At 44.7% G+C, this 124162-nt stretch overlaps 1 protein-coding gene across 1 annotated transcript; it reads right to left on the bottom strand.

Annotated features, from left to right (window-relative positions):
• Nucleotides 1-7717: 7717 nt before the first annotated feature.
• PTGFRN (prostaglandin F2 receptor inhibitor) lies at nt 7718-84978 on the bottom strand. The gene is made up of 9 exons (XM_059063711.2): nt 84604-84978; nt 53022-53390; nt 49947-50360; nt 44824-45204; nt 33560-33985; nt 30185-30604; nt 15586-15693; nt 10948-11253; nt 7718-9465 (listed from the first exon to the last, which is right to left on the bottom strand). Exons 1-9 carry the CDS (start codon nt 84650-84652, stop codon nt 9299-9301), a joined length of 2640 nt encoding a protein of 879 aa, XP_058919694.1. The 5' UTR covers nt 84653-84978; the 3' UTR covers nt 7718-9298.
• Between the last annotated feature and the right edge of the window lie 39184 nt (nt 84979-124162).

Here is a 124162-nt window from a genome sequence, read left to right as displayed (position 1 = left end):
AGCTGATCAGGAATTTGCCCTTTTTCCTACCTGAGCTCCTATAATTCAGGTCAAAGTGACCGATACCGCACAGGGGTGGGACTTGCCAAGCTATAAGGAAGCCCTGGGGCTCAGCCTCTTTTCTCTATGTATGGAACAGCAAGCAGTGACACCACAGGAAGGAATCACAGTGAGCTCAGTCAGTCCCTCACAGAACAGTGGAAGAAATGGCGGCCTCAAGCGGGCCTGGTTACAACACTTGGCCCATCAAGTTGTACTTCCCACCAGCCTGGCTGCACCAGGAGCTGACAGTTAGTTAACCAAGGCTAAGAGCTTTTCCAGGTGTGTGGTAACTCCTCCTGTCGGTGGGGAAAAGCCTGAACTAGATTCCTGTGGGCAGAGGCAAAGGCCAGGGCATGGGAAGAGGGGTGGAGGAGGAGATGGGGACTAGAGGATGGTGGCAGCAGAGAATGAGCAACAGACGGGATTCCCCGAACATTTGCTGTTTCCAAATACTCCCTTGGGGAGAGCTACTTCTTAAATTCCCTATTAGGGAGTAGCTGACAACGAACTCTGATTTTTAAAAAAAGGAAGGGAGGGCTCAGAATAGGCCCCAAAGAAAAGAAGAAAGGAGAAGGAATAGGAAGTTCACTTTAACTGGGCTTTGGGTATGGGTGAACCCCTGAGATACAGTTGCCCCTTCATGGCTTCCTTGGCCCATAAAGCAGCTCAGGTGCCTCCTACCCTATTAAGTAGCCATATTTTCACCCTAGTTTCAAACGGCCTCCTCCTCCTTCCCCTTTTCAAATGTGTGACAGTTTCCCGGTGTTCTGTATTCTGCTTGACTTCCTAACTTGCTGGCACTTCAGCTCACCATGATCTGGGCTTGGTTCCACCCAAACATCCAAGGTCACAGCGGTGGACACTGCTCAGCTGTCCCTTGATTTGGTCCTTCTGCGGCACAAGGTAGGACCGACCACCGGCAAATCTGCTTGGAATTCTTTCCTACCATCTCTGATGCCACGCTCTGGCCGGGATTTTCTCTCTCCCCTTTGGAAGTTCCTTCTTAGTCGTCTTCTCAGTGGACCCCTTTCTTCAGGCTTCTGTCACCAGCCCTTTGTTCCTCACGTTGCTTCTGCCTCTCATGCCCCGCCTGTATAAGGACAATCACAGATCTGCCTCCACCCACAACTTCTCCCTTAAGCTCCAGGCCAATTATCTAGCTGTGTCGAACATTTCCACTTGAAGGTCCTGCAGAAAACTTAAATTTGCGTCCAAAGCTGAGATCATTGTTTGCTTCTTCACTGGTATTTTCCATTGTGGTGACTGCACCAGCATCCACCCAGACCCATAGCTGGCCTCCACACTCCATATCTAGTTATAAAGTCCTATCAGTTTTTCCTAAATTCCTTAATGAATTCATTCTACCTGCTGCTGTCGTAATTGAGAGCTGCGATTTTTCACCTAGATTAACGCAGTTCAGTTCATCTTCCAACCTTGTCTGCACCCCGGCCCCTTCCACCAGAGTAATCTAAAGTGCAAACAGAGTCATGCAGCGTCCCGATTAAAGGTTTTCAATGGCTCCACCAAACTTCTAGACGATCAAGTCCAAACTCCTTGACTTGACCTTTATGAGCTGACCCTTGAGAACACTCTCCTACCACCTCACCCTCCAGACACAGAACCTCTGTATTTCTCTGAACGTATCTTACCATCCTCTCTCTTTAACTTTGTATATGCTATCCCCTCTGCTTAGAGCCCCCTCTACCTGGTATATGCCTATCCATTAAAAAAAATTTAAAACTAGGTTTGCATCTCCTATGCGAAACCTTTCTTGACACCTTAGAAAGTTCACCATTCCCTCCTCTATCTCTGTCAGTGAACTCCTATAATTTTACTTACTATACATAATAAAATGAATTATTTACATGCCTCCCTCTCCTGCAAGACCATGAATTTCCTAAGGGCAGGGCCCAGTTCTTACTCATCTTTCTATCTCTTCAAAAAATACTGAATGGCTAAAATAGTCAGGCACTATAGCTGGTATAGTGATTTAGACATGTACAGGCTTTGGAGTCAGAAAGACCTGCATTCAAATCTCAAGCAAATTAGTTTCTTCAAGTCTCAATTTCCTCATCTATAAAAATAGGGACAGTAACAGTAGAAACTCGTAATTAAAGCTGTTAGTTGATCAATTAACAGAAAAGTCAGGTAAAGACAGGAATCATAAAAAGACACTTATATTTCTTAACAGTTTTATTTTCACCTCAATCATATACATTTGTTCACTGATCTCTTAACACAGGCCCAGGTCTTTCCTTTGAGTATAGGTCTGTTGTCTGGAGTCTCCTCACTTTTTTGCATAAACCAAACCTATGTCTTTTGCTACAACTTTCAGGTTTGCTTTATTTTTTAAAGCCTTTATTGAATTTGTTACGATTTTGCTTCTGTTTATGTGTATTTATATTTGCTAAATGAAAATTGTGGTGTGTGCTTCGGTGAATGGAATTTCAGGCTCTCCCTGTGCACAGCCAGTGTGTGAAGGTCACCTTAAATGACTTTTTCTTCCCATTTGTCTGTTGATCCCCAAACCAGCTGCTTTTTTCCAGTTGCTTCCCGGGTGCCTGTACATAGTTTGTCTTTGTATAAGAGCACTCTCCTGTGTTCTGCTTTAACAGCTGTACGAGGAAGACAGTATAAACAGAATACAAATTAAACTGGATTTCTATGGCCTAGGTATTGTACATACAGAAACTGCAAGGTATTTAAATTATTGTTCGTCTCCAATGATGTATGCAGTTTCTTTAAAAATAACCCCCCCAAAAAGTCTTAAAAAAAAACATTGCTTCTGTTTTATGTTTTGTTTTTTCTGCCGTGAGGCATGTAGGATCTTAGCTCCCGGACAAGGGATTGAACCCACACCCCCTGCACTGAAAGATGAAGTCTTAACTACTGGACTGCCAGGGAAGTCCTCCAACTTTCAGGTCTGATTTCTTTAAAATGGAGTAAGAATTTTAAAAACACTTGTGAAGCCAATGGAGTACAGATCCTCTCATGTTTTTATGATTTGTCTCCCCTCAATCTTTTATAGTTGTTTTGCCTGGACCTAAACTGATAGCATTAAAAAAAAAAAAAGCAATTTGCCTCTATCTAGTCTTTCCAGAGAATTCATCTTATTGTATCAACACCTCTTTCTTTGGCACTCATATTTCATTGTTTTACATATTATTCAATGAAATGATGTAACCATAGTAACCAGTACTGGTGGCACAAATAGGCTGGAGAATAAACAGAAGAGAGAGGACTCAGATGAGCATCACCCCCCCTCGCCCCCCAACGCCAGTGGAGCTGAGCCACCCAGGTGTATAAGCCCCCAAGCCGTGAGTATATTAATCATGTCATTTTATTTCTGGTTTTTGATGCTTTGACACCTAGGACCTTGCTGATCCTGGAGAGACTGCCCCTCCCACGGCTGGCCAGTTCCTAGAGGAAGGAAATCATTCCGATTTGTCTGTAAGCACGCCTTCCATGTGCAAACCAACCAATCTGGAGTCCACACACCCTCCACCTCTTCCATCAGGCTCTCACGCTCAGGACTGCTGTTCCCTGCTCTGATCACCCCAAGGCCAGGAACCAGATGTGCTGGTGGGGTGGGGGAGAGGGGAATAGCTGGTGTATTAAATTAAGAATATGCGGATTATGACCTGCTGAACGAGGAGGCACCAGACACCCACATGGGGTCAGCAAGTGGCTCCCTCAGCATCTGAACTCCCACCCCGAGGAAGTGAAACCCCTGGGTCATTTTGATTGAAGACGCAATTTCAATAAACTCACACAAAGTCAAGTCACAAGATTTGTTACTTACAGATCCCAGAAACCAGGGTCGGGGGTGCCAATGAGCAGGCGGAAGGGCAGTGCTCCGACGTCCCACGTGTCCAGCAAGCAGGAGATAAAGAGCAGGGTAACAAGCACCTATTACTTATAAGATGGTTGGGGCAGAGGCTGCAGGCTCAACTCAAAATGGTTATTTTAAAAGGTGCCCCAGGGCTTCCCTGGTGGCGCAGTGGTTGAGAGTCCGCCTGACCATGCAGGCGACGCGGGTTCGTGCCCCGGTCCGGGAAGATCCCACATGCCGCGGAACGGCCGGGCCCGTGAGCCATGGCCGCTGAGCCTGCGCGTCCGGAGCCTGTGCTCTGCAACGGGAGAGGCCGTAACAGCGAGAGGCCCGCGTACAGCAAAATAAATAAATAAATAAAATAAAATAAAAGGTGCCCCAGGAAAAGCAAAGTGAGCACTTGGGGTGGGAATCCTAAGCTCAGGTCCTCATCTAAATGTCCAGGCTCTGGCTGTGAGCAGGGCTATTATACTGTAAAATCCCAGGCAGCAACTCAAAAGAGCTGTTTTCTCATCACACCAGATATAACTAGAGATACTCCCTATGCCCCAGAACCTGCTGAAATTATCCAAACTAGTCAATCCTAAGCCTGCTTACCCTGACCTGCCCATTCCTTCCTGTGAAAACCCCAACAAAGGCTGTCGCCCATGCTTCTCCCTTGCTCGCTCTGCTGCCTGAGGGACCCTGGTGCTTTCCCGTGTGGCCCCCTTTTGTGTGGCATGACCCTCCCTCTTGGGATCTGTGAGTGTAACAAACTGTCTTCTCAATGGCAGTCATCTCCCAATCTGCTGGCCCTGCCTCACCTAAATAATAATAAAACCTGTATTTTAAAGCAGTGCGCTACATACACTGGTCTGTGGGCAAGAGGACATGGAGTGGCTGTTACTTGGAAGATCTAGTTACATGAAGAGCAGGTAAGAAGTCTTCCGCTGTGGTCACCTCAGGGTGACCTGAGGCACTTGCCCAGGTGTACGGCACATCTAAGCATCCTCCTGTTAGCTAGCTATTGTCACAGTGGTGAGGGGTCCCTGCCCTTGGGCCACTTTCAGACAACCAGAGCATCTGTCAGGGGTTCCTCTCCTAGCCTAGAGAGGCAAAAAAGGCTCCCTGGGACCTGAAGGAGAAGTAGGAGTTGGAACAGGTGGAAAGAGGTTTCTAGAACAAGCAAACAGCAGGCGCGAAGGCCTCTAGGAAAGGACATGAGTGGCAGGTTTTCTGTGCTTAGCACAATGCCTAGGCCACGGGAGGTGTGCAAGCAAATTTTTGTTTTACTTTTAATATAAACTGAGGCAGGAACAGGCTCAGCAATAGGTATGGGACTGCTGAAGACCAGCTCTGACTGTGTCAGCATTTTGATGTGAACAGAGTCCTCCGTCTTCGTGGAGAAGTGTGTAGTGTTGGGCTAGTCTCCCGAAAGAACGTTAACGGTGCATTTATAAACCGCCAGTCCCTTCTATATGCCTGGATCAGGGCCAAGGTTAGGAACCGGGACACAGACCCAGCCCCTGAAGACCTCACAAGTGAGGTGGTCCCTGCCCAGGACACACATGGGGAAGCCCAGCAGAGGCTGAGAGGCTGCTCCAGGGGCCAGTAGGGAGGTGGGGCTCCCAGCAGTTCCTCCTGTGCAGGTCCCTGAAGCCAGTGGCCTGAGGAAAAGCACTGTTTTTATATAATACGGGGATTAGCACCTTCTGGACTAGTTTGGCTCCAGACTGGGTCATGAGTCAGAAAAGCCATTCTGTTCCAGGCACAATACGGTCACAGAACTTGCGTGTGTTTCCTCATCTGCAGAGAGGAACAAGCTCTAACTTCTCTCTTTCCTGACAGGGGTCCTATAAGGTCATGGGAATTCACCGAAAGACCAAGAGACCATCCATCAGCAACAGGATCCTAGCCCTCACCTTTCCACTCGGTGGGAATCTCAATATTGATCCTGTTAAATCCATTTCTTCTTTTATCTCTGGTGAATATCTACAATGACTTCATAGGATTCCAAGAGATCAGAAGGTGCCCGAGTTGCAACAGGAATTCAGTCACAGTCCCTCATGAGGAGGAGATAAAAGGGTAACAGAGGCGGAGATCAAGTGCCTCACACAACTTCAATTTAAATTAAACTTCCTTTAATGAAATAAAAAAACAAATGGTGCATTGCATAATATTTTGTGGTCACAGTATAAAACAATACAATTAGTTCATATAACATTGGATATGGACAAAAATACACAGGACCCTTTCTTTGTCTACGTAAAATTCAGCAGATCCATATGTGCCACACTAAAAAAGAAAGAAAGTCAACGTTTTTCTCCTAGCGATCTGCGCACAATATTTATCACTGAGGATTTGGTCAAACAGCGGAGGAGAACTTACCCAAATGCCAGTTCCCTTCTTCCTCTGTTGTCATCGGTGAAGCTAAAAAAAGTTTCTGAAAGTAGCAAGTTGTGTAGTATTGCTTATTATTCCTGCTAGAGAGGCTCAGTCTTTGGCTCACAGATGTCAGTGACAAAATCATGGCTGCAGGCAGTCTGCAAAGCAAGAAGCAAGAGCCACCAGGGAAAACAGACAAGGGTCTCGGCAGGAAGGGGCCACCTTTACGAGGATCTTAGGGAAAGCCACGTGGATAGGAGGGGAGAAAACACACAAATAAATACATTTCTAAATTAAGATTTAAATCCAGTTGGTGAGTCAGAGTTCCACCGTCCCATGAAAAACCTGAAAAGTTGTTAAAAAGTCAGAGCTTGGATTTTCTTTTTTTTAAAAAAAAGTGAAAAGCATATGTAAACATTATAAAGTAAACAATTGAAAGTAATTTTGAGGCTTCTATCGGAACATAGCTTAGGCTCCTTCTGGGGATATTTTTATGATTAGAAAAAAAAAAAAAAGCCAAACTTTTGATCGTTTCTTTGAGTTAAGCAGTGCAATTTCATCTGTGTGAATCGTGGCTGGGTCCTTCCATTCATACCAGTGCTTCTGGCAGGAATCTCTTCCAGAAGAGCACTTAGTGGGGGCCCTATTTGGTACAACAAAAGAGTACACCTCACACTCTGAACGGGACACACATTCCAGCCAAGTTTATGCCCCTGGAAGGAAAGAGGCCCTTGGTAACAACGCCCTGGGATTTCTCCCCACTTTGTACCAGCCCAGTGGGCTAGGGGGGCGGTCAATGCCTTAACAGCCCCAGCCTTGAACTGCAGCAGCAGTTTGAAAGGAAAAGGTACAGTGCATGAGCACGTGCCACCTTTCCTGCCAATGAGTGTCAGTTGTGACCCATCCGTGGTTTTACATACACCTGGGGCCACCTGGTCACGTCCAAAGCCAAGTGCCATTTCCTCCTACCAAGGGCCTGTACTACAACAATCCTGAATCTTCTTTTAGGAGGCATGATAACTGCAAGGGCTCAAAGGGCACTGGCTGTTCCTAACACAGCACCTGTTTCTATTTCCTGTTTGCACAATCACCTGTGACCCACCTCCTCTGGAGCGGCCCAGTTAGGAAATGGCATGCAGGAAACACCCAAATCTAGTGCTATCAAGGCCTCCTTCCCTTCCTCTAGTCATCCGTGCTCTGGTGGGCCGGACCTGCTGCCCGTCTTCCCGCCACAGATGCTAGGCCTGGAATTCATTTGTGCTGCTACCGTTAGTGCAAAATCTAGTTTCTATCACGTGAGTGGTCCCCTCTGTGGGCAAAACCAAAAGGAAAAGATTCGGTGGAAACTTGCCTCCTGGGGGTGATTTGGTGATAAGTGCAGAACGAATCGTGGGTGACAGAGGGAGGGAAGTGGAGGGGAAGATGGTGAGCCCGAGGAGTTGGCTGTCTGGCCCATTGTGACAAAGAGCCGCACGTGGATGGCCATCATTTTGTATTACTTTATTGCTCAAAACAAACGAATCTTTTTCCCCTTTGGAAGACAGAGCAGTATTAGATCCTTCAGAGCCAGGATAAAAGCACAGAGGATTGCAATGTGGGGCGTGAGTCACCAGTGAGCCTCATGAAACCCCACTGGAATGCTTCCGAAAAGCCAGCGCTGTGCAGGGGAGACACTTCGGGGAGTGGAAGATCTCTTTGGGTCTGTTGTCCTTCTCCTGGTATGAGTGATCAGGCAAAACGGACTGCTCTCAGAATCTACTTTGTAGGCTGTTCACATGGCAATATAAATTGCTGGGTTTCCTTTGTTTTCCTAATAGGAAAGCAAACATACCACAAAGTATACCCTTTCTCACTAACCCCCTGCAGGGGATTTTAAAAAGACTTGAAGGACTGAAAAGGTCATAGAAAATGCATGGTTCTTCCAGGTAATTTCTGATTCCGTGAAGTCAGTCTTGCAAGCAGCAATTCACCTCCACATTAAGGAGCCCACACAGCCCACGAAGGATATGGGGTGTCCGTGGCTCCCCCTGCAGACCCACAAGGCCTTTGCCTCTCACAAAGGGCGGGACAGAGACTAGAGGTGGCTTCTGCCGCCCGACACACCCCTGGCACCACTGACCCCCCGGGCACGAGCTCCAGACATCTAACTCCCAGGATCCCGCTTCTGCAATCCCCAGGGCCCCGTGAGGCACGGTGGCCTCTGAACTACGGAAGTGACTGTCTGTTCCTTTCCTTGTCCCCAGCCTCCTCCTCCTTGCAGGCCTTCTTACTGCCCTGGACAGAAGTGGCTGTGCATTTTTCTTCATACGCATTCTTAAGGCTAAGGTGGCAAGATAAGGTGCTTGGTGGAGAGCCAAATTCTCAATTCCAGGGCCATTTCAGCACTCGCACATAAAGCAGATACGAAAGAAATGGAAAGGGGGCAGAGAAGCAAAAAACCAAAACAGAACAAAATGCATTTGGGCTCGACAGGAAGTTACGGACTGCAGGTTTAGATTTCAAATGTGGTCTAAACCCCCTGAAAATAGGGGGTGGGGGAGGGTAGCAAAAGCCACAAATTAGCCTTCGGCACTGGTCTGTGTTGTCCCTCGGCAGGGGTGGAGGGTCGCCTTTAGCAGCTCTCTCAGCACGTGCCTCCAATTCAGAAGCCGGCTCTCAAGCGGGCCCTTCCGTTCTCACCCGAGACAAAGAACTCTGCACGCCTTCACCCCTTCCTCACCGCAACCCCTCGAAACAAAAGGTAGAAACACACACAAGCCAGAGATCTATAAATCAGTAGGAGAAAAAAATTAGACAGAGGTTAACCATTAAAAAGCCGCCGTCGGGAAAACACACACTCGATTGTTCTATCAGAAAGTGCCGTGGGGAGAAGAGCCGTGTGCTGGTAAACATGTCTGCGCTCAGAACTTGACATGCAGAAAAGAGAGAGCGCCGAGTCCCACCTGAGATTAGAGAGGACTGGTTTTTAGTGTAACACACATCACGTTAAAAGATCACTGTCCTCTTCTCGCCCAAACTGCTCCTCGACCATCCCTGCGTCCCGGCCTTTCCCGGCACCGGCTAGTCCATCTCCATGGACATGAGCCTGCGGCGCTCCCGCCTGGTCTCCTGGACCTCCTTCTTACAGCACCAGTGCGAACTGCAGTACCCGATGAGGCAGGACAGGAGCCCGATGACCGTGGACAGGCCGACGCCGATCAGCAGCGGGTACTTGAAGGCGTTCAACACTGGGAGGGAAAGACCAGAGGGAACGGGTCAGTGATGCGACAGGGGCCTCGGAGAAGACCGCCGCCTCCCCTTCTCCATTGCCACGGCGTCTCCACCAGGGATCTGACCTCATGCATGCTGTACCCAGCACCTGGCATGGTGCTTGAGACAAGAGCAGCTCGGCCATACGTGTCCAAAAAATGAGCAAACGTCTCCCCACCCAGTTCTGTGCAGGAAGGCAGCAGAGAGCCAGAAAAAAAAAAGATTCTCCTTCAATGTCTTTGAATGTCAACTTGCTTTTTAGGGTTTTGGCAGGAGATTGATTTTTAAAAGTCAGTATAAGGGCACCACACATTCCGCAGCAGATGCATCCTTAAAAACACCATACATAAATCAATTCTATGCATCAAATAACTGAAGTGTACTAGCGGAGCTATTTTAAGTAACACTATAGTAAATTATCTAGCAAAGTGAATAATCACTCCCTACTTGTTTAGTAAATCTGGGTTTTCATATGGAGTGACTGCAAGCAAGACATTTCTAAGAGGCAAATATGGTATAAATGACTAAGTTTCAGGAATGCACAAACACCGTTTAGATCCCACACCCTCAAATCCCACATCCCCGTCCCCCAAAGTACCAGCACGCCTTGGGTGGAGGCTGGCACTGTGGTTGTTTGCCTGACATTTAATACAACAGCCCCAGGAGAGATTATTATCCTATTTAACAAGAGAGGAAACAAAGGATTAGAAAGGCTAAGTCACCTGTAGAAGAGCTGGGGTTCCAATTCCAATCTCCGCCAAACTGACACATCATCAGGGTAACACACTCAAAGGCTCCTACTTAATCCTTGGTGGCACCTGGACTTGAATTCTCTCCACGAGTGTTTTCAGTTAACGTTTACTCTGACACTTTTTGCAGAGAAGACATGTTTCTCATTAACCAAGGGACAACTGCCCACACTCTGAGAGGCCAGGGAGCAGAGGGGTGGCAAGGGGGCCCGCCGACCATGGCGCTTTAGGCTGACCGTGGTGGTCAGTGGGGGCCAACAAGGCTGGGAGCTCCCCCTCCCATCCAAGAGGAACCCCCTTTACCAAGAGGCAGAACCAGTAGGAGGACAAGAGGGGCAGGAACCCACTTGCAGCCCCTCCTAGAGACCTGGACCCACTCTCTTGATCTGGTCTCTGCCCCTGCCTGGCAGAATGCGTGCCAACCCGAGGACACAGCAAAGTGGGTGCGTACAGAATTTAGAGAAAGCATCGAAAATCTTTCCAGCAAGTCTTAAAAATCATTTCCCAGTGGTAGCTCCAGCACACGATACCAAAACTGGGAAAACAGCAAGGGCTGTGTGTGCTCTTTTCTGGGTACAGGCCTGGGCCAGGCTAGAGAGAAAGCAGGCACATTCCTCAAAGGGTGGGAACCTGGATCCCGTCAACGGCAGCAGAGCATGGAGAGAAGACATTCCCCAAACACCAAGAGGGTTATTTGCGTGTCATTCTTACCATCCATCTTCACAGTTATAAAGATGGGCTTGGACTGGATCTCTGCCTCTTTCTGCCAGGAACCGGTGGGTGACTTCACCCACGGAGTCACGGAACAGTAGTAGTTGCCAAAGTCCTGGTCCTCGGAGCCATGCACTTGCAGCAAGAACTCTAGCACGCTCACGCGCTCCAGGCTGAGGCTGCTCTTCCAGTCCCTCTGGGCCGTGTTCACAATCCCCTTCCGATCCAGGGATGACAGGAGGACAGGAGCCTTGTCCAGGCCAAAGGAGTGCACCGCAAACCAGGCCACGTCAAAGGCCATGTCATCTATGGATGACCAAGCCAAAACGCTGAGGTCAGTGCCACAGGCAGAAGTACCAAGTACGGCTAACATGCCTGTAACCTGACTGTGGGCCAGCACGGCTCTATGTGCCTTGGGTCTCCCCGAATCCTCTCAACAACACCCCGTGATGAAGGTACTGTCACACTTCCCACTCTATGGTGGGGTCAAATAACGGAGGTCACACAGCAAGGAGGTCACAGAGCGTGTGGCTTAACCCAGGAGTCTAGCTCCAGAATGCACCCTCTTCACCACGCCAGTGCCATTACGTAGCTGAAGGAGCACAGCCCCAAACTGTCTCCTCCAGAGAACACGGGATGAAAGGCTGGTATGTGCTGACATCGAACGCTCTGTCTCCCAAAGAAAGCAGGGTCCTTTGGCATTTCAGGCAGAAGAACCCACGACAGGAAGGACACGAAAGTCATAAGGAATAACATGGACATAAAGTGAATCGTACAAAATGGGGAGTTGTAAACAGTTTAGATTTTACTGTTCGCTGTGATTTTTCCCCCCCTGAAGTGCTTAAGTTCAAAACAAGAGGAAAAAAAATGTCAAGCTGAGAAAATTGAACACAGTTTAACAGTCCCAGAGAGTAATGCTGTGGAATCATAAAGTACTCTGCAAAATTAAGGTTCTAACAGCCTCACATAAATTAATATGGGCATAAGAGAAAGATGGCTTTGGCACAAGTGGTAGTTCTCATAGAACATGGAAATCAAGTGCACATCCTAAACCCCTGACCTCTTCTTTTGACTGCTACCAAGTGATACCAGCTGTGTCAGGTCTGAGAGTCACCCAACAGGCGAGAAAGGACTGGGAGGCCACAAACACTGCTTTATCTTACGTGCACTTGATGGGGCTTTCTATACACATGTTAAATAACATAATTTTTGTTAAATAAAAAGTAACATCCATTTAGTAAAAATACACTAATAGCCTCAAAAAGCACATTATAAGGCAAATAAATCATATTCAGATTCTTACGTATTAAAAAAGAATATAAGCAAAACTAGAAGCAAGAATTTTTTTTGTGGTCACGCCACATGGCTTGCGGGATCTTAGTTCCCCAACCAGGGATTGAACCCTGCAGTGGAAATGTGGAGTCTTAACCACTGGACAGCCAGGGAATTCTCCCAAAGCAAGAATTTCTAAAAAATTATTCAAATGATAATTCCTTTTCAACTCAGTCTAAAAATGTTAAGGGCCACAGGCAAATCTCAACTCTACATATGTGATGTCAGCCCTCTACTCTGATGCACCAAAATACCATTTTTTCCTCCCCATCGACCCACCGTGGCCCTTGAGCACAACATTTGATTGTTCTGAGGCTGAAGGTCCTCTCTTGCAAGAAGACCAACACCCTGGAGGCAGAGGGGAGTGCGGTCAACGCCCTCACACCCCCACAGTGCCCAGGCAGAGTGGGCCCCCAGATCACTCCCAGGTCCTCAGTGAAAACTAGCTCAGTGTTGCTGTCACCTGCAGGCACCAGGTGGTTACTGAAGGCAAAGAGTCACAGCTGTGTCCCCATTACTTGTATCCAGACTCTAACCCCAGTCCCGCTGTGCCGTACAGTGCGGTGACCAGGCTACAGGGTCAGGCTACCCGGGCTAGAATCCCAGCACTGGCTCTTGTTAGCCTAGTGACCTGGGTGAGTCAATTAAGTTCACTGTGACTTAGTTTCCTTATCTGGAAAAGGAAATTACAATACCACCCACAGTTAGTTAGCTTTGTAAAATGCTTAGAACGGCACCTGGAATATAGTAAGCACTCAATAAAAGTTGGCCGCCATGAACATCCTTACCGCCACAGTTCAACATACACGTTCTGTACTAAGAGATGCTGTAACAGGAAGGCTACTGCCGCCTGCAGCAGATGCCCCTGGTGCTCCGCCCCAAAGAGCTGGAGCGCTGGGCCCCCAGATGCTGCAGGTGCTGGCTGCTAAGCTCTCACACCAGCACCCTTCTCCAGAGGGCTGGCCTTAGCTGACAGAAGCCACTTCCGGGAGAGCCACCCCCGGAGGTGAAGAAACACTACCCTCCCCAGCCATTCACTGTGGACGATGACTGAGAAATTGGGGTTGGGGGGAATCTAAAAGCCCAGTCCCTTAGCTCAAGGAGGTCACACTCTGTGGTGCAACCCATGTTCTGGAGCTCCCCACAGGGAGTGAGACTTGTTTTGAAGATCTTTGCCTGGCTTCTTTCCCTGCTCTATCCTGATGCCCTCACTCCCTCATCATTTCCTCCTGAGGGCACATCTTCAATTAATCACTCGCACGCTTGTCTCAGGCTTTGCTTCTAGGGAACCTGACCTAAGACACCACCTCTAAAGGGCCGTGGTCTCCCCCTACCCCTCCCCCTGCCTTGGCACTTGGTCCACTTGGGCCACATGTCCTTTCCAGAAGAGAATTCCTTCAAAGCCCACAAGATGCGAGAGGAAAAACGAAATTACGACCTGTGTTTAATTATTCAGAATCTTCCACCCATGCAGTCTAAGAGTGCAAAGTTCTGGAAAATTGTGATCTGCAAGATAACAGCTACCTATAGCTTTTGCAATTACACTGGAGGAAAAGACTTATATTAAGGGCACAGTTGGTGACCCATCAATTTACTGAGAAAGAGCATTTAAATGATTTATTTTTATATATCTCTATAAATGAGCTTTTTACATTAAAAAAATTTTTTTATACATGAGCTTTAAGGGTAAAAATGATATTACATTATTCCAACTTTTGAAAAGGATCTCCCCGCCCACCCCCACTTCCTGGCAGTCTCCACAGACGTGGTGGCTCAATGAAGACCTAGGGTCCTCCTTCCTAACCCCCAGGACAGAGCTGACCCCTCTGTTGCTTTGGATGGGTTTTTTTTCTTTTCCTTTCCTTACATCTTCCACAAACTCTTCTCCTTTTTCCTACCTCTAAAGCTCAACCACATTCAAGTCCCCTATGAGAGTCAATTTCGGTATCAATCAACTCGTCCAGGGGTCAGTAAACTACAGCCTGCAGGTCCAATCCAGCCTACCACCTGTTTTTGTAAATAAAGTTTCACTGGGACACAGCCAGGCCCATCTGTTTACATTGCTCTCTTCTGCTGCTTTCCCTCTACAACAGCAGAGTAGAGTAGTTGCTGTAGAGATCATCTGGCCCACAGAGCCAAAAATACTTTCTACCTGGGCCCTTTACAGAAAAGGTTTGCTGACCCTGAACTAGCTACACCTGAACCTTCAGCTGGAGTCCCTGCAGTAGCCAGACCTCAGGGGGTGGTGGCCCGAGCCCTTCTCCTGTTGGTCACGCCAGATCCAATACAGCCCACCCTCACTTCGCTGACAGCCTGCCCTTAACACAGAATGAAGACCTGCTTCCAGTTTCCACCCCAGGGCCAAACATCCAGTGGTCTCTGCACAGAATTTAGTGATCCCTGCACAATTTGGCCTTTTTGGGGTGCAAATCTGTGTGAGGCCATGGCTCTGCTTGTGATGGGGTGGACAGTACAAAGACACCCAAGGTCAGAGCGTGGGCATCCCCCAGGCAGTGAGTCAGGGTCTCCACGGGCTCTTTAGGAGAAGGCAGAGGTGGGTACAGTCCTGCTCAGCCACAGAGACACACCTACGTGCATTTAATGTTCTTTCTAACCCTGAGGGTCTACGAGTGAGAAGAATAGCACCGGATACTAAGGGGGCCAAGCAGAAAAAGTATAAGGCTGCTGGCCCACAACTGCTAGGTATCCTGTTGGCAGTACTAGTATTCTCTGCAAAGAAAAGATTTACAAAGATTTCCTAAGAATTTAAACTACAATAGCTCCCCGTGGTTACTTCCTACTCATTTCCTCTGCTCTGTATTTCTTCAGTGTTAATCGCTATCTGATATTATATCATATCGTGATTTCTTTCTTGTTTGTCTCCTTAACTAGGCTGCAAGCTCCATGAGGGCAGACATGGTGCATTTTGATCACTCCTCTATTTCCAGCAACTAGAACAGCACCTGTTTATAAGAGTTCAATAAATAGCTGAATGAATGAATGAATGAAAGACAAAAAGCAAGGGAGCTGGACTCTGCCAGTGGGTTGCAAACGAGCTTGAATCAGCCCCTGAAGTGGCCACTAGATCGCACAAATGTCTGGTTGTGTTTCCAAATCGTCAAACAGATAGTTGCATCCATTCAACACATCCTTATTAAACACCTACTGAATACTGCCGAGCTAGGCAGTTTGGGAATAAAAAGCCAATCCAATCCCTGACCTCCACATCTGTGTAACACAGTGGGGATGATATGAGAAACACTTACAAAAAGAAATACAGGAAAGGGTAAGGATGGAGAGAAGTACCTGGATCCAGGGCTGCTCCTTCAACAGTGATGATACAAAACAATTTGATGAGATCTCCCCGGATGACTGATGGCGCGTCCGAGTGCACAGAGGCATTAAATATAGGACCTGGAAGAAAGCAATGCCACCTCATGATTCTCTTTCACACTTCTGTTTAAATCCTGTTCTTGGTGTGCAAATGGGCAGCTAAATGTGGGATCCCCTTCCTTGGAACTGAGCTAGAAATTCACAAAATAGGTGTCCTAAGATTGCTTTCCTTCTATTCAGAGAGACATGTGCATTAAGTATATGAGCTTCACCTTAAGATTACAACCATGGTCTCATTTGAAGGCCATCCACCTCCCATCCTGCTACAGCCTGGGCTGTTTCTGGCTGCACCTGGTTCACTCCCAGGCCAGAGTGGCTCAGAGGCCAGAGGGTTCAGGACTAAATCAGGGAGGCTTTTGGTCCCGAAAGAGTGAGCAGCCTCATTGTGCTGGGTGCTGGCGACGGGCCCTGCTATTAAGAGGCTGAAATCCAGTAATGCCAACAATGACGACATTTCTATAAAGTATGGTGGGAGCACTGAAGGCGATTCATTCCAATCTGCTGTGAGAAACTGAGGAAACATGGAAACTCCTTTTAAAAACTACCCAGGGGCTTCCCTGGTGGCGCAGTGGTTGAGAGTCCGCCTGCCAATGCAGGGGACACGGGTTCAAGCCCTGGTCCGGGAAGATCTCGCATGCCACGGAGCAACTAAGCCCGTGAGTCACAACTAATGAGCCTGTGCTCTAGAGCCCGCGAGCCACAACTACTGAGACCACGTGCCACAACTACTGAAGCCTGCGAGCCTAGAACCTGTGCTCTGCAACAAGAGAAGCCACCGCAAGGAGAAGCCCGCGCACCGCAACGAAGAGTAGCCCCTGCTCGCCGCAACCAGAGAAAGCCCGGGCACAGCAACAAAGACCCAACGTAGCCAAAAATTAAAATAAATAAATTTACAAAGATAAATAAAAATAAAAACTACTCAGATAGGATCTGTCTTGAATACCTTTCTGAAACTCTCCCTTGACACCCAGTTTACTTTTATAAAAGACCCCTTTCCTTCTTCCAAAAGCCAGAGGATGTTTCTACACAAACCATGCTGACTCCTCATAGTATCATCGACTCACTGCAAGGCAGAGTTGTTCCAAGTTTCTAAGTTGTAAGGCAATGAGCATATGTATGAGCAAGAAAATGTGAAGAATCAAGTAAAAAGAATTTAGGGCTAGAAGTTAATAATATTTACCATAGAGTCAGTTGGATGCATTTGACTGTAGGCATAATTATTATTGTGCTATTTTATAACTAGGCACAAATAAATGACTTACTAAATTTTTTTTAAAAATGTATGCCTTGTATGCAAGAAATCTGCAGCTCCGAACCCCTCCTTAGGCAGAGAGAAGGGCTAGGTACTGCATTCTGTTTTTAACCCCTTTACAGCTCACTTTTAGGTGAGAGTATTACATAGCTTTAGGCCAATGTGATCCTAAGAGCTTAATATTTACCTTATGCCAATTCCTAATGTCTAGGAATAGGCAAACCTGAAGAAGATTCCAGAACACCAATGCTAGGGGATTTCCCTTGGGTTTTCTGGAAAGCAAAGATAGACGGCCCTGGACAATGATTCTGAAATTCACTAGAAGCTAAGAATACAGGTGTAACTACCTTTAAATCAGATTACCAGAAAGGAAAAGGTACTTTTTGATTTAACATCCAAAAGAAATGACTGTGAGAAAGAGAGTAAAAGGTCATATGAACCAATGAGGCAAAAAATTGAAAAGGCTATACTTTCATTTCAACATGAGTAGTAAGATGAATTCATCAGATGGCTCTCTTAACACCGAGTCCATGAGTAATCTGTGTTTTGCTGGGAGAAGGGTGAAGGATGGTTGTAGAACATGGAAACCTTGAGGCATTAGGCAGCCCTGGGCAGGTTCTGCTGAGTACTCAGATTCAGTCTAGGGCATGGAGAACGTAACAGAATGGCAGTCCCAGGACACGGGGAACGGGATGAAAGCAAAAAGGACAAGGAAACTTCACCTACTTCTAGACATCACATCCTTCAATTAACTCGGCTCAGCCATGGTTCCCTCAGGTCCTTACCACCCTGGATTTGCTCTGTTTATAGCAGTGAGGCAGGAAAGGATTAAGCCAGTTGCTCTGAGTTGGCTCAGTGGTAGTGACTGGGGGGAACTTCATGCCATATATGGTCATCCATGAGGACAGGTTAGTAGCAAGCATGGTGAGCAATGGGGACTGAATTTTTTTTCTCTGACTAGAAATTTCATGGTTATAAATAGAACTATACTATGGGGCTTTCTTAAAGTATCCAGGCCCCTTCGAAGAGAACACAAGATAATAAAACACAAGGAGATCCTCATAATGGATTTAGGTTCTTATTTACTTAATTTGAAACAGCAGAGAAATTTGGACATATTTCCTTTACCTTATTTGGACAAATTTTGCTTTCTTTTCTTTATATTTCCAAAAAAAATCCAAAATGCCTTCTAGGTCACAAGTTACTGTTCTCATTTCCCCTCATGGCCATGGGAACAACAGAGCATTTGTGCCATGCTCACCATGCAGACAAGGACCAGGGAAAAGGCCTGCATTGTGAACCACTCACAGCAGTGGATTTCCTTCGAACGAAATGAACAACTCACTGTTAATGTGGGTCATTATCCCAGGCCTAGAAATATTTTTATTATGGTCAATTTCTGTGGTAATGCTGTTTTCTTGAGGGGATGTGTCTGGTTAACTTCACAGATGACAGACTATAGCACAGATAATTTAAGTGAACAACCAGAGTCACTACATGTCCCTGGATTCCTAGTCTGCAGAGTACATGGACCACTTAGCTTTTAAACACAAACATTGACACAAACCATGCTCTGACTCTCGCCCCTAAAAAAAGGCTGTAAATGACAGTATTTTTGTGAAAGCTAAAACTACAGACTGTCTGCATGTCCGTCACTAGGATAATGGTTAACCACATTCTAGCAGGTGTAGTCATTAAAGTTGGTATTTACCTAGAATTTATTATAACATGGAAAATGCTTATCTTATAATGGTGGGGGAGGGCAGAAAGCAGGTCATAAAACTGCACATACAGCCTGATTTCAAAGTCATGAAGAAAACATGCAAGGGAAGAATTCTAGGAAGACGAATACCATCAATTAACAGTCGCTGGTAAGATTATGGGTGATTCTTCCTTGTATTTTACTGTATTTTCAAACTTCTCTGTTAAGGAGAAAAACTTTATTATTATTCTTTTAAAAGGCCAAAGTCTTTAACATCATCACATTTAAACCATATTATTCCTCCTGATACTTTGAATCAGTAGAAGTTACCACTCAGTAGGACCCCTTGGGGAACATAGTCCGCATACCAAGAGGCAAGTGTCCTGAAAGCAGAGGACAGAAAGGTGGACACCAGGAAGGATCTCTTTGTTACATGTGTTTTACCGTGTGCTGCTAATTTTTAGGAAGTAAAGGCTCTCAGTATCAAGTCAATGTTTTCTTGGAGCTATTCGGGGCTATGGTATTGTGCTGGGTGCTGGATTTGATGGCAGCTCATCTTAATTAAACTGTGAACTGGCCATGACAACTCTGTGGATTAAATAAAGCAAAAACTTTAGGCAGTCTATTCAACCTGTAAGCTACAGTGATTTCATCTGTTATGTTGAGATTTAAAGAACTGAGAAATAGATTTAATTCCCATTCCTCACCAAGAAATACATACAAAAGATTTTATGTCTCCCCTCTTTCTCAACAGTTTTAAAGAAACATCAAATAACAAATGTAAAACAAACTGGAATAAAATCCTATAGGCAATAAAACAGATACGCAAATAAAGGGCAAAAACCACACATAATCATCTGAATCTCAATAGTCACAGAAAAAGCATTTGACAACACCCAACACTTCATCATGATAAAAACACTCAACAGATTAGGAATGAAAGAAAACTTCCTCAACTCAATATTTGGTGTCTATGAAAAACCCAGTGACCATGATACTTAAGGGTAAAAGATACTTAATGGGGAAAGTTCCCCCTAAGATCAGGAACAAGACAAGGATGTCCACTTGTGCCACTACTATTCATCACTGTACTAGATTCTAGCCAGGGCAATTAGGCAAGAAAAATAATTCGAAGGCATTTAGTAAAACTGAATAGAAGAAATAAAACCATCTCTATTTGTATCAATAGATGACATGATCCTGTATTTAAAAAGCCTAAGTAGTCAACAATAAAAAACTATTAGAACTAATAAACAAGTTCAGCAAGGTTGCAGGATACAAGACCAATTTATAAAAGTCGATTGTGTTTCTATACACTTGTAATGAACAAACTGAAAAGGAAATTAGGAAAGCAATTAATTTATGATAGCATCAAAAAGAATAAAATACCTAGGATAAATTTAATGAAAGAAGTTCAACATCTGTACATTGAAAACTACAAACACCACTGACAGCAACTTTAAAAGACCCAAATAAATGGAAAGACATCTGATGCTCATGGATTAGAAAACAATATTGTTAAATAGTAATACTCTCCCAACTGATCTACAGATTCGACACAATCACTATCAAGGTCCCAGGTATCTTTTCTGCAGAAATTAATGAACTGATCCTAAAATTCATCTGGAAATGCAAGGGACCCAGAATAGCCAAAACTATTTTGAAACAGAACAAAGCTGGAAGGCTCACACTGATTTAAAAACTTGCTAGAAAGCTATAGCAATTTAACAATGTGGTTCTGGTATAGGAAAAGACATAAGGATCAATAGAATAGAACTGAGAGTCCAGAAATAAACCCTTATATTCATGGTTAAATGATTTTTGACAAGTGTACCAAGACAAGTCAATGGGGGAAAGAACAGACGTTTCAACAAATGGTGCCAGGACAGCTAGGTATTCCCATGCAAAAGAATAAAGCTGAATCCCTTCTTCATACCACACACAAAAATTAACTCAAAATGGATCATAGCCCTAAATGTAAGAGCTAAAACTGTAAAACTCTTAAAGGAAACCATAGGTGTAAATCTTCACAACCTTGGGTTAGGCAATGTTTTCTTAGATATGACACCAAAAACACAAGCAACAAAAAGAAAAAACAGACAAATTGGACTTCATCAAAATTTAAAACTTGGGTGCTTCAAAGGACACAATTAAGAAAATGAAAAGACTACAGAGTAGAAGATATTTTCAAATCACATATGTTGTTAAGGGACTTTTGTATTCAAACTATGAAAAGCTCTACTAGCCAACAATAAAAAGACAAATCAATTTAAAAATGGGCGAATGGTTTGAATAGACATTTCTCCAGAGAGGATACACATATGACCAATAACTATATGAAAAGCTGCTCAACATCAACAGTCATTAAGGAAATGCAAATTAAAACCACAATGAAATACTACTTCACATCCACTAGGTTGGCTATAATAAAAATGATGGAAAATAATAACTACTGAGAATGTGAAGAAATTGGAACCCTTACACACTGCTGGTGGGAATGTAAAATGGTGCAGCTGTTTTGGAAAACAATTTGGCACTTCCTCAAAGAATTAAAGAGAGTTACCGTATGATCCAGCATCACTCCTAGGTGAGAAATGAAAACTTATATCCACACAAAAACTTGTACGCTAATGTTTATGGCAGCATATTATTACTCATAATCACCAAAAGGTGGAAACAATCTAAAGGTCCATCAACTGATGAACAGCTAAACAAAATGTGGTATATCCTCACAATGGAATATTATTCAGCCATAAAAAGGAATGAAGGATTGATACATGATACAATGTGATGGACCTTGAAAACATTTTGCTAAGCAAAAGAAGCCAGTCACAAAAGCCCACGTATATGCTTCAAATCATATGAAATGTCCAAAAAGGCAAATCTATAAAGATAAAAAGGAGATTAGTGGTTGCCAGGGGCTAGGGGTAGTGAGTAGAGGGAGTGACTACTAACGGGTACAGAATTTGCTTTCTGGAGTGATTAAAAAGTTCTAGAATTAGATACTACTGATGGTTGTACAATATATATCTGTGAATATACTAAAAACCACTGAATTGACACTTTAAATGGGTCAATTTTATGGTATGTTAACCATATCTTAATAAAGCTATTATTAGAAAACAAACAAGCAGATACATAACAAAAGAAGTGTGTGTTTCCTCTGCTCTTTCCAAATCTAAGGGTTTAAATCAATATTTACTCTTTATTAATCTACACATTAAGAGATTAGTAGATGCCAGAAAATTATTTCATTATACATTATAAAAAGTTATAATAATATAAAATAATATTAATAGAAAACAAACTTTACTAAGGTAAAGTTTACCTTTAATATAAATGGTAATAATTAAACTCAACAAATATCTTGCATTCATTGTACTGATCAGTTAATACCTGAATCTTTACAGGTGAGTATGAATTTTCATATTCAGAAACTTCTAACTGGAACCCAAGGCAGATTTAGTGAAAACATTCAGCATTAAACTCAAAAGTGATGATCCTTCACTTTGATATTCTAAATAAGATTGGGAATCAAAAACCTGTAAATCATCTACCTGCTGATACACACACAGATTTGTCAAAGGAGCTTGATGAATTTCACAGATAAATAAACATTTCCATTTGAGAATATGTATGCATGCTATTAAAAAGAAGTGGAACTTTCCACCTTATAGCATAAAAACATTTTACTTACCAAAGATAAAATCATTCAGAATGGACACCAAAATGCTCATTTTAATTAACCCTCCCATAGGTGAACACCACTAATAGTTATTCTTAACAAACCAGGTTGACAGATATATTCACCCCTACCACCACAGCTCTGCAGACTCAACTAACTGGAAATCTTTTTCTAGTCTGAAAGCAAGGTGAAGCATATCCAATAAGGTTGGGATACTCATCCCCTGTATGGAAATACTGCTCTAATAAACTGGGCCAAGAACAGTACCCATCACCTTCAGTCCTAGGGACCTCAAAGAGTGAAAGCCAAGGGCTGGATAAGATTTGGGTCTTAGCTTTGAATCTTCCACTCTTGGCAAGTCATTTAACCCCTCTGGGGGCTCAATTCCTTCTTACCTTATACTCCATCCACCATGTTCCCTGAAGGATTTGATATAGGTGTGTGTCAGTTGATCTATTTTAAAAAATGAGGGTAGTATGTTCACACAAAAATTTGTACACAAATGTTCACAGCAGCATTATTCATAATAGTCAAGAACTGGAAACACTCAAATGTCCATTTAGCTGATGAATGAATAAATAAAATGTGGTATATCTACACAATGGAATATTATTCAGTCATAAAATGATGTGCTAATGAGAATTTATTTTGCATTAAATGCTACAGTACAAAAAGAAGGGGATATGTGGGTTTTGGTGTTTGAAGAATTTATTTTGCATTAAATGCTACAGTACAAAAGAAGGGGATATGTGTTTTTTTGGTGTTTGATTTTCTTAAAAAACAGTAAGTAGTATTTGTAGTTGTGAGTTACATAGGTTTATGCAGAGAGAGCACAGTTTGCTATAGCCACCAAAAAAAACCAAAGAAAAAAAAATTGTCTTGCCAACATGTCCCAAGCACTTCGGGATTACTAAACTTATTTTCTGATATAGAAAATATGATATTTACTGGCATTTGTTTTGCACTTCTCAAGACAAAAATGGCATTAAGTAAAAGTTACATGTAAATTTGATTCACAGGTACTTAAAAATTTTAAAGCTGCAACTGAAAGAAAAGGTCCCCAATATTCAGATAATTAAATTTTCTTTTTCTGACTACATTATGGAGTTTATACCTCATTTATTTTATATATGTTTTCTTTAAAGCACTGTTCCTTTTGACATTAAAGTTTTCATTGTACTACATTTTTCATGTAACATCAAATCCAGGACTGCATTTTACAGTGCTTTTTCCCTCACACTGCTGCTTAAAAATACACCTAGCATTGTGAATTTACAACATGTCAAAGATGACACAGAAACTACATTTATTTTTGTTCTTGTTAAAACGCTGTGAGCAACATTTATCAAGATATTGTGTTAAATTACTGGCATTCTCTAGGTACTAAATAAAAGGCTGCAACTCTCTAACATCAAAATATATATATATATACATATGCATATAGATATATAACAAAAAATTAAAAATTAATTTTAAAAAAGAATGAAGTACTGATACATGTTGCAACATGGATGACTCTTGAAAACATCATGCTAAAGAGAAAAAAGGGATGCAGCAAAAGCAGTTCTAAGAGGGAAGTTTACAGCAATACAATCCTACCTCAAGAAACAAGAAACATCTCAAATAAACAATCTAACCTTACACCTGAAGCAATTAGAGAAAGAAGAACAAAAAACCCCCAAAGTTAGCAGAAGGAAAGAAATCATAAAGATCAGATCAGAAATAAATGAAAAAAATGAAGGAAACGATAGCAAAGATCAGTAAAACTCAAAGCTGGTTCTTTGAGAAGGTAAACAAAATTGATAAATCATTAGCCAGACTCATCAAGAAAAAAAGGGAGAAGACTCAAATCAATAGAATTAGAAATGGAAAAGGAGAAGTAACAACTGACACTGCAGAAATACAAAGGATCATGAGAGACCACTACAAACAACTATATGCCAATAAAATGGACAACCTGGAAGAAAGGGACAAATTCTTAGAAATGCACAACCTTCCAAGACTGAACCAGGAAGAAATAGAAAATATAAACAGACCAATCACAAGCACTGAAGTTGAAACAGTGATTAAAAATCTTCCAGCAAACAAAAGCCCAGGACCAGATGGCTTCACAGGCGAATTCTATCAAACATTTAGAGAAGAACTAACATCTATCCTTCTCAAACTCTTCCAAACTATAGCAGAGGGAGAACACTCTCAAACTCATTCTACGAGACCACCATCGCCCTTATACCAAAACCAGACAAAGACATTCACAAAGAAAGAAAACTACAGGCCAATATCACTGATGAACATAGATGCAAAAACCCTCAACAAAAGACTAGCAAACAGAATCCGAATCCAACAGCACATTAAAAGGATCATACACCATGATCAAGTGAGGTTTATCCCAGGAATGCAAGGTTTCTTCAATATACGCAAATCAATCAATGTGATAAACCATATAAACAAATTGAAGGAGAAAAAACATATGATCATCTCAATAGATGCAGAAAAAGCTTTTGACAAAATTCAACACCCATTTATGATAAAAACCCTCCAGAGAGTAGGCATAGAGGGAACTTACCTCAACATAATAAAGGCCATATATGACAAACCCACAGCTAACATTGTTCTCAATGGTGAAAAACTAAAACCATTTCCTCTAAGATTAGGAACAAGACAAGGATGTCCACTCTCACCATTATCTGAAATTTTTCTTGTTTCTTGAGGTAGGCTTGTATTGCTATAAACTTCCCTCTCAGAACTGCTTTTGCTGCATCCCATAGCTTTTGGATCATCGTGTTTTCATTGTCATTTTTCTCTAGGTATTTTTTTATTTCCTCTTTGATTTCTTCTGTGATCTCTTGCTTATTTAGTAACGCACTATTTAGCTTCCATGTGTTTGTGTTTTTTACGTTTCTTTCCCTGTAATTGACTTCTAATCTCATAGCATTGTGGTCTGAAAAGATGCTTGATGTGATTTCAATTTTCTTAAATTTACTGAGGCTTGGTTTGTGACCCAAGATGTGATCTATCCTGGAGAATGTTCCATGTGCACTTGAGAACAAAGTGTAGTCTGCTGTTTTTGGATGGAATGTCCTATAAATATCAATTAAATCTATCTGGTCTATTGTGTCATTTAAAGCTTCTGTTTCCTTATTTATTTTCATTTTGGATTATCTGTCCATTTGTGTAAGTGAGGTGTTAAAGTCCCCCACTATTATTGTGTTACTGTCGATTTCCTCTTTTATAACTGTTAGCAGTTGCCTTGCGTACTGAGGTACTCCTATGTTGCGAGTGTATATATTTATAATGTTATACCTTCTTCTTGGATTGATCCCTTGATCATTATGTAGTGTCCTTCCTTGTCTCTTGTAACACTCTTTATTTTAAAGTCTATTTTATCTGATATGAGTATTTGTTACTCCAGCTTTCTTTTGATTTCCATTTGCATGAAATACCTTTTTCCATCCCCTCACTTTCAGTCTGAATGTGTCCCTAGGTCTGAAGTGAGTCTCTTGTAGACAGCATATATATGAGTCTTGTTTTTGTACCCATTCAGCGAGCCTCTGTCTTTTGCTATGAGCATTTAATCCAGTCAAGTGTAAGGTAATTATTGATATGTATGTTCCTATTACCATTTTCTTAATTGTTTTGGGTTTGTTTTTGTAGGTCTTTTTCTTCTCTTGTGTTTCCCACTTAGAGAAGTTCCTTTAGTATTTGTTGTAGAGCTGGTTTGGTGGCGCTGAATTCTCTTAGCTTTTGCTTGTCGGTAAAACGTTTGATTTCTCCATCGAATCTGAATGCGATCCTTGCCAGGTAGAGTCATCTTGGTTGTAGGTTCTTCCCTTTCATTACTTTAACTATATCATGCCACTCCCTTTTGGCTTGTAGAGTTTCTGCTGAGAAATCAGCTGTTAACCTTACGGGAGTTCCCTTGTATGTTATTTGTCATTTTTCCCTTGCTGCTTTCAATAGTTTTTCTTTGTCTTTAGTTTTTGCCAATTTGATTACTATGTGTCTCCGCCTGTTTCTCCTTGGGTTTATCCTGTATGGGACTCTCTGTGCTTCCTGGTCTTGGGTGGCTATTCCCCTTCCCATGTTAGGGAAGTTTTTGACTATAAACTCTTCAAATATTTTCTCGGTCCTTTCTCTCTCTCTTCTCCTTCTGAGACCCCTATAATGCGATTGTTGTTGTGTTTAGTGTTGTCCCAGAGGTCTCTTAGGCTGTCTTCATTTCTTTCCATTCTTTTTTCTTTATTCTGTTCCACAGCAGTGAATTCCACCATTCTGTCTTCCAGGTCACTTATCCGTTCTTCTGCCTCAGTTATTCTGCTATTGATTCCTTCTAGTGTAGTTTTCATTTCAGTTATTGTATTGTTCATCTCTGTTTGTTTGTTCTTCAATTCTTCTAGGTCTTTGTTAAACATTTCTTGCATCTTCTCGATCTTTGCCTCCATTCTTTTTCCGAGGTCCTGGATCATCTTCACTATCATTATTCTGAATTCTTTTTCTGGAAAGTTGCCTATGTCCACTTCATTTAGTTGTTTTTCTGGGGTTTTATCTTGTTCCTTCATCTGGTACATAGCCCTCTGCCTTTTCATCTTGTCTATCATTCTGTGAATGTGGTTTTGTTCCACAGGCTGTAGGACTGTAGTTCTTCTTGCTTCTGCTGTCTGCCCTCTGGTGGATGAGGCTATCTCCACTCTCATCACTATTATTCGGCATAGTTTTGGAAGTTTTAGCCACAGCAATCAGAGAAGAAAAAGAAATAAAAGGAATCCATATCGGAAAAGAAGAAGTAAAGCTGTCACTGTTTGCAGATGACATGATACTATACATAGAGAATCCTAAAGATGCTACCAGAAAACTACTAGAGCTAATCAATGAATTTGGTAAAGTAGGAGGATGCAAAATTAGTGCACAGAAATCTCTTGCATTCCTATACATTAATGATGAAAAATCTGAAAGAGAGATTAAGGAAACACTCCCATTTACCACTGCAACAAAAAGAATAAAATACCTAGGAATAAACTTACCTAAGCAGACAAAACACCTATATGCATAAAACTTTAAGACACTGATGAAAGAAATTAAAGATGATACAAACACATGGAGAGATACATTATGTTCTTGAATTGGAAGAATCAACATTGTGAAAATGACTATACTACCCAAAGCAATCTACAGATTCAATGCAATCCCTATCAAACTACCAATGGCATTTTTCACAGAACTAGAACAAAAAATTTCACAATTTGTATGGAAACACAAAAGACCCCAAATAGCCAAAGCAATCTTGAGAAAGAGAAACAAAGCTGGAGGAATCAGGCTCCCAGCTTTAGACTATACGACAAAGCTACAGTAATCAAGATGATATGGTACTGGTACAAAACCAGAAATATAGATCAATGTAACAGGATAGAAAGCCCAGAGATAAACCCATGCACATATGGTCACCTTATTTTTGATAAAGCAGGCAAGAATACACAACGGAGAAAAGACAGCCTCTTCAAAAGTGGTGCTGGGAAAACTGGACAACTACATATTAAAGAATGAAATTAGAACACTCCCTAACACCATACACAAAAATAAACTCAAAATGGATTAAAGACCTAAACGTAAGGCCAGATCCTACAAAACTCTTAGAGGAAAACATAGGCAGAACACTCTTTGATATAAATCACAGCAAGATCCTTTTTGACCCACCTTCTAGAGAAATGGAAATAAAAACAAAAATAAACAAATGGGACCTAATGAAACTTAAAAGCTTTTGCACAACAAAGGAAAACATAAACAAGACGAAAAGACAACTCCCAGAATGGGAGAAAATATTTGCAAATGAGCAACTGACAAAGGATTCATCTTCAAAATTTACAAGCAGCTCATGCAGCTCAACATGAAAAAAACAAATAACCCAATCAAAAAATGGACAGAAGACCTAAATAGACATTTCTCCAAAGAAGATATACAGGTTGTCAACAAACACATGAAAGGATGCTCAACATCACTAATCATTAGAGAAACGCAAATCAAAACTACAATGAGGTATCACCTCACACTGGTCAGAGTGGCCAACATCAAAACATCTACAAACAATAAATGCTGGAGAGGGTGTGGAGAAAAGGGAACCCTCATTGATACAGCCACTATGGAGAACACTATGGAGGTTCCTTAAAAAACTAAAAATAGAACTACCGGGCTTCCCTGGTGGTGCAGTGGTTGAGAGTCCGCCTGCCAATGCAGGGGACGCGGGTTCGTGCCCAGGTCCGGGAGGATCCCACATGCCGCAGAGCGGCTGGGCCCGTGAGCCATGGTCACTGAGCCTGCGGGTCTGGAGCCTGTGCTCCGCAACGGAAGAGGCCACGACAGTGAGAGGCCCGCGTACCACAAAAAATAAATAAATAAATAAAATTTTAAAAATTAAAAATAAATAAATAAAAATAGAACTACCATACGACCCAGCAATCTCACTACTGGGCACACACCCCAAGAAAACCATAATTCAAAAAGAGTCATGTACCACAATGTTCATTGCAGCTCTATATACAATAGCCAGGACATGGAAGCAACCTAAGTGTCCATCAACAGATGAATGGATAAAGAAGACGTGGCACATATACACAATGGAATATTACTCAGCCATAAAAAGAAATGAAATTGAGTTATTTGTAGTGAGGTGGATGGACCTAGAGTCTGTCACACAGAGTGAAGTAAGTCAGAAAGAGAAAAAGAAATATCATATGGTAACACATATATATGGAATCTAAAAAAAAGAACCTAGGAGCAGGTCAGGAATAAAGACGGAGATGTAGAGAATGGACTCTAGGACACAGGGAGGGGAAGGGTGAGCTGCGATGAAGTGAGAGAGTGGCAGGGACATATATACACTATCAAATGTAAAATAGCTAGCTAGTGGGAAGCAGCCGCACAGCACAGGGAGATCAGCTCGGTGCTTTGTGACCACTTAGAGGGGTGGGATAGGGACGGTGGAAGGGAGACGCAAGAGGGAGGAGATACGGGGATATATGTATATGTATAGCTGATTCACTTTGTTATAAAGCAGAAACTAACACATCATTGTAAAGCAATTATACTCCAATAAAGATGTTAAGGGGGCTTCCCTGGTGGCACTGGCACAGTGGTTAAGAATCTGCCTGCTAATGCAGGGGACACAGGTTCGAGCCCTGGTCTGGGAGGATCCCACCTGCCATGGAGCAACTAGGCCCGTGAGCCACAACTACTGAGCCTGCGCGTCTGGAGCCTGTGCTCCGCAACAAGACAGGCCGCAATAGTGAGAGGCCCGCGCACCGCAATGAAGAATGGCCCCCGCCTGCCACAACTAGAGAAAGCCCTCTCACGGAAACGAAGACCCAACACAGCAAAAATTAATTAATTAATTAATAAACTCCTACCCCCTCCAAAAATGTGTCTCTCCCAGATGTGTCCAGCCCAAAGTGTCTTAACATTTGTTCATCCTCCAAAAAAAAAAAAAAAGATGTTAAAAAAATAAAGTGAAAAAAGCCAGACACAAAGGTTTCATATTACATTCCATTTATGTGAAATGTCCAGAATACGCAAGTTTATAGAGACAGAAAGGAGATTAGTGGCTGTCGGGGGTAGGAGGTCGGGGAGTGGGGGGACTAAAGGGTGTCAGCTAAGGGTGCGGGTTTCTATTGGTTGTAATGAAAATGTTCTACAATTAATTGTGTTGATGGTTGCACAACTCTGTGAATATAATGAAAACCACTGAACTATATATTTAAATGGATAAATTGTTTGGCATGTGAATTATATTTCAATAAAATTGTTTAAAAAAATGAAGCCATTGGATCAAAACCCTAGGGTCCCTTCCAGCTCAATCTAGGATTCAACAGGGTTCCCTGCTCACCTGAGGTTTGGAAGTCTATCTCAATAGGATTGGAGAGACTGGTTGCTGCTTCTCGCCACAGGCTGCCCCTAACAGGAGACCAGGCTGTCACCATGCAGCGGTACAGCCCTGCATCCGAGACCTGAGTCTGGTACATTCGATAGCGAAATTCATCTTCCTGCACTTTCTCTAACACAACTCCATCCACCCGCGATGCGTCTGTCCAGTTCTCCAGCTTCACCACAGAATCCTGGTCCAGGGAGATGATGTACTTGGTTTCGTTAGGACTGGAGAGGTCCCCAACAGGCTTCTCAGCCATGATGAGAACCGAGTAGCGTGGCGACTTAATATTTTTGGAAGACACTTTGCAAGTCATCTCAAATGTATTTCCGGCAGCAAAGAAAGGCTTGGGCTGCCTTGCCTTCACCACAAGCACGGAATCTGCAATGAAGTACCAGAAAGACATGATTTCTAACGGGATTAGCTAAATGGATATGCATCTGAAAGCACAATGTCAAGGAAATAGGAATTTATTTGCAAATTGCCGCACAATAGCGTTTAAGAAAATCTGGAAACTCAGAAAGGAAATCACATGTGTCAGTAAGCAGGCTGAAATCCACCACGCTGGAAGAGTCAGAGCAGTCTGATTCAATTTAATGGGTGTGAAGGAACAGGGGATGGATGGGTGAAAATTTGTTTTTAAGGATTTTCAAGTCCTTGAGAAGTTTCACCCAGAGCGAGGACTTGGGAAGCTGCTGGTGCCCCCAAGGATGTGAGGGAGAACTCGCTTCTAGTGAAGTGGGGAAGACAGGGCTCTGGGAAATGCCATTTGCCTCTCCCCTCTGAGGCTCCGCTGAGTGCAGGGAAAGTACACTTAGCTTAACCAGCCTGCTTGGAAGAGCAGAGCAAGGGAGCAATGGGTTCTCTCTCTGTTTCATCATATGATGGTAACATTATAAAACAGATTATTACTAAAGTGACTGGGGTTTACACTTGTAGATCCAGTCATTTCCACAGAGATACTATTTTAACATTTTGAACCAGTGTCCAGGGCTACTAACTTAAAGTGTGTGACTCCCCGCCTCTCTGTCAAAAAAAAACAATCCCTAAGCATATACACATTAGAATTCATCTTTATTATAATAGCTCAGTGTCATGCACTTGAAAGGTACTTAAATATTTGTTGAACAGATGGATAAATGAATTAAACACAATTCTTTTATCCTTGAATGAGATAATTCTATAACCCATTTGGTACCAAACAAAATTTTTATGTTGGGGTTATTTTGGGAATAGTTGTTCCACCAAACCTATCAGGAGGACATGTATGTTATGGGGTCTCTCCAGAACCACTGATTCCTGAGGTTCCACTGAGCCATTCACATTCTTTCTTGGAGTTTAAATTTGTGAGATTAGAAGAGATCGCTAAAGGTTAAACAAAAAAAAAGTCCAAGGACTAGGTCCTCAGGCATCTAATGTCCGAGGATCAGGAAAATGAACAGAAATCAGCAAAGGAGGCTGAGACGAGGTTGGAGAAAAGCCCAGAGGGTAGTATCCCACAAGCCAAGGAAAAACCAAAGTACTTCCAAGAAGAGGGAATGATCAACTGCGTTAAGTCCTGCTAAGTCAAGTAAGATGACTAACAACTGGACTTTGCCATGTGTCAATCACTAGGCATCTTAACACGAGCAGCTGGGGCAAAACCCAGATTAGAGCAGATTCGAGAACAGGAAGAGAGAAAACAGAGACACTGAGGACAAACGAATCAAATCCTTTGGTTATCAAAAGAAAGGAACAGAAATGAGTGGGCAAGGGGTATGGGGAACAGACAGATGGAGGGGGAAGCAAGACCAAGATTAGTTTAGCTTTAATTAAAAAAAAAAAAAAGAAACCCACAACAAGAGATCTTAAAATAGGCCAGTGGGAAACAATGAGAGTGATGTAGAAAGATAGGTGTATTTACAGGACAGGCTGTTTGGAACTGAGAGTATGGAAGGCTCTCAGTCATCAGAAGTGAGATGTCTAGTGCAGGGTGTGAGCTTGGGAGTGAATAACCAATAGGACAGAGGTCACATAATGACTAGAAAGGAGGACGGGGGACTGAGAATGAAAGGTTTCCCAACCTTAGATGCACCTGGGAACTACCTTGGGAGCATCTGACAATTCCAATGCCCAGATTGCAGGGAACCTCAGGCCAATTAAGACAGAACCTCTTGTGGGACTCATGCATCAGTATTTTTTTTTTTAAAGCTCCTCAGGTGATTCCAATGTGCAGCCAAATGTGACCCAGCACCCACATGGACAGTGAAGCTAGCAAGACAGGAGGAAAACTGGAGAGTGGCTGCGAGATAAAACTGAGCATCTTCAAAGAAGGCGCGAGGAGGATCCAGTTGTTAGTTGACAGGTGACGGCAATGAGAGGAGGTGGAATGATCTGATGACAGGAGATCTGAAGTTGGATGTTTCTGGGAGGAGGGAAAAGAGCCTGGAGGCTGCAGTGAGGGACGAGGAGGGCACCTGACTCATCTAGGCCGGGTTACACTGTGGGAAGAAAACACCACCACTCAGGAAGGCTCCAGGGGAAATGGTGTCCTTGGGGGGAGTGAGGTGGGTCATGTTTACTGTGAGGAAGAGAAAGGACTATTCAGAGATGAGGTCAGGAAGCAGGAGATTTTGCCAAGTTCTAGAAGGCCCTGTTTGGGGTTTGGGGATCTCAGAGGCGTGGCAATGAGGCGACGGAAGCATGTGGTGAGCTGTACGGTGCTTCACATCCGGGGTCACGAAGGAGGACCCAGGAGGCCTGGCCTTCCTGCAGTGACGGACTAGACCAGGGATAAAAGACTCGACAAGTCTGACATCCCAAGGCACACAGGGCTCTGAGCATTCGGGAGGATACACATCAAAGAAACTGTTTCCCTTAAGTTCTTGTCGGCTCCCCCCAGGAACACGCTCTCTGAATTGGTGACTGACCCCTCCAGGGCAGGCACAGTGGCCTGGGGTGACGCCCGGTCATTCTGGGGCGTCTCAAATGTGCCTGCAACCGGCGGGAACTCGTGGACCTGGATACGATCCCAACGGCGTGTGCAAAGTTTGGCTTCAGATCACCCAGTGGGGCCGTAGTGTCGGTGATGTACCCCAGGCACCCTGTGAGCTCCTACAAGATGATCTCCTACCACCGACCAAGCCCCAGCCCTCTTGTTGGACTTACCCTTCTCAGCGTCATCGGCGTAAAGGGGTTCGTGCCGAGGATAAGAGGCACAGTCCCTGGAGTGTGAATTTCTTGGATCCCTAGTGTAAATGGAAACCTGCACAGTGACTGTGCATCTGAAAATGCACAGTGGGATGACTTGAGCAAAAACAAAACAAAAATGTTCACGAACAAGAAGGAAGTGCCTACCTTCTGATGCCCAAAATATGCTGACAGGTTTGGAGAAGACGTCCTTGCTCTTCACCCAGCTGTTGTTACGCTGTTTGGTCCAGGCAGACACAACACAGTAATAATTGCCCCTGTCTTCCTCTGTAGTCCTTTGGATTCGGAAATTGAACGTGTCTGTGCGCTCCTTAGAAAAAATGAAGTCTCCGTCCTGGGCCCGCTGCTTGCTCCTCTCTCCGTACTTCAGTGTCCAGTCCCCGTTCATGACGGCAAGGAGCTCGCTGGTCGCCACATCATCGCTGCGCCGGTTCACCCTGTAGTACCAGGACACCGTGAAACGGACACTTGTCTCGGTGCTCTCCACATCCACTATCCGACATTCCAGCTCAGTGAGGTCGTCTGAGAACTCAGGTACCTTAGAAGCATTCAGGTACACCTGATAGTCTGGTTCTGAGAGAGAGAGGAGGGGCCAGGATAAAAAAAAAAAAAAATCAGACAGAGCAATTTACCAAGAATTAGCAAAAGGAAGAAGACAAGCACTATTGTCGTCCTGGCAATTAAATGCCCATTCTGTTAGCTACCGTGATAGAAACGGAAGTCTTTATGTTGTATGGGAAGGATCCTCTGAGAGTTTGTTATTGCAAAACTTGCACAACACTGTCCCTACTGCTCCCCCCTCAAGAAAACCTCCCAAGGCCAGAAGCCAAATGTCCCCAGTCAGAATCCTGATCTTTCCAGAGGGTGAGGCCAGCTGCTAGTTTCCCCAGGAAGTAGGAGTCTTCTGAGAAGAATCTCTTAAGAAGTTTGGTGTCCATACTCTCTCTACCAAGACGTTCTCTGGCATGCCAAGCAGTGGCCAGAGACCTCCAAAGCCCCCACTGGAACAGCACTGAAAAACCCAACCTCAGAGTACATTCTAGCTCTTGAGGCCAGTCAACCCAGCGTGTCGCGGGTTCCTGCCATCCTTGGCTTTGCCCCAAAGGCAAGGCCCTCAGGTCATCATTCCTCCTGTGTACGGCCATCCTCAAACTCCCCAAGCAGTATTTTTTTCACTGACACACGTAACTCTCCCATTCAATTCTGCCAACCTTGAAGGCAGCTCACTGTGATCCTGGCTCTAGTAAAGCCCGCTCACTATGACCATCCTGCTTCCTGCCAGGCACAAATTCTGAAGAGGGAGGGAAGCCAGCAAGTGCTCTCCTAGTGTCCCCACTGCCACTGTCACAGTCCTGTTATTTTTCACTTGTATAGAACCCCGCCTCCTGTGAGGTTCACAGGAACCTCACTGTTTGCATTTAATCCATTTCTGCAACTCCACATTTCAAAGCCTCCCAGGAACTGGTATGAGGACCCCCTTCATGGCTTCCTTTCCTCTACCAATACCTCCTCTGCATGTCACATCTAATTATCTGAAGTTCTCCAGTCACTGCAGTCTTGCACAACCGGGTGACCTGTTTGCGGTGGCCTCTCCTCTTGATTGCCCTGCAAACTTGCTCTCATTCTTCAATATCACCTCCTCTGTGATCCCTTCCTGGACACCCTTTCTCTGCGTTCCCATAAGCCGTGTAGGTACTGTTGTAAAGCAGTTATTACTCCTTGCTTGAAGGTCTTGTCCCTAAGGTTCAAACATACAGCCTTGTATACAGTAGTCACTCAATAAATGTTTGCTGCCTTGATACTAAGACTTCTGGAAAAAGTTACATTTTTCTCCTGTAGCACTTTGCCTGCTAGGAGACAAATGATTCTACCTAAACAGAACTTTCCATCTGCCAATACTGTATTCACATCACCTCCATCAAACAGTTTAGTTTTATTTAACGTTGCTTTTATTTATGACTCATACAAATTATAAACTGCTGAGGTCAAGGAACTGTTGTTTTGTGATTTATACTTCTAACGAAATGTATAATATCATGACTTCTCCAAGAATGACTCAGTGGCCAGGAAATGGAAAGAACTCAAAATCCTAGTTCCCTCAAATGTCATCTTCACAAGCATTGAATTGCAAGTGAGCCTGGACCCTGTTCCATAAAAAGTTGAACCAGCGCAGCTCTGCCCGCTGATGGGAGAATGTCCTCAGTGACGTGGACGTTACAGAGAAATATGCTAGAATGTCATCGGCCACCTCGTTTCACAGGTGAATGTGCTAAAGATGCACAGCTGGGGGGCTTCCTGGCCCTGGGCAGCGTGCTAACACACACGCTGCCTCTCCAGTGACTGCTGACTGTGGAACAAACACTGAAATGTATTTACACCATCACATGCCTAAGACGAGGTATTCCCAACTTAGCCCACATCCAGGGTTTCAGACCCTTTCCTCATGTGGGACTTTAGCACAGCAACTAGAGTGAGGACAAGCACCACCAAGTTTATTTAATGTGGAAAGGACAGACTTGAACTGGCTGTGCGCACAGCAAGACTGCCCTCCTCAGTCCTGTCAGGACCAAATGGGAACACCAAATCATCAAGAGTCCTCATGAAGCAGAAGCACCTTGCTCCATTCCGAGCACAATGCGAAGACCCTTCGCATGCGTCACCACATTAACCTGAACCACAAACTGTGAAGCAGTAAAGAGCAGTGGTGAGGAGCCAGGGGTCTGGAAGTCAGACTGTATTTGAATCCTGGCTCTGCCTTCACTTGCTGTGGGACCTTGGGCAGCTTACTTAACCTCTCTGGTGCCTCATCTGTAAAATTGGGGAGAATAACAGTAACCACCTCATAATGTTATCATGAGGATTAATAGTTAAAATAATATACGTGAAAGTGCTTAGACTGGTGCCTGGTCCATGTATGTGTGGCAGGGGTGTGGGGGGTGTACTGGCAGAGGTGTGTGCAGAGTGAGGTGAAATGGGTTGTGAATGTGTTATTCTTGAGATGCAATGGAGACACCAGGTCAAGATGCTACGGACACAGCTCTGTGCCAGTGTTTGAACCTGGAGTCTAAGAAAGAGCTGGGGCCAAAGCAGGGGAACAGACACACACACACACACACACACACACACACACACACACACACACACACACACACACACACACAGAGCTAAAACCTCACTCCAAACACACACAGCTGGCTCCTCCTCCTAACTTTCCAACTGCTGCTCCTGGTACCACACCCCACCGTTCACTCTCCCAGTCCCCCCTCTTGAAAGGTGTGCCATATACCACTCTCTTCAGACGGTGGCTAAGTCTCACCATTCTCCCTCCTCAGTGTCTCTTCCACTTGTCACATTCCAGGCCTCACACACAGTAGGTGCTCTATAAATAGCTGTGCATAGAAGTGAAAACCTCACAACCACCATTCCCATCCTGGCCCTCTGCCACCAGCCAAGACTATTATAATAACTTTCCAACCTGCCTCTAGGCTCACACCACTGCCAGGTCATCTGTTCAAGAAGCCTCCCAGTAGGTGGCTTTTCTCTCACCTACTGAGTGAAGAACACACTCCCCAGCCTGGCATTCAAGGCCCTGCAGAGTGTGAGTCTAAGCCCTCTGTCCAGCTCCACCGCCCACTGCCCTTTTGTACACGCTCTAGACTCTGTGCCGGTGGCACCTGTTATCACTCCCTCATCACCTCCTCTGCTGCTTCTCGCTGTTGCCTCTGCCTCAGCACCTGGGACACCTGCTCAGTAAGGCGCTGAGTAAATGACTGAGCCAATTCCCCCATTCTACTCCCTCCTCTCCCCCTTGATGGATCTATTTAAATCTATGTATCCAAATGTGGTGAAAGGGGAGTACAGGGGTTGCAGTGCATGTGCATCTAGTTACAGGAATGCCAGCTTGGCAGAAGAGCAAAATCTCTTCATTGACTGGTTGGTCTCCTTGTTCTCGGTTAAAACTAAATCTTAGGCCCGCAAAAGGAGGATCCTAATGCAAAAACAAACAAACACGTGAATTCTTGTGGACTTACCAGGCAAAAGTTCCAGTGATTTAAAGAATGTGCAAAGGTCATCTGAACTATCCCCCAGCCTTGGAGGTCGCCTTCAGACTTACACTCCTAGAAAAGATATGAGTCCACTACGCCAGAATGGTAGGCGTGTGAATGGGTGCCTATTTCTTTTATGTCTTGGTGCATGTATGGAAATCTTCCTTTACTGTTGTTTCACAATTTAAAAACTTGTCGGCAGAGATTGGGCCTATTCCTCAAGGTCCATCGTGCACAGACCTCTTCAGGTAGCCTCTCCTACTGAACAGGAAGCCTCCTGTGAACTCACCAGCCTGTCCCACCTCTACTTCTTATTCAGCAAACATTCACAGAGACCCTACCACCCGCCAGGTTCCCTGCTCTCTGAGGACTTTACTTGAACACTGCCTTGAATTTCAGTTACAGGTCTGTCTGCCTCATGGACCTTCTATAGGGCTCTTCTCAGGGTCTGGGACCCCCTACTTGGTTCATCTGTGTGTGCTATGTATGCAGTGCCTTGTACATAAAAGACATTAACACACTTGCTGAACTGGACTAAATTTAATATTTTGCATAAAAATGCTCATTTTCAGCATAAGCATTACACTACTGATTACTGCTATATTCTGCTTGATCTCATCAAGAAATCATCTAAGAATGTAATAGTGGTTATGTTTAAAAAATGCTTATCAGTTAGAGATGCATACTAAAGTATGTAATGGCAAAATGACATGATGTCTGGGATGTGTTTTACATTCTTCCAGAAGGAAAAAAAAAGAGGGGGCAGGGGAAACAGAGAGTGAGAGTGTATGTGCGTGTGTATGTCTAGGGAAGGGAAGAAAGATGAAATAAGATTAGCAAAATACTGATAACTGTTGAAGTTGGTGGTTTGCTCTACTTCTGGGTAAATTTCTACTCCAAAAGTTTAACACAAACAAACAACCCACCCACACCGTAAGCCCTTTCACAGAATACTGAGGCCAATCTAAGGCATATCACTAACCTTCCAAGAAACAAGGATCTCTCCCTAATCGAGCTCCCAGGACGACCTGCTCATTTACACACCACCTCCCGAAGCTGCGGCCTCCCATAGTGCAAGCCCCACCAAGAAAGACTTTGTTGTTTTTTTGTTTTTTTGGGTTTTTTTTTGTGGTACGCGGGGCCTCTCACTGTTGTGGCCTCTCCCGTTGCGGAGCACAGGCTCGGGACGCGCAGGCTCAGCGGCCATGGCTCACGAGCCCAGCCGCTCCACGGCATGTGGGATCTTCCCAGACCGGGGCACGAACCCGTGTCCCCTGCATCGGCAGGTGGACCCTCAACCACTTCGCCACCAGGGAAGCCCAAGACTTTGTTTTTTGATTATGGGTCATTAAACTCCTTTGTTATAACTTTCAAAACAATGAAAATGTTCGGAATCATTGGCTAATTTGTAAAAGCAGATATTTTGTGCCTACCACATGCAAGGACCTGAACCGGGGGGATTTCACAGATTACCTCATTTATTCACTCTCACAACAATTCTGTAAGGAAGGTACAAGGATACTAATAACTGGCATTTATGGAGGGCTTCCTGTATGACAGGGACCAGGCCATACACTTTCCTTGCATTCTCGTTTAATCTTCAGAACAACCTTATATGATAGATACTATTTTCACGTACTTTTCCTAAACCAAACCAAACCAAACCGAAACCGAAATCAAAGTCCAAAGGAGGTTAAGGTCAAAGACTAAGATCTTGCACAGCTCGGGAGTGGGTGGGGGTGGGTGAGGGGTGGGGCAGAATCATAGGAGAGGCTTTGGCTCCGTGGCCTGGCTCCCACTAGGGCCAAACTACACAACCTCATTACACACCCAGTTATTCATGCTTCTCAAAGCCAGCTCCATCCCAGAAGACAAGAGGGATGATAACAGCTGAGGCACTGATCCTGAACTGTGTACAACAGGGCCATGTCCTAATACCCCCTTTGAAGCTTAGTTAACTTGGGAGAGCTAATTAGATGAACGGGCTGCAAGCACGAGTCAGAAGAAACAGGAGGAAGAGGGCCCTTTTTTCTGCCGATGCCAGTTTTATTACCCTGAACTGGGCAGGTACTTTAGATGCAGCTGAGCGAGTTGACTAATTGTCAAAGAGTTGCCACCATCATCATTGGTATACAACAATTAAATATTCTCTGGGACTTGCCTGGTGGTCCAGTGGTTAGGACTCCGGGCTTCCACAGCTGGGTGCCCAGGTTCGATCCCTGGTTAGGAACTAAGATCCTGCAAGTCTTGCAGCACAGCCAAAAAACCAAAAAGCCCAATTAAATATTCTCTAACATTTAAAAAGAGAAGGCTATAAATAAGGAGCTGTTATTACTTTACCTCACTTAGGAGAACCATTATTATGAGGTTGCAGTCAGCATTAGTCATTTCAGAGCAATAGAGATAACATTATTTGAATGGAATACCTATGCCCCACACCCAAAGTGACAATCATGCCCATTTTTTTCTTTCTTCATCCTCACTCACTCCTCCCAGACAGAGAAGAGAGAATTACCAGATTTGGGGGCAGAGGCAAGAAAGGGGCTAGGTGTGGTCAGCTCAGCCCCTTTTCTTTGGATCCATACATTCCTCGCTCTCCATGCTCTATGACACCCCCGTGGCTAACTTGGTTAAGAACTTGGTGGGGAAGAGCATGTTCTGTATTGACTCTCCTCCCAAAACAACAATAAATCACAACCCCACCACCAAGAAAATGTATAGAGCACTTAAGTGCCAGGCACTGCTTGAAGCACACTATATGCATTATCCCATGAAGCCAAGAAAACCAAAGCTTAGAAACCATAAGCGATAAGCCCAAGATAACACGCCTAGAAGGTGGTGGAGCAGGACTCCATCGCTCTTCTGCCCTCAGAGATAATCCTGGACAGACAGCTGATCGTAGCTGCCCATAAAATTCTGCAGATCTAAATCTTATCTTCTGTAGACGGCAAAGAACTCTCAAGTCTCTACCAAGTACTTAGCAGATTAACAGCTCCTTTTAAAGAAAAATAATTACGTTCCTCGCTGGCACACGGCTGGAAGAGGGGACAGTCCTCAAGTGGGGAAGAATGCAAATCAGGTGCCTAAGCCTGAATAGCACAACTCAGCTCTGCCGTTTCCTGCTCATGTATCTGAAGCCCGTGGAACCCTCTCCAATTAACACCACAGAAGTCTGGGACTTCGGGCAGAGAGCTCAACCATGAACTGATTAGTATCCAACTCTTGCCAAGGGCTCATTTAAGACATCTGATAGCAGACAGAGATGGCTTAACATGCAGATTAACCAGCCATTCCTCCAGATTCTCTATAGTTTTAGCCATATACTAAACTGGATCAACACAAAGCAACATTTGTCCTCCATAGTAACTCAGTTTCTTACAAAAACCCCTTCACACACTTAAGATTTATGCCTTCAGCTTTTATGGGGAGTGGATATAAGAAACATCCATTTAAACAATCACTTAGAGCATTTGTAAAAGAACAGTTGAAAGCACTGTCCATTATGCTATTGAATGCCCCTTAAATAAAAAAAGCGCATGATAAATTCAGTGCCAAGAAAAAGTTTGTCTCTCTTTTGTTTGTTTTCCATCATCAGGAGGACTGTATAAAATCACATCTCTTTTGCCTCAGCTCGCCAAAACTTCAGAGGCAAATTCAGTGCTCAAATGCAGTAACTAATCCATCCCAACCATCTTGCAATACCTATTCTTTGATTTTTTTTTTTTTACCCCTTTTGATCTCGATTTTATTTTTGTGCCTCCTGCTTTAAATTGGACTTCGTTTTGCAACCCAACTTAAATCTTTTTGCCTTCAAAAGTGGGGCATCCATCCTAAGTAAAGAGATTTTTTTCTTACCCTCTAAAAAATCATAGTCCTCCCAGCTGCTACAAGTGCTCTTGGACTTGACAGACCCATTCACGTCATTGCCCTGATCTCTCTGGTTAACACGATGGAACGTGAGAAGACCCCAATCAGCTTCAACCCCTCACCTACTCAATGCACCCAAGCAAATGAGGACAAGAACCACCCAGCTTTTAGGACTCTATGCTTTAGAGTTTCAGGAGTGAAGCTGATCCCCAAAGCCAAAATGTTTCCACATAGGATGACAATACTTGGGACAGACTCCCCTCAAGACGAAAATACTTGGGACAGACTTGACCTAGGGCCATAATTCTGTCCAAGCCATTCTAAACATTTCTTTTGAAATAAAAGGAACAAGAATTAACCGCTGCATAGACTCAATTTTCCAAAGATGATGCGGTAATGTTTCCCATCTCACGTGCCCTTTTTGCAATGTGACCTTGCTGGTCTCCCATTAAGAGATGGGGCCTCTTTCTCTACCCCCTTGAACTTGGACAGACTCTGTGACGGCTCTGACCAATAGAAAACAGTGGAGGTGTACTGTGCCAGTCCCAGGGATAGCTTTCAACTAGCCAGGCACTTCTACTTCCTGTGTCTTGGCAGCCAGCCGCCATGTAAGAAGAATGACTGTCCTGAGAAGACGGCGCCATGAGAAACCCAAGCCACGTGGACAGGGCCTGGATGAGACACCACGTGGGGACAGACAGAGATGCCCTGGAACGTGGTGACAAGTGCATGAGAAAGACATCTGGTAGGGGATCTCCAGCCCTCGCTGTCCCAGCTGTCACCATGTGCATCAGAGATGAACCCCATTGAGTCCTTCCCTAATCCCTGACCCTCAAAATTGTGAGCAAAATGAAAATCAGTGGTTTTCAGGTGGGGATTGGGACAGTACCTCACTTGCACTGTTTGCGGGGATCAAACATTTAGCGCCTGTAAAGCCCTTGGCCCAGTCCCTGGCACGCAGTAAGTGTTCAATACATGGTAGTTATTATTGTTAATCTGTCAGGTAGCAAAATTGAGCATTTTGTGTAATACCTGCATAGGGAACTGGCTTTCTCAAGAGCTCTTTTGTAACAACATTCCACAGTCACACAACATAAGATGACCCATCTAAATAGAGTACTTCCTGTCTTATTGCCACCTCTCAGTTAGCCTCAGCAGGCCCCAATTTACTTGTGGCATGGTATCCACATGCATACGCAGACATGTTGTAGATCTAGAGAGAATCACACAGTGTCAAGCCAGGCCTGATCACTGCTGAGCGGAGAATCCAATTGGGAGGTCCTGGAGAAAAAGCCTACTGCTGTACTCAGGTCCAACTCGCCTCCTGACAAGTGTCCAGGGAGCTGTAATGGTATGAGTCACAGGCACAGGGAAGGAGGAGAGATTTAAGGGGAAGACAGGAGAAGAATACCACTTACACTCCTGGCAGGTTTGCCCATGGGCAGTATCTCTGAATATTCTGAGCTGAACGTTATTGCTTTCTTTGCAATTCTTCTTTTCCTATGCACATATTTTAACATATCCATGTGTTGGTGCTGGTTTATCTACCCATCAGGCCAGTGTTTACTGAGTGCCCATTACGTGCAAAGAACTGTGAGAGATGCGGGGTCTGGGGCCTTAGATCAGCCAGGGAAAAGCACACTGACAGCTTTCACAACAACTGTGTTGGATCCTAAGAATAATAACCAAACCTTTTCCCACAATTTAGTCTCTTTATTTCTTCCCCCTCTCTGGAGAACACAGCCACCAACAAATCCCTTCCAGCTAAAAGAGCCCATTCCCTCCCAGAGCTCCCCTCCTGTTTCCTGACAGTAGCTGCATCTCTCCCCCGGGGTAGGCTGGGATCAGCACATGAGGACTTCAAAGAGGCCCTCAAATTGGAGTGCACGCAGCACTGTCATAAAAAAAAAAGAGAGAGAGAGAGAGAGAGAGAGAGAGAGAGAGACACCCATTTATTTAAGCTGTGATGCTAAATCGGTGGGGGAGCGGTGCGGAGCGTCCACGCTGGGATCCGACAGCACTGCACAAGGCACCGAGGATCAGGGCTGAGAGACACATTCAGCTCCAGAGATGAAAATTCTTCTTCTGGTGCTGACAACATCTGTTTTATTTTGAAGGTTGCTAAGGAGAGTTCTATCTGGGCTAACATTGTTCCAGTTCAGTACTTCATGATGAGTTTCTCTCACGGGGTTCAGACGGCAGGAATAAAAGCTCGCCAGATGAACCCGCTCCTTTCACTTTGCAGATATCAAAGAATCACTTTGCTACCAGGGATGACTAACACCCCTCCCTGTCTCGCTCAGAATTGGATGGACCCTCTGCTTACTCTCTTATTACTCGTCTTCTCCCTGCCCCCTCTGTCTCCACTTGCCAACTCCCCATCTTTGCCAAATAACAGCTTATTAGGAAGAAACAGACAGTGAATGTGCCACTAGCCCAGGAGAAGATTTCACTGCAGAGACAAGGAAGAGCTGAGAAATGAGTTGGGGCTAACTGCGGGAGGATGTTTAGCATTAGACAAAGGAGGAAATGATTTCCGAGCCTTTAAAGGTCTGTTTTACCTCCTAACAGAGCAATGCCAAATGCCTTCATGCGGGCTCGGAACAGTCAGGGGACAGCAGAGAGATCAAGCTCAAAACAGGGAAGAGGCTAACCGGCAGGCCTGTCTCCATCTTCGCAGTAATGGACGTGGGAAGCGAAGCACCCGGCCCCATGCTGCCTAAGTTCATTTGCAATTAATTACAAGATAGTGACAAAATTAGGAAAAGTCAGCCCTGGAGGGCAAGCATTCCGGAAAATAAGAGATGGGGAAGATGAGCATGGTAAAAAAAAGGAAGAGGATATGACAATGACCTTCACATATATGACAAGTAACAATAACATGGGTGGCAAGGAGGGCAATGGTTAAGGGCCACTCTGCTCCTCCCTTGGGAATCGGACGTGGGGAGAGAGCCCTCCAGAAGAGCAGGAGAAGCAGGAAGCCCCCTGGATTTAACTGGTATCTGCAAAAAAAAAAAAATTCATTTGGCCATTCCAGGGCATTCAGTGAAAAAAACGTGTTCCATTAACTGAAGGAATTCTTTTTCTTCCCTGGGCTTTAGAAAAGCCCCAGCTCCTGCCAGACAGTACCTAGGAGTCTAGGAAAAGGAAAGGGAGAAAAGCAGTGTTCTCCCTCCAACAAAGATCCATTTCAAAGAGCTATTCAGCAGGGCCCCTGACCCTGCAAATCTCGACAACAAAAGGAATATATATCCTCTCAGATGAGGGTATTGAAACAACTGAGGCCACATTATCTAAACATTTCCCTTGCCTGCCAGATTCTATTTCAGCCAGTTTTGCTTTGTCCCCCAGCTTGGGATCTATGCAGGAGAGAGTATACTTGTCTTGATATCAAGAAGGCCCAAACAATGCAGAACACACAGCTCCCTGACTCCTCTCCATATCCCAGAGGAGGGATTAAGCCAGAGAGGTGAAGAGCCATCCCTCCAAACCACTCACCTAGCCAGGTCACAGCCACAGCAGCTGGGGCCGACATGGCCTCTGCCACCTTATGCCAGCTCCTGTTGTGCCCGGGTGTCCAGAGTACCACGTGGCAGAAATAGTAGCCGGCATTTTCTTTGCTAACATCTCGAACCAGTAAATGGTAGGAGCGTGCATCCACGTGACTCAAGGCCATGTGAGGAGAGCTGTGCACCAGGGAATCATGGTCCAGCCGAGCCAATACACGGGGGCCGGGCAAGGTGCTGTCAGGCGTCCTGCTGAAATACCACGTCACTGTGGGTCGGACGTCGTCCGCTCGGTCCATTGTGATGTTGCAGGTCAGGTCCAGCTCCTTTCCTTCAGCCACAGACACATTCCTGGCCACAGCGGCTCGAAGAACTGGAAAATTAAAAACAAGGACATCTAGATAATCTCGATCGTATTTGCTGCTTCCACCCCCGTCCCCTTAGATCATCTCCTTTTACCTTCCTATTTGCAACATTCAAGTGAGAAGGCTTTGTACAGTTTTTTAAGTGCTTGACAAATGTACTGAATAAATGAATGAAACATACCATATTTCTTTTTATTTCACTAAAACAATAACAGCAGCAAGCACTTATATATATATGCTTACTATATGCCAGGCACTCTTCTGAGTGCTTTATAAACTTCATCTTCAAAACAACCCTACAAGGTAGTACTATTATCATCTCCATTTTACTGATAAGGCAGTTGAAGCACAGAGAAGTTAAATAACTTGCCCAAGGTGCCACAGCTAATATGTGACAGAGCTGAGATTCAAATCCCAGGTGTCTGCCTCTAGGGACTCTGCTCTTAAGTGTTACACTATTATCACGTACACTATCATTTGAAAACAAGTCTGCTGAACATTACAAAACTAAATTATACTTTCTCCATATGCATGACAGGCCTTGGGTGACTTTCAGAGAAAAGATGTCTCAGCTCTGGCCAGTACATATTATCAGTTGGGGGCCAGGAGCTGGAGGGTAGGAAGTGACGGTGAAACCATTTCTGGGTAAAAGGGGGTGGTGAGGATCCTAAACAGAAGGACTGGGAAAGTGAAACCAAACGATATGCCTAACGAGTCAAGTCTTCCAAAGGCAATGCGCTTAGAGCATCATTTATTATGTTCCACACACCCGCCTTAAAGTCAAGGATAAAGCATATATTCTAAAACCAAACCACAATGATTTCTGGATTACCCATGCCACTGCCCTCTCTGTGTGGATAATTAAAAGTAGACTATATTTAGACGAAGCACTGAAGGATTTGGTGTCACGGTCTCCAGGCAGATGTGGTTTCAGCATTCCCCTGTCAAAGCTTTTTACACGGAAACATTTTAGTTTATTCAAGGGATTTTTTTGCAAAGACATTGAACATCTGTAATCAGAGTAGAAAAACATTCAACACGTGGTAATGCTCTAGGAACAACTGCTTAGATGATAAATAGCCGACACCTCCCAGGGGATTCAAGTGGACGCACAGCACAGTCCTGGTCTTCTAGCAGGAGTCACTCAGCACCAGCTGCGGTCCCGGGTCAGCTCAGCAACAAACGCTGTCACTCAGTTCAGAAAAGACGCAACCCCAAAACCCATGCCCTTTGGAGTAAATGGCTTTCATATAAATATTTCCAAAGGCTGATGATATTTCAAACAAGTGTTTCAGGCCAAGTTCAAGATCTGCCTTGAGGAAGACAGAAAATGAGGTGGGCATAGTATTAGAAAAAGGAATTTGAAGTCTAATTTCTCACCTCCACCCACCTTCTTCCAAACTCCTCCTCCTCCTTCACCCTTTAAATGAGCCAAGAATAATATGAGATATCTTTTGAGAGGAGTCAGTATGGAAACTGCTGCCCTGAGCCTGTGCTGCGGTTTGAACCACCCTACGTATGAACTGTGGTCAGAGATCCCAGAATACTGCCAGAGTTCCTCTGTGCCGGCCACCACTACGGGCGGTAAAAGAAGGCTCAGGAGGGAGCCAGCTGAGGAAAGAAGAAGTGGGCAATATGCAGCTGTGGACAGTATGCATGGAGAAAGCAGATTCCTGCGTTTAGAAATACTGGCAGAAACATCTCTTTAGCAGTATAGCTCACTTTCTAATTTTTTTTCCCTGCAAGTGGCTAAATATCTTGTCACATCACTAAGCATAGTTGTCACATGTTCTATGGGATTGGAGGGTTCACTGCTGGGACAGGATGAAGCACGGTGACGGGAAAAAAAGAATCAGTTCTAAGGACTCATAATGCAAGAGGGGACCTCAGACTAAGCCTGTGGTGATGCAGGCTTTCTCCTACTGGATATAACTGAACCTATAAATTAGACACCAACATCTGCATCAACCAGACCTCTCCTAATATAGGGGGGTTTACTGCCACCTACGTGACACAGCCCCACCATTTAAGTAGCTTTGTGCCATTTATCATAACAATGCGATAAGAATACTTAAGAAGCTAGCTATGGACAACATTCGTAGCAGCACTATTTACAACAGCCAAGATATGGAAGCAACCTAAGTGTCCATCAACAGATGAATGATTAAAGAAGATGTGGTGTGCATATACAATGGATTATTACTCAGCTGCAAAAAAGAATGAAATTTAGCCATTTGCAACAAAACTTGTAGGGTATTATCCTTAGTGAAGTAAGTCAGACAGATAAAGACAAATAGTTCATGTTTTCACTTATATGTGGAATCTAAAAAATGAAACAAATGAATCAATATAACAGAACAAAAACAGACTCACAGATACAGAGAACAAATTAATGGTTACCAGTGGAGAGAGGGGGAGGGGGTGGAGCAAGATAGAGGAAGGGGATCAAGAGGTACAACTACTAAGTATAAAATAAATAAGATACAGGATGTAATACACAGCACAGGAAATATAGCCAATGTTTTATAACTTTAATGGAGTAAAATCTATAAAACTATTGAATCACTATGTTGTACACTTGAAACTAACATAATATTATAAATCAACTACACTTTAATTTAAAAAAAAAAGCGCTAGCTATGGAGAATGCAGGTGTTGAAAATGAGAGAAAGACCATCACTCTAGTGTGGTGGTTCTTAACCTGGGGTCCACAAAGAGAATTTAAGGAACCTGTGACATGGATGGGAAAAACAAATTGTCTTTGTTTTACTAACCTCTACGTGAACTATAGCAGCTCTTCTCATTATGAAACTAAGCAACAAACCAGTGTAGTATTATCTGTCCCTGGGACCTTGTTCCCAATAGAAATCACAGATATTTTCACATCACCTTACAATTGTTGCAGATATCTTAAAATATAATTTATATTCATCACTTATCAGAAATTACAGTAGTTGTTAGGCCTGCCACTCTATCTTATTATTTAATGCAATAATAAAACACTATATTATTATATAACAAATTTGTCTTAAAAATATTTTGATTACTATTCAATGTAATTGTTTTCCTTTGTCATCCTCCACGTGTATTTTATGAATTAAAACACATTAACTCTCAGAAAGGGTTTGTGAGCTTCAAAGGACTGTCAAAGGCGCCCATGGCACACACAAAAAGCTACGAACCCTCAGGCTCAGGTGAGAGACAGATGCTACTGCCTGCCTAATAGACTCAAGAGTGTTCAAGTCTTATAACTATACTCTAGGTTTTGCGGCTTGTTTGAAATAAAAGAAAAAAAACCTTTACAACTGAAACTCTTGTATGAAAAGGTAATTCGCTGCCAAGCTGAAATTCTTAACCCTCCTGCCCCGTTAAAACAGTTGTTTGATGCAAGTTGAATATCCGTGGTTTCTTAGGTCAGATTCCTGGCAGATCACTTCCTAAAAGGCAGGTGACCTGAATCCACCTGGAAAGTGATTTCTGAAGCCAGGAGAACCAAGACTGAGTGTGACCTGCAGCCCCTCTTGTCGGTAAGAGCACCTCCAACCTCACTGACGGCCACGGTCACTCAGTGGCCAGTCAGTGCTACTTTTACCAAATCCAGCTCCTGTGTTGTGGTGTAAACGCAGGGTAGAGTGCTCAGGCCAATGCAGCTTGCAGAGGAAAAACACTCCCCGTGTGTATCGTTTCCTGCTTTCCTTCCAATCTCAGCAACAGAGCGACCACACACTCTTGTTTATAGTCAGGAAATGAGTCCAACCAAGGTCTTCCCAGTTTACAAAACAGGAGGCAGCAGCAACAGCAGCAGGGTACTCTGAGATCTGGAGATGTCAGACTCCCAGCAAACCAAGTCTATCCAACCATCCACAGCAGTGACATCACCCTGAGATGGGCTCTTTACACTTTCTCTCTGCCAAGCCAGAAGCTGCATGAGGCCTGGGAACGATCCTTAAGCATCTCTGACCCCAGAGCCCAGGACAGAACTGAGCACACAGTAGGTTCTCTACTGATGCCTGTTGGAAACTGAGTCAAAAATGGCCTGTTTTTCTATCTTATTTGTTTTTCTTTTTTATGGGTTTTCGAAAATATATCTTGCATTTCCTTAATTACTTCTCTAGCAGGAGTTAGAAGGGTTTTGTTAGTTGTTTTTGAAAAGGCTGGTTCACAGATAACAACAACTTCTTACGTACAGACCCCAGGGCTGAATGTTTCTGGGGTATGTGGCATGGAGGACATAAGAAGAGGCCCAGCCCTAGGGAATCCCTCACCTACAAGGGAATGTCACATCTGAGGGGACCTGAAAGGCAGGCCTAGAGGACCCAAGTCAGACGAGAGGTTTGGGGATGAGGCAGACACGTCCCCAACAGCTGTGGGGAAGGGCAGATCCACAGATTTAGGAAACACCAAACAAAATGAAGCCAAGGGAGCGGACTAGGGGCAGTTCCACCCCAAAGCCCCTCTGACCACCAGGCGGGACCTCTCCTGGCACTTAAAAGGATTTAATCTTTCAGTCACAAAATTCTCGTAGTATCTTATGCAACCTGCAGCTTCCCAGGGGTCTCGGCATTCGGCACAAAACAAATGCATCCTCCGCAAACCATTAACACCACCCTACTCCCTCACCCGTCAACGCAAGGCCTCCCAGGAGGAGCAGAAATCTTGTCAGAGAAGAAAAAGGTTCCCGGCCGAGTTCTTTACACCACACTGGCCTGAATAATACATAGTCTAAAATATACAATTTCCAGAAGCTCACCTGTTGGCTGGATCACCACGGCGGCCACATCCACGGCTTTTTCTTGAATTTCTTGCCAGTTACCCTGCTCTCCGATCCACTCGCTGACGATGCACCGGTAGGAACCCTGGTCGGAGGCCAGGGCCCGGGACACGGAGAGGCGGTACCCGTCGCTCCCCACGGTGTCCAGGCGCACGTCTCCGCTGCGGTAGCGCTGCTCGTAGCTGGGGCCTGGCCGCAATCTGCCCTCGTGGGTCAGGGAGAGGATGCTCCGGCGGGCGGGGCCGCGCCACACCTCCCAAAGCAGCGCCAGGTGCGTGTGCAGCGGCGACGCGGTGGAGGCCGAGCAGCGCAGCTCGAAGGGCTCGCCCTCACGCAGGCTGGGGCCCGGGGAGGGCTGCGGGCCGGCGGCCACGCGCAGAGCATCCGGTAGCACTGCAGGGAGAAAACGGAACCGTCAACACACTGCCACCCCAGCCACCGCGCAAGTGCCCAGCACCGTCCGGGGCTTGCGGCACAATTTCCTCCACCCCTCCGCCTGTTCTAAAGCCCAGATGGGCACGGCTGCCCATTGCACTTCATCTATGATCTCAACTTTCTGACTTGAAAAAAGAGGAGACACTAATAAGACCCCTGGCTAGAACTGGGTGGTGCAAACTCCCTTTGCGGAGCTGGGCCTCGGACTTCTACTTCTGCCACCCTGAGGCAAGTCACTTTACCCCTCGGTGCCTCGTTTTCCTCAACTCTAAAAAGGGATGACAACGAGACCTATCTCCGGAAGTTGACTGGGAATTAAGCCAGTTATAAGGGAGGGTGCCCAGGACAGTGCTTGGCACTCAGCAATCACAATCAAATAACGGGCCACTACTGTCCAACACTCCTTTGTCAGGACACAGGCTGGCGTAGAGAACCTGGGGGACCTTCTAGGAGTGAAGGTAGTGTAACCCACAAAGCACACAAAAGCACAGGACAGCTTCCTGTGCCTTGAGGCCCGGGGAATGTCTAAGAATGACTAGGCTGGGCAGAGGGTATCTGCAGGGTAGGAGCCCATAGAGGAAAACTGACGCCTCAGCTATTTAACTGTGCGGACCCACCGGGGAAAAGCTGGGCTCTCCCACAGTCTAGAAAATGAGGGCCGGAGATCAGGGAAGTGTGACGCGAGGTGACTGCTCTTGAGGAAGGGAAGCCACACATGATGTAACCGGCGAGGAGGCCCCTACCAAAGGGCAGGGACTACCTCTCAGGCTTGCCTGTGGGCTGGCTGAGAGAATCCCCGAACACCACTGACCATCATCTCCTTGGGTTTTCCTGCCATCCCACACTCAGAAATGAATTCAGTGTCCTTGAGAAGGGACTACTCTGAATAACAGAAAAAAAAAACCTGCTACATGTTTAGAAGGACACATCCCAAAGACCTATCTCTACTGCAAATGAATATAATGACCTTCTACTACACACATCAGTCAGTGAGTCCAGGTAAGATGACTCAGTTCCCAAGACTAGTTATCCCTGAGGCCATGGATATATAGTTTGAAGACCCATGAAGCTGAAGGCCAGAGAGATACTAGATCATGCATGGCAGCCACGAGAGGCTCCATCTGGGCAGCCAGCCAGTCTCTTTCACGGCCATCCATCTGCTTTCCTGACCCCAGGAAAGCCTTTCCTTACTCCTGCCTTTCAAAGACTGGAGAACAAACAGAAAAATTTTCTGGGCAGTGGGGGCGGGGGGGGGGGTGTAGCTTCCCCCTGCTGCCCTGCTGCCTCCAACTCCTCAAGATGAGAATTACACATGGAGATGAGGGTGTATCTGACCTAGTGGAGGTGTACCACGTGTGGGATGACTACAGAAGCAATGCATTATTGAACTCCAATGCAAGAATGTCTTATGGGACTTTTTTTCTCAAAAACATATTTGGATTTTGTAGAGGAATGAGAAGAGGTAATGGAAGAGGTGGACTGGACATCTTAATACCTGCATAATGGACATGGCTGTTTCATTCCCTCATGAGTCTAATGGGGGAACAGTATCTGGACAATATGGTAGTGTCCATAAATCATTACAGAAGGAATGAATGCCTGAATCAACCCCTTCTTTTTATATCATCATGTACGTGTTCTGCTTTCCTGATCATTAATTACACTATGACTCTGATATAATTCTTTTTGGAACAAGGCAGGATACAAATAAATGCATACTTACGTAATAACAACACTAATAACATTTCTATTTTGCTAGCCCCAAATTAAAATTGTTTGCTCTTGCTCATTTACTAATTAGCTGTGTGATTTTAGGCAAGTAATTAACCTATGCTCTTCCATTTCCTCATGTGTAAATTAGGGAAATACCCTGCCCTCTCTTCTTCATTGGGTTGAGAATTGAATGTGTGAGTTTATCAAACAGAACTTGGAAAATGAAAAAGCAAACAAACCCAAACATTCCAGATACATAAGGTGTGATGAGTTGCACAGCCAGGCCAACAAGGTTGCAGTGACCACATCATTCTTTCTCCACATATGACCCCTACAACTTCTAGAACAAACAGGTACTTAAATCATGAAGGCCACAAAGAAAGACATGAGCTTTGAAGTACCTGTTAGTCCCAGAAACCTGAACATCAGTATCATCATGACCATCACCTTCTCGTCCCTAACCTGAGTGCTTACTATGGCATTGCTCTGAGGCTTTACATGTCCTAACTCACACTGACCTTTACGGAAGGCACTGTTTTCCAGAGGAGGAGGCTGAGGCATGGGACATGCCCACAGCCACAGAGCTGACAAGTGGGAGGGCAGCAAACCACAGGACTTACTGAGTGCAGGCTACCTGGCCCACAGCTGGAGTCGCCGTCACACACCACTCTGCCTCAACTCACCAGCCACAGGAGGGCTCACAATCATAATGGAGTGAAGAGAAAGGGCCCTCAGAGGCCACCTGGTCCATCCTCTGCCTTTAATCATGTAAGACATTATTCCTCCACTGGACAGAGGAGGGAACAGAGACCCAGAGGACTTGAGTTTCCTGGCACGGTCCCGCACAGCTGAGTGGCAGAGCGAAGTCCAGTCCCCCAGCGCAGCCACCCCCCCATGAGGATGTACCTTTAACTTGCACTGTATCCTCATAGTTGCCCTGGACGGTGGCATCTGTGCTGGGGGTGGAACACTTGTAGTGGCCTTGGTCCGAAGGCTGGACGTTCTTTATGTGCAGCTCCACGGCGTCGTTGGCCGTCCGCCGCAGCACGATGTCACCCCTCTGCAGGCGCTCACGGTACAGCTGGGCGGGGAAGCCCACCTCCCAAGTGCTGGCGAGCTCCACAAAGCTGCTGCCCGAGGCCAAGAAGCTCCAGTCAAAGTTCTGCTCGCTGGGGCCGTCGTAGTCGCTGACGTTGCAGGGGATGACCAGTTCAGTGCCCACCACCCGCACCAGACTCCCCGCAGGGACCCTCACCACACGCCCTCGACAAAGAGCTGCAACAACAAGAGGTGAAAGGCAGGGCTTGAATCCAATAAGGTCTTCCCAGTGTAACTGTGGTAAAACTGTGGGCGCTCCGGCTCCCGGGCACATGGTGCAAACGTGACATCGACCAGCTGGGGAAATGTGACACTGACCAGCGTGCTGCCAGTGTCTGTGCAGAAGAAGGTTGAGCCCACCCCAAGGACCCCAAGCCAGGAATACCCCCTTGCGGTGCCTCTCATGCAACAGTCTCCTAGGACTGCCAGGGAGGAAGAGAAGCACTAAAAGTAGGCTAACCATGAACCTGAATAGCTTTCTCCCTCCTGTTACTATTTAACCTACTGTGATCACTCAACATGAGGTAGAAATACTTGAGGTTTTGTGTGAAAGAAAAGGACACAGCTAATCAAGTATTTACATTTCTGCCCACCCTATATCAACATTCTTCCCTAGAGACCATTCCCTGGGGGCTCCTGAGACCTGATATACAATGATGGCTGCCAATTTTTAAATCCTAGAGCAGCCTGCTGATAAAATGATTTAACTCTGGTTATCTGACATTGCCTATAAATTAATCTTAAAATATGACAACTCTACCAAGTATTAATTTTCTATTTTCTGGCTCATTTCCTTCTCTCTACTCTTCACCCTGATCTAAATTCAGAATGAGGATAGGGAAGCACAAAGGGAGACAGTGCCTGCTCTGGTTGGTTGCTGGGTGTTGGTAGGAATGCAGCGGCTTACTGGGGATGAGAGGCCTGGTGGACAAAGCCAACAGTTCACTGGCATTCCCTGCCCCAAGAGCACAGATCTCACAGGCCTCTGGGAGGGCCCTTAGGGACCGTCACCCGTGTGTGTGTCCTTTAAGATCGCTTCTTTGCAATGAACTTCAGCACATTTTTTTGCAGTGCGTTTATTACCTGTGTTAGCATTTCAATTCAGACCAAATGAACTTGCACTGCTCTTTCCTGATGGTCTATGAATAGGTATAGCATTAAGATATACAGGAGAAAGCATGGGCTCTGAAATCAAGGAGACAAGTTTAAACTGAGAGACCTCTCTTAGCTTTGGCTTCCTCCACTATAAAATGAGGAAAGAAGGATTCACTGAGTTGATGAAATAAAATGGCTAGCTGAGACTTTGCCATGTAGTAAGAGCTCAATAAAATGGAACTTAAATGATTTATTTTCAGTTCTGTGTTTCTGTCATTTGTTATGGGTTGAATTGTGTCTCCCTACCACCCCCCCCCAACATTCATATGCTGAAGTCCTAGCCCCCAGCACCTCAGAATGTGATCTTATTTGGGAATAGTGTTGTTGCAGATGTAATTAGCTAAACCGTAATGAGGTCATACTGGAGTAGGGTGGGCCCCTAATCCAATGACCAGTATCCTTAAAAGCGGGGAAATTTGGACAGAGACAAGCACTCAGCGAGAATGTCATGTGAAGATCAAGGCAGAGATTGGGATGATATGTCTATGATCTAAGGAATGCCCTGCACCCCCGGTCCCAGGAATGCACACTGGGGCTGAAACAAGGTCAGAGTCCTCCTTGCTCATTTTTGCTGAAGCTGCTCAAGAAGACACTTTCACCTCTTTGGAATCAGGGTACCTCAGAGCTGCTTTGCTCTAAAGCTGCATGTGGGCAGCCCTCCTGACCAGGTGAGGTAGCCATCCACAGCAGAAGAGACCCAGGTCAACACGAGGACCAAAGAGGCACAGAGAATGTGCCCTCGGGACTAGATGGCATCATCTGAGCCACTAGATCTGCCACACCTTCTAAATCATTCCACATGCACACACACATGTACACACAAGCAAACACATATGCACACGTGCACACACACACACATACACACACGCACATGTCTTCCCCTGGACATTTCAATTCCTTGCACTTCCACTCACACCCACTTATATACCTTAGGCTAATTTCTGTCACTGGAAACTCAGGGCACTGAAATAATACCCAGCAAGCAGTGAGGTCATCATCACCACATTTCACAGTGGAAATAGGCCATCCTTTTGACATTTAATTTCAGAGATGACTGGATAATTCTGACTCTCCCAGAGAGACCCTTCAGAAGGAAGCTTCAGGACTTCCCTGGTGGTGCAGTGGATAAGACTCTGCGCTCCCAATGCAGGGGGCCAGGGTTCGATCCCTGGCCAGGGAACTAGATCCCACATGCATGCCGCAACTAAGAGTTCACATGGCGCAACTAAGGAGCCTGTGTGCTGCAACTAAGACCTGGTACAACCTAATAAATAAATAAATAAATATTTTTTAAAAAAAAAAAAAAGAAGGAAGCTTCATGGTGGAGAACCGTGAGAGGGAACAGAACCTAACGCTTATCCTCCTTGAGCCCAGTTTCCATCTGTGAAATGAAGACACACCCTTAGGGCTGTGTAAGGATTAATTGAGCCACAGAGCACTCACAACAGTGTCCTGCACGCAGTAAGGGTCTGCGGTTACCTGCTTTGCAGGCCGCCTCTAGAATAAACCTGATCACAATCATTCACTTTGCGCTTCCTTGACAGGTTTACAAAGGAATCTCCTAACATGTAAACCTTTGCAATTTCTAGCCCTTGTCAAGAAGTTCACCAGCATTAACAACCAGCTCAACGGGGCCCTTCGGCATGAGGCTACATTCCTTGTAAGGTGTCTGTCTTTATTCTTAGTGAGTGGAACTCAGCAAACTGAGCCAGCTGCTTGTGTCAGCTCTCCAGTCCTGCTTCCACAGTCACCCAAATCATCTTTTTAATGCACAAATCATATGTCACTTCACTGGTCAGAAGTATCTCATGGCTCCTCATCACCTACAGGATACACTCTATCTTCCAGACCCCCCACTGTGATGCCCCTGGTTCATGCCATCTTCCCTCTCACCTGAATTATTGCAGCAGCCTCCCAACTGGCTGCCTGCCTTCTCTCTGGCTTTTGCCCTCCACTCTCAACACAGCCAAGCCATCTTTTTTTTTTTTTTTTTCGGTACGCGGGCCTCACACTGTTGTGGCCTCTCCCGTTGCGGAGCGCAGGCTCCGGAAGCACAGGCCCAGCGGTCATGGCTCACGGGCCCAGCCGCTCCGCGGCACGTGGGATCCTCCCGGACCGGGGCACGAACCCGTGTCCCCTGCATCGGCAGGCGGACTTCTCAACCACTGCGCCACCAGGGAAGCCCAAGCCATCTTTTAAAAACTTAAGTGTATTATGCCCTTACTCTGCTCAAAGCTTTCCAATCACTCACCATGTCACTCAGATAAAAGCCAAGTCCTCACAGAGGCCATCAAGACCTCACAGGACCTGGCCCTCTTTTCTTCTCCAAGCTCCTCCCTCTACTGCACTCCAGCCATGCTTTCCTCCTAAGACTCTTGAGCAGAGACACCTACTCCAACCTGGGGCTTCTGCACATTTTCTCAGTCCAGAGCACTCTCAGACATAAACCCCACTCCATCACCAGCTTCACATTTCATTCTGGTGTCGCCTTACTAGTGAGGTCTTTCTTGACCACCTTAAAATTGTACACACCCACCCTCATTCTTGCCAAATTTTCTTATCACTTATTCCTAATGTTCTCTATGTGTACCCATATACTTTTACTATTATTTATTATCTGCCTCCTCCCGCCAGGATGTAAGGTCTAAATGAGCAGCGATTTTTATCTGTTTTGTTCACTGCTGAATGCCAGTGCCTAGAACTGGGCCTGGTACATAGTAGTTGTTCAATAAATACTTGCTAAATAAATGAACGAATAGAAGACACACAAGATCCTTCATAGTCTGGCCCATGGCTACCATTCCAGCTTCATCAGCTACCATTTTCCCACCCCTTAGTCCTTAGACTTCAACAAAATAAATTGCCTTTCCGTCTCTGGAAATGCCATGCTCTCCTGGGCCTCACAGCCTCTGCTTTTGTGCTTCCTTCATCTGGAATGCCCTCCCAGCAATCTCTCAGCCTCTTGCAAGAAGCAGCTCCAGCACCGCCTCCTGTGGGAAGCCTTCCTCATCTCCCCTGGGGTCCCTTAGGCACTCCTGTCTCAACTCAACCTGCAGAAGTACCTTCGACTCTGGCTATGTTACAGTGCTGCTGGAAAAAGCCAAGCAGATAGGAACAGATGCTTGAAAGATCAAATTCTAATCTAAAAAAGATAAACCCAAGCAGTGTCGTACATGCAGAACTGGGATGTCCCCTCATCTGTGCAAAGCAAGATTTTGAAGTTTAGTTAACAGAATTTCAATTTGCTACCAGCAGTCTGCTATTCAGCACATATTTCCTTTAATATTGCTAAATAACAGCTAATAATATTTTTAAAATAAACACAACTTGTAAAACATAGAGCATATGGCTCTTTCTAAATCAAAAAGAATATCTGCAAAGCCACACATTACCAATTTTAGTTGAAACCTCTTGTAACAGTTGATTAAGGGGAAAAAAACAAAATTTTCCTGTTTTTCCAAATTCTACCAGTATTTCAAATGAAGAGTCCCAAACACTTTGGCACCTGAACTGTATTAGGTTAGCTTTCTATAAAAATGTCTTTACTGGGCTTCCCTGGTGGCGCAGTGGTTGAGAGTCCGCCTGCCGATGCAGGGGACACGGGTTCGTGCCCCGGTCCGGGAGGATCCCACATGCCGCCGAGCGGCTGGGTCCGTGAGCCATGGCCGCTGAGCCTGCGCGTCCGGAGCCTGTGCTCCGCAACGGGAGAGGCCACAACAGTGAGAGGCCCGCGTATCACAAAAAAAAAAAAAAAAAAAAAAAAAAAATGTCTTTACTAAGAAACAATTTAAATTTGTTTTCAGGGGTCAATATAAGAAACCTTTATATGAAAAGCATTTCTTTATTAGTTTTAAAAGGACTATTGAGGCCACTATCGTGTTATTCAATGACGCAAGAATCCATATGATAAAAGTCTCTTAAAATTTAGTACCAGATGGCGCAGTGGTTGAGAATCCGCCTGCTGATGCAGGAGACACGGGTTCGTGCCCTGGTCCGGGAAGATCCCACATGCCGCGGAGCAACTAAGCCCGTGAGCCATGGCCGCTAGGCCTGCGCGTCCGGAGCCTGTGCTCCGCAACGGGAGAGGCCACAACAGTGAGAGGCCCGCATACCGGGGGAAAAAAAAAAAAAAAAAAAATTTAGTACCAGAAAAAAAATACCAGTTGATGGACCATTGTGTGTTCTTTCCCCAGAAAACAAGAACTATATAGGCATCTCTCACCACTCAGGTCAGTAACCACAACCCAAGTACCTTTGACACTCAACACAAATTAGGGTACCTTAATAGCACATTTTGTGCTGTATATTAAGTCTCTGATGCTAAACCTCTCTGTCATAATCCCAATTACTAAGTGGCCCAGCACCACATCACCATGCCCTGGTGATGCCCAGACCCTCTTAGATAGGTCTCAGAACCCTGCACTGCTTCCTAATTCCTGTTTTTAAAATTTCTGCCTAAACCTACCAAAACAAAATAAAATAAAACAAACAACACACAAAAAAAACCCCTGAATACATTTGTTACTGCTTCATCATCTCTTTTACCTGTATTCCAACTTCCAAGTCCTGTTTTCCCCAACATATATAAAATTTATGTGTCCTTTTGTACCTTAGCTTCAAGAAAGTCTAGTACGGGCTTCCCTGGTGGTGCAGTGGTTGAGAGTCTGCCTGCTGATGCAGGGGACACGGGTTCATGCCCCGGTCCGGGAAGATCCCACATGCCGCAGAGCAGCTAGGCCCATGAGCCATGGCCGCTGAGCCTGCGTGTCCAGTGCCTATGCTCCACAACGGGAGAGGCCACAACAGTGAGAAGCCCGCGTACCACAAAAAAAAAAAAAAAAAAAAGGAAAGTCTAGTACGAAATATGATGGTGAAATATGTATGGAAACCATTCACGATCTAAATTTCTAATAATTATCTCTTTCCTCTACCTCTATGCCTTCCTGTGCCTTCTCTGCCACCCTTGTACTTTTGATTTCTTTACCCTTATTTTAAGGTTTATTGCATGTATGTGTGTATTTCACTGTAAATTGCCTCAAATATGTTTTTTGGGAGGAGGGGAGATAAGTGAGGTATAAATTTCAAAAGACTAATAATGGAGATGAGATACTTTCTGCTATGATGGACTAGCTTATATCAGATCAACTCCCCACCCCCTGCCCCCACCCGAGAACAACTACAAAAGATGGACAAAACACAAGAAACAGATCATTGAATGCAGGTATCAATCCAGGTATCCGGGACTAAGGGGCCAAGATCACAGAAACACCCCAAGGTGGGCCTGACAACATGCACTGCTTTTTCTCTTGAAATATTTGCCAATTCTAAGTTGTGTAGTAAAAGGTAGTAGTTCAGAACTGCCAATGCCTCATGGGGCCAGGAAGACAGCAACTGAAGTTCAGGGCCATTAAGAAAGTCATAGTCTAAAACAAGCAAACAAACACAAAAAGAAAGTCATAGTCTGAGGTGGGGGGAGTTGGTGGGGGAAGATTGGTAAGTGTCCGAGAAGTTAAACAGAAAATAAATATTAAGAGGCTAAAAGGTTAAGCAAATTTTTCGACCATCTCACAGTACTGGGGGAAAAAAAAATTGGAATTCCAAGTTCACAAAGGAAGGTGGACTATAGTAAACACCCCAGACTGAATTATAGCCCTGAAAAGGGCTATGCCTTTGGAGTAAGAGCAATGCTGAAGAAATAACCAGCTCTCAAGAATACTGAAATCTTGTCTCAAAACATCTCAATTCCTCACTGGATTACAGTGAACTTCTCTTACTGTATTAGCCTGCTAGAAAGAAAAATTAAAAAGTAAAAAGTAAATCTTCTTGTGAAGAAGATAACATCATACAGAGCCTCTACAATTTTTCAATATTCAATCAAAACCTACCAGACATCCCATACAACAGCACCAAATGACTGAAAACAAAAGACAACAAACCAGACAATAGAAACAGATGCACAGGGATCCAGATATTGGTGTTATCAGATGTGGACTTTAAAATAACTATGATTAATTTATTAAAGAAATAGACAACAGGATTTCACTTCTTAACTTTATTAAAATAATCAGATTAAAATTCTAGAACTAAAAAAAAAAATCTAAAATTAAGAACTCAATAAATGGGTTTGATATCAGATTAGATGCAACAGAAGTCAGTGTAAGATATCCAAACTGAAGCACAGGGTGTAAAAAAGATGAAAAATGCAGAAAAGAGTCTAAGAGACACATGAGAGACAGTAAAAAGGTCAAACACGTGTAACAGAGTCCCAGGATGAGAAAGAATATGACAGAATTAGAATTAATTTCTATAGAAATAATGGTTAAGTTATTTCTTAAACAAACAAAAGACATCATGCCACAGATTCAAGAAGTACTATATATCTAAAGCAGCACAAATACAAAGAAAACCACACCTAGGTGCATCATTGTAAAACTGCTGAAAAGCACAGAAGGGAGCAACAATTCAATGATACCTGACTTTCAATAGAAACAATGCTCATAAGACAATGGAATGACATCTTTTTTAAAAAAATATTAATTTAATTTATTTATTTACTTGGTTGTGCCGGGACTTAGTTGCAGCAGGTGGGCTCCTCAGTTGAGGCATGTGGGCTCCTTAGCTGTGGCATGCGAACCCTTAGTTGCGGCATGCACGAGGGACCTAGTTCCCTGATCAGGGATCAAACCCGGCCCCCTGCACTGGGAGCCGGGAGTCTTAACCACTGCACCACCAGGGAAGTGCCTGGAATGACATCTTTAAAGCGATGAACGAAAGTAACTACCAACAGAGAATTCTACACAGAAAAGATATCGTTAACAAAGGAAGGCAAAATCAATATGCTTTCAATCAACTCTCAACCAGGGAAAGAGAATTAAAAAGAAATGCTAACGAAATACCAAAAAGATATACTAAAGGGAGTTCTTCAAATAGGAGGAAGATGACCCCAGATGGAATCATGGAAATGTAGGAAGGCATAAAGAGCAACAGAAAGGGTAACTTGTGTGGGTAAATCTACTGAATGGTGACTATGTAATACAATATTAGTAATGCCTTCTAGAATTTAAAATATATGCATAATTAAAACATATGACAACAATAGCACAAAAAGCAAGGAAGGGAAAGAGTGAAATAAATGGAGCCTAAATGCTTTCTAAGGTTTTGCATTTGATAAAAGGATCATCAGTAGACACTAATAAGTCAACAATGTATGTTCTAAGCTCTAGAATAACCATAAAAATGAAAGAATGGATAACAAACTAATGAGAGGGGGATAATAAAAAATACTTGATTAATCAAAGAATCTATAATTTCAGCTAAAATCATATAAGCTTTTCTCAAGCATTTACTTTGTAATGTGTTCACTTTGATTCATCATCAAATTTCTCTCCACAACGCTAGGATAGAGTAAGAGGAGGAATAATAACATACTGCATCTCTCTTATATGCCAGACCACCCTATCACAGAACCAAGGAAACTGAGACTCAGAGAAGTTAAATAACTTGCTGAAGGTCATAACAGCTATGAAGTGAGGGACTCAACCCAGGTTTACCTGGCCCATGCACTGCACAGTCAAGGCAAAGATGGGCTGGTTTGGTTTTGTCTTCAACTGCATTGTTGATACTACCATATTCTGTTGATTTTGTCTTTGCTCTGAGTGGGAAGAAGAAACGGCTTGAAATTCCCTATAAAATATTTCAAAGTCTCCACGGGCAATGTGAACCAGACAGGCAACAAAGTAACCAAAATGAGTTACTAAGGGAAGAAATATATATTCTTGACATGAAATAGAGGAGAGAAATCCTGTTTCTCTAAATGGGATTGTTAAAAATAACTTCCAGTTTCTTCAAAAAATTTTTTCTGATAGACTGCCTTCATTATTTTAAGTGATACTAACTCTACATCTCACACTTTCAAGTTCAAAAAAGGTGAAGAGAACTTCATTCTAAAAACATATGGGAAGGACTTTTGGAAGCCCACCTCTCTGACTTTTCAGCAGTGCAGATAATTAACATGCAAGAGGTAATTGTTTCCAGATTGCTATTTGCCTACCTCTGAAGTCCTCAAGAAAATAATTAAATGCCTTCAACTTTCTTCCATCATGTAGAATGGATGGAGATAGGCAAGAAAAGTTGGGCAAGTTTTTCAGTGCAATTATTCCTGCAATGTTTATTTCAACAAGCACTATTGGCAACCATGAGGAATCATTAAGAGAGATAAGCTAATGAAGATGAAACTGTATTTATCCACCCTCTTCCACCCCCTTATGATATCCATGGGAAATAGATTTTATTTCCTGGGTTATCATCAATATTATTCTAAATCAAGGCCTATAGAGTACAGCAGATCTGCAAAGGATTTTTGCAATTGTTCCTATTATTGCTCAAATTTTATCACCTCACTGAGCTGCCTAGAAGCAAACAATCTGATTTTACAATCGGAGCCATTTGTAAGATAAGTATTGTAAGTTACTGAATCCAGTAGAACAGGTAGAATGGAAATACCGAAACCGAAGAGCTTGTGGTATTTCACTTTGCCTTGTAAAATGACAGCTAAATCCCCCTTCTCCAGTCCTTACAAGGTCTTTAAGAGAGACCAGGGGCCTATGGATTTCTATACGAAGTTCCCAGTCCACATGTGATTTAGAAGTGAATACACAGAAGGTTAAACCTGTAAACTCTCACGGAGCCTTTAATTGCAGTATCTGACTTAACGAATGCAAAACCTTTGTCTCTGCAGGACTGTCACTGAGAGGTCTGGCAGGAAGGGATCATGCAGGCTTTCATCTAGACAGTCCCTAAGTGATGAAAATGCAGCAATGTACACATTAAACAAGTTACAGCCAGCAGAGAATGTGTAATGAAGTCACATATGGCAGTACTTCAAAATCCCATCCAAACGCAAATAAGGTTCTACTAGAGCAGGCCTTAGAATCATTTTTTAAAGAAAGGTTCAGCTAAGACCTCAGAGAGATAAACTAGACAAGCAGTATGACTCATTTAACAGACAACTACTGAGTAAGAAGCCCTCATGCTGGATGATATGTGAAAGAGGAAGGTAAATCAGCCTTGGATCTTCTTTTAAGGGACTTACGGTATGTTGAGTCATAAGGGGCACGTGAAAACTCTAACATGAGGAAAGATACAGTAGCCAAAGAGAGGTACTAGCAAGTGCTGTGGGGTTCCTCAGAAAGTGAGTGTGCGTCCCTCCAAAGGGATTAGTGAAAAGCTTCATGCAGTGTCAACATTTAAATTGGGCCTTTGAAAAATGGCTGGGGAGGAGGGGTTGGGCGGGGGAAGGAGGAAGGAGGAAGATGATCAGAGTTAAAGGGGGGAGCATAAGCAAAGGCCTAGGCGGGGACATGTGGGGAGTGGTGAAGAGTAGGGCTAGCGGAGCAGTGCAGTAAGAGCAGGCCGGAGTGGACACACACACACACACACACACACACACACACACACACAGACACACACAAGTGGTCTGTCGGGAGCCCTCTATGAGATGATGGGGCTGGGGGTGGGGGGGCGGTTGGAGGAAAGGTTGGTACAAGAATCAAAGAGCAAGGGCAGGAGTGGAAAGGCAGCAGCTCTTAAGAGCCATGCTGGAAGAAGAATCCACTGATAGACCCGAGATGAGAGACATGCCCAGGGAAGCTGAGAGCTGCTAAGGAAACACAGAGGAGAAAAGTAGTCAGTGAGATTCAGACAAGTTGAAAGGTCCACCAGGCATGGAAACCCCCCCAGTCCAAAGATATCTGAGCCCCAGATGAATGTGGAGTCACATGCTTGGAGAGGAGATCTGGTGAAGATATGGGAGATGTGGAGGTCCATGGGGTCACCGGGGGACAGAGTACAGAGAAGAGGGAAAGGAACAAAATCATAGTGAGCTCCTATTATTTAAGACACAAGCAGAAGAAAAGGAGCCCAAAAAAAAGGCAAAAAGGAATAGTAGGCAGTTAGGAAGAAAACCAGAAAAGGCTTACGTCCTAGCAGCCAAGGGATGCAAGAATTCCAAGAAGGAAAGGCTGGAGTGATACCTACTGTTTTACTTAATTAAGGACATACCCATCTACTTGCTCCTGGGAGGCTGCGAGCTCCTAAGGCAAGACCTGGTTCCTATACTATCTGCATCCTGCACAATATCTAGAGTAGAATCCTATTATGCTTCAGTTTAGAAAAAATGAGCAATAATGTCAAACCTGCAGAAAAGTCAAGGCAGATAGGTGCTGTGAAAAGACTTCTGAACTGATGACCACATAACCACTGGTAACCTCCACAGAAGTGCATTTGCAGTAATGTGGTATGGAACTTGGAGAGTAACAGCCAGGAGAAAGGAATAATCAAGATGTAAGCAAGAGAGCGTACAACCATGAAAAGACCCCAAAGCAGGCAAGAGGAGATGAAGGGCACAAGTGGGCAGTTTATCCTGGAAAGTCAGCCAGTTGGTCCTCTCAGCACCTTCTAGGCACTGCAGACATTTGGCCAAGAGTCCCTGCTCACAAGAAGCTTGTGTTCCAGTTAAGGAGAGAGTGGGGAAACAAGCCCAGAGCGCTGATAAATGCTATCAAGATAAAATAGGCCAACGTGCTAGTGACTGGGGATGGGGGAGGGCTGCTTTTAGCCAGTGTGGTCAGGAAAGGCCCCTCTGAGAAGGTCACCTATGAGTTCAGACCAGAATGAGAAGGAGGCAGGGGTAGAACTCTGGGGTAAGGCTGCTCCAGGCAGAGAGACCCGCAAATATAAAAGCACTAAGATGGAGCAAGCCTGGTGTTCAAGGGATAGAAAAAAAGATCAGTGTGACTGGATTATAGTGAACGAGGGGGCAGAGGCCTTGGACTCTGGTTGAAATGGAAAGCGCATAAAACTAGCGAATGATAGAGCCTGCTTTATTGTAGAAAGCCCACTGGTTGCTGTGTGAAAGACGGATTACTGTGGGACCTATTTGGAAGCAAGGACACCAGAATGGAAGAAGTTACGGTAGACCAAGCAAAACATGATGGACATTTGGTCTCAGCTTGTAGTGGAGGTGATTCTCAGGAGTAGTCAGATCCAGGATATATTTTGGATATAAAATGAAAAGACAGGGCTTCCTTGGTGGTGCAGTGGTTGAGAATCCGCCTGCCTATGCAGGAGACACGGGTTCGTGCCCTGGTCCGGGAAGATTCCACATGCCACGGAGCGGCTGGGCCCGTGAGCCATGGCCACTGAGACTGCGCGACCGGAGCCTGTGCTCCGCAACAGGAGAGGCCACAACAGTGAGATGCCCGCATACAGCGAAAAAAAAAAAAAAAAAAAAAAGACACACTGCCATTTTGAATGTGGAAAGTGAGGAAGGCAGGAACTGGTACAATACAGGCTCTGGCTTGAGCACCTGGGTGCATAGTGAAGACACTTACTGAGAGGGGAACATAACTGACAGGAAGGAATTTGTATCAGGCAAGGCTAGAGTTTTCTTCCGGCCCTTTGAAGTTTGAGATGCCTGCTGGACATGTGAGTAGGGGTACAGTGGAGTAGGCAGTGAATTTATGTGTCTGGAGCTCAGGGGGGAGGTCCAAGCAGAGACATTCATTGGAGAGTCATCAGCACATAAATGGTATTCAAAGCCACAAGTGGCATGGGATCACATAGGGACACAGTGCATACGTACAAAGGAAAAAAGAGCCAAAGGTGGAGCCCTTACCTTTTTCAGAATTTAGGAGAAAAGGATGGGTAAAAAGATAGCAAGATTTTGAGGCAAAAAGCTTGAGGAACCTTAGGTTGGTCTCCAGTGTCTCAGTGAAGTAGCAGAGAGGGGTTTAGATCCTGGAGATTGTGGACAAGGTTTAGAATAAGAATTAGAAGGAATGTAGTGGAAAACCATCACAAAACTAACACAAGGTTCACTGAGGTGCAGTAAAGACCCCCTACCTGGTAGGAAACTCAGGTGGGCAGGTTGTAGGATTTTCCCCAGCAAGATGATAAAGCTCAGACTTAGAGACTACAGTTGGTGTGGGTTACTCAACTACAATATGAGGACTGGCAAAGAAATGTGGCAGAGGGTCCTTAGGATGTTAACAAGCTCACTGCTAGCATGCTGACCACCAGGATGAGAGCCCAGGAAGTGAAAGTGGCTTGGGAAAAAAGGAACTTTCAAGATCAGGGGGATCACAGTAAGGATGAAGAATAGGTTCAACACATATGAGGGAATCTGAAAGGAGGAAGGCAAAGCACTTGTGGTCACACAGGGAAATATCAGAGTTGACAATCAAAAGGTGAAAGAATTCAGAGCAATGACATGGTCCAGGTGTGGCCATTAAATCTCACGAAGTGTGTTATTTTCTCAGGAGCTAAGATGACCATAGAAGGCACTTCCTGAGTCCTTGCTGACCTGAGCTGGCTGCAGAAACACAAGGAAGGGACAATATGACTAACAGACCATGGCGGTGAAGAAGGGCGGTACAGAGATCTACACCTTGTTCTCACTTATCATTTACATGACAGTTTCTGGCTCTGGTCTGCAGTCATTCATATCTGCAAATCTTCTTTTAGCCTTCATACCAGGAGAGGAGGGAGAGTAAGCAACCGTTTCCCCAGGTCAAACAGGACCTTGGTGATAGAAGACTTCGTGCACCATGGGAATTGATGGGCTCTTCAGTCAATGCAACTTTCCTTAGCTTTTGCTGCTGAGATAACCATTCCCTCTGGCACTACAGACAGGAAAGGCAAGGAAGACAGGAGATGCAACTGAGGAACACAGCTGCAAGTCACTTCTTGAAGACTGGATCATTAACTAAGTGAACTTCTTACCACTGAAGCACTAGATCACCTAACCATGATGGCGCTCCAGTTCCATGGCCTTTGAGAGATCCCAGGAGGCCAGTCATGCCAAATCCTTAATTCCACACTCTGAAATTGTGCAGGTTTGTATTGAGTCAACATGGCTAAGTTGGAACTACACTTCCTGGAAACCTTCTCCCTGCACAGTTCTGGGTTAGAGTTGGACAAAAGAGACATAAGTGTGTGTGAGATTTGGGAGGTGGAAAGGAAGCAACAGCCATTATGCTCTGGTGGTCGTCAGGGTTCAAGGCAGCAAGAGACAGATGCACAGGTGTTGGTGGGCTCCGGTTTGTTCTAGCTCTTCTTTCTGCTCTGGGTTTCTTCCCAAATGCTATCTTTACTGATCAACTCAGCTCCAAGACCACCAGATGCTTGGCTGCAAACTCATAGGTGGTAGCTGTAAACAGGCAACTACCCTTACACAGACTCTTATGCCAGACACCACCCCCCCCAGCCCTGTGTGCCCTGCTCGCAATCCCACTCTGCCTGGCTTTTCGATTCCTCTGCCAGCAACAACCTGTCCACCCCCACTAGTGCTTCGGGGGGATGACCAGTGGCTTTTCCTTGATCCCTTTTCAGACCTTCATTTCCCCAGCTCCTCCCAAAATTGTGTAGTCTAATTCCTCTACTAAATGGCTTATTCCATGATATCCACAGGGGCTCTGCTCCTCTGATGGAAGACTGACACATATTCCAAGTACTGCGAAGAAAGCTTCGCCCTCAAGCACTCAGTAACTGACAAAAACCACCTTACATTTATAGCATGGCTTTAGAGTTTTCAAATCCTGTTCACGTGATTTAATACTCAACCTTGAGAGGATTAAATTAGGAAACTGAGGTTCCGAGAAGTTAGGTGACCAAAGAACAACACAAAGACGCAAAAGCCACTTCGAGGCAATCTGTACTGGTGGGTTACCAAAATAACTCAACAAAACATGAAATGATTCAAACAATTCTCTGTCCAAGGATCAGAGACAGAAAAAGCTGAGGCAAGATCTAGCCACAAGGATTATTTTAGAGTGTTCTATAAAATTAACAGCTGCTAGAGGCCCCAGCACTGCCTAGCACCCCTCACTACTCAGCCATTTTCAATCCTCCCCATGTTTGAACAGTCCAGCAGAGTCTGCCAAGTTCTGTGTGAACACCTGGTCCCCTCCTTTCAGTCTAGTTTAAGGAGAATGGGAGATTCACATGAGTTTAAACTTGCATCTGGGCATGAACACACCTAAGCTGTTAGTAAAATTCTCCCCGACTCCTTCCCTTGAGGAGCTTTGTCCTCTTTCCCCCAATTTTACTGTTTTCTATGGCCATTTTCTGCTCTTCCTTTGCCTTGTCCATCCCTTCTCCCCAACAAGGCCTTAAGCCTGCCCTTGATATTTACAGACACACTGCCAGATGCCATGGGTGGTATAGGGGTCTATGCCAGCTTCCCCGGTGACGCCCAGTGAGGAGTACAATTTGGTAGTTTGACTTGAACGAAAAAAGACTCTGAGTTCACATGCCCTTTAAGGAACAGACCTTGACTCCACTGATCCAATATTTCATTCCTTCACTCAGCAGCTCTTTACAGCACACCTGCTGGGTGCAGAAGTACATCATCAGGTGAGTCGATGAGCCAACACCTAGCCAAGTGTCAAAGTCAAGGACGATGGAACAGTGTGGCAGCCTCATAGAAAAGTGCGGGGAGGGATAAATTAGGAGTCTGGGATTAGCAGATACAAACTACTATATATAAAACAGATAAACAACCAAGTCCTACTGTATAGCACAGGGAACTATAATCAATATCTCGTAATAACTTATAATAAAGAATGTGAAAAAGTTATATATGTATAACTGAATCACTTTTCTGTATACCAGAAACTAACACAACATTGTAAATTAACTATACTCCAATAAAAAAAGAAAAAAGAAAAGCTGGGATGAGAGGAGTCCTCCCACAATGAGAATCTTTTAAAATATTAATAAAGGACATGAGGGACTTAGGGAAGGCAGAACCAGAAAAAATAGACATTCACTCAGGACATCAGGCTTAAATTCCTTTAGGTGACATTCCAGGCTCTTAACAGTCTTATGACTCTCTCTCCAGCCTCAACCCTTTCCCACTGAAGCCCCTACGCCTTAACCCTCCATTCCAGCCACCAAAAAGTTTTCTTCACACAAGACCAGCAAGCTTTTGTAAACAGGTGTATTTCTTTACTCATGCTCTTCCCTCGGCCTGAAACAAATAACCCGTGCTTTCTCTGCCAGACAAAGCCTACTGATGGTTCAGACTTAATGAAGGCCATCTTGTGGAAACCTTTCCTGATCCGCCCCCAGCCCCAGCCCCCAGCAGAATTCAGAATGTGCCTACTGAGGGTCGACCCGGCATGGACACTGTGATCATCCCAGGCTCGTCTGCTTGTCCGCCGCCCGTGCTGGACTGTGAACTCCATGGCGGGGCATAGGGCTCACTGCTCATCACCACATTCCTAGCCCAGCAACATGCTCGCTGATGCGATGGCTGGGACCACTCCTATCTCAATGAACTTCTGCAAACTGGAATTCTAGAGCCAGAACTAATCTTTGGACCATCATCTAAGTGGGTTAACAGGAGTTACTTAATCTCATTTGTATCAGAAATTGCCCCTCATCGATGAATTTTCAAAAAAGCTCTTCGGGGGCTTCCCTGGTGGCGCAGTGGTTGAGAGTCCGCCTGCCGATGCGGGGGACATGGATTCATGGCCCGGTCCGGGAAGATCCCACATGCCGCAGAGCGGCTGGGCCCGTGAGCCATGGCCGCTGAGCCTGCGCGTCCGGAGCCTGTGCTCCGCAACGGGAGAGGCCACAACAGTGTGAGGCCCGCGTACCAAAAAAAAAAAAAAAAAAAAAGCTCTTCGATAAACTCATCACAGAAAGTGAAAAGCACACGGTTTGAGCAAACATAACGCACAGCATCATCAATCAAGAGACCAGTTCTCAGCACCCCAGGAAGTGATATCATCTCAATAGCCCAAACCCCAAATTTTGCCACATCAGTTTTATTATCACTCTTGGGGGCTAGAGAAACCAACAACTTGGGTGCTTTGGATCCTTACCAAAGGTTCCCAATCCAGACATAGCACTAAAGCCTAAAAAAAAATGCATATACAGGTAGAGAGGATACAAGTAGTGATACAAACAGGTATGGAGGATTGTGTCAGCTGTCCCACCTTTTCTGCAAGAGCACCTCTGTCTAAACTAGCCCAGAATGCTCTCCCTTTTCATTAAACTGTCAGCATTTTTTTTTTCTAAGAATCCTTAGACACTTCTGGGGTTTTTTTTGGCTGTGCTGTACAGCTTGCAGTATCTTAGTTCCCCAACCAGGGATCACACCCGTGCCCCCTGCAGTGGAAGCTGGACCACCAGGGGATTTCCCCTTAGACACTTCTTCGAGGCCACCTCTTTTCCTGGGTATATGTCATGCCTCCACATACAGACTGGCAGCTACAGGAGTCGGGTCTGTGACTATGTCCTCATATGCCCAGAGCTCGAGACTAAAGCCTGGCACAGGGTAGATAATAAGGAGTAGTTACGACCCAGGCCAACAGTGAGACAAGGCACATGCTGCAGGCAGCAGCCCCCTGCCCCTTCCCGCAGACATGGCCAGAGCTGGCCACTTATGAGAATGGTGATGGCAAGAGGGCGGTCTGCGGTTTGGACTAACCCACCCACCAGGCACTGGAACCGAAGAAGTACGCTTCCCCACGCTGTGAGCAACTGACACGAAGCCCAGGAAGGAGTAGATGCCAGTCGGGGATGGGAGAGGCTGTGACAACCCCACAAAGGGAGGAAGGGGTGGAGGGGGTAGAGAGAGAACAGTGAGAACGATGAGTCGTTTGTCTTCCACACGAGCTGCCGAGGAAAAAAACGGAGAAAATCACATGAGGAAGAACGAGGACTTTCTCATCCCTGCCTTTTCACATGTGGACTCCACCTTCTCCTCCCCTACCGCATCCCACCAACCTGTCTTAGAAATGAAGGCACCTGCAATTACTTCGGAAATACTACGGTAGTAACAAAAAAAGATAGTAAGCCCACAAACGAAAGATAGTGAGGACACACAGATAACCTCTGTCCCCTTTATGACTTAAGGCCCGCAATACAGATTTTATATATGTATTTCATACATGCGTTGTATATGTCATATACAAGATATATTATACATGTACACATGAGATATATACGTGTTTTCTAAACACATCGTTTAATCATTCAATAACTCAAAGTCCTAAGACACTGGGGTAAACAAAAACAGACCTGGCCCTGCTTTCATGGTGATTACAGTCTGGGGTGAGACAGACACTCAACCTAGTAAACAGAGCATTATAAATCAATGGCCATGCTCTGAAAGAATGGGTCCAGCGAGAGCCCAAGACAAAAGAACGGACACAGCTGTGTGCTTACTTTACAGGCAGCCTCCCCCTGGGTCAGAATGCGTGCTCACCTCTCCCAGGAAGTGAGGCTTGAACTGGGCTCCAAAGAATCAAACAAATAGAAGTAACTCTAAGACAATATATAAACACAAGAGGGGCAATCTGTACGCAGATTACATAGTTGTTTCTAAGGGCATGGAGTGAGGGACGCTTGGGAAGACTTCAAGAGGAGTAGTCATCAAAACTTAACTATAGGGCTTCCCTGGTGGCGCAGTGGTTGAGAGACCGCCTGCCGATGTAGGGGACGCGGGTTCGTGCCCCGGTCCGGGAGGATCCCACATGCCGCAGAGCGGCTGGGCCCGTATGCCATGGCCGCTGAGCCTGCGCGTCCGGAGCCTGTGCTCCGCAAAGGGAGAGGCCACAACAGTGAGAAGCCCACGTACCGCCAAAAAAAAAAAAATCTTAACTATGGGCTTCTTTACTCTGAGGTCCAAATGCTGTCAATGTATACACTGGAGAGAACACAGAGCTTGCTTTACCATTGCCATTTTCTTAGGACCAAACATACCCTGCTGTGGGATAACTCCTGTTAGGCCTGTACAGGGGGGTACAACTGGGCAGTATATACCACCTCGCCGCCTCTGTGACACCCCAGAGCTGTGGTAACAGAAGCGCTATCCCCAGTTACTTACAAGCCAGGTTCAACACTAAGCTTTCTGGGACTCATATTGATGTTCGGAAAAAACCTGTTTGCGAAATAAACTGTTATTAAAGTGGGACTCTGAAGAATAGACCACATGATTGCATAAACCTTGTTTCCGTAGAAGAAATTCCCCATCCTTCCTCTAAAACTTAGGCGTCTCTTATTTGGTGACAGTCTTTTGAAGAGATGCTCTGATGAACTACCTAAGGGGAACATCAGCAATGGTTTTGTGAGCCATTTTCCTCTTAAGAAACAACCAAAACTAGGATTATGGCCTGACTTATCACCTTAATTTAGCAGACTAGCGTCCTGTAGGCCCCAGCAGACCTTGCCAGCCTCATGCATGTGGGTTCTTAGCTTCTCTGTGGGCGCCGACAATGCTGCTGACACCTTTCAGGGTGATTCTGATCCCGTTCTTCCAACCTCCCTGACCCAGAGTTTAACATCCATACTCCCTGAGGTCTCTCTTACTGTTCCAGCTTAAGTCAGCTAATCCCCAAATGGGACACCATCCTGCGCACACTGATTCATGCCTGCCTCTGAGAAACGGTGCCGGTCATTTTCTTACCTGAAACGCTTTTCCTGCTCTTGGCACAAACCGCCTTCCAGACCCACGTGCTCCACGGAGCCTTACGCTAAAGCAGCTCCCGGCCTGTTTTATCCCTATAATTCTGACAGCTCCATACGCACAGCTATCCAATGATACATCCACTTAGATGTTTAAAAAGCACCAACAATCCATCCTGCTGTTCAGTTTTAACTGGTTCGGTTTCCATTTTGGACTCCATTTCCTAATTCCTTTGTCAACTTTCACAGTGTCAGAAACATGGTAAAGAGTCTCTAAATGCTGCTGAAGTACTAAAAAATAAGGCCACAAGGAAAAGCAGGAATGTCATATATTAATAGTTGGGCAAAATGTTATTTATTCGCAACTGTGTTCACTTCGACCAACATGACCAAGTTGGTCACATTGTCATAGTGCCACGGCACTATGGTCTTAACTTGGAACATACTGTGTGGATTTCCCAATCAAAGATAATGGACTATAATGCCTTCTAATAAATAAGAAAATATTTGGATGTGCCAGCCTCCAGAAAATGGAAAAAATGAACAGCTGCGCCAAAAGTGGTTTGTTTTTGCTTTTTTTAAACTCCTCACTGCAGCATAAGCCAAGTAGCAGCACACTGGACAGACACCAAATCAGCTAACATTCTGTTCTGAGGACATCCTAGAGGAGCAGTGCATTTATAAAGCACTATCCACCCCTTTGCCTCCAGAATAGCATATGACAGCAAGCCACTTCAAATGCAGTGGAGAATTCACTCCCAGAGGGTTCTTGATGAGCCCCCAAGAGACTCACGTCCAAGACGTGGGTCAAGACCAGCATCCACAGGTGCACCTCAAAGTAGCCAGGAGGGCTGGGCAGCAGCCGGCATGCAGTAAGGACTGAGGTCATAACACATAACCAACAGCATGGAGGTCTTCCAGAATGTTTCCTTTTCACTGTTAATCTATCCAACATCACTTGCGCCCTCCCCTTTCAGGCTAAGAGAATGAAAAGGAAGAAAGTCCCCAAATGCTAGAAGAATTTGCTTAGCCAATTAAGGCTACTGATTGGCAATGTCAGAATTTCAACTCTCCTACTCTATAGGAAGGTAGAAAATCCAAAGTGGTGTCAACGTTTGGACCCAGCTAAAGGTGTCTGTGTCTCTTCTCGCTGTGGTTTGGGGTGTCAGGAAAAGGAGAACCATGGTGCATAACCATCTACTGGTTCGACATGAGAGCTAAATGGGGAAGAAAACACAAATCACATTGCTGAGGGCTGAAACTTGATTACTCAACCTCAACTTACTTGTGGCTGATATCCTCAACGAAACTTACTTTAAAAAAAATCAGTAATAAGGAACATTCTGCCATCTAGAAACGCTTTATTGGTTTTACTGTTTTTGTGATTTTTCTCAGAGGTCCATCAAAAAACGTAGTTAGGGCTTTCCTGGTGGCGCAGTGGTTGAGAATCCGCCTGCCTATGCAAGGGACACGGGTTCGTGTCCTGGTCCGGGAAGATCCCACATGCCGCGGAGCGGCTGGGCCCGTGACCCATGGCCACTGAGCCTGCACGTCCGGAGCCTGTGCTCCACAACGGGAGAGGCCACAACAGTGAGAGGCCCGCGTACCAGAACAAAAAAAAAAAAAAAAATGCAGTTAGTGGTGGGGATACCTCAGTAACCTAGAGAACCATGAGGAAAGATGCCAGTTTCACCACACGGGATGGGCTAGGAGGAGGAAGTAGTTGCTGCTGCAGTGACAGAACAGCAAACGGTTCCCAGAGCCCTCAGAGGCACCAAAGCCCCATTGCAGAGAGGTGCCAGGCAGATGAGAAATAAAAGGCACAGGCTGCACACAGGAGTGCTGGGGAAGATGGGCGAGGAGCCAGGGCTGGACCAAGCGGCCCATCTGGACCACAGCAGGGATCAGCATGAACTCAAAGAATTCTGGAGACGGAAGCGGGCCTTGGGATCAGCCAGCCCAGCCCCTTACTTTACAGAGGCTAAGAGCTATTCAGCAACTTGTTCAAGGTCACAAAACTAGTGAGTGGAAGATCAAGGGCCAGACTCCCAGCCTCCTGTTTTAAAAGACAAGGACAGGGCTTCCCTGGTGGCACAGTGGTTGAGAGTCCGCCTACAGATGCATGGGACACGGGTTCGTGCCCCGGTCCGGGAAGATCCTACATGCCGCAGAGCGGCTGGGCCCGTGAGCCATGGTCGCTGAGCCTGTGCGTCCAGAGCCTGTGCTCCGCAACGGGAGAGGCCACGACAGTGAGAGGCCCGCGTACCGAAAAAAAAAAAAAAAAAAAAAAAAAAAAAAAATTAAAAGACAAGGACACAAATGTTATCACATCTTAACTAACTGTATCAATCCCTTTCTATGTTTTCCAACATGTGTTTCACTCTGAATATCCATACTAAGAGAGCAGTATAGTGTATTGTGGTTATGAGCCCAGACTCTGCAACCAGGCCATCTGGGCTTGAACCCAAGCAGCTGGACCACTTATCTGACTTTGAACAAGTTACTTCACCTCTCTGTGACTCAGCTTTCTCTTCTATCAAATGGAGGTTCTAACAGTACCTACCTCATGGGGTTATGAAGCCTACTAAATGAGTTAATATACAGAAAATGCAGCGCCTGGCACAAAATAAGTGTTATATAAAAGACAGGAAGGATTTTTTTTTTTTTTTTTTTTTTTTTGGCTGCGTTGGGTCTTCATCGTTGAGTCTTCGTTGCTGTGTGCAGGCTCTCTCTAGCTGCAGCCGAGTGGGGTCTACCCTTCATTGCAGTGCCCGGGCTTCTCATTGCCATGGCTTCTCTTGTTGCGAAGCTCGGGCTCTAGGTGCGAGGGCTTCGGCAGTTGTGGCATGCGGGCTGAGTAGTTGTGGCTCGCAGGCTCTAGAGCTCAGGCTCAGTAGTTGTGGAGCACGGGCTCAGCAGTTGTGGTGCACAGGCTTAGTTGCTCCACGACATGCGGGATCTTCCCGCACCAGGGATCAAATCTGTGTCCCCAGCATTGGCAGGCGGGTTCTTAACCACTGAGCCACCAGAAAGTCCCAGGAAGGAATTTCTTAAGGAGGAAATAATCCTCATGTTGGTTCCTCCCCGGCATATCTGCTCCCAACCCCCATTCATCCTAGTCACAGGTTAAGACCTTTTCCCTACAACACCTGGGACTAATGCTTCTAAAACGTCACAGCTTTGTCTCCTAATTCCTTCAGCCAGACCCAGTCAGATGTTAGAGGTAAACTGGCCAAAATGACGTGAGAGGTGAAAACTTTGGCTACTACTCACCCAACATACCACCCCTGGGACAGGCACTTCCAAGACCCTGGACTCAGAAGTTACATCTCTTGACCCTCACCTCCTACCTTTCTGGCCCACTCACTCCCTTGTGCCTCTGAATCTGCTTTTTTACCCTCATCCTGTCCTCCAGGCCCTCAAACCTTCTGCGACTCACCAGGCCTTCCAGCCTCTCAGCTGCCTGTCCCACCTGGACTCCTTGGCCAACTGTCTCCATGATGCTGTCAGAGCTTTTTATAGATTCCTGGACCCCTCCTCTCATGGCAAGGCCACACCGTGTCCCTGCCTTGCTCCCTGGCTGCTGAACCTGGTGGAAGAAAGTCATGAAACCAGGCTGAGTGCCTCCACTACAGACCTAAGCTAGCCCCACCCTTCATGGCTAACTGACCGCCTACCACATTCCCCCAGAGCCCAGCCCGTCCCACTCTCCTCTAGCTCTGAGGCTCTGAACATGGCCTTTGCCTCAGTTCACCAAGGAAGCCCAGGACACCAAATAACCCATGTGTGAAGCACTGTTCCAGATGAGGGTTTCTCAAAATTTAGCATTCGAATCCCCTGGGGATGTGGTTAAACCACAGACTCTGATTCAGCAGACTGGACGGGGCCCTGAGAGTTTTCCCAGGTGCGCTACTTGTCCCCAGACCCCACTTTGAGTAGCAAAGTTCGAGGGATTTACATACATGAAGTTTAATGTGTGCATTTTCCTAGACACATTATTTTTCATCTTCATGACAAACCTGCAAGAGAGGTAATAGTCCCTTTTTACATGTGTAGAAAATGAGGTTCCAAGAGGTTAAGAAACCTGTCCAGTTTCACAGTGCTGAAGGGTAGGATTCAAATGGAGGGCTGATTCCAAAGCCTGGGCCCTATTTTTTTCTCTCCCTATGTGATTTTGAAGAGAGGAAACAGTTCAGAAACACACATGTAATGATTTATTTGTAATATAAACTACTGAAATCTTAGCTGATGAAGATGGGAGAAAGATGGGTTATAAAACTGCCCTGGAGTCCCCGTGCTGGAGATTCCAGCCGACAGCTGAAGGCCTCAATGCAGCTGTCAGAGAGAAGGTTAATTCCACCAATCAACGTGGACAAGGACACCCAGAGGAACATGGGGGAAACTTTCAAAAATTTATACAGAGAATGAAAGGGAACACACAGATGACCTCTAGGTGATATGTCTGGGGATTCTGTGGCCACTGTCAGGGCTAAAAAGGCTGAGAGCACTGCAGAAACCATGTGTCCTACACCACACAGCTCCTGCCCTATCCCCCTCCACCTCTCCCTTCCATCCTCTCCAGAGCCTCCAAATCCAAGGCTTCTTTATCTCTCTCTGGTTTTCCTGCAGCATTTGACTATTCCCTCTTTAACAAATCTACCTACATCAATCTCTGCTTGGCTTCTGATAGAGCGATCTCCTGGTTCTTCTGCCATCCCTGTGACTACTCCTTCTAGAACTCTCCCTTCCATTTCCTGTCCCCCAACTACAGGCATTCCCATGAACTTGCTCTTGACCCTCGCCTCCATCATCCAGGTGGTGCTGCACCTTCCGGGGATACCATCCACCACACATCTAGTGCATCCTGTCCCACCGTTGGAGGGCAGATCTGAGTTGGCTCTGTTCGCTGCAGAATCCCCAGCACTCAGAACAATGCTTGGCCTGGAGCTGTAGGCACTCTCTCAATATCTGCCAAATAAATAGATGAGCTACTCGCCATGTCACTGAGCTTCTCATCTTCCATCTTCAAACTGCCCATCCTAAGGACAGGCTGGGGCTCAGGGGCTGTGGTTCCCCAAGTAAGAGACAAAACTGTCGATTTCCATCCAATCACAGCACACACAGGAAATGGGACTAGGTATATGGCTCTCAGGGTAGACAGGGCTTCAGGTTTCGAGGCTGCACTGATCTGTGGGCTCCAGGGGCTGAGGGTGTCAGTTGTCACAGTCAGCGCTTTTTAGATCTTGGAATATTTTCCTCCACACCAACTGTAGTTTTTGTGATGCAAAAGAATTAGACCCAGTAATTAAATCTGACACACCTACAACCCACCTGAACCCCATGTGGGTCCCTTACCATGGCCCACAGCTGGGAGGTTCTGGCCGAGTCCAGCCCTGAGTAAGAACAAGGAAGAGTGATTATTAGTACGTTCTTGGTTTGGTGTCACTTTTAAGGTCTGAGAAGTGACCCATCTGTCTGCATTACTGCCTCTATTTCAGTAGGATTCCAAGGTAGCACCCATTCTGAAATGTGCCTTGAACCCTTATGCTCAATTCTGTTCTCCACAGTTCTAAGCCAAGTTTATCCTAGACAGAGAAACACTAGCCAAACACTGTTTCCCCATTCCCCTGAAATATCCTGAGGGATGCAAACGCTTTCACATTCGGCCACTTATAAAGGTGCAAAGCAGAATGCAATTAAGGTCCCCAAACATCATACTTAAACTTGAATCAGGCTGCTTAGTGACTGCATAATCCTGCACAAACACATAGAGAGTGTTGTGGAGAAATCAGCCTTTGAAGAACACAAATGTGCCCACAGCGCCAGTATCTCTAGTCTCCTCGAAATAGCATTTGCTGGTCCACGACAGTGTTAACTACTGGGTCTAATTCTGTTGCTTCGCAAAGACTACAGTTGGTGTGGAGGAAAATATTCCAAGATCTCAAAAGCACTGACTGTGCCAACAGCAGCACTTTGCCTTTTCCAGAAGATAAATTACGAAGAATTTTTGCCGGTTCAAGTTATTTTCCCAAAGCGAAGAGTCAAAGGGCCTTGCTACCCTGCCTTTAAGAAACCAAGGCAATTAAACAGAATAGCTATGAACTGCCCTGACAGCTCCCCCCAACTTCATTTGATAAAGTGAGACGCAGACACACACTCACAGACAAGCACACACCTTACTTAACTGCCAGACACAGCACTAGTACGAAAATGTACATTCAATCTATGGGGTAGAAATCAGCTCAGCAGCTCGGCACAGAAACAAAATAGACATATAAATGCCGACTAGCATGACTACCTTGTAAGGAATGATCACTGACAACTAGAGTTCCTATTCAGCAAGCTAATAAGAATAATTATAGCCGGGCCAGGCATTAATCAGCTTGGCAGATACAGGAATTCTGTTAACAAGGCTAAAATGAGAGCCTAGGACTCTCTGAAGTCCACAGTACTTCAAAGAGTGTTGAGCTGGATGGACTGACTAGGGTTCCTCCTGCCAGCCTTTCTCCTCCAGCGCTTTCTGGAGGAAGCTGCAATTTGGTCCCTTTCCTCAGAGCAGGGGTGGTGACGCCTTAGGGGTTGCAGAGCTGTCACATCTATGAGGTGCATCCCGGCACTGCCCCTCCCTTCCGGAATCGTGCCTGGGCTGCACTCACCCCAGACCTTCCTCTTTTTTTTTTTTTTTTAAAGAAGATGTTGGGGGTAGGAGTTTATTAATTTTATTTATTTATTTTTGCTGTGTTGGGTCTTCGTTTCTGTGTGAGGGCCCTCTCTAATAGCGGCGAGCGGGGGCCACTCTTCATCGCGGTGCGCGGGCCTCTCACTGTCGTGGCCTCTCCCTTTGCGGAGCACAGGCTCCAGACGCGCAGGCTCAGTAGTTGTGGCTCACGGACCTAGTTGCTCCGTGGCATGTGGGATCCTCCCAGGCCAGGGCTCGAACCCGTGTCCCCTGCATTAGCAGGCAGATTCTCAACCACTGCGCCACCAAGTGAAGCCCCTCAGACCTTCCTCTTTTTAATCGCACTTTTGCTTTCAAACAAGTGTTATACTTTTTCGTCTAAACTCATCTTGAGTGATACACAAAATAAGATTATGGTGAACATCGGTCAATCTTTCCTTAGTTGAGACCAAATTTGGGTCCTGTGATCAAATCCTGGCTCAGCCATGGAGTAGCTGTATGATTCTGGACAAGTTATTTAAATTTTCTGGGTGTCGGTTTCCTCATCTGTAATATGGAGAAAATAGCAGTACCTTTCTCAAAATGATGCCATGAGAATTCAATAAGAAAATGTCCATAAGATCCTGACGCTTGGTATGCATGCTATAAATAGCAGCTATTATTACTCTGTGCCTATTAGGTGCAGAGCCCTGTGTAGAAGCTATGAGAAAAAGACCAAACATTCAGTATATGGATACATGTACCTTATATATGAGTGGCTATGCCTGGGCAGTGGTGGGGGTGGGCACATTCATCCTTTTACCTTATATCCTTTATAAGTGACACCTAGACTGCAAGCTGTCCCCCAAATCTGTTCTTCTCTTCTTCCATAGTACCCAGCACAGGACTCCCACATTCCTCTGCATTTCCCAGCTTCCCTTCCAGTTAGTGTGGCCTGGACTAAATCCTCTGCCATGGAATGTGTGCAGAAGTGATGGGGGCCACTGCTGGGCTTAGCCCAGGAAGACTACATGCTCTTTCCCCTCTACAGGGCTGGAAGGGCGATGGTGACAACCCCAGTGATCTTAGAAACTAGGGGCTGAAGAGAGCAGGACTGCCCGTCAGCCTGGGAGCCAGAATGCCTGTGTGGAACAGCGATCAGACCCAACAATTTCATCCGAAACATCCCCGAGAAGAGTTAGGAAAGACACTTCTATCGTTTGAACCACTGTGCTTTGATTCCATTTGTTAGAGCAATTTAGCCTACCCAATACAATGATACATTACCCTTCTATTTTATTTGGATTTTAAAATATAGATGTAATGTTTTTGTTGTTTAAAAACTACTTCGATGGATTTGCTTTTTTTTTTTTAAAAGACACACATTAAGAGAGTATCTTAGTGACTTTCCTGGTGGTCCAGTGGTTAAGACTCCATGCTCCCAATGCAGGGGGCCCGGGTTCGATCCCTGGTCAGGGAACTGGATCCCACATGCCACAACTAAAGATCCTGCATGCTGCAACAAAGATCCCACATGCTGCAACAAAGATCCCACATGCTGCAACTAAGACCCGGCACAGCCAAATAAATAAATAAATTTTTTTTTAAAAAAAGAGAGAGAGAGAGAGAGTATCTTAATCCCCCTTCACAATCTTCATACCTTCCTCTCTAATTCATACTGCACACTAGGACTGACCTCCTCAAACACATCACCATGTTGTATCAATCTCACACTGCAAATTTTCAATGGCAACCCATGACCCACAGAAAAATGATATACACGTGCATTCATTCAGTCAGCCAATATTTATCAAACACCTACTCTGTGCCAGACACTCAATTAGTGAGAGGAATACTATAGTGAACAATACCAGGTTGGTATTGTTGGTATTGCCCCATGGGCTATAATCAGGGTGAGGATTTAGACCAGGAACAGATAATCATATACAGTGAGATAAATAAGTGCTCTGATGGGAGCAGCACAGGCTGTGTGGCAGCACCCACAAGGCCAACAAGCCCACCCACATAGTGAAGACTTCAGCACTGCAAGAATAGCCTTCAGAATCCATCCCAGACCCACTTTTCCAGTTTGCCCTCCTAGTATTCCTCCTCCCACCTTCAGTTACATGGAACTTACATGCCCTTTCTGAATGAACCATGCACTTTCACTCATCCACACCGGATGCCTTTCCCCAGAGCCTGGAAGGCTCTTCCATCCTTTCTTTCAAAATACTAATTATCCTCAAGGCTCAGCTCAAATGTCATCTCTTCAGCAAAGTCAACCCCAACCCCAAGTCAAAATTAATCATGCTCTTCCTTGCTTCCTACCAGCACCTGGTTTCTATGTCAGGTATTTCATTCTGGCTTGTAGTTGGCTGTTTTATTAACTGCCTGCCCACCCCCACTGACCACTCAGTGAGACACTGTGTCTTGATCATTTGTCTGGGACACTCTTACGGACACACTGGGCATTCAAGAAATGCTGTATTAAATGGATGGACGAGACGAGTCAGACACAGGCAATGGAAGTGAAAACCTGCTTTATGAAGCTGAGTGGGTTCTGTTGTGATTGTGATAGGTACACTCATTTAGGGAAGCTTCACGGAGGAAGTAGTTTTAGGGGGAAAAGGAAATACACAGGTAAGAGAAGAGAAGCAGGAGAGGCATTCCCAGGTCATGGGAAATGGAAAGGCCAGAAAGTTCACATACATTCTATGTAAAGCATAGCAAACAGGTTCCTTAGAATGGAGCATCTGAATCAGACAGAAGACTAGAGGGGAGAGAATACAAGGGGCAGAACATCCTCAGAAGAAAATCATAAGGGACTAATGAGCTAAGGTGGGACCTCCAGAAATGATCCTTCAGGAAAATGATGAACTTAGAAGAGAGGCTGGAGGAAACTGTCAAACAGGTAGATGTCAGATCTGTGTGGGGAGCTGTCAGAACCCGAGCTAGGACAGTAACTTTAGATACAGGAAGGACAGGGAAGACGCTCGAGTCTGCACTATGGGAAAAGGAACAGAGTTGGGCGACAGTGTGAACGTAGAGGTCAAAGAGAGTGACAGCAAGATTATGCCCAGGTTGCAATACAAGAGGAAAGATGATCTAGCATATCAACATATTGGGTTTCAGGAATCAGTACAGTGCTATAGTAGTACCACAAGGAGGGCCTCCCGGAGGTCACACAGAAGCCACACCAAGTGAGATTCGGTACATTAAGTTATCAGGTGAACATGAAGTTCAGGGACTGTTAGGGGACAAGGCATTGGCTGGTGACACCACACACACTGCCTGTGTGTAGTTGACATGAGATGCCCAGCCAGGGCAGGATATACAGGAATACCTCCAAGACTTCCCCAAGCTGTACTTTCCCCACTTCTATTTTTGCTTTTGCTGGTCTCTCTTTGCCCCCTCTCCCTTTTTCTCCATCACCATAGTTACTCATGGACATTCTTTTCAAATTTCTACCTGGCCTCACCCTCTTAACTAGTACAGGGGTTGTGAATTGCACAGCTTTTGGGAGGGTCATTCACACAGAGGACGAAGTGAACAGCAGCTCCTAGAGTTGTGCATGCAGTGCACGATTTGTGCAACCAGTGGCCGTGGCCCTGCTTGACCTAGACACATCAGCAAATTATGTAATGGGTGTGGACTATCACCAGCAGTGTACAACAAACGGAAAACTTACAAGGGTCCCAGAGTGAAAGGAAGAGAATAAAAGCACTAGGACCCCAGACCACAGATGAGATGCTACAAAATTAGGTGAAAGATCTGGAAGCTTTCTGCACCTGGTTGCAGCTAAAGCAATGTGGCTGGGTGAGCTCTTTTAGGGAGGGAGTTCCAGAAAACCCCTCAGACATGAAGGAAAAAAACAGAGTAGCAGCTAGAAAGCCTGCCCCCCCCCCCCCCCCCCGCAGGAGTCATGGGAGTTGGGACAGTGTGGAGCCTGGTGCCAGCTGGACGGGAGTGGCTGTGGAAGGTCTCCACTGGGACCCTCTGACCGTAAGTGCAGACTAGTCATTTACCCTGGGTGCAGCTGGGACAGACACCACACACCATGTGCTTTATAAAAGATTCAGCTCTGCCTTCTCTAGGGGGGTGGAAGAGAACTCCTGGCCAGGTCACAGAATTCCTTCTGTTCTGGTTGACACTGACCAAAGGGCTTCAGGAATAGCAAAGCTTTTAAGAGTCAGCCTTCCTGATCCATGGTGGGCACTTAACCAGCAGATTATTTCTGTGGCTGATAAGTACTTGGCTATATTAATATAACCATATTATACGATGTGAAGATGGTGTCTGTGTGTATGGGTGAATATGGAAGATGGAGAGGGGAAAAAAAAAATCACACCAAAGATTCCTTGGGTTGGGGGAGGGCGCTGGGCCAAATAATCAAGAGGCACCAAGGTTGAGAGAGGGTGGAAGACAGGGGACAGTAAGGGAGAAAAAGTAACAGGTAGGAAAAGTTGAAGAAGCCAAGGCTCCCAGGTCTTTGTGTGCAAATATGCAGCGAGGCAGCTTCAGAGAAGCTGAAGGAGAAAACTGAGGCAGAAGAGCTAGCCACAACTAACATGACAGAGGGACCCGCACACCGATTTTTACTGTAGCGCTCGGGGCCAACCGGTGACCTTCGTAGAAGGAAGTTGGCGGATCCTCTCGCTTCCCTGGAAAGGCAGCCCGGCGCGGGGGAGTGTGTGTGGAGCGCGGTTCGGCCGGTCTCGGCCATGGCGGGGCAGATCAAAGCCGCGGATTTCCGCTCCCGAGCCGGGGACGCGAGCCGGGACCGCAGGCACCTTCCGGGCCGGGAGTTCAAGGTGAGCCGGCCGCGAGCGGCTAACAGGTAGGGAGGGCCCGGGGAAGCCGGCCTGGGGCCACTCCCCCCAGCACATGTGCGGGCAAGGCTCGGCCTGTAGCACGGCGACTCACACCCCGCGCGATTCGCGCCCGCTCCCCGCCGGGCCCCGCCGCCCGCGGAACCCGGCCCGGTCTCCCGGGAGTGGCCCCGGCACCGTCGGCGCCTCAGGCCGCGCGCGGCAGCCGCGCCCCACCGGTCCCCCCGCGCCTGGCCGAGCCCCCCGCGCCCCGCCGGGCCCCGCGCGCACTCACCCAGCGACAGGAGCGCCAGCAGCAGAGGCCTCGGCGCCAGGCGCCCCATGCTCGCCGGGCGGGAGCGACTCTCCCCCTCCTCCTCCTTTCCCGCCGCCTCTCCTCCTCCTCCTCCTCCAGCTCCGGCTGCTCCAGAGTCAGCGCTCCTCCGCCTGGGCCGCGCGCCTGCTCCGCTCTCCTCGCAAGCCGAGAAATCCCAGCCTTGGGGCGGACGTGCGCCCCTCGCTCCGCTCCCGCCCGCCTCCGCCCTCCTCCTCCAGCCGGCCGGGCACCGGGAGCCGGGCGCCAGGGCCGCCCCGCCGAGCCGAGCGTGTAGCCCCGACCGCTTCCCGAAAGCAGGAGGGAGGAACCGCAGCGGTCGCCCGCCCGCGCCTCCCATCCGGCGCTTTGCCAGCAACAAACACAAACTTTCCCAAGCCCCTCCCCGCTCCAGGTAACAGAGGCAGGGCCGGGGCCACCCGCTTAAAGGGGAGGAGGCGTCGAAGCCCACCCAGCTCCCCGCACGGGGCCCCCGCCCCACGACAAACTTTCCTCCGACCTTTAAAAGTTGGCCTTGGAAAGACTCGTCTGGAAATCCCATCGCTTGAGCTCCATTCCGAGCCACCCCGCGTTCCACTACTCTGGAGTCACCCACGCGGGGCTCCAATTCCCTCAGCTAACTGCCGGCACCTTCACCCACTTGTCCTGAACTAAGCACCCCACCAACCAGCCGCTTGGACCTGGCTAAATATTATTCAGATATGACTGAAAGAGATGTAAGGGCTTTCTTTGTTTTAAAATATTTATTTATTTATTTATTTGGTTGCACCAGGTCTTAGTTCCAGAAGGCAGGCTCCTTAGTTGAGGAAGGCATGTGGGGTCTAGTTCCCTCACCAGGGACTGAACCTGGGTCCCATGCATCGGGAGTGCAGAGTCTTAACCCGTGCGCCACCAGGGAAGTCCTGAGAGGAAAGGACTTTAAAGGCTGGGGATTCTAGCCTCCAAGGTGCAGAGGCCTTATTAAGTGTTTGGTGCCTTGCCCTGGGATTCACAGCGAAGTGTCAAGACCAGAACCCAGATCTCACAGGCTCTGCTCACTGCCCTGAGGCTGGGTGGGCCTGCCTCACCTCTCCTCATGCCTCACCTCTCCTCACGCACCGCCTTCCTTCTCAGGGGTGCCTATGGCACTGATTAACACTACCCACAAGTAGACCCATGGAGGGAGGGGGGCAGACCCTGGGAACCCAAGTGTATTAATAGCTACAGTACTTCATATGGAATGTACTCTTTAGACTTTTTATTTATTGCTTTAAGTGGACACAACTGTTTGCCAGTAAAGATTCTTTTTTCCCCCCATAATGGGGCTTTGTGCTTTTCATTTGAATACAAAAGGCCCAGTATTGGGGGGAAAAAATTAGTGTTCATTGTTTAAAACTTCACAAGGATAATTCAAACATGCAGGGAGCAGAACTGGTGCCCCTGCCCCCCAATATCACAGCCTTTCATTAATATATGCAAAACAAATCACAGATGTTAATGGGAAACTGCCCCAACTGGGGAGAGGAACATTGCTTTTACTCTGATAATCATTATTTCCACTAACACGTGTTTCTTATTTCCACTAACAGAAGTGCCTAAATTTAGCCAGGTATGAACGCTTCTGCAAGAGACTCTTAAAAATTCATACCTAGGGCTTCCCTGGTGGCGCAGTGGTTGAGAGTCCGCCTGCCGATGCAGGGGACACGGGTTTGTGCCCGGGTCCAGGAAGATCCCACATGCCGCCGCGGAGCGGCTGGGCCCGTGAGCCATGGCCGCTGAGCCTGCGCATCCGGAGCCTGTGCTCCGCAACGGGAGAGGCCACAACAGTGAGAGGCTCGCGTTCCGCAAAAAAAAAAAAAAAAATTCATACCTGGTGGGACAATAATGTGAATATACTTAATGCCATTGAACTGTACAGTTTAAAAACAGTCAAAATGGTAGATTCTATGTTATATATATTTTAACACGATAAAAAAATTTTATTTTTTATTTTTTTATTTTATTTTTGTTGGGGGGGCTGCATTGGGTCTTCACTGAAGCACGCAGGCTTTCTCTAGTTGCGGCAAGCAGGGCCTACTCTTTGTTGCGGTGCGCGGGCTTCTCATCGCGGTAGCTTCTTTAGCGGAACACCAGCTCTAGGCGAGCGGGCTTCAGTAGTTGTGGCATGCAGGCTCAGTAGTTGTGGCTCTCAGGTTCTAGAGTGCAGGCTCAGTAGTTGTGGCACACGGGCTTAGTTGCTCTGTGACATGTGGGATCTTCCCAGACCAGGGATCAAACCCATGTCCCCTGCATTGGCAGGTGGATTCTTAACCACTGTGCCACCAGGGAAATCCAAAAAAAATTTTTTTTTCAATTCATTTTTGTCACCAAGCCTTTCTTCATGCCATTTACCCACCCTACAATTCCTTTCCATTTCCCATCCCATGGAATTTCTCTGGCAAATTTTTCAATTTAATTCAATCAACCTTAAATGCAAGCCTAATATTAGGCCTTGGGAGATGCTGGAAGTACAGAGAAGAGTAAGGCTTGGCTTCTCCAGAAGCTCAAATCTTTCCCTTTCTTAACTATGCACAGTGCTTAATGTATGAAGCACACATTCTGGCACTTGGTCACGATTGGTTTAGCACATGCTATGGACCGAATGTCTGTGGCCCCCCCCAAATTCATATATTGAAGCCCTAATCCCCAATGGTGTTTGGAAGTGGGGACTTTGGGGAGTAATTAGGTTCTGAGGATGGAGCCCTCATGCATGGGATTAGTGCCCTTTTAAGAAGAGACAGGGCTTCCCTGGTGGCGCAGTGGTTGAGAGTCTGCCTGCCGACACAGGGGACATGGGTTCGTGCCCCAGTCTGGGAAGACCCCACATGCCGCGGAGCGGCTGGGCCCGTGAGCCATGGCCGCTGAGCCTGCGCGTCCGGAGCCTGTGCTCCGCAACGGGAGAGGCCACAACAGTGAGAGGCCCTCGTACGGCAAAAAAAAAAAAAAAAAAAAGAAGAGACATGAGAGAGATTATATCTATGCCACGTGATGTTATAGCAAGAGGACATCTGTCTGCAAACTAGGAAGAGAGGCCCTCAACGGGTACTAAATGGACCAGCACCTTGATCTTGGCCTTCACAGCCTCCAGAACTGTGAGACATAAATGTCTGTCGTTTTAAACCACCCAGTTTATGATATTTGTTATATCAGCCCAAGGTAACAACATACACATTGCTCCCATCTCTGTCTAATAATGGAAGGGCCGAAGAGACTGTTACATGCTCATTTTATATCTCTCACATCACTGCAGAGTCGATGTTTGCTAAAAACTCTTTTGTTTAACAAACAAAGTGCAAGTCTGGGCGTGTGCCTGGCATATGGTAGGTCTTTAGTAAATATTTGTAGAATGAATTAATGCTAGGCAGTGGGCTAGAGCCTGGGAACACGGGGGTAAATATAACCCTTGAGGTGTTTACAGTCTGTGCATCTTGACTTCGTAGGTGTGACAGCATTTGCAGTTGTGACATAAGGGAGTGGTCAGTCCTGGGGAAGCTTGTCCAAAAAATCTCAGAGGGGATGACTGTGAACCAAGTCTTGAATGATCAGCAGGTCTTTAGCTGTGAGGTGGAAGGGTGATCTTACAATAGATGTTGTATATTTAATGTGATAGTGATTCTTCTCCCCTCCCTTCCCCACACCTAGATGTTATTAAATTAATGGTGCATCTTACAATCATGGAAACAACAGTGGTTAGTTGAAATGGAAATAAGACTGTCCAGGCAGGGCCAGTAGACTGAGGACTAAAAATGGGTGGCCTGTTGGTGGTGGGCAGTTAACTGTGTCATGAAAGTCAGCCCAAGACAGCTGTTGTAGCAGAAAATGAGGCTAAATTAATAACTCCAGATGCTTGGCCATAACACCACACCCTTTGCATAGCCCTGACTACCAAAGGATAAAATATGTTTTTAAGTACAGGAACATAGCACCTGAAGCAGACCAGCACAGTTTGTTAAGTCATGACTATGGAATCTGATGATGCTTTTATTATGAAAGATATTTATTTGCCAGAGTGAGTAACCCCCTATACAGGGAAGGCTTCTGCCCCAACCAACTGTTCTCAGTTTGCTTAGTCTATAAACTTGCCTGGGGCAGGAAGGCTCACTCCCAGCAACTCTGACCCACACCCATCCCCAAGGAGGTGAGTCCCACCTCCATGAGTTTCCTGCCCAATCACAGAGACCCTCAGGGGCTCTGGTCACAACAGCCAGCCATTACTGTCTCTTGATTACACGGATCTGTCTGCAGACCTTACCCCTGAAAACTCCATGAGGGTCCCACAGACTCACTCCTAACAGGGTTTCCTGCTGAGATCAGTAAAATCACATTGTTAAAAGTTGAACGTGGAAATGTTAAAAGGTCCCATGGAATGAATTTGCCGATTTTGCCGATTGTCTAAGATTCACCCAGACCTTGTGTGTTAGCTTTGCCACCTCCACCAGCCCATACTCTCTCTCTCTCTCTCTCTCTCTCTCTCTCTCTCTCTCTCTGTCTGTCTCTGCAGATGACCTGGATGCTACTTTAGCAGAATGGCCAGCAAAGGCGTGTGTTCAATGGCGACATTTCATTACACTAATCAATTTCATTAAATTGTCCTTGAATTGTTTCCAGGTGTCTATTTCCCCTATTGAAGTTAAACAGGGGATTACTAAAAGTAATTACTAAGTAATTACTAAATTTCAAAAAGAAATGTAACATTTAATCATGGAATTAGAGAATGGAATTAAGAGTTAAAAAGGGAGGGGTGGTGAGAGGAAACCTTCATTTCCTGATGAGTGAGAGTCATTCGGTGCTGGTGAGGCTGTGAGGGAAGTTGTGGAATGCCCATCTGACAAGCTTCAAAAACAGTAAGGGACCTTATCTGTTTGAAATGGGTTAAGCATGGTCCTGCCGAGGGCTGTGCTCTGTGACCTCTGGCCTCAAAGACCAAAATGGGAGATAGTGAGGAAAGTGTCCTGAGATGCCTGGAACTGCCCCTGATTCCTGGCCAGAAGTGACTTCCAAGCATTTACTCCTGCAGGGACACTGGGGTGAAAATGTAAGAAGAAAAATAAGAAAATGGAATGAGACAAGTCTTTTGCAATAAAAGCTTTCTACAAAAGTGAGGCATTATGACTATATTAAGCGTATGCATAGCCCTTGCCCTAGAGGAGTTTATAATCTAGTTTAATGTATCAAAAGACCTGGAATGCTGTAAAGGAAGGGGAGAAGATTGATGCCAAAAGAACAAAGGAAATTGAAAGGGAGTTAAGTAGATTAGAGAGGCACCAGTTATTGTGTGTAGTATTGTGCCAAAATGCTATCATCCGGGCTGAAAATACCTTTGACAATTAATAGAGACAGCAGAGTCCATTACAAGGAGGAAGTGCAGCCACATCACAGAAGTTGGAAATAGTCAGAGGGAGTTCGGGATGTTGGGGGAGATGATTTACCGAAAGCTAGGGCTGCCGAATGTGATGGTACCCAAAGGTGCCCACCTGGCCTGAACTTGTGCCCTGACCCCGAGCTGGTGTGCCGGGGAGGGGGCTTTCTGCCTTCCCTGGAAGGTACTTTACCCTGGTCTTCACACAGAAGCAAGGGTGGGGGTGGGAGTGTCCCCCTTCCTTCCCCTGACCATTCCTCCACCAGCCTTTCTCACCCAACTTGAGCTCTGCGTGAGGGTTCAAATGGAACAATGCCTTAAGTTCTAGGCACTACATTTTAAAAACACTTGCAAACTAAAATGCGTCCAGAGTAGAGCTGCTAGCTAAAATACAAGATGCCCAGTTGAATCTGAGTTTCAGATAAACAAAGAATACTTTTTCAGTATAAATATGTCCCAAATATCATATGAAGCATACTTAAACTGAAAAAGTATTCCTTGTTTATCTGAAACACAAATTCAGCTGGACATTCTACATTTTTATTTGCGAAGTCTGGCAACCCTCATCCAGAGAGGAGTTACCTTATATGGAAATAGGTTCTTCTGGAAGACTTGGAGAAGACAGCAGGGAGCTCTGAGTAGTTATCTTCAGATTATGGTGAAGTTTTGCGTTTCAAAGGAGGAATAGACTTGCTTTGGGTGTTATGTTGAGTCACTGGGTAAAAGTTGCTAAGAGACTGAATTGGCCTCATTTGTCATTACCAGTTAGTCATCAGTGATGAGAGGAGCTGTGTTATTTGGTGTTATCCTCTCCTCTCTAAAAAGCATTCAGTGAAAGGTTACATGCCTACCTGTAAGGGGGGCCATGGGGGAATTACTGTACTGGGTGGGGCGCTAGACTAGCTGCCTTCAAAGGAAGTCCTTTCCAACCTCAAGACTGTGTGATTTATCTAAATCCAGGCAACTCTCTTGTCTAGTTCCTCTTCCAAAGTTAAGTCTTTGTCCCTGCTGTTTCCTTTTCTTGAACTTCCACCCCTTTGGGCAGGGCTGATGTGTGCCCTTGCAGCATTAGAGAACAGGGCACTGACAGATGTCAAAGCTGTATGGAAAACTAGGATAATACCCCTGCTACCTACCTACTCTAGTGCTGGGGACTCAGATTAATGATTGCAAAACCAAGCTACCATTTTTGGTAGGTATCCCCCCATTTTTATCCATTTTGTAGCTCATAATGGCCCTCAGCAAGTCACTGACCAGAGAGATACATTTTTGCAACTTTGTCTCTCCTGGAAGGTACTTGGGGCTGTGGCATTATGCAAGCCAGACACTTCAGGGATACTTTACTGAATGACTTTCCTTTCCCTGGGGCAGAGGCCAGTTTGTAGCCCCTGCTTCAGTAATTCTTTCTGGCCTAAAATTGTTGTATCCATGCTTTATGACATAAAGCCTCTGAGGCTGGCCTGGGTCACCCGCTTGCCTCTAAGTTAGAAAGAATGCAAAGTTACTTTCTGAGGAGAATCTTGGTGGCCTACCCACGAAAACCCTGGCGGTCTGCTTCGCAGCCATGGTGGGTGTGCTTGTGTGGCCCCAGCCTCTCACAGGAGGATGTCAGAGCTGCCCCAGGTGGGCTAATTGATGGCTAGAGCAGTATTTATGGAAGATTACCAGCGTCAATGCAGTCGGTACGTTTCTTTAGGTACCCTGAGATCTACCCCTGAATTATGAATTAAGTAGACCATCAGAGCTTGATATCTGGCTATATCCTATCTGCACCCCCATAAAGTTGCTTTCACGGAATTGCACTTTATCATGATGTGCCATCAGTCTGTACTGAGGGATGTCCTAAGGAACAGTCCTAATGACAGGTTTACAGACCCTCTTCATCACATCGGGCAACAGCCTCTCTACTTAGGGCCCAGGGAGAAATTTTACTCTGGTCTCAGTACTACAAAGAGTTGTGCTTTTCCTTAGCGACTGGTTTCTTTTTACCTTATGGACTTCGTAAATACTATAACTGGCACTTTTCCTTTTCATGGTAGTGGTTAGAAAGCTTATGGTCAGATCTGTGGCCTTCCTCCAGCAAAAGGAATAGGACTTCCAGCATAAATTTTGAATTACCTCACTCCCAGCTCCTCCTTCCCTTGCCACTATAATTTTCCCTTTCCCTCACTTTATCTTTTTTCATTTGCATTTCTTTTATTACGTGAAGGCAGTGACACAATGTAGGAAGCGGTTTCCTATTCTCCCTACTGTAAAATTCTATTCTACACCTCCTGCCCTTCCAGAGACATTTTAAAATTCTAACTCCTCATTTACAGATTAAATACAATGAGGTAATAATCACAAGAAGCGAACTCTGCTTCCAGGGAAAGGCTGGGAGGTGATTCGCCTGTGTCGCCCACCCTTGAACTCAAGTACTGGTAGGATGAAGAGGGCACTGAAACCCATCAGGGTCTTCGGAGCTCCTGAGGAAGCACATCGTTTCCAAGAGCAGCAGGCAGCGGCCTCTCCTCCGCTAACCCTCGAAAAGTGTGCTGCTCCTTCGTCTTCGCCGATTAGCAAATATGAGAAAGAGCTCGCTCTCTCCAGGCACACAAGGGTTGGAGGGTTGGAGTGGTCTGAGAGTGTGCTGGGCAGATGGATGGTAACTGACCCCAGATTCTATGCAGGCAACAGCTCAAGCTCAGTGTGACGGTCCTGCCAGCCCTGAACTGCTCTGCTGCTTCTCACTTCTTAGCGTCCGCTGCCATCCTGTCCTCCCTCTGGAGTGCCTCTCACACTGCTACATGTAGCCACCCCTTAGGTTAGGTTCCCCTGAAAGCAAAACCTGAGACCCTGACTTGGGTGTGAGTGGCTGATTTGACAAGTGATCTCAGAAAGCAGCACTGAGGGAGCAGGGGGGCAAGTCGGGGAAGGAAAGAGAGAGAATGAAGAGTGTGTTCTCCAGGGGGCCATCTGTGTCCCATGTGCCTCAGAACAGAAGGCTCAGGCATTGACCCTCTTGATCGTCATGTCTCAACATCTGAGGCTGGTCCCCAGTGACATTAACTCCTCCATGCCTCTGTCTGCAGCTTCTGGGCCCAGAGTCCTGATGCGGGCAGGTGGAGAGACATGGGTGTGCTTGGGCTGGGCCACTGGCAGCATGCACTGAAATGTCCCCCTTGGCTGCTTGGAAACCATGGGAGAGGCCCAGGGCTGTGCCTCGGGACATCTACTATGGCTACGGCCCTCCCTGTTTCCCCAGGCTGCTGTCCCCACCATGCCTTGTGCATATCTGTAGCTCTGTATTTAATGCACGTGTCTTATAGTTGCACAACTGTCCTGTATTTACATCTGTCTCCCCCGCCAGAATGAGAGTAGAAGCGGTGTTCCACTCACCCAGCACCCAGCACAGTGTTCGACACATAGCAGGCCTGCTTAGTAAATGCTTCCGCTCCAACTAATGTTAGTGTAATTTTATCCCTTATCTATTGGAGTGCCACATAAAATTTTATTTGAGGAAAAAATAATCCAAAACCACTATCTACGCTAACCCCCTCATTTTACAGATGAGGCATCTGAGGCCCAGAGAGCCCAAGTAACTTGTCCACGATATCACAGTATATTAAAGTGATTACGGAGTATTAAAATGATTTCACCAAGTATGCCAAATGCAGACAAGGGAGCCAACTGGAGTTACAGTGTGAATTATTAGCACTTCAAATGGAGGGTATGGGGGCTTCCCTGGTGGCGCAGTGGTTGAGAGTGCGCCTGCCGATGCAGGGGACGCGGGTTCGTGCCCCGGTCCGGGAGGATTCCACATGCCGCGGAGCGGCTGGGCGCGTGAGCCATGGCCGCTGAGCCTGCGCGTCCGGAGCCTGTGCTCCGCAACGGGAGAGGCCACGACAGTGAGAGGCCCGTGTACAGCAAAAAAAAACAAAACAAAAACAAACGGAGGGTATGACCACCTCTGTTCTGGGTTTCCAGGAGGAAATTGCTTAAAATAAATTTACTTGGAACGTTCTTGAGATCTGATTAAAGAGGTGAATGGCTCGAGTGAGGCTGTCTCTTCTAGGAGAAGAAATTCATCCTCTGTAAACACATTTTCAGGTAACGTACCAAGGACTTTGAATCAGAAGGAACTCATTTAGCATTTCCTTCCACCAGGCTGTTCATCTGACAGTGGCAGCTATAGGAAGAATGTTGTGTTTGTTTTTAATAAAAAATGAGGTGTGAATGGTGCTACTATCTTAATAAATTGGAAAAGCGTTCTGCCAGCCCTTGCCTTTGCTCCTACCTCTACACCATCCTTCTATTGCTGTCTTGGGCACAGGTTTGATATACAGAATGTCAGGGGTAGTCAAAGATTATGATGCAAACAAGAAAAATAAGACTTGACCACTTCTCACTGCATGCTAGTATTCAAAACAAAACAAAACAAAACAAAAAAACCTGAAACCCGTTATTTTGTGGGGAGGGGGGTTGTCATGTGAGTCGTGAGAACTAGTCATTCCTGCCAAATAAGAGAATTAGGATTTACGTGAACAGACCTACTCGTACGAAACTTTTATTTGCCCAGACATGTGTCAACATTACTCTAGAAAAGAGGGGCTGGTGTAGCATTTCCATGGTCCATGACACTGTGACAAAAACAAAAAAGAACTTGGTGAGTGTAAGGCAGACACCTGCTCCTCATCTGTGTGGCCCATTCTTAAAAGTTTTCCTTTGGACACTCATCTAAGGCAGAAGCACCAAAAATCAAATGATGAAGAAAGCAATGGTGCTGGTTTTTTTGTTTGTTTTTTTTTGCGGTACGCGGGCCTCTCACTGTTGTGGCCTCTCCCGTTGCGGAGCACAGGCTCCGGACGCGCAGGCTCTGCGGCCATGGCTCACGGGCCCAGCCGCTCCGCGGCACGTGGAATCTTCCCGGACCGGGGCACGAACCCGCGTCCCCTGCATCGGCAGGCGGACTCCCAACCACTGCGCCACCAGGGAAGCCCATGGTGCTGTTTTTCTTCAGGCAATGTATGATAAAAGTTAAGAGACCTGAACTGGAGTCACACAACATAGGTAAACATTCAGGCTCTGCCACTGACAAAAGCTCTCTGACCTGACCCAAGTTATTTAAACTCTCTGGGTCTTTTTCCACATCGGTAAAGTGGGGACAAAAATACTATTGTTTGTGGGATAACTGAGCAATGGTAAATTACACGTTTCTGTGGTAGAAGCTGTTGGTTTGTCACTCAACGGTGAGTGCCCCCACCTCTAGCTCCACCATGGCAGACACCCAGCGGCCACCAGAATGTGTGTCCCATTCCACAGTGTGGAGTTATCACTGAGAATCAACTCTCCTGCCGGAACTGTATTTCCACTCCCTTTCCATCTAGATGGAGTGAGTATGAGCAGAAATTCCATGTGTACCTTTGAGGGGAGCAGGTTAAGAAGTAGTTCTGTGGCTTCTTTATAGTCTCTTTCCCCCATCTGCTAGGTGGAAGCAGACACCTAAGGTGACAGAGCCACCAGATGGGGAAGAAACATGAGTCCCCGAATCTCTACATGAGGGAAAGCTGCCCGCAACCAGGAACACCTGCCTTGTCCTGTCATGCTAGGGAGAAATTAGCTTGGAAGGTGTTCAGTCACTGAAATGTGAGGGCTTACTTGTTACAGCTGCTACAGTTACTCTAAGTAATAGACCTCCCTTCCTCTTTGCTAACAGAACTTCACTGTTGCTGAGAAGTCCACCCACTTCTATTGAACCATATAGCTCAAGGGAGACTGCCTCCATCCCCTGGCCCAGCGGGTAATTCCTGATCACTCTACAACATGAGCTCTCTAAAGCTCCAAGGCTAAGCTTCATAAATTCTATTCCCTTGTCAGTGATTAGTTTAAGCATGAACACGTGAGCAAATTCTGGCCAATGAGAGGTTAAAGGAGGTCTTCTGGGAGGGGTTCTTGGAAAGGTCTTCTTTTTCTTATATAAATATAGCTACTCTAGCTTTCTTACCATTACTGGGTTTTTGTTTTGTCTTGATTTTCTTTTTATTATTATTTTTAAGCTTTATTGAGGTGTTATTTACATATAATAAAATTCACCAATTTAAATATACAGTTTGATGAGTTTTTACTAATCTAGACAGTCATATAATCACAACCACCACAATCATAATAAAAAATATTTCTATCTCCCCAAAAGTTTCCCATGCTCCTTTGAGGTCAATCTCCTCCCTCTACACCCTGTCCCTGGCAACCACTTATCTGGTTTCTATCACTATAGTTTTGCCTTCTCTAAAATGTCATATAAATTGAATCATACAGATATAGTCTTGTATGTCTGGATTCTTTCACATAGCATAATTCTTTTGAGATTCATCCATGTTATTATACGTATCAGCAGTTCATCCATTTTTATTGCTGAGCAGTATTCCATTATAGATATAACACAATTTGTTATCCATTCATCAGTTGATGCATACTTGTGTTCTTTTCAGTTTTTGTCTATTATGAATATAGGTACTATGAACATTTGCAAGCAAGTATTTATGTGGACATACATTTTTTTCTCTTGGGAAAATGCCTGGGAGTGGTATTATTGGATCATATGTTAGGTTTATGTTTAAATTTATAAAGCACTGCCAAACTGTTTCCCAGATAACATTTTGGAATATATTATTTGGCATTCTTACCAGAAACATATGAGAGTTTCAGTTCTTCTACACCCTTGTCAACACTTGGTATTGTCAGACATTTTTAACTTCAGCTATCCTAGTGGGTCTGTAGTATAATTTTAATGGGGTTTTAATCTGCATATCTCTAGTGACTAATCACGTGGAGTATCTTTTCATGTGTTTATTTGCCATCTGAATATCTTCTTTGGTGAAGTGTCTATTCAAATGGTTTGCCCATTTTTAATTGGGTTGTTTCTCTTCTTATGAATAGCTTGTAGAAGTTCAATATATGTTTTGAAAACAAGTCCTTTACCAGATACATGTTTTGCAGATATTTTTTTCAGATTCATGTTTGCATGGTATATCTTTTTCACCTCTTACCTTTATCTATCTGTGACTTTTTACTTAAAGTGCAAGTTTAGTAGATTGTATCTAGTTGGGTTGTGCTTTTTAATCTGTCCTGACAATCTCTGCCTTGTAATTGCATTGTCTGAAAAATTTTCATTTAATGCAACTTCAATATGGTTGAGTTTAATTCTATGATCCTGTTTGTTTTCTATTCAGCTCAACTGGTCTTTTCTTTTCCTGCCTTTATGTGGATTGAGTTTTATTTTGTTTTTAAGTATTCCATTTTATCTCTTCTTTTGGCTTTTAGGTATACCTCTTTGCTATTCTTTTTAAAAGTGGGTTCTCTGTTTACAGTCTGCATCTTTAACTTGTCACAGCCTACCTCATATAAATAGAAGAGGTTACAACACTACTTCCATTTCCCTTTCTCCTCCCTTGTGCTATTGTTTTCATTAATTTTCTTCTACATTTGTTATAAATCCCAGACTACATTATTGTTATTTGGGGGTTACACAATCTGCCCATGGTTTGAAAAACATTGTTGTGTCTGTGCTTCAATTTGGATAGCTTTTATTTCTATGTCTTCAAGTTCATTGATCATTTCTTTTGCAGTATTGATTATGCTGGTAAGCCCAACCAGCAAATTTTTCATTTTGGATATTGTATTTTCAGCTCTAGAGGTTTCTTTTCATTATTTTTGCAGTTTCCATTTATTGCTTCATTATCTTCATGTTCTATCTTGAATTCTTCGACATATTTATATAGCTGTTTAAATTTGTGTTTGTTTGTTTTTTCTTTTGGCCACACCACATGGCTTGCAGGATCTCAGTTCCCTGACCAGGGACTGAACCCAGGCCCCAGCAGTGAAAGCATGGAGTCCTAACCACTGGACTGCCAGGGAATTCCCTAAAATTCCTTTTTTGAAAATTCCACCTTGATGTCATTTTTAATCTGTTTCTACAGACTGTTTTTTCTTCTGGTTAAGAGGCACATTTCTCTGTTTCTTTGCATGTTCAGTAGCACTTGGATGCTAAGCATTGTGAGCATTATATTGTTGAGTATCTGGATTTTGTCATCTTCCTTTAAGGATTGATAGGCTTTATATGGGCAGGCAGTAAAGTTACCTTCAGGTAAGCTTGATTCTTTTTCTTTTTAACTATTAAAAACTTTTTTTTATTCTTAGAAGTAATGTATGCTTTTTATAAAAAATTGGAAGTCTAAAAAGTATTAAAAAAGGAAATAAAACAACACAGAATATAATTATCCAGCAATAACCACTGTTAATTTTTATGTATTTCCTTTCAATGTTTTTTACCCCTTAAGGATATATTTCATTAAAAAAATACATAAACAATATTATAATGAATACACAGCTCTGTTTCCTGCGTTTTTTACATTTCATTTTCTCATGTTATTAAAAGTCTTTTATAAACTTTTGTAGCCTTTTATTTTGAAATAATTTCAGATTTACAGAAGAGTTGCAAAGGTAGCACAGAGTTCCTCTGTCTCCTTCATCCAGCTTCTCTTGATATTAATACCTTCCATAACCACAATACAGGCATACCTCACTTTATTGCACTTCAATTTACTGCACTTCACAGATATTGCATTTTTTTTACATACTGAAGGTTTGTGGCAACCCTGCATTGAGCAAGTGTATTGGTGCCATTTTTCCACAGCATTTTCTCACTTCGTGTCTCTGTGTCACATTCTGGTAATTCTCACAATATTTCAAATGTTTTCATTATTATTATATTTGTTACAGTGATCTGTGATCAGTAGTCTTTGATGTTACTATTGCAAAAGGATTGCAACTTGCTAAAGACTCAGATAATCGTTAGCATTTTTTAGCAATAAAGCATTTTAAATTATGTATATATATATTTTTAGACATGACATTATTGCACACTTAACAGACTACAGAATAGTGTAAAGAGAACTTTTATATGGGCTGAGAAACAAAAATTTCATGTGACTTGCTTTACTGTGATAGTCACCTTATTTCAGTGGTCTGCAACTTAACCTGAAATATCTCTCATGTATGCATGTACATTTTATCTTGAGTTGCCAGCCAGATTTAGCAAATAAAAACACAGAACACCTAGTTAATCTTGAATCTCAGACAAACAGTGAGCATATTTTTAAAACAAGTATGTCCTAAATATTGCATGAGGCATGTGTGTGTGTGTATATATATATATATATATATATATATATATATATATATATATACATATATATATATATATATACATATACACACATATATATTTTTACAAAACAGATTGATTCTTTTGAGGATTTTTTAACCTTTGCTAAGGCAGGTAGCCTTTAGGGTTAGTTTAGCCTTACTATTAGCCTTACTACTAAGGCATAACCATTCTGGAATCTCTACTAAATGCTCAGGTATACAGAGAAGGCTCTCCATTCTAGCTGGCTTGAATATAAACAGCTGTCATTCCTGTGTGAACACTGGGAGTTGTGCAGCTTCATCAGTTGTTTTATTGTCCAGCCTTGTACAGTTTTACTGTACAAGCTGTTTATACAGCTTAGTATTCGACCAAAGACCAAAGTTTCCCCTTAAACAGATCACGGGGGGTTCTTTATCTCTGTAGCTTTAGTCTCTCTAGCACTCTGCCCCCCATTCCAAACTCCACATTCCCAAATTCTGATTGTGTCTCCCAAGCTCAGAGTGGCTGCCTGCTCTGCATGGGTCCCCTTCCTGCTCTGTAATCCAGGAATGTCTGAAGGAAGAAAGCCAAAGCAATGGTGGGGCCCATCTAACTTTTTCCCTTATCTTGGGGCTCACCCTGCACTGCTTGTGAACAATGATGGAAAACAGTTTTTTCATATATTTTATCCAGTTTGATAGCTGTTTATGACAGAAGGCAATTCCAGTATCGGCTACAGCTTGATAGCCAGAAATGGAAAAGTCTCTTTTTTCTTATTAAAAACACAAAGCAAAACACATACACACATGGTGTCTTCTTTCTTGGATGCTGTTGTGCTTGGTTGTGATGATGGTTGTGTTAGCCAAGTTATAGGTGTGAGAAAAGCTGGCTTGCAGACAAAGCCAATATGATAAGAATGGTAGGGACAAAGAGGGAAATTACCTGGGTCTTTGGTGACATTGTTGATCCACTGAACTAATCAACCCTGGAAACACCTCCCCGCCCCCTTGGAGACATATTGCTATGTGAAAAAACTTTTTTTTCTTAATTTTTAAGCCAGTCGGTTTGCAATTTTTGTTATTTGATGTCAAAAGTACCCTAATTAGGGCTTCCCTGGTGGCGCAGTGGTTGGGGGTCCGCCTGCCGATGCAGGGGACGCGGGTTCGTGCCCCGGTCCGGGAGGATCCCGCGTGCCGCGGAGCGGCTGGGCCCGTGAGCCATGGCCACTGGGCCTGCGCGTCCGGAGCCTGTGCTCCGCAATGGGAGAGGCTACAACAGTGAGAGGCCCGCCTACCACAAAAAAAAAAAAAAAAAAAAAGTATCCTAATTAATACAAATTAATGTACTAATAAAATAGCTAATGTTCAGTAATTGTTAGTAATTTAAAGAATACAGTTGTAAAGCACTGTGTGCTACCTAGCTCATGTGCTGAGAGATTTATGTATATTATCTCACTTAATATCATGGTCAACCTAGCAGGTAGTTAGTACGAACCCCACTTTACAGATGCAGAGCTTGAGGCTGAGAGAAAAGCACATTTTTCAAGCTTACACATTTAATCTGTGGCACTGCCAGGATCTAATCACAGGCATCTCTGACTTCAAAGTTACACTGTTAGTCTTTCTAATATTGGTTTTCAAGTCCCTGAACTTAATCTAAACCATAGCTCTGTTCATTAAAAAGGAGAAAACCAATCAATGATAAAAGTACCTTTTAAGGGCTTCCCTGGTGGCGCAGTGGTTGAGAGTCCGCCTGCCGATGCAGGGGACACGGGTTCGTGCCCCGGTCTGGGAAGATCCCACGTGCCGCGGAGCGGCTGGGCCCGTGAGCCATGGCCGCTGGGCCTGCGCGTCCGGAGCCTGTGCTCCGCAACGGGAGAGGCCACAGCAGTGAGAGGCCCGTGTACCACAAAAAGGGAAAAAAAAAAAAAAAAAAAAAAAAAAAAAGTACCTTTCAAGATGGGAATCCAGGACAACCAAATGTTAGCTAGGTTGGGGGAGAGAAAGTTCTAATCTAGTCCTGGGTCCTAACTTCCCCTGCCTGCCCATTTCTGAGGATAAAGTTTTGGCTGCTTTCTGCTAAGTTCTGATTATTCTGCTAATCAGAATAAAGACCACCTGAAGCAAGCAAGCACCTGGGAATTAGAGTTCAGTCCCCAGCAGCTAGAGATCCAGATGTACAGCAAGGCTGAAACAGCAGCCAGGGAGTATCATCAGGGCCACCTGAGTTGAGGGAAGTTTTCAAGTCAGAGTCAGGGACACAGGAGATGGGAAACCGAAGTTGCTAGGAAAAGCCAAGTCCCATATCATGGCCCTGCTATCAGGAACCTGAATGGTGCTAATTTAGAGATGCTGGAAAGAGCCACAATCCTTAAAGCTTACTCGTCTGTGCTAGGAATGCCAAAGTCATAGTTTTAAAACTTTGAGAGATGTAAAAAAATGGACTGCTTTCTGGTGGTATACAAATAGAGTAAATCCTTTAGGAAACTCTTTCCTAAGTCACTTAGTATATAGGCCTTTTTTTTTTTTTTTTTTGCGGTACGCGGGCCTCTCGCTGTTACGGCCTCAGCCGCTCCGCGGCACGTGGGATCTTCCTGGACCGGGGCACGAACCCGTGTCCCCTGCATCGGCAGGCAGACTCTCAACCACTGCGCCACCAGGGAAGCCCCAGTCACTAAGTATAAATGAAGTTTCTGAGAGCTGCTATCAGCAGAGAGGAAGAAAAAGATAGAGGGACAGAGAGATAAAAACTCAGGAGCAGGGCAAGAAGATGGACAATACTGAAGCAGGGAAGCAAGCCTAGAGCTGGTCTCCAGTGGGTCAACTGCACTGGATCCAGTCGATCCTTCTGCAATGATCGACTCTAGGCAGACTCAAGACAAGGACAGGGAGTGGGGGACTTCCCCGGTGGCGCAGTGGTTAAGAATCCGCCTGCCAATGCAGGGGAAACGGGTTTGATCCCTGGTTCGGGAATATCCCACATACCGCGGAGCAACTAAGCCCCTACACCGCAACTACTGAGCCTGTGCTCTAGAGCCCATGTGCCACAACTACTGAAGCCCGTGTGCCTAGAACCTGTGCTCCGCAACAAGAGAAGCCACCGCAAGGAGAAGCCTAAGCACCGCAACGAAGAGTAGCCCCCACTTGCCGCAACCAGAGAAAGCCTGCATGCAGCAGCAAAGACCCACACAGCCAAAAATAAATAAATAAATTAAAAAAATAAAAAAGACAAGAACTTCCCTGATGGTGCAGTGGGTAAGACTCGCACTCCCAATGCAGCGGGCCCAGGTTTGAGCCCTGGTTGGGGAACTAGATCCCACATGCCGCAACTAAGAAGCCCGCCATGTGCATGCCGCAGCTAAACATGCTGCAGTGAAGATCCCGTGTGTTGCAACTAAGACTTGGCACATCCAAAATACGTAAATACATAAATAAATAGTAAAAAAAAAAAAAAAAGAACGGGCATGAGGCTGAAAAAGCACATTTCTGTTCCTAAATAGTGCCTTTTCCAAGAGAGTTGGGCAATAAACTGGAGTGAGTCATGGAGTCACCAATAGAAAGGAGGGCACTTGGAGGGTTAGAGAGAGAGAGAGAGAGAGAGAGAGAGAGAGAGTGTGTGTGTGTGTGTGTGTGTGTGTGTGTGTGTGTGTGTGTTGAGAGGAGTGAGCCACAGAACAGAGAGAAGGACAGAGACTCACCCTTCTCCCCAATCCCAAGAAACCTGAAAATGACAATAATTTGGGTAGAACTGCCTTCATAAGTGGGGAGGAAACAAGAGACATCTAGGCATGACAGACTGAGTAAGAAGAGCAATAAAAATTGCATTAGCTATGCAGGAGAACATGGAGAAATGAAAACAGTGAATTTGCTCGTTGGGGAGGGTAGGATTATGGATGATTGTTTTAAAGTCTGTTATTTCAATAAATAAGTTTTTTTAAAATGGCATCCTCTGTTTGAGAGTCAGGATTTGGTCTGGAGTCCCTGTCCTGGAATTTATTCCCTGCCGGAGGGGCTGGTAGCACTTTAAATTGATCCCGAGAACAAAGAAGGGAGCCTTTGCCACATTTTAATGGCCTCCAGCTGCCAGACCAGCCCCACCCAGGCCTTAGCCTTGGCCACACCCTCAGAACGCTCTGCTTTTGGGCAGTCTGTGCTCCCTGAGGTTTGGCTGTCTCTGACGGAGTTAGATCGGCTCCCTGGAAAATGTTACTGCCAGTGTCACCAGTTGCAGCCGACATCTTGCCTTTGGCATGAGGACCCTTGCTGGCTTCGCCTTCCTGGGCTCTCCCACAGGGAGGTAGTGGGCCTCTCTTCTCTGCAGCTGCAGGGTGGGCAGGGAGACTTGCTGGAAGGCCTGGGCTGGTCGATCAAGGAGAACAAAGGCCTGACATTCCCCATGCCAAGTGGTCCATCCAGCCCAGGTAAAACGATGTGACATGTAGCCTGTCGTCCAGCTCCACCTTCACGGCATCTCATAGGGGAGGTTCAGCAAGCTAACCCATTTTACAAATCACCAGATTTGAAGGTCCCTCCCCCTTTCTCCCAGCAATTTAGATGCTTAAATTGCTTATCTCCTGTATTAATTAAAGTGTTTAATTTTTTTTTTTTTTGTGGTACGCGGGCCTCTCTGTATTGTGGTCTCTCCCGTTGCGGAGCACAGGCTCCGGACGCGCAGGCTCAGCGGCCATGGCTCACAGGCCCAGCCGCTCCGTGGCATGTGGGATCTTCCCGGACCAGGGCATGAACCCGTGTCCCCTGCATCAGCAGGTGGATTCTCAACCACTGCACCACCAGGGAAGCCCTAAAGTGTTTAACTTTTAAATTAAATGACTTGGAGTTTTCTCAAAAAGTTAAAAATTACCATACCACCCAGCAATTCCACTTCTGGGTATTTACCCCCCAAAATTGAAAGCAAGTACTCTTACAGATGTTTGTGTACCTGCATTCACAGCAGCATTATTCACAAGAGCCAAAGGTGGAAACAACCCACACGTCCATTGACAGGTGGATGGATCAAAAAATGTGGTATATACAAACAATGGAATATTATTTAGCCTTAAAAAGGAAAGAAATCCTGACATATGCTTCAACATGGATGGACCTGGACGATATTATGCTCAGTGAAAAGACAACTCAAAAGGACAAATATTGGGTGGACCAAAATGTTCATTCAGTTTTTTCCGTAAGATGGCCCTAGTAGCACTTAGTTGTCTTTAACTTCATTTGAAACAATTTTGTTAGACTGTATGTGACAGCTTTCTTATCAGTGTGCATTTAAAAAAAGACATCAGAATTGGTGAATTTTTGTGTAGCCATCTTAATACTGAAGATGGAAGAAAAAAGCAACGTTTTTGGTATATTATGCTTTATTATTTCAAGAAAGGTAAAAACGCAACTGAAATGCACAAAAAGATTTGTGCAGTGTATGGAGAAGGTGCTGTGACTGATCGAACATGTCAAAAGTGGTTTGCGAAGTTTCGTGCTGGAGATTTCTCAGTGGACGATGTTCCACGGTTGGGTGGACCAATTGAAGTTGATAGCGATCAAATCAAAACAACAATTGAAAAAAAAAAAATTGAGAACAATCCATGCTATACCACGTGGGAGACAGCCGACATACTCAAAATATCCAAATCAAGCGCCAGCTTGGTTATGTGCATCCCTTTGATGTTTGAGTTCCACATAAGTTATGCGAAAGAAACCTTCTTGACCATATTTCCATATGCGATTCTCTACTGAAACATAATGAAAACATTTCGTTTTTATTTTATTTATTTATTTTTAAATATATATATTTATTTATTTATTTTTGGCTGTGTTGGGTCTTCGTTTCTGTCTGAGGGCTTGCTCTAGTTGTAGCAAGTGGGGGCCACTCTTCATCGCGGTGCGCGGGCCTCTCACTGTCGTGGCCTCTCTTGTTGCGGAGCACAGGCTCCAGATGCGCAGGCTCAGCAGTTGTGACTCACGGGCCTAGTTACTCCATGGCATGTGGGATCTTCCCAGACCAGGGCTCGAACCCATGTCCCCTGCATTGGCAGGCAGACTCTCAACCACTGTGCCATCAGGGAAGCCCAACATTTCGTTTTTAAAACAAATTGTGACGGGCGATGAAAAGTGGATACTGTACAATAATGTGGAACGGAAGAGGTCGTGGGGCAAGTGAAATGAACCACCACCAACCACACCAAAGGTCAGTCTTCATCCAAAGAAGGTGATGTTGTGTATATGGTGGGATTGGAAGGGAGCTCTATTATGAGCTCCTTCCGGAAAACCAAATGATTAATTCCAACAACTACTGCTCCCAATTAGAACAACTGAAAGCAGCCCTTGATGATAAGCATCCGGAATTAGTCAACAGAAAACGCATAATCTTCCATCATGGTAACCCAAGACCACATGTTCCTTTGATGACCAGGCAAAAACTGTTACAACTTGGCTGGAAAGTTCTGATTCATCTGCCGTATTCACCAGACATTTCACCCTTAGATTCCCATTTATTTCGGTCTTTACAAAACTCTCTTAATGGAAAAAATTTCAATTCCCTGGAAGACTGGGAACAGCACCTGGAACAGTTCTTTTGCTCAAAAAGATAAAAGGTTTTGGGAAGATGGAATTATGAAGTTGCCTGAAAAAATGGCGGAAGGTAATGGAACAAAAGGGTGAATATGTTGTTCAATATAGTTCTCGGTGAAAATGAAAAATGTATCTTTTATTTTTACTTTAAAAACTGAAGGTACTCTTTGGCCCACCCAATATTTTATGATCCTACTTATATGAGGTACCTAGAGTAGTCAAAGTGATAGAGACAGAGAGAAGAATGGTGGTTGCCAGGGGAAGTGGGGAATGGAGAGTTAATAAATACACAGTGTCAGCTGCGATGATGAAAATGTTCTGGAGATAGATATTGGTGCTGATTGCACAACAATGTGAATGTGCTTAATGCCAATGAATTGTCCCCCCAAAATGGTTGAGATGGTAAACTTATGTCTATTTTACTACAACAAAAATTAAATGAAATGTATTAAGTAATTTAGTAATTCATTTAGTCAACGCGCATTTATGAGGAACTTATATGCCAGCGTTGTACTAGACAGAATACAAAAAGAGAGTAAAAAATATTACTGCTGGGCTTCCCTGGTGGCGCAGTGGTTGAGAGTCCGCCTGCCGATGCAGGGGACACGAGTTTGAGCCTCGGTCTGGGAAGATCCCACATGCCGCGGAGCGGCTGGGCCCGTGGGCCATGGATACTGGGCCTGCGCTTCCGGAGCCTGTGCTCCACAGTGGGAGAGGCCACAACAGTGAGAGGCCCGCGTACCGCAAAAAAAAAATAAAATAAAATAAATTACTGCTCCCAGGGAGGTCACCATCCGAAGTGCCAAATACAGTCTTGCCAAACTAGACTCATTTCCTTTCTAGACACTGTTAAGGGAATCCATATATAGAAATCCATCTATTTCTGCCAGAACTTTTCTTTTTTCAAGTCTTGGTCCCCTCTACTCAGTCCCTTCCTCCCCTGTACTTATACATACCTATGTACCTTTACTAACACTTATAACATCATAATGTAATCACTGGCCTGTATATCTGTCTCATCTTCTAGATTCTGATCTCCCTGATTCACCCTGTACCTAGACCCTAACATCAGAAATGATGTATTCATGTGTCAGATGGAGAATGTGGGATAAGAGCCTTGCTACTCAAAGTGTGGTCTGAGGACCAGCTGTGTCAGCATCACTTGGAAGCTTATTAGCAATGTAGACTCTCAGACCCCACCCAGACCTATTTAATCAGAATCTGCATTTTTATAGGACCCCCAGTTGATCTGGGTGCACATTCCAATTTGAGAAACCTGGGGTTAGAGGTTAGTATATGTGGAAGGTGAGCATGTATTTGGGTGTGTGTGTTCACACACACTTTTTATGGGGTCTGACCACCCCCTAAGGAGACCCTAATTGGTAGCCTCTGGAAGCATCCCCTCTGATTATTCAATCTGTCTCTAGTCTCACCCACAACTTTCCTCCAAAACGGTGGCTGAACTGGATTTAAATAAGAAGTAGAAGAAAATGAGCTGTAATAGAGAGGATTCCAGCCAGCCTGGGTAAGGTTCCATTCAGCACAATGGAACAGTTACGACTTCCTCATGTCAAATCTTATTACCACAGCAAAACTGACATGGCAAAATCCCTTGCATAGTAAAGATCTGCTTTCCAACTGATACTCTACTTCTTTCAAGGAAGAACTTCAAAGATTCGTAGGATTTTTTTTTAACATCTTTATTGGAGTATAGTTGCTTTACAGTGTTGTGTTAGTTTCTGCTATATAACAAAGTGAATCAGCTATATGTATACATATATCCCCTTATCCTCTCCCTCTTGCGTCTCCCTCCCTCTCACCCTCCCTATCCCACCCCTCTAGATGGAAACAAAGCACCGAGCTGATCTCCCTGTGCTATGCGGCTGCTTCCCACTAGCTATCTGTTTTACATTTGGTAGTGTATATATGTCCATGCCACTATCTCACTATGATGTTAAAGGTACTCAGTTAACGAACATTCGTTAAGCTTCTGCATTAATTCCTTCATCTCACAGGAGAGCAAAGCAAATGCCGAGTGAGACTGGAGAAGTTTGAGCTGATTTGGCCCCTAGGGTCAAGGCTAGACAGAAACTGTGAGCACCTGGCAGATTAATGAGTTGGTGACCCTTCAAATTGTTATTTTTTAAATATTTGTTCAACACTTATATGGGATTCCAAGAATTAACTGATCTTCTGTTAATAAAAATTGCATATAGAAACAGATCCTATTGTTAATTTATTCCTACTGGCCAAAACAGAGTCTGGGTACCAAAAAAAGCTGGAAAAATATTTTCCTTTTTCTGATGTTCTTATTCTCACTTCCATTTTCTTTTACAATTTTCTAAACAAGACAACTTCATGATGGGAATGTGAAAGGTTTACAATTTAATTAAGCACTATGTTGCCCTTATTTAGGTTCAGAATTCACCTACTTGTGACTTCCAGCTTTAGGTATGTTTGCATCAAGCGTGTCTATGTGGCACTTTTGCATACAATCCACAGAGATAGGTCAGTTTGGCAGAGTGTTTTGTTTTGGTTTTTTAATTGAAGTATAGTTGATTTACAACGTTGTATTGGTTTCTGGTGTACAACAAAGTGATTCAGTTATATATATTTATATACATATATTCTTTTTCATATTATTTTCTATTACAGTTTATTACAGGATATTGAATATAGTTCACTGTGCTATACAGTAGTACCTTGTTCATTTTTTTTTTTTGGCGGTACGCGGGCCTCTCACTGCAGTGGCCTCTCCCATTGCGGAGCACAGGCTCCCGGCCCACTGGCTCAGCGGCCATGGCTCATGGGCCCAGCCGCTCCGTGGCATGTGGGATCTTCTTGGACCGGGGCACAAACCCGTGTCCCCTGCATCGGCAGGCGGACTCTCAACCACCGCGCCACCAGGGAAGCCCTGTTTATCTATTTTGACAGTGTTTTTTAATTTACTACTCAAGGGTGCTGTGTGTTTTGCCGAGACAGACCAAAGCATATCCTATGCTCATGACTTTAGGGGAAATCTAAATTGAGTGACAATCGTTCCCATTAATAATAGTGGTGTTCTGTTACCCTGGGCAGTTGCGTGGCTGGATCTTATTAATCCAGCTCTGACTGAAATCTAGATACATCTAGGCATATCTTGAGGATTAAAGGGACAAGCTGCCAGGAGACTATTTGCATGAAGGGTCAAGGAGTGTCAGGGAAGAAAGGACTATTGGGAAAAAGAGGCATCCTAAAGCCTCAGCCCCACAAACTTGTCTCAGCACTTCCCATTCTCTCGTGGCAGCTCCATTTGCCCTAGGACAACAGCAGGGGCCTTTGGAATGTTTCCTGGCTTCTCCCCCTTCCTCTTCTCACTATGTGAGGGTGGACCTGATCCAGAATGTGGCTCTGGCACTGAGGAGTAGCAAACTCAGTGTTCCTCACTGCAGGCACCACCAGCAGAGCATCAGGGGACCAATGGGGACCTTAGAAGGAGAGGAGGAGGATGGAGGATGTCACATTGGCAGTTGGAAGGGCTTGTCCATGAGCACAAGTGAACCTTCCTGGGGTCCCCCAAATAAGCTCAGAGAGCCAGCAATAACACTATTAGGGTAAGTCTATTTATATCCTATGCTCATTTGTTCTGATGAAATAAACAATAACCTAGGAGTCAGGACCTTTGCTTTTTCCTACTCAAGTGACCATTGGCATTCAGTGACCTCTCTGATCCTCAGTTTCCTCATTTGTAAAACAGGACAATAATAACTGCCTAACCCCTTCCCAAGAGTATTGAGTTTCATGTGATATAAAGTACTTAAAAATGTTTTGTTAGCTATAAACGAAGTAAGGTGTTAACCAGAAGAGAGTCAACCCACAAGGTCACAGCCTAAGAGAAAGGGCTGTAGACTAGGATGAGAGAGGCACCTAGGAACCCAAAGTGAGAGATTTTACATTTGTGCCAAGAGAGCAAAGAAGTGCTATGAGATAGCCAACTCCAGCTTATTGGCAGAGAAGCTGAGTGTGAATGGTGCTCCTTGGAATTGTGTGACAGAGCTCAGGTTCTTTGCCCCCCCACCCATGTCTCTTCACATTGTACTAAAACTTGACTGTGTGTTTGAATCACCTGTACTAGACTTGATTGGACAGGACTGTCAGCGCTGGTATCTTCTGGGGGGAAAGAAACTAAGTAAGAGTTTGAAGCAACGGGCATAGTCTCTGAGCCGACATGCCTATCTCCGTATTATCCTGGATGGTGGTAGAAAAAAAATTAACACAAGATTTCCCAGACCAGCATGTCATATCCTGTCTAAAAGAGAGTTTTCCCAGGCAGGGAGGAGGCTCACTCAGCATTCTGTAGTTATTGCCATTATGTTACGGTCTTGGGTTCATTGATAATAGACAGGAAACATACGGAGAAGCACAGGTTATAACATGCAGTGCTCCAACAGGTTCTGGCCACAAAACCAAGCTGGTGACTTGAATGGTAGAAAGCCTTCTGTAAGAAATTAAAGTGGCCTCGATTATGTTAGAAATCACCGTTAGCCTCACCCGGGTGGATCCTATCACAGTGGAAAATTTGGGTGTTTTTCCAGGTTAGGTAGGGTGTGCTTTCCTTGGGAAGGAATACTACAGAATGCTATGCTAATCACATTTGGACAAAAAGCATTGCAGATATTTCCGTGTTCCACACAGAAAGCCTCAGCAGTGAAACCAGAAAATGCAATCTTGGCAGGGACTGCTGGGGTTCCTGGAAAGCCATTCAGTGCAGACACCTGGGGCCAGATCCTTGGAGCAAAAGAGGTATCCCCTTCTTCTCCTGGGCAGTGATAGCTGTCTTGTGGTCCACTTCTCAAGGTCTAAACGGTTCAGTTGTCAATCAAATAACCTTCAGTCAATCATCAAGATCCCTTTCTGCTCTAAACTTCTATGAGTCTGTAATCAAATACTCATTGCTCAAGTAAGTATTCAAGGCTCTATTCCTGGCACTGTGGAAGTTACATGGTCTCTTCTTCCATCCCCCATCCTCCCAAGAGCTTATCTATTTAAAAATCAGGTGAGTAAAACTGTTCACATCTATTTAACATCTTCTGTTAAAGCATTGCAAGCAAATTATTTTTCCAGATAATTGAAGCTTACTTACTCCATAAGTGCCAAGGATTTATTTGAATCTGTTTTGATGGAAACCTTTTCAAAATGTATTATACAGCTCTCTATTTTCTTAAAATGATGGTACTGAACATTATGTAGCCTTTCTTTAAGTTACTATTCATTTGCAACCATTTGTTCAACAAGTGTTTTGTATGTAACTAGTATTGGTTAGACACTCCTAACCCCCGGGAATATAACAGTGAGCAGTACATAAATCCTGTCCTCCAAATGCTTCCAGCTGATGGGGAGACAGAAATTAGCAGGCAGCAGTTTTACAGTGAGCTACCACCATGATAGGGTCGGGGGAGAGGAGGACTTTATCTAATCTTGAGGTCAGGAAAGGCTTCCAAAGGGGCGCTCTTGTAGTTGAGAACAGAAGTACCAGCAAAAATTAGTTGAAACAGGAATGAGAAATTGAAGGGCATCTTTAAAGAAGAGAGAATTGCAAAAGCATATGTCAAGACATGCTATGGAGGCTTGAGGCAAAATGCAGAGAAGATGGCGGGGGTCGGGTTGGAGGGGAATAGTAGGGGAGGGGATGTGACGTGATGAAGCCCACAGGGCACCTAATGCAAAGAAGGCTTGAGTCTAGAGATATTAACAGAACCAGGACATGCACCAGGAGCTTTCTATGCCTTTGGATAGGAATTGTATCTTCATCTTTTCAGTCTGTGCACAACGCAGTTTGATTAATTGGTGGACAAATGTTAATTGGCCACCTACTAAATGCCAGGTGTTGATAATAATAATGGCTAACCATGAGTGCTTACTATATACCAGGCATGTCACTAAGCACTTTAGAGGTTGCCTTTTTCAATCCTCATGAAATAGGCATTAATATTACTCTCATGCTATGGACAAGGAAATTGAGGTTCCAAGAACTTAGGCAGCTTGTCCACAACCACACAGCTCATCTGGCCCATACCATGGCAGGTTCCACAGATCATGAAGAAGTATCTAGGGAGATTTTTGCAGAAGTGCATGACATTTAAAATGAACTCCACCATCATTTCTGCCCTACTCTGTAGATCAAAGCAGTCCCAAAGATCTCCAAGTAAAGGGAGGGGACCTTGACCTCACCAGTGGATGGGAGGAGAATATAATGTCACATTGTCAGAAGAGCATGAGGGGTGGGAGATATTGTGGCTGCCATGTTTGGAAAAGGCAATCTTTCTGGGGGTACCTTGGGAAAAGGTCCACAGATTGAAGGCTTTACCCACTGCATGGCTGGGCCCATTGCTCAGTGCACGAACTGCAGAAACACATGCAGCAACCTCGGCCCCATCAGTTTTGCTTTGGGGGGCCCCTGACTGAGTGAATTACAGAGGGAGGGAGTGTTTTCTGGACCTCCATACTGAACCACCTGGAATAATTTTTACCTTGCATTGCTAAGGTCTTATCACCAAGGCTTGTGTGCACAGCTGGGTGCACAGCTAGTAATAATTCCAGTGATGTGATGGTCTCCAGTCTACCAAGCATTGGGGGAAGCTGCAAGTGGGGGCAACTGTGAGGAGGACAGTAGTTACAGTGTTTGTCCATGAGACTTGATTACACCGGAGTCACTACCTCTCCCCAGTAGGCTATGTTTCGTTGAGAATGACGACCATAGGAAATAATTACCCTTGGAGAGCCTATTTAGGAAGGAGTATCCTGGAAAGGACTGGAATTTCTCTTAGTAAAGTGGTTGGAGGCCCAGTGTATCCAGGTATACATGACATCAATTGCTGGTTTTCTACCAGCCGAGACAAAGAAGCAAGAAAGTGTTAAAAAGCAAAACCAAACAAACAAAAAACCACCAAAATAATCCCAGGACTCTCTGGATGACCAAATCCATTTTATTGCAGCAGGTGACCAGAGAAGTGAAATAGTGGGACGAGAGCTCAGATAGGTAAATTGCAGAGGACCTTGAACATCAGGCTAAGGGGTTTCATCTTATTTAGACTAGTCGCTTCCGAACATTTTTGATCATGCAATACATTAGTAGGACTTTTTTTTTTTTGAGCACTCCTTGAAATGTATACTCATCATGTCTGCACTAATATATGATGTACATTATACAACCTTTTCAAGGAGAGAATTAAGGCAGAGGCCAGATAATTATTAAAGATACTTCTAATATTTTTTTCTGTACCCTGACAGATCAGCACACTCATCTCATGTTGGAGGCCACTGGCTCAGACAACGGGAAAGCTTTGAAGGGTCTTCTTGCTCCCGGCAGAGGCGTGGTCAGGGTAGCACAGGAGGAAATCTAAGCTGGTGGAGACTCAAGCAAGAGGTGCTTGTTATCTCTAGACCTGGGCAGGCCCTAGCCCTCTCCGTGGTTTTGTTACCAACAGAATCTATTTATTATTCACGAGGGGACTCACCAGGCTCCCTCCTCACTTTTCCCATCTCTCTCCTTTCCCAGCTGTTCAGGGTTGGAATACTCATTGCATTGTTCCAGCCACTGAACAAATTGCATGGAGATCTGTAGACCTGCAACATTTCAAATAAAGGAAAATCATGTCTCATTCTGTCAAAGCTTTTTCTTGACCCAGCCTGAAAAGATATCCAGTCTGCCTTCCTCTGTTACCATGTGATACAATTTCTCTCATCACCAAAATCTTGATAGCTCCCTTTCTCTGGCGGCTTGTGTTGGAACTTTGTGAATCACCCGGTCGGCCAATACTGCTGCTCTGCGTAGGAGAATATCGGATAATATTGTGTAATACACATTCAGCAGTGTGAATACGCACAGCTATCGAATGTTAATTCTCTTGGCAGGCTTTAAAACAAGTACCAGGGACTTCCCTGGTGGTGCAGTGGATAAAAATCTGCCTGCCAATGCAGGGGACATGGGTTCAATCCCTGGTTTGGGAAGATCCCGCATGCTGCAGAGCAACTGAGCCCATGTGCCACAACTACTGAGCCTGCGAGCCACAACTACCGAAGCCTGCATGTCTAGAACCGGTGCTCCGCAACAGGAGAAGCCACACAATGAGAAGCCAGCGCACCGCAGCAAAGAGTAGCCCCTGCTTTTCTCAACTAGAGAAAGCCCTCGCAGCAACGAAGACCCAATGCAGCCAAAAATACATAAAACTTATACCAGTCTGCCCTGAGGTCATGCTTTGGGTTGTCTGGTCCTCTCGTTTGTCAGTAATCCTGAGCTGGCAGTTGGTTGGAGTCCGTGGGCTTGTACTTTCCAACTGGTCATGGAAAACCTGTCAGCCTATCCCCTTCCATTACTGCTACCTTTCAGTGGATGTGGCCTATTTATTTATTTATTTTTACTGGCTGAGGTTGGGAACCCAGGTTTAACTAGTTTTTCAGTCTAATGGGGAAGTGGGCTTGAGATGGGTGGCAATGATCAAGCCAGAACCTTGCTGTGACTCAGGGCCAGACTAGAGTGAGACAAGTGAGGTACCCAGGACACAAAGCTTAAGGAGGTATCAGTCTCAGCATCAACCACGTGCAGGGCCAGCGCCTGAGAGGGATGCCTCCTCAAAATTTGCCTTGCTCTAGGGGCCCCCTTTCCTCTCTAGACTGACTTAGTGCCCAGGATTGAGCTTTTGAGATATTGGGAGATGGATCATTTTTACCAGGGATTAAGCTGAATCCCATCTGGTCTAAGTGTATACCAGATTCTGAGGTTTTCCCATTAGTCCAGAAGCGCTGAGCCCAGATGGAGTTGGGAATGTAGCCCATGGTGATTCAGAGTTTTGAAAGTCTCTATCTAGGCTAGGAAAATGAAATAGCAGAGACTGGGGGAGGAGAAATAATTCATGTCTCTTGCATTTGCACATGTCATCATAGCCCTTGGTAAGTGGACAGTGGCAGTTCCTCTGCTTGTGGGAGCATTTGAGTCATATGCCTGCATCCTGTTGGTTTAAGGAGCCTTAGTCTTTTTAGCTCTGACCAGTGGGCCATCTGTTACCGAGTTAAAAATGTTGCTTCTACAAATTGGCTGCTCTGCCTGCCTGCTCAGCTTCTATCCCGTTGGCAGCAACAGTTTGAGTGTAATTCCATTCGCTCTTTCATTCCTTCCAGGTCCTTCAGTAAAGAATAGCACTTCATGAAATCCTTCTAGCTCACACACTTCTAACCTTTGAGTCAACCTTGAGGGTAGGTCAAAGGGTATCAAAATGGCTCCAAATGCACAGATTAAGCAGCTCTCTGTCTGTCTGAACACAGTTGAAGTATTCAATAAGGAAAAACTGGAAGCAAAGATTGTTTTGTTTTGTTTCTTCCTTTTGAAATTGTGACAAGCTGGAAACAATCTAAATATCTCAAACAAGGGACTGGCTAAGTCAGTTCTGGTACAGCAACCTGAAGGAATGCTATACAGAAATTAAAATAAGAAAATAACCTATGGAAGTATCTTTGTAATATAGTGTTACACTTTAAAAAAGCAGAACACAAAATTGTATGTTCACTATGTGAAATATGTGAGTGCATGGACAGAAGAAACATGCATATGTAAAACTGGTTGCATGGGGGTGGTGAGTTTATTGGTGACTTTTTTTTTCCTCATTTAAACATGCTTTTTATGATGTTATTTACATAATGATATTGGCATTCAAAAAATTCCTAAACACTTTGAAAAGAAATGAAGATGATCTGATGAAGGTTGGAGATTTGTGTCATTCAGTGAATGTGTAGACCCACCTCTGACAGGCTGGAGTGTGGGCTCTGGCTTCTAACTGTCTGGGTTGAGACCCGACTTTGCCACTTTCTAGCTACGTGATCTTGAGCATATTCTTATCTCACCTGTCAAGTAGAGTTAAGAATCGTGTCTATTTCACAGGCGATTGCAAGTCTCTGTGAGTTAGTGTATGTATAGTGCTTAGAAAAAAATTCCTGGCCCAGAGCAAGCACTCAGTAAATATTAGCTCTCGTGATTATATTGTGGATCTAAGCCACATCAACCTGGGCAGAAAGCTTAAGTCAGAGGAATTCCTCTGGCTTGACCATGACCCATACTCATAGGTCTTCAATGATTTTTTTCCAGGATGCTTCAAGGGTATTTGGCAAGTGAGGGGTCCTCGCTGCCTCAGCTGGCTGGCAAAAAGGCAACCACGCTAGCTGGAGGCCCGCTGCCTCCATGGAGGGGCTGGTGATCCCTCCCAAAGATGGAGGGGCACCCGCTGCGGAAGGTGCAGGGCTGGCGGTCAAGGTGGCAACTACTGCAGATGCCGCAGCTGGTGCCGATTCCTGTGGATGCCCAGAGTCCCACGCCAGCTGCCCCATGTCGATCTCCTCTGTGCCCTGCCACCTGTCCTGGGGAGAGCATGGCTCTCCCTTTTCACATGTATCCAGACCAGTCACCCTCAGTCCATGGGGCAGGGACAAATCTGAGTGACAACACTGTGCTGCTCTTCACACTTCCCCTCCTTCCACCGCTGAGTCAGGGCCCGAACTGGAGACTGTGTGTGGCTGGCTGACTCGCCCCTCTTTCCCAGGAGGCCCCAGCTGCCTTCTTGCCACCCGCCTCCCACTTGCCAGCGGGACAAGCCCAGATTTGACTGTATTCTTACGTGAGGACGATTCTGCTCCAGCCGGGACCCCACGCAGCACAAAGCCAGACAGACATCCAACCTGGAGAAAACGTTTGGTTTCAGGAATGAGGAACAGATGCCCAGATAGCCAAGGGCAGGGATGGCTGGGCAGGTGCCTGAGGCTGTTGCTGACTGGACACCGAGGCTGGAGGGAGAAGGAAGGACAGGGAAGGCAGCTGCTGGAAAGGAGGTCCCTAGCAGATGCTAAGAAAACCCTCAAGCTCATTTGCACAAATCAGCTTCAATCTCCCCAGAGGATCTCCCTCAACCCCTACCACTCCACACCCCCTATTCTTTTCTGGCTTCTAATCTTTACAAAAAAGAGTGTTTGAGGTTGGCGGGAGGGGCTGTTCACATGTGTGATTGTCTCACATACCTTGTTCTGGAGACAGACCTATTATCTCAAGTAATGCTTCCTTTCCCTTTCACCAGAGTGGGATTAGAAAACAAGTTTCCTTAATAAAGGGGAGGGGGTGTGTCTGAGGAAAACTGGATGTTGTGAAAAGGGAAAAAGAGACAATGTAAAAAGCCCTGGTGGAAATAAAGTGCTCAACCAGTCCTGTATCCATTAAAGTAATAACATCATTGCATGGCAGGTTTATCACTCCCTTGCAGCTCCTCAGCATAGGAGCTGTGGCTTTTTTAAAAAAACGAGAACAGAGTTGCGAGCTGCTGCTCCAGTGTGGAAGGGCAGGTCTCCCTGTCCCTCCCCTCAGAGATTCTACCTCACCACCCCACCCCCCCAAACTTGGACTTCTCCCAGCCTCTGGAAGCATCACTAAAATTCATTTCACTCTTTAATTAGATTTCATGGAGTAAGGGATTGGGAGGGGTGCTGGGAAAGGCATTCATATGACCTCTTTCTGTAGAGAGGGGTAATGCTGTTGATAGGGAGGTGGGACAATGGTTGCTATGGAGACATATTCCCAGACATACAGACACACACTCATTTAAATGTCTTTTTTTTTTTTTTTTTTCCAGCAGGGAAAGGATCCGGTGCCCTATTTTTAGTGTCAGATTTCAGGAAAACAATTCACTTTCGTTTCATCACACACACACTGCTGGGTTTTAAAGTAGGTCACATTTTCTAAACATATCAAGAGCTCAGATCTGTCTTGCTTGAGTAGTGCAAGGTTCCACAGAAGATTTTACTGATTGAGACGAAGATCTCAGACTTGCCTTGGTACAGTTTTCTTTCATCTTTCTTTGACAGTCATTAGAATAGGCAGAATGAATAGCTGTAGGTAAATTTACATTTTAAAGACTAATGCAAAATGTCTGGGCAGTGATAATGATAAGGGGAGGTATAGAAATTAAAAATGACAAACTGGTCTGTTATTCTGTTATCAGATTATCACTGATTATCCTAAAATAGTCCTCTAGTGGGAATTCTACATAGCCCATTGGGGAAGAAATAAGTCCTGACTGGTAGCTATCCAGTTTAAATCTGGGATCTTTGTTTCAGTTTGACTGGGTATGTAAGAATATGTGAATCCAGAGTTTGGGGTTTTATTTCTGCCCCATGCCAAATTGTAATTTTTAAGTGTTTCTGTCTACATTTCTTGCTTTGTGCTCTTCGCCAAATTTCACAACCCCTCTATGACTAGAATATCCTACTGACTGGAATGAGCACTTGACATTCCCCAGCAGAATTAGCCTGAGGCAAAATTGTGAATTGGCCCATAATTTCCAGCAGCCCTAGACTCACCCATTCCCCTGGATCATCCCAGGACCTCCTGCTCCCTAGGTTTGGTTCTTTTTGAGGTGGCAACAAATCCAGAGTAATTTAGGAAGGATTACCCTCTCCTCCCTTGAAACACATTATATATTAAGTGAGTCCTTTTGTTTCTAATGGGAGAATTATTTTTACACTGGTAGAGACTTCTGACTTCTCTTTCATAGCATGGAGTGGGAAACTGCCTGTGTGTAGAATCAAAGGTATCCTGTGGTCCACAGCATTAAAAATAATAGTCTGATAGAAAAAGAAATGAAATCATCAAGATAGAATACTGACAGTGTTATCCTAAGTAGTGGGAGTTCAGCTGACTAATTTTCTCCTTCCTAACTTTTTGTATTTTCTAACCTTAGTTGAGCATACATTGCCTTATTAATCAGAAAGTAATAAAAAATAAAAACAAAAATGATAAACTCAGGCAGACACTGGCACCAAGACCCCCAGGCTGTGCAGCCAGCTATGCCAAGACCCAGTCCTGCCCACCAGTGGGCCAACAGCTCTTGCACCAGGCAAAGCCTGGCAGCCAACAGGGCCAGGGCCAGCCCCACCTAGCAGCATACACACAGTAGTCAGACCTTCCACAACAGAAGGGCACACGCACCCCACATAGGGGGGACCCCTAGAGCATAAAGCGACAAGAGGGCAGTGTTCTGCTGGACCCCACAGAGCATCAACATAAGGCCACTTCCCCAAGATCAGAAAATGTAACCAACCTACACAATACACACAAATAAACACAGAGTATTAGGCAAAATGAGGTGATGAGGGAATATGTTCCAAATGAAGGAACAAGATAAAATCCCAGAAACAGAACTAAGTGAAGTGGAACTAAGCAATCTACCTGATAAAGACTTCAAGGCAATGATCATAAAGATGCTAAATAAGCTGGGGAGAAGAATAGATTAATACAGTGAGAAGTTTAATGAAGAGAAAATATAAAGAAGACCCAAATAAAGCTGAAGATTACAAAAACTGAAGCAAAAAATACACTAGAAGGAATAAACAATAGATTAGATGAAACACAGGAAAGGATCAGCAAACTAGAAGACAGAGTAGTGGAAATCACCCAAGCTTTGGACTTTAAAACTAAGACTGTAACAAGAGACAAAGACGGGAACAGAAGCAAGAAGAACTACAATCCTGCAGCCTGTGAAACAAAAACCACATTCACAGAAACATAGACAAGATGAAAAGGCAGAGGGCTATGTTCCAGATGAAGGAACAAGATAAAACCCCAGAAAAACAACTAAATGAAGTAGACATAGGCAACTTTCCAGAAAAAGAATTCAGAATAATGATAGGGAAGATGATGCAGGACCTTGGAAAAAGAATGGAGGCAAAGATTGAGAAGATGCAAGAAATGCTTAACAAAGACTAGAAGAATTGAAGAACAAACAAACAGAGATGAACAATACAATAACTGAAATGAAAACTACACTAGAAGGAATCAATAGCAGAATAACTGAGGCAGAAGAACGGATAAGTGACCTGGAAGACAGAATGGTGGAATTCACTGCTGTGGAACAGAATAAAGAAAAAAGAATGGAAAGAAATGAAGACAGCCTAAGAGACCTCTGGGACAACATTAAATGCAACAACATTCGCATTATAGGGGTCCCAGAAGGAGAAGAGAGAGAGAAAGGACCAAGGAAATATTTGAAGAGTTTATAGTCGAAAACTTCCCTAACATGGGAAGGGGAATAGCCACCCAAGACCAGGAAGCGCAGAGAGTCCCATACAGGATAAACCCAAGGAGAAACAGGCAGAGACACATAGTAATCAAATTGGCAAAAACTAAAGAAAAGAAAAACTATTGAAAGCAGCAAGGGAAAAATGACAAATAACATACAAGTGACCTCCCATAAGGTTAACAGCTGATTTCTCAGCAGAAACTCTACAAGCCAGAAGGGAGTGGCATGATATACTTAAAGTGATGAAAGGGAAGAATTTACAACCAAGATTACTCTACCCAGCAAGGATCTCATTCAGATTCGACGGAGAAATCAAAAGCTTTACAGACAAGCAAAAGCTAAGAGAATTCAGCACCACCAAAGGAGCTCTACAACAAATGCTAAAGGAACTTCTCTAAGTGGGAAACACAAGAGAAGAAAAGGACCTACAAAAACAAACCCATAACAATTAAGAAAATGGTAATAGGAACATACATATTGATAATTACCTTAAACGGGAATGGATTAAATGTTCCAACCAAAAGACACAGGCTTGCTGAATGGATATAGAAACAAGACCCATATATATCCTGTCTACAAGAGACCCACTTCAGACCTAGGGACACATTCAGACTGAAAGTGAGGGGATGGAAAAAGATATTTCATGCAAATGGAAATCAAAAGAAAGCTGGAGTAGCAATAATCATATCAGATAAAATAGACTTTAAAATAAAGAATGTTACAAGAGACAAGGAAGGATACTACATAATGATCAAAGGATCAAACCAAGAAGAAGTTATAACAATTATACATATATACGCTCCCAACATAGGAGCACCTTAATACATAAGGCAACTGCTAACAGCTATAAAAGAGAAAATCGACAGTAACACAATAATAGCGGGGGACTTTAACACCTCACTTACACCAATGGACAGATTATCCAAAATGAAAATAAATAAGGAAACAGAAGCTTTAAATGACACAATAGACCAGATAGATTTAATTGATATTTATAGGACATTCCATCCAAAAACTGCAGATTACACTTTGTTCTCAAGTGCACATGGAACATTCTCCAGGATAGATCACATCTTGGGTCACAAATCAATCCTCAGTAAATTTAAGAAAATTGAAATCATATCCAGCATCTTTTCTGACCACAATGGTATGAGATTAGAAATGAATTACAGGGGTAAAAAACGTAAAAAACACAAACACATGGAGGTTGAACAATACGTTACTAAATAAGCAAGAGATCACAGAAGAAATCAAAGAGGAAATAAAAAATACCTAGAGAAAAATGACAATGAAAACACGATGATCCATAACCTATGGGATGCAGCAAAAGCAATTCTAAGAGGAAAGTTTATAGCTATACAAGCCTACCTCAAGAAACAAGAAATATCTCAAATAAACAATCTAACCTTACACCTAAAGGAACTAGAGAAAGAAGAACAAACAAAACCCAAAGTTAGCAGAAGGAAAGAAATAGTAAAGATCAGAGCAGAAATAAATGAAATAGAAACAAGGAAAACAATAGCAAAGATCAATAAAACTAAAAGCTGGTTCTTTGAGAAGTTAAACAAAATTGATAAACCATTAGCCAGACTCATCAAGAAAAAGACAGAGAAGACTCAAATCAATAAAATTAGAAATGAAAAAGAAGTTACAACAGACACTGCAGAAATACAAAGCATCCTAAGAGACTACTACAAACAACACTATGTCAATGAAATGGACAACCTGGAAGAAACAGACAAATTCATAGAAAGGTATAACCTTCCAAGACTGAACCAGGAAGAAATAGAAAATATGAACAGACCAATCACAAGCAATACAATGGAAACTGTGATTAAAAATCTTCCAACAAACTAAAGTCCAGGGCCAGATGGCTTCACAGGTACATTCTATCAAACATTAGAGAAGAGCTAACAACTATTCTTCTCAAACTCTTCCAAAAAATTGCAGGGAAAGGAACACTCCCAAACTCATTCTATGAGGCCACCATCACCCTGATACCAAAACCAGACAAAGATACTACAAAAAAAGAAAATTACAGACCAATATCACTGATGAATATACATGCAAAAATCCTCAACAAAATACTAGCAAACAGAATCCAGCAACACTTTAAAAGGACCACACACCATGATGAAGTGGGATTTATCCCAGGCATGCAAGGATTCTTCAATATACGCAAATCAATCAATGTGATACACCATATTAACAAATTGAAGAAGAAAAACCATGTGATCATCTCAATAGATGCAGAAAAAGCTTTTGACAAAATTCAACACCCATTTATGACAAAATCTCTCCAGAAAGTGAGCATAGAAGGAACTTACCTCAACATAATAAAGGCCATATATGACAAACCAACAGCCAATGTCATTCTCAATGGTGAAAAACGGAAAGCATTTCCTCTAAGATCAGGAGCAAGACAAGGATGTCCACTCTCACCACTATTACTCAACATAGATTTGGAAGTCCTACCACGACAATCAGAGAAGAAAAAGAAATAAGAGGAATACAAATTGGAAAAGAAGAAGTAAAACTGTCACTGTTTGCAGATGACATGATACTGTACATAGAGAATCCTAAAGATGCCACAAGAAAACTACTAGAGCTAATCAATAAATTTGATAAAGTTGCAGGATACAAAATTAATGCACAGAAATCTCTTGCATTCCTATACACTAATGATGAAAAATCTGAAAGAGCAATTAAGGAAACACTCCCATTTACCATTGCAACAAAAAGAATAAAATACCTAGGAATAAACCTACCTAGGGAGACAAAAGACCTGTATGCAGAAAACTATAAGACACTGATGAAAGAAATTAAAGATGATACCAATAGGGCTTCCCTGGTTGCGCAGTGGTTGAGAGTCTGCCTGCTGATGCAGGGGACATGGATTCGTGCCCTGGTCCAGGAAAATCCCACATGCCGTGGAGCGACTGGGCCTGTGAGCCATGGTCGCTGAGCCTGCGTGTCCGGAGCCTGTGCTCCGCAATGGGAGAGGCCACAACAGTGAGAGGCCCGCATACAGAAAAAAAAAAAAAAAAAAAAAAAAAAAAAAAAAAAAAAAAAAAAAGATGATACCAATAGATGGAGAGATACACCAAGTTCTTGGATTGGAAGAATCAATATTGTGAAAATGACTATACTACCCAAAGCAATCTACAGATTCAATGCAATCCCTATCAAATCACCAATGGCATTTTTTATGGAACTAGAACAAAAAATCTTAAAATTTGTATGGAGACACAAAAAACCCCGAATAGCCAAAGCAGTCTTGAAGGGAAAAAAAGGAGCTGGAGGAATCAGACTCCCTGGCTTCAGACTATACTATAAAGCTACAGTCATCAAGACAATATGGTACTGGCACAAAAACAGAAACATAGATCAATGGAACAAGATAGAAAGCCCAAAGATAAACCCATGCACCTATGGTCAACTGATCTATGACAAAGGAGGCAAGGATATACAATGGAGAAAACACAGTATCTTCAATAAGTGGTGCTGGGAAAACTGGACAGCTACATGTAAAAGAATGAAATTAGAACACTCCCTAACCCCATACACAAAAATAAACTCAAAATGGATTAGAGACCTAAATGTAAGACCGGACACTATAAAACTCTTTTAGGCAAACATAGGAAGAACACTCTTTGACATAAATCACAGCAAGATCTTTTTTGATCCATCTCCTAGAGTAATGGAAATAAAAACAAAAATAAACAAATGGGACCTAACGAAATTTCAAAGCTTTTGCACAGCAAGGGAAGCCATAAACAAGACAAAAAGACAACCCTCAGAATGGGAGAAAATATTTGCAAATGAATCAATGGACAAAGGATTAATCTCCAAAATATATAAACAGCTCATGCAGCTCAATATTACAAAAACAAACAACCCAATAAAAAAATGGGCAGAAGACCTAAATAGACATTTCTTCAAAGAAGACATACAGATGGGCATGAAAAGCTGCTCATCATTAATTATTAGAGAAATGCAAATTAAAACTACAATGAGGTATCACCTCACACCAGTTAGAATGGGCATCATAAGAAAATCTACAAACAACAAATGCTGGAGAGGGTGTGGAGAAAAGGGAACCCTCTTGCCCTGTTGGTGGGAATGTAAATTGATACAGCCACTATGGAGAACAGTATGGAGGTTCCTTAAAAAACTAAAACAAATTACAATATGATCCAGCAATCCGACTACTGGATATATATCCAGAGAGAACCATAATTCAAAATGACACATGCACCCCAATGTTCATTGCAGCACTATTTACAATAGCCAGGTCATGGAAGCAACCTAAATGCCC

Source organism: Kogia breviceps, chromosome 1 (assembly GCF_026419965.1).
Source record: "Kogia breviceps isolate mKogBre1 chromosome 1, mKogBre1 haplotype 1, whole genome shotgun sequence".
Classification (NCBI taxonomy): Eukaryota; Metazoa; Chordata; class Mammalia; order Artiodactyla; family Physeteridae; genus Kogia; species Kogia breviceps.
Note: the sequence above shows the minus strand (reverse complement) of the source record. Positions and strands in the feature narration are given on the sequence as shown.

Excerpts from the sequence above, each read along its gene's own strand:
- PTGFRN (XM_059063711.2), bottom strand. The coding sequence starts at position 84,652 with ATGGGGCGCCTGGCGCCGAGGCCTCTGCTGCTGGCGCTCCTGTCGCTG. Across the intron at positions 33,986-44,823 it reads TGTGGCTGTGACCTGGCTAG|AACCAGACTATCAGGTGTAC; the intron begins GTGAGTGGTTTG and ends TCTCTCTCTCAG. Across the intron at positions 30,605-33,559 it reads CATATTTTGGGCATCAGAAG|ATTCCGTGCTTGTGGTGAAG; the intron begins GTAGGCACTTCC and ends ACTTCATTGCAG.